The sequence below is a fragment of the Sturnus vulgaris genome, chromosome 5 (assembly GCF_052056855.1).
Source record: "Sturnus vulgaris isolate bStuVul1 chromosome 5, bStuVul1.hap1, whole genome shotgun sequence".
Lineage (NCBI taxonomy): Eukaryota > Metazoa > Chordata > Aves > Passeriformes > Sturnidae > Sturnus > Sturnus vulgaris.
Window position 1 is genome coordinate 45427068 of NC_142247.1, and position 144173 is coordinate 45571240.

At 43.5% G+C, this 144173-nt stretch overlaps 2 long non-coding RNA genes across 15 annotated transcripts; one reads left to right on the forward strand and one right to left on the reverse strand.

Annotated features, from left to right (window-relative positions):
- Window positions 1-27052: 27052 nt before the first annotated feature.
- LOC106862835 (uncharacterized) lies at window positions 27053-52872 on the forward strand. Of its 14 annotated transcripts, none has more exons than XR_015803969.1 (8): window positions 28340-29685; window positions 29767-31291; window positions 34780-34906; window positions 36298-36909; window positions 37394-37492; window positions 38285-38357; window positions 41495-41808; window positions 51462-52872. It is a non-coding gene; the product is annotated as an uncharacterized LOC106862835 (long non-coding RNA). The 14 variants fall into 14 exon arrangements; XR_015803976.1 differs by lacking the exons at window positions 41495-41808; window positions 51462-52872 and adding exons at window positions 38460-38565; window positions 38659-40998; XR_015803966.1 differs by lacking the exons at window positions 41495-41808; window positions 51462-52872 and adding an exon at window positions 27053-27115 and having other exon boundaries at window positions 29520-29685; window positions 38285-40998.
- A 19929-nt stretch (window positions 52873-72801) lies between these two features.
- Window positions 72802-105188, reverse strand: LOC148223686 (uncharacterized). Its single transcript, XR_015803978.1, has 3 exons — window positions 105052-105188; window positions 82666-84033; window positions 72802-80433 (listed from the first exon to the last, which is right to left on the reverse strand). It is a non-coding gene; the product is annotated as an uncharacterized LOC148223686 (long non-coding RNA).
- Window positions 105189-144173: the final 38985 nt, after the last annotated feature.

The window sequence follows — 144173 nt, forward strand, 5'->3', positions numbered from 1 at the left end:
CTAGCTCCACGGTCCTTCTCAGCTGCGAGTAGCAGCGCTCGCAGTACACGGAGCTTCGCAAGGCCCGAAGACCCGGAGGGAAGTATCGCACACGAAAATGTGCCAGGACAGAGACGTGTTCTACGTTGTCCCTTCTCGTCATGCAGTTTGTGCCTCTGCTGCTTCTGCTGTTAGGAATCGCTCCTTGAAAGACGAGCGAGAGCGTCCTTCTGGGTGCATTGCACTGAGTCGAGTGCTCGCTCGGGACTTTGCACTCGGAGCCAAGGCAAGAGGGCGTGCTTGCCCGCAGAACTGAGAACACGCTGTTGGGCAGAGCTGCAACTGACCGCTGGAGTTCAGCTCTCTCCGGACGGCAGAAGGCGCAGAACGAAGCCGCTTGCGAGCGGCGCAGTGCAGCGAAGAGCACACGAGTAGCCAAAGAGCTCCTTTACAATCGCTTTCACTTCTCCGGTGCTCTTGCTGCTTGGAAAAGCAGCACACAGCCGTTGCTCGCCAGGGCAAAAGCTGGGGCAGTGCCCGTCCTCACTCCTTTGCTGTGCTGTACTCCATTCAGCTAGAGCGAAGCGAGAAGGACGCGAGGAAGAAAAAAGCGTACTTAAAGTAGCCCCCTGGCAGCAGCCCTGAAAGGGCGCATAACACACGGCGTCTCGCTGCCCTCCGTGCTACATTCTCGTGGCTCCCTTGGCCGAGTTGCAAAACTTGCTACCAGAGCAGAGGCGGCCAGATTGAAGAGGCAGTGCCTAGGTTCACCTTCTCCTTACTGCACGTAAGCCACGTCCAGCTCCTCGCTGCACTCTGGATTTCCCTTCTCCGCGGCACTTACAGTGGTGCTGTGTGCAACTCGGCGCCTAGAAACGACCGCCAATGCTTTCAGAGCGGGCTGCAAGGGAACCAAGGAGCAGCACAAGCAGCAGTGCTTCAGCTTGCTCCTTCCGACTGCTAAGGGCACTTGGGAAGGCAAGCGAGAGTCAACCACCTTCCTCTCCTAGTAGCCTGTAACGTGGTGCACACAAGCACGGGACTAGCGCCGCTTCGTTCACCGCCCTCGCCCAAGCGTGGAGCCGCTTTCACTTGCCGGCGGCCAGAAGCCGCTGCAAGGGCGCCACACAACCACAAGTGCGCCGGCAGCCAAGAGCTCGAGATCGCTGCTTCTGCCCAAGCCCACCTAGGGCGTGCACCTTTGTTCTCAGAGCTCCGTGCAACAGTCTGCCTCTCTCACAGTTCGAGTGGAAAATGAAAGTTTTTTCGCCTACGCCCTTCACAGAGATCCGTTGCCAGGACGAGAATGTCTTGTGGCCGGAGCTCGCCCCCGCCGCGAGGAAGCTGCTATTAGGACCGCATTGCAGGGACACGTCTCGCTTCTTGACTTCGTGCTTAGCCCTTTCTGAATTCGCTGCTAGCTCCATGGTCCTTCTCAGCTGCAAGTAGCAGCACTCGCAGTACATAGAGCTTCGCAAGGACCGAAGACCTGGAGGGACATATCGCACACGAAAATGTGCCAGGACAGATACATTTTCTTCATTGCCCCTTTTTGTTGCCTAGCTTGTTCTGCTGCTGTTAGAAAATCCTTCCTTCAAAGTCGTGTAAGTGCATCTCTTCTGGCCGAGTTAGAGCTCTGGTCCATTTCCGAGATTCATTGTAAATGGTACATTCCGTGACCCCTTCTATGTCCTGTAGCTTGGTCCCTCTCCCCTCCTAGTCATACCTGGCTGGCCGAGATCGAATTTCTCCCCGCCCCCCTTTCAGACCCTAGAAAAGACCTATGCCCCCTGAGCTCGCTCTCTTTTCCTTGCTCTTTTCTCTTTATTTCCTCGCTACCCACAAGAAATAAGCCCTGCAACTTCATCGGGGAAAGAGCCTCTTTTGCTGTCTTATTTACGTCCATGTGGCAAGGGCCCGGGAGGCTTCACCGTAACAGATGAGCTAGTCTGGGGGAAACGTTGAAGACCCCATTGAGGGCCGAGAAAAAGCCTAAGAGCTCGCTAGGGGCTTTGGTCTCGGAGCAGTGGCAAGAGAGCTTGCTTCCATGTCGAACTGAGGCAAAGGCGTGCACGGAAACGTTGCAATGCTGAACCTCCTCGCTGGACCTCAGCTCTCTCTAAACCGCAGAAAGCAAAGCAGAGCGCTAGCATTGCGAGCACAATGCAGCGAGAGCAGACGACCAGCCAAAATGCTCCTTCACAATCATGTTCACCTCTCGATCCTCTTGCCACTTGGAAAAGTAGCGCACAGCTGTTGCAGCCCATGGCAAATCCTGGCGCAATGCCCTTCCTCATGCCTTCAGTGTGGTGTTGTCCACGCAGCTTGAGCTAAGTGAGAAGGTGGCGAAGAAGCAGAAGGCGTTCTTAAAGTAGCCCTCTCTCAGCAGTCCTAAAATTACGCATAACACACGGTGGTCTCGCTCCCCTCCATTTTACATACTCGCAATTCCATTGTGGACTTGCTGATATTGCTACCAGGTAAAAAAGGGGAGCCAGAAGGGAAAGCCAGTGCCTAGGTTCACCTTCTACTTATTGCACGTATGCCCCTTCTAGCTCCTCTCTGCACTCTGTATTTCCTTTCTCCGCGATACTTACCACATTGCGCTCTGCAACTCGAAGCCTAGAGGTGACTGCCAATGTTTCCACAGAGGGCTGGAAGAGAACCGAGGAGTAACCCAAATTTCAGCTGTGGTGGAACTTGCTCCTTCCGACTGCTAACGGCCCTTCTGAAGGCAAGCAAGAGGCATCCTCCTTCCTCTCATAGCCTGTAACATTGTGCACACAAATACGGTCCATGTGTGGTTTCATTCGTCGCCCTTGCAGACGTCTGGCGGCGCTGTCACTGCTTGACAGTGAGAACTGCTGAACTGGCCGCACACAGATCTGTGTGCCGTTAGCGATGTGCTCGCGAACGCTGCTTCTGTTGAGGCATGCTTGGGGCACGCACCTTTCTTCTCAATAATGCGTTCAACATTCTGTCTCTCTCGCAGTGGCAATTGACGAGGAAAGCTTTTGGTCTATGCCCTGCACAGAGAAGCTTTTCAGTCGGAGCTTGTCCCCGAGGTGAGGAAGCTTCTGTTAGCACAACATTCCAGGGGCACTTCTCTTCCCTGATGCCGTGTGCAGCGCTCTCCGAATTCGCTGCTAGCTCCACCATCCTTCCTAGCTGCAAGTAGCCACACTCCCATTACATACATCTTCACAAGGACTGAAGACCTGGAGAGATGTGTCACACATGAACATGTGCCAGGACAGAGATGTGTTCTTCATTGCCCATTCTCATCGGCCAGCTTGTGCTGCTGCTGTGAGGAAATCCTTCCTTGAAAGACGAGCATTGTGCCGAGTGAAATCTTGCTAGGGGACTTTGGACTCCGAGCAGCAGCGAGAGAGCGTGCTTGCACATAGAGCTGAGGCAAAGGCGTGCACAGAAGCGCTGCACAGCTGAACCTCCTCGCTGGACCTGACCTCTGTCCTGTGGAGGCTGAATGCCTCTTAGGAAAAGGGTTTGCCTCTCTCCCCTGGAGGTTATGCCCTTAGGCACTCCCTCCTTGTTTTTTTGAACTATAATTTTGCTGCCAGCATGCTTTTCTGTTACATGTTAATTTGTTGTACCCCATTGGCCCTTTACCCTTTGTACCATCCCTGAGCCCTCAGACCATTAGCTGTTGCTCTACCCCGCCCCTCTGGCTATCCTATATCTGTGCTGCTCACTCCTACCCTGTGAGCCAGTTCGTCCCTGGACCCTTTGAGAAAGAGGAATAAATCTCGCCTTTGGAACCCCAAGTGTGGCTCCCATCTCTTCTCTCCTTCATCAGCCAAAGTGGAGCTCCCACAAAAGTGTGAAATCACTCACCGCTCGGGAGCAAGCCAGAGGATGTGCTAGTGCCCCAGAGTCGTCCTCCAAGGACGCTATTCTGGAAGGTCGTGGCACTCTACCACTGCCCCAGAGCCTGCCTCGACAGTTGGCGCCTGAACAGGGACCCTCCTCAGAGTGGTTCCTGGAGAAGTGTCTCCTGCAGCCTCTGCTGCAGGAATTAAGCCCCTCTCTGGAAGCCAGCTCCTCAAGGAGGGTGTCTCAAGTTTTATGTGAGTGCTCTCCACGGGCTGAAGCCTGGGATCTTCATCAGAGCATCACAGAAGACTGTCCAACAACTGGACAACCCCCCCCAGCGCTTTTCTGTTAGCCCAGCGGGTGTTGCGTCGCCTGAAGAAAGATTGAGTTGTTGACATTGGGGCTTTTACTTTTCTGTTTGCATTTTACTGCTGGGAGGAGAATAGGAGTTTTTGAGGATGGGCAATCCGTTAAGCCGCCCTAAGCTCAGTCCTCCTCAAAGAGATGTTTATTACCAAGTTGTGAGCACCCTTTTTCTTAAGTTATCAAAAGGGGAACTTAAAAGATTTTTTCTTTGAGTTTTCAACCGTTTTCCTAATCTGGTCATTTGAGTTCTTTTGGGGCTTTCAGTTGAGAAGTTCTTTCCTTTGTCTTGTAAATCAGACATTTCGGGTCACTCGTTAAAACCCCTTCTCATCTTTCCTCCCCCTACGCTCCTAAACCCTCTTTCCTTTCCAAGGGGCGATTGGTGGGTGGTGGTCACTATGACATGCAGGGCTGCCTCTGTCTCCCTGACACCCCCTGCTCCCCTCTCCTCCCTTGCCGGGATAGCACTGGCCATGCCGCTCTGGACCAACCCCTAGACCTTTTATCCTTGCCCACATACCCAGTTCATACCTCTGTTAATCCCCAACAAAATGGCTCCGGCAATGTCGCCAGCCCCGCCATTTTGCCTCCTTTGTACCCAAGTTTTCCTGCCCTTCAACCTCAAAATGGTCGCTTTCCATCCAATGCCCTGCTGCCTCCCGGGCCGCCCATCACCCTCTGCTCCTCACCCTTCCTTGCGCTATTGGTGGGTGTAACCGCATCAGGACACCTCCACTGGGAAGCCCCTCCCTGACCTGGACCCCTCCCACACCCCTGTTGGTTGATCCCTCCCCCATGGCCCTGCGCACTTCCGTGTCCCATGACACCGGGACCCGAAGTGGCCCTGACAGAGACCGGAAGGAAGCCATCTTGGCTTCCACTGCCATCCATGATCTGGCAGCTCCAGTCCAGACAAAAGGGTCTCACTGTAATATCAAGTGCCCTCCATCCTCTTCAGAGCATGAGAGGAGTGAGTCCTCAGACTCCAACTCACCACCTGAGGTTAAGGACCTCTGGGTGAAGACCCAAAGCGAGGCCCACCCAGGAGGGGGACTTGGAGTTGGCAGATGAGATCACTGCCTTCCCAGTCATTCGCAAAAGGGGAAAGAGGGCCATACCATACACCCTATGGGAGCGTCTCCCATATGGAGAGATGAAAGACTTATGTAAAGCGGCAAAAGGGCATGGGTGGAGCTCCTTTTAAGAATCTCCTGGAAGCAACCTTCTTGGCTCACACCTTAGTTCCACATGACATTAGAAACACTGTGCACTTCCTATTAACACCTGCTGAATGCATGTTGTGGAACAGACTGTGGAAAAAACATCTAATCACTCTGTCCAATACCTATTCAAAAGATCTCAATAAACAAAATTTTACTGTGGAACAATTGGCTGGAGAGGGGACCTTCCAGAAGCCAAATGATCAGGCTCAGCTATTGCCAGAAACATTTTTGGACATTACTAATGCCGCAAAAATAGCATTGCTTCTTACCCCTGACAAATCCCTTTCCACTCAGAACTTTGCTACCATCAAGCAAGGGGCAAAAGAGTAATTTATAGAATTTGTTGACAGACTGAAAGTAGCTCTTGAAAAACAAATTGAAAGCCCGGAGGGACGAAAAGAAGTTCTAAATAAAATTGCGCTAGCAAATGCAAATCCAGACTGCAAAGCAATCCTGCGGTCTCTGTCAATTGACTCTGACCCCACCATCAAGCAGATGGTTGAAGCCTGTGCCAAACATACTCCAACTGACAACTCTGTGGCACAGGTGGTGGCAAAAGGAATTGCCGATGGGGTAGCTGGAGCATTTGTGGTAGTTACCTCAAAAGAACAACAAAAATGTTTTTACTGTGGCAAGACTGGACATTTCATAAAGAACTGCCCTGAACGGGAGACAATAACAGACAAACACCTGTGGCCCAATAGACAGTCACTTTGCCAACAGCTTCTGGGAATCTCCCAGCAGAGCACAGAATGGCCCCACACGATGATACCAAATTGGAAGCCATTTCGCCCTGCTCTGCCCACCATCCCCGAACACCAGGAAGAGAAGATTCCAGCATACATCCAGGCGACTACCCATATGGCAAGATTCAGGTGGGAACCTGGTGCCAGTTGGTAAGCGCACTGACTAGACATTTTGTTGAGGAATGCGTTTTTAGAATCCCCACTGGAAAGTATGGGCCATTCGATGGTCCCAGAGACATTTTGATCATCGGGGACTCTATCAATGGACCTGACAATATCCATGTCCTCCCCAAAGTGCAAATTGTGGGTCCAGAGGATGAAATCCTTGTCTCGGTCTCCTGTACTGAACCACCCTTCAAACTTTATCAAGGCATTCCAATTGCACAAGCATTTTTATTACCACCAACCTACTTGGAACAGGTTCCCATTAACCCCATGGTAATGTGGGTGCAGATTGTGGGTTCCAATAAACCAATAGTAGAATGCAACCTTTTTTGCAGAGGAGAAAAGATCCTCTGCCCAGGCATGATGGAGCAGACGTCACCATTATTGCCTGCTCTGAGGCCATCAAACTGGGAACTTCAGGCTGTGGCAGGGATGATCTCTGGGATTGGAGGGGTCACAGTGTCAATACGCAGCAAGTGCAATATCGTAGTGGAAGGTCCTGAGGGAAAAATGGCCACCATCCTACCATACATGGTGAGGGCACCTATCATCCTCTGGGGCAGGGACCTTTTGGCCCAATGGGGAGCCTCCATAACAATCCCCTGTAGGGATTTTTAGTGGCGGCCACTGCTGAGCAGCACGCAACACATGACACCCCTCGGCTCACCTGGAAGCAAGACCATCCAGTGTGGGTCAATGAGTGGCCCCTATCCAGTCAAAAACTGCATACTTTGGAGGCTCTGGTGGGGGAGTAGCTCTCCAAGGGCCGCATAGTCGAGACCACCAGCCCTTGGAACTCCCCTGTCTTTGTTTTAAAAAAGCTTGGCAAGCACAGGTGGAGGCTCCTCCACGATCTTAGGAAAATAAATTATATCATTGAAGACATGGGTCCCCTGCAACCTGGAATGCCCTCACCATCGCAATTACCCTGAGACAGGAAGCTAGCTATTATTGACATAAAGGACTGCTTTTTTAACATCCCCCTCCATCCTCAAGACGGTCTGAGGTTCGCATTCTCTGTGCCATTGCCTAACAGGCAAGCCCCCTTAAAACAGTACCATTGGCTTGTCCTGCCCTGGGGAATGAAAAACTCACCCACAATCTGCTAATGGCACGTAGCCAAAATATGATCATCCATTAGGAGCCTGTTTCCAGATGCCATAATACTGCATTATATGGGCGACATACTTATATGTGCCCTGGACTTGACTTATCTGAACTCAACACTAACCAAAACTGTAACAGCCATTGAGTCGGCAGGATTCAAAATTAGCAAGGACAAAATCCAGTTTTCCAATCCCTGGATTTACCTTGGTCTCTGGATCTGAGACCAGACCGTCATACCCCACAGCTCATCATCAGAGATGACCCTAAGACCCTGCAAGACCTCCATCAATTCTGCGGGTCCATCAACTGGGTTCGTCTGCTCCTGGGGATTACGATGGAGGACCTCGCTCCACTCTTCAATCTCCTACGTGGCAGCGAAGACTTGAACTCACCACAAGAACTCACCACAGAAACCTAACAATTGATCCAGAAGGTACAAGAGGCCCTAACATTGAGGCAAGCTCATAGTTTTGAACCAACCCTGCCATTCCAACTAGTAATTTTGGGTAAAGCACCCCGATTTTGTGGGCTGATTTTCCAATGAGACACGCAATCTAGAGACCCTTTAATCATTATAGAGTGGATATTTTTACATCACCAACCTACAATGACTATTACTATGTCACAAGAACTTATGGCAGACTTAATAAAGAAAGCTAGGGCTCACCTCCGCTGTCTTGCGGGGTGTGAGTTCACATGCATAATACTCCCAATGGCAATCATTGGCAATTTGGAGCATTTGCTCCAATCCAACTAAAGCCTCCAGTTTGCTCTGGATAGCTACCCAGGCCAAATTTAAATTCATTTACCAGGACACAAATTGTTCAAATCAGTGTTTAATTTGGTTCCTAAATTTATCCAGAGCAAATACCCTCTCAAAGCACTGACAATTTTTACTGACAGCTCAGGATCCTCCCACAAGTCAGTAATGATGTGGAAGGATAGCTGGACACAGAAGTGGGAGTCTGATGTTCAAGTGGTCAAAGGATCACCCCAAATTGCAGAATTAGAGGCCATTGTCAGAGCTTTTGAAAAATTCCAAGAACCTATCAATGTGGTCAGTGATTCAGCTTACGTTGCTGGTGTAGCTATGAGGGCAGAACATTCACTTTTAAAGGAGGTCTCTGACCCAAATTTATATAAGTTGCTTTCTAAGCTAATCTATCTCATCTCCCACAGAAAGCAACTGCACCACATTATGCATGTGAGATCACACACCAATCTCCCAGGACCTATCGCAGAAGGGAACAGGAGAGCCGATGCGTTAGCCCTGCCTGTTGAAGCCACCAATGTACCAGACATATTTTCACAAGCAAAGATGTCCCACACCTTCTATCATCAGAATGTCCCAGCCTTAATAAGAATGTTTAGACTAACAAGAGAGCAAGCCCAAGCCATCATAGCTACCTGCTCAAATTGCCAGTCATATCAGTTGCCATTGCTAGGATCTGGGGTCAACCTCAGAGGACTGAACAGCTGCCAGATATGGCAGACTGAAGTAACCAACTTCCCTGCTTTTGGAAGATCTAAATATATTCATGTATCAGTAGATACATTTTTGGGTGCAGTGTCTGCTTTGGCACAAGCAGGAGAAGATGCTGTGCATACCATCAGGCATATTCTCCTAGCACCACCTTTGCCACCTTGGGAGTCCCAAAGGAAATAAAAATGGACAATGGGCTTGCTTATACTTCCCAAAAATTGAGGGAATTTTTTAATAATGGGGAATTAAGCACATCATAAGTGTTCCCTGTAATCCCACAGGGCAGTCAATTGTGGAAAGGACTCATGGTGCCATCAAACGCATCCTTGATCAACAGTGGGGAGGGACAGAGACCATGTCTCCAGTTGAGAGACTCTGTAAGGCTTTGTACATAATAAATTTTCTAAATGGTTATTTTTCTGAGCCAACACCCCCCATACTCCAGCACTTCTCCAATTCGACTCGAGCTAAGCTTGATGAGAAGCCACCAGTGTTGATCAAGGATCCACAGACACAACAAATATCAGGGCCTTTCCCGTTGATTACCTGGGGAAGGGGATATGCTTGTGTGTCAATACCATCTGGCCCAAAATGGCTACCGGGGAAATGCATAAAGCCATACTTGGGGCTGACAAGCACTGCCACCACCACCAATGACAAAGTCTCTTCCAAGTCTACTAAAGCAGGACTACAAGACCAAAAGCGAGCTGCTTGGAGGAGAAGACGCCGCAAAGCAACAAACCAGCAGCAACCAAATCACCCCATCACAAGATCCCAGGCAAAAGATACAAAACTAGACACGACTATGCAACCGTAGGCTAGGCACAACCTAGCCACAACTATCTCAACCCCCATGATCCCCAAATAAACTCTAATCAACCTGCCTAGTCCTACTTACCTCTATACTTACCTACCTGTTTCTCCTTCCTCCCCAAGTTCCCTAACACCCTTCTCCAACCCTACTTACCTCATTTCCAGTTTTATTTTTAACTGAAATTCACTTTAAGCTCAGTTTAAAATTTTCTGCCATAATGCTGCTTCTGCTAGAAGTAGATCTAGCATCTCTGTTGCGTAAAGCGATCCTGCTGGCAACATCTACCTCAAACTCCATCCCAACTCAACAATGAAGACCACCTACCTTGTTGCCATCATTGCGACCGTGTGGAAACTTCATCTATGCCTTTAACAATTTTCTTGGACAATTGGGGCTCAAGGGATGGGAGCTTTCTTTAGTTAAAAGCATTTTTTAAATTTTTGTTACTGTTTTTGTTGTATTGCTTTTCTTGTCTTATACGTTGTTTAAAAAATGGCTGTCAGAAAGCTTTTTTAATAAATAAAGGGGAGTTGTGGAGGCTGAAAGCCTCTCAGCAAAAGAGTCTGACTCTCTCCCCTGGAAGTTATGCCCTTAGGCACTCCCTCCTTGTTATCTCAACTATAGTTTTGCTCCCAGCATGCTTTTCTGTTACATGTTAATTTGTTTTACCATTTGTTGTACCATTGTTGGCCATTCCCACTTTGTACCACCCCTGAGCCCTCAGATCATTCACTGTTGCTCTACCCCATTTCTGGCTATCCTATATCTGTGCTGCTCACTCCTACCCTGTGAGCCAGTTCGTCCCTGAACCCTTTGAGGAAGAGGAATAAATCTCGCCTTTGGAACCCCACATGCGGCTCCTGTCTCTTCTCTCCTTCGTTGGCCAAAGTGGAGTGCTTACAAAAGAGCGAAATCACTCACCGCCCAGGAGCGAGCCGGAGGACTTGCCAGTGCCCCAGAGTCATCCTCCAAGGACGCTATTCTGAAAGGTCGTGGCACTCTACCACGTCCCCAGGACCCGCTGTGACACTGTCTGGACAGTAGAAAGTGAAGAACAAAGCTGCAGAGCAGCAGTCTTGCTAGTGCAGTGCAGCTGATAGCAGAAAAACAGCCAACAAGCTCCTTCACAATCTCTTTCACCTCTTGATGCTCTTGCTGCTTGGAAAAGGAATGCAAAGTCTTTGCAGCCCACGGTAAAACCTGGGGCAAAGCGCTTACTCACACCTTCAGTGTGGTGTAGTCCACACAGATTGAGCTAAGCAAGAAGGAGGCGATGAAGCAGAAGGCGTACCCCTTCTGTCAGCAGCCCTAAAAGTGTGCACAACATGCTGCCCTCCATTTTGCATTCTCGCAGTTCCATTGCAGACTTCCAAAAGTTGCTACCAGGGAAAAAAGGGGAGCCAGAAGGAAGAGCCAGTGCTGAGCTTCACCTTCTTCGTATTGCGTGTAAGCCGCCTCCAGCTTCTTGCCGCAATCTGTATTTCCTTTTTCTGCTGCATTTACCGTGGTGCTCTCTGCAACTCGGAGCCTAGTGGTGACTGCCAATGTTTCCACAGAGGGCTGGAATAGAACCGAGGAGCAGCACAAATTTCAGCTGTGCTGAAACTTGCTCCTTCCGACTGCTAACGTCCATTCTGAAGGCAAGTGAGAGGCAGCCTCCTTCCTCTCATAGCCTGTAACGTGGTGCACATGAGCATGGTCCTTGTGAGGCTTTGTTCATCGCTCTTGAGGATGTCTGGCGGCACTGTCATTGCCTGGCAGTGAGAACTGCTCAACCAGCTGCACAAAGAGCAGTGTGCTGTTAGCAATGTGCTCAACTGTGCTGCTTCTGTCGGAGCACGCCTGGGCCATGCACCTTTCGTCTCAGCGCTCCGTGCAACATTCTGCCTCCGTTGCAGTGGCAATCAACAAGGAAAGCTTTTGGTCTATGCCCTGCACAGAGAACTGTGCCAGCACGAGAAGCTTTTCAGCTGGAGCTTGTCCCCGAGGCGAGGAGGCTTCTGTTAGCACCACAGTCCAGGGGCAGTTCTCTTTCCCTGACACTGTGTGCAGCGCTCTCTGAATTCTGTGCTAGCTCCCTGGTCCTTCTCAGCTGCAAGTAGCTGCGCTCACAGTACACACAGCCTTGCAAGGACCAAAGATGTGGTGAGATGTGTTGCACACAAATATATGCCAGGACAGAGACATGTTCTTCATTGCCCCTTCTCATCAGCCAGCTTGTGCTGCTGCTGTGAGGAAATCCTTCCTTGAAAGATGAGCAAGTGTGTCTATCCTGGCGCATTGAGCTGAGTGAGCTTGGTAGGGAACTTTGGACTCTGAGTAGCAGCAAGAGGGCATGCTTGCACATAAAGCTGAGGCAAAGACGTGCATGGAAGCGCTGCAAAGCTGAACCTCCTCGCTGGACCTCAGCTCTGTCTGGACCACAGAAAGTGAAGAACAAAGCCGCAGAGCAGCAGGCTTGCGAGTGAAGTGCAGCCAATAGCAGATGACCAGCCAAGAAGCTCTTTCACAATCACGTTCACCTCTCGATGCTCTTGCTGTTTGGAAAAGGAACGCACAGCCATTGCAGCCCACAGCAAAACCCGGGGCAATGTGCTTCCTCACACCTTCAGTGTGGTGTACTCCATACAGCTTGACCTAAGTGAGAAGGAGGTGACAGAGGAGAAGGCTTTCTTAAAGTACCTCTTCCGTCAGCAGCCCTAAAAGTGCGAGCAACACTCTGTCTTGCTTCCCACACAAGCCCATTTTTTGGGGGCTTCATGCTTCACCTGCTTCACCTGCTGTTATCTGGAAAGAACTGAAGCCCACAATAGCATTCAGCTTTGCCACTTTTCAGCACATATATGATACAGAACTCTTGGTTTGGTGCATGGTTCTCCCTCAGCTTCAGGTATACTCATATGGTTTCTGCTTCCCAGAGTCCAAGCTCTTCATGTTGCTCTCACTCATTGAAATGTGGCAAGAGAGAAGAAGCACCTGCTGGATGAGTGCAAGGCAGTTGACAAAACCCCAGCATCGGGGCAACGTGGGGACATGCAGGACACATTTTTTCCTGGAACATTTTTCAGTGCGAGACGTCTCTCCGCAGCTTTAGTCCTAGTGGGGTTGAAATGTGCGCCATGGCATTTCAAGCTGAGAACGACTGTGCAGAATGCAGCCGTCTGGCAGCGCTTTGCAGGCTGTAAAAGAGAAGGGACTGTCGCTCGAATGTGACTCCAATAGAAGTTGGTACAGTTTTAGGAGCAAGTTCCAGGCAACCTTCTTGTCCTGGTACATTTCTCTGCTCAAGATGTGATGGAGAAGCTTTCCATTCAGCTTCAGATGGCAAGAGAGGCAGAATGATGTGGGACGTGTTTCTATCTAGGTTAAGTTCATGGCCTGAGTGTCTTTCGGAAGAAGTAGTTCTCTGAGCGCTTCCTGACCGGCACAGTGATCTGTGCATGAAGCGGAGGACAATTCAAATCTGAGACAGCATAAGTGTGGTAGGTTACAAATAGCAAAGAAAGGGGCCGCAAAGCACCAGATTGTGCAGAGCCCAGTGTACCCACTTGCAGAAGTCCAGCAACAGCTTGTTCACAAGTGGAGGTGGCTGAGGTTGCACTTGCTGCTTGAAAAAATAACGCCCACCTGTTGCACAGCTCCGAACGTGCTGATAGGCTTCTCCTTACACCTTTACTGTTCCAAAGGTTTGCAGAAGGCAAATAAAATAAAATAAAATAAAATAAAATAAAATAAAATAAAATAAAATAAAATAAAATAAAATAAAATAAAATAAAATAAAATAAAATAAAATATAAATGTATGTGTTCTCCAAATCCCTCTGAACCAGTGCATAAGGGAACCCCTCTCTGGAGCGTGCTTCAGAGAGAGGTATGCCATCTATACCTTCCACTCTTGCAGCTCAGTTGCCCACTTTTGGCAACTGCTCTAATAGCAAAAGGCTCCAGAAGTAAAAGCTAGTGCAGGACTGCACTTTCTGCTTTCCCCACCTGAGTCAACCATCAAACTCACCTAAGTGCTGTGCCTTCCTCTTCTCCATTCAAAGCCTGAAGGCAATCCCAATTGTTTTCACAGAGTGCTGCTGCTGAAAGAGGCAGCAGCACAAGTAGCTCTCATAGGACTGCTTCCTTATGACTTTGCACCGTGCATTCAGCTGGAAGGCCAGTGCGTAAGAGTCGGTCCTTAATTCTTTCCTCCTATGCCTCACAACTGTCACAAGGATAGAGGCTATCCCAAGGACCCTGTACCTGCTTCTGGACAGGAATTCTGGCCTGGTCAATATGGATGCTTTCCAAGTGACTGTTTGCTAGTGCGCTGTGCTCACTTTACTGTCCATGGTACAATGCCTTCGAACAGGTACTACACCTACACCTGCTTCTTGGAACACTACTGCCTGTTCTGTCTCGGAGCACCTCACAATGACTCATAAGTCTCCCCACTTTGCCACTCACTTTGGAAAAGGACTATAAAAACTGACTCTCTGAAGTAGATTTTTGGTGATCTCTCCACAGAACACACATCTGTTGGATGGGACCATGCCCATATCTATTGTCGGGACCACGAGGACTCTGGTATCTATTGGCCAGGCCACGAGGACGACCATGTGGTCTGTTGGTAGTTATTACCCATTCTCCCGTTTGTTTTTTTTCTCTCTCTCTCTCTCTCTTTACTTTTTTTCCTTTAAATCTCCCTCTATCGCAAAATGAGTTGTTGGCGCTCGATAAAAGTGCATTTTTCTGTGAGGAAAGTGATTTGTCCCCTGTTGTATCTTTTGCACCCCTGAGATCAAATGAACCATCATGACTCCCACCTGTATTAACTGCAGATTGTGACATTTAAATTGGCGTCATGGACAGGATTTCTGACAGACAGAAGGGGTTGCAGGTTGCATGTAGTCTGTAATAAGGGAAGGACGAGTTGCTCCAGCTGCACCTAGAGGGCCACCTTGGCAGGGGTGAACTTGACTAGAAAGCGAGGGGGCAATTCAGATTTCCTGCAAATTGCACATGCCTAGGTGTAAAGCACCCCTACACTCGTTTGAGGGCTCTGTCTTCAGAAATTCACAAAATATTTCTCTGTGCAAAATGCGGGAACATTTTGTTTTCTGTGATTTGTTTGCATGCATTTTGACTGCTTGGTGCAGTGAAGAGACAACCAGAGATTTGTAATGAAGGTGTACCTCCCAAGAAGTAGGTCTCTTCATCCACAGAGGGAAGTGAAGGGGGAACATAGCCAAAGCTCTCTCTGTGTGTAACTTAAGTAATAGACCTCCCTGTTGTGGTTTTACTTACCCCTTCATAAAATGATTGATAAAGCTGCATTTTATGCTCTATTAACTAAATATAATGCCAGACCTTCCCAAGGTGGGGAAGAGTAGGCAAACAGTAATTGGTTTAATTTAGAAAATGTGATTCATGGAGTTCTCTGCAACATGAGACAAAATTCAAACTGGGCAAAAATAAAACTATACTCGCTCAGTTTTGGGAGCCTGTCTTGCGGCAACTATAGAAACTAGCTTAAAGCGAAGAAGTGAGGAAAGCATAATTGTAGTCTCTTTACAAATCCTAGTTAAAATTTTGCAAAAACAATTAGATGAAGAAAGGAATGAGAACCATTTATTGTGAGATGAAAACCATTTGTTACAAGCTGCCCGAAGAGAACAACAGGCCAAAAATTCAAAACATACTGACTCACCAAAAGAAAGAGAAGAGAAAGAAATTGTTCACATTAATCAAATATACCCTCAAAAAGAACTAACTCTGATGAAAAATTGTGGGGAACACTGATATAATCATATTCTGTTTTAATCACAGGTCTCAAGCTAGGGAAGCAATGAGGTAGCCCCCAAGCAATCTTTTTTAAAGGTTCTGGGCAGTGTACCAGAGCAATCTCCTCCACAGGTTCTGGGTGTTGAGCTAAAGCAATACACCTTAACTAGGCTTTCCCTAGAGTATAACCACTCTCCCACTTTGGCCCACCACGCTTTAGCCCAGGAAATAGAAAAGATACCCAAACCTGACAATGTATCTGTTTATCAATATATTGATATCCTTGTGGGAGGAGACAAAATAAAAGTAGTGGGAGATACCCAACAAAAAATAATCTCCCATTTGGAAGGCCTTGATTTGCAAATTTCTTCAGAGAAAATTCAAAAACCTTTTCAGGAAGTGAAGTTTTTGGGAATTTGGTGGAAAAGAGGTATGACATGTATTCCACCTGATACCCTAACCTCTTTAGATCAGATTAAAATGCCTGAATCTAGGCAAGATCTCCAACAAGCTCTAGGATTAGTGTTCTGGATAAAACACCTTTCAGATTTTTCAATAATTACCATACCTCTTTATGACTTGCTGAGGGAAATGGTGAAATGGGATTGGAGTCCTTTTCAGGAGGAAGCACTGCAATTGCTGATTTTTGAAGCAACAGCTTATCAAGCCCTAGGCCCTATTCATCTTACAGATCCTTTACAGGTAGAATGGGGATTCAACACTATCTGGGAAGAAGGACTGTTAGTTGTTAGCTTAGCTCTTATAGAAACTGAGAGCTTGAGTAGCAGCAAAGACAAACTTTCCTCAGTAACTGATGTGGGAGAAGGCAGCGTTCAGGTTGAGGAGCTGATAGTTGTTTGCAGTGTTTTCCAATGTGAGGTACAGAATACCTCTCTTTTACATCTACACTGACTCTTATGCTGTGTTTAAAGGAGATACAGAGTGGCTTCCTTTCTGGCAGCAAAATGATTGGGAAGTTAACAGAATTCCAGTCTACGCTACAAGCTGGATAGTTCCATTATTTTAATCTCCTGCCTCTGGAGGCAGACTCTGTTGTGTTTACTTTTCACAGAAGAACGCAGACGAACATGAAGAAGCACCCCTTCAGTGTTGGATGACAAGAACAATGTTTTTCCTCCCTTTATGGCAACACGAGGTGGTGATGTCACAATAACATCTGAATTAATTGCTGAATCCCTCATCAAACCTGCATACAGTTATGACACAGGACTTCATGGCCATGTTTTATACTGTGAAATTTAAAATCAGAATTGTTGGCTAAACTTAACTGCCATACAATTTTCCCATAAAATCATGTGTGGCAAAAACAATACAAAATACTGGGGATAACTTGATGTTAATATTGTAACACCTACCACCCAACCACTGGTTATGCTGAGCCCAAGAATTATTGAAATTGGACCATATATAATTAGGAAAACTGGCCAACAACAAATATTGTTTAATCCGGCATGGTCTCTTAAACAAGTCAAATTGTCAATGCAAAACAATGTTTCAGAAGTTCAACCACTTTATCTGCCTTTTCTGCAAACTTCTTTTGAGGGGTGGACAACCTGGCTGTGTAAGTGGAATCCTTTTACAAAACAAACGACAAGAGACGTAACTGGTGTTGTGGGAACAGGATTGGGAATTCTGAACAGTAACGATTCTGAAGTATTAATGATTAAATTGGCTACCACAGCTGAGGATTTAACCAAATTACAGCAACCACTGCAGTCATCCTTAACAGCCTTGGGAACACAAAGTGGTTGTTATCAAACATATTCTCTTTAGCTCTCAGCTGTATCCAGGCTCAATTATGGATGCAGTCAGTTGCTGCCTCAATTATAAGAGAACGCAAGGAAGGCACTTTTCCTACTGAAATTCGGAGAATAATCTAGGATAGTGCCACTGATTTTCAAAGAGAATTCCCATCCTGGTGGAACTTAGTAACTTAGCTTTTACTTCTGGAGCCTTTTGCTATTAGAGCAGTTGCCAAAAGTGGGCAACTGAGCTGCAAGAGTAGAAGGTATAGATGGCATACCTCTCTCTGAAGCACGCTCCAGAGAGGGGTTCCCTTATGCACTGGTTCAGAGGGATTTGGAGAACACATACATTTATATTTTATTTTATTTTATTTTATTTTATTTGCCTTCTGCAAACCTTTGGAACAGTAAAGGTGTAAGGAGAAGCCTATCAGCACGTTCGGAGCTGTGCAACAGGTGGGCGTTATTTTTTCAAGCAGCAAGTGCAACCTCAGCCACCTCCACTTGTGAACAAGCTGTTGCTGGACTTCTGCAAGTGGGTACACTGGGCTCTGCACAATCTGGTGCTTTGCGGCCCCTTTCTTTGCTATTTGTAACCTACCACACTTATGCTGTCTCAGATTTGAATTGTCCTCCGCTTCATGCACAGATCACTGTGCCGGTCAGGAAGCGCTCAGAGAACTACTTCTTCCGAAAGACACTCAGGCCATGAACTTAACCTAGATAGAAACACGTCCCACATCATTCTGCCTCTCTTGCCATCTGAAGCTGAATGGAAAGCTTCTCCATCACATCTTGAGCAGAGAAATGTACCAGGACAAGAAGGTTGCCTGGAACTTGCTCCTAAAACTGTACCAACTTCTATTGGAGTCACATTCGAGCGACAGTCCCTTCTCTTTTACAGCCTGCAAAGCGCTGCCAGACGGCTGCATTCTGCACAGTCGTTCTCAGCTTGAAATGCCATGGCGCACATTTCAACCCCACTAGGACTAAAGCTGCGGAGAGACGTCTCGCACTGAAAAATGTTCCAGGAAAAAATGTGTCCTGCATGTCCCCACGTTGCCCCGATGCTGGGGTTTTGTCAACTGCCTTGCACTCATCCAGCAGGTGCTTCTTCTCTCTTGCCACATTTCAATGAGTGAGAGCAACATGAAGAGCTTGGACTCTGGGAAGCAGAAACCATATGAGTATACCTGAAGCTGAGGGAGAACCATGCACCAAACCAAGAGTTCTGTATCATATATGTGCTGAAAAGTGGCAAAGCTGAATGCTATTGTGGGCTTCAGTTCTTTCCAGATAACAGCAGGTGAAGCAGGTGAAGCATGAAGCCTCCAAGAACCAAGCTTGTGTGTGCACCTTCACTGGCAAAGTTCTCTGTGCGAGATGTACACGAGAAGCTTTCAGAGAACCTTCAGATTCCAAGAGAGGCTGACTATTTTGATGTATTTGTGCTTAGGAGGAAAGGGCATGACGCAGATGTGTTTCGACAGATACAAAACCTAGGAGCTCTTCTCTGCCAGCAGAGCACTTTTAGTGAGGAGTAGATGACAATTCGCCTCTGGGAGAGGGAAAGCGTGACAGGATGAAAAAAGTGAAGGAAGCTGCAGAGCAGCGGGCTGGTTGTGCATAGTGTCCTGGGTGTAAGAAAAGTGTGGCTGCCACTCGCCTTCCAGCTGAATGCACAGTAGACAGTTGTAAGGAAGCAGTTCTGTGAGAGCTACTTGTGCTGCCACCTGTTTGAGTTGCAGCACTGTAGAAACAATTGTGGTTGCCTTCAGGTTTTGAGTGGAGAAGGGGAGGACACAGCACTTAGGTGAGTTTGAAATTCCAGGGTGCTAATTTCAGCCTTGTGAAAATAGATTGGCAAAACTCTGGCAGAAATCCGACTTAAAATGGCCAAAACCCCTGAAAATCTCACTAAAAATTACCCTAAACCTCCTAAAATCTGCACTTAAACAGTCTAAACCCTCCAAAATTCTGGGGAAAACATCAGGAAAAATTCAGCCTAATAAACCAGAAAAATGTGTAGTCATTTGGATTAAGAAATGGAAAAATCCCCTAAAGATCACACTAAAAATGGCCCAAAATGTCCTAAAAGCTGCACAAATACACCCAAAATATCTACCAAAATCTTCCAAAGATTTCGGGGAAATATCTCAGCAAACAACTCCTAAATATTTCGTGCAAAAGTAGGAAAAAAAAGCCAAAAAGTCCCCCCAAGAAGTCCTAAAATCAGGACACCCAAAATCTGCACTGAAACATGCCAAACCTGCCAAAATTCCTAGGATTACTGGGAAAAACAGTGTGGAAAGCAAAATTCAACCTAAAAACCGCCAAGAATCCTGTAAAAATTAGCATTAAAAAAAAATCTCCAAAAATCGCATTAGAATGGCCAAAGAACTCCTAAAACGTACACTAAAACACCCAAAATAGCCCTGAAATCCACAGAGATTCAAGGGAATTCTGAGGAAAAAGAATTAGGAAAATAGGTAGGCAATAACACTGGCAGAAATCCAATTTAAAATGGTCAAACCCACAAAAATCACACTAAAAATGGCGCAAAAACTCCTAAAACCTGCACTTAAACACTCTACACCTGCCAAAATTTGAATAATTTCTGGAAAAAACATCGGGGGAAAATTCTGCCTAAAAAACCCATATATCTCAATAAAATTCACATTAAGAAACATTAAAATCCCCTAAAAATCACACCAGATATAGCCCAAAAAGTCCTAAAACGTGCACAAAACCACCCCAAATTCTACGAAAATTCCAAGGATTTCTGGGAAATATCTCAATAAACAACTCTTAAATAATTCACTTGAAAAATAGCCAACCCCCCCCCCCCCTCAAATCCCACAAAAATGACCTAAAATTAATCACTGGACACCCAAAATCAGCACTGAAACATGTCAAACCTGTCAAAATACCTAGGATTACTGAGAAAAACAGCGGAGGAAACACGGTGAAGATCAGCCTAAAAACCACAAAAAAATCCCTTAAAATTTGCATAAAGAAAAGAAATAATCACAAAAAAATTTGCACTAAAAATGGCTAAAAAACTCCTAAATCCTGCATTTAAACACCCCAAAATGGCCCCCAAATCCACTGAGATTCAAGGAATTTTGTAGGAAAAAGAAACAGGAAATAGGTGTGTCCAGGTTTACAAGATAAAGATGTGTCCAAAAGTATGCATTCTATCACCATCTGTTGAAAGGAGGTGGGAAGGTGATCCTTATCACTGTGGGAGATATCCTCTGCTGATGGGCCATCAGATAAAATCAGGTGTGACAGTCATCTTTATGGTTTCCACAACCCATCCTTCCTCCAGAAGATATCTTCTGTTAATGGTCCATTAAATCCTACTGAATGACTGATAAAATTACATCATCCCATTGGGTCCCAGTGAATGACTGATAAAATTACATCATCTAATTGGGAGATGCTCCAGCCATGGGGAGGAGCCAAGCCTTTCCTGCCTAGATAAAACCTGAGATTTGGAACACCAAGGCAGCCTTTTTTCACTGGATCCTAGAGGAAAATTGGACCTTTCCACATCATCACTGGACCTTTGGAGGAAAACTGCACCCTTCTACAGGACCACTGCTTCAACTTAACCACATCTGTCATCCAGGAGGACTGCTACCAATATCCTGACTGACGGGGTGTCAGGTTGTATATACCAGTCTGGGGTGGTTTCTACTTTCAAATCCTTCACAAGGTCCTTCAGTTTCTGAATGTTTGCCTGCATGGATGTTGAACATGATGAAAGATTAAAGCAGCACATCCCCTCAAAGTCTTTGCAGCCATGTCCATGGGGGAGCAGCAGGAAGTCCATTGCAGTTCTGTTTTGCAGGGATGCGTGTCTCATGGTTTCTTCATCCTTTAAAAGATCACTTAAGGCAGCAGATGTAACATTGGCTTGCCTACTGAGCCAACATCCCAAATGAGTAATTTCGCCGAGGGCATTTGCTGCAGCCACCCATGGTAAGAACAGGGAGACAGCAGCTCTTGTGGGTTTGTTCCAGTTGTACAATTTAGGGTCACAACTCTCATCAAATTCAGTATAAGATCTTTTTTTGCGTTTTGATTCACTCTCCTTTTTCCAATTATGTAATAAGGTAATATTGGGGGTGAAGGCAGAAAGCTTGCCAAGGCCACAGGGTACCCCCTGAAGGCGAGAGAGGATTCCAGCCCAAACCTGATCACCACTGATAAGAAACATTCCACAGGGTAACGTTTTGGGGTGGATAGAGGATTCAGAGAGACCATGAGTGGTGTAATTGCACCATTCCGGATAATTATAAGCTTTGTTGATGGGTGATATGTCTTTTCTGTATGCGTTTCGAATTTGACTCAATCCAGGCCAATTTTGCTTTGGACTTTTGTAGTAAAATTTGACACAGTATGTTGCTTTGGAGGACCCCAGCAAATCTAATTCTCGGGGTTCCTTGGGGGCATTTGGCAGTACTTTTGTTCAATGGTCCCAAGTGTCAACTGGATTTGGTCTCTTACCAGTGATGTGGAGGAGCTCTGAGTTCTGGACAAGCCATTCGTCTGCTACAAAGGGAATTCCTACTAAACATGTGGAAAGTGGGTTGTCAAGGTTGCCCATAGACAGGCACATATTATCTTCTTTTAATGTCTATGCTAAAGTCACCCAGACATTGTGTTTGGGTTGTGGACTGATCCAGCTGAAGGCATGCAGCAAGGTGAAGAGGATCCAGGCAGCAGTGAGGACAGCATCAACAGAGAGAATTTTCATCTTTGGACAAAGATGGGCCTTCTGATAGGGAATATAAGTAAAGTCAGTCATTTTTATGATGGAGGGAGAGAGGGTTAGGGTTTTCACCTTCACCTCCTTCCTTTGTCCCCGTCCCCCCCCCCCCCCCCCTTTATTTTTTTTTTTTTCCTAAGGATAGGGAAGGGAATACAGGATTAGGGGTTACAGTAAAATCATTGCGGGATGGGGTGTTTCAGTAAAGGTAGTATCATCTAACTAAAGGTTACTTTGTGGCCAGACTATGTCTGGCTTATGATTTGCCTGATGCAGCAGAGTGCTGCTTGTTTTTTTGTTTTGTCGGCTGTCTTGTGACAAGACTATCTTTTCTTTGATGTGCAGGTGTTCAGTGGCATCTTCTCCAAGAAGCGCTGGTTTGGTTTTGAGGGGATCTTGTATTTGACTCTGGGGAGCTTTTGTTGTTGTCCATTGGAGTAGGTTTCGCCGTGCCTAGGTATGGTTTTATGTTTTTCCCTGGGAACCATCTTGGTCCGGATGGCAGGGAGACACAAGCGTACCCCCTTCCCCAGGTAATTAATTGGAAAGGTCCAGAGACATGATGTGTTTCTGGGTCTTTCACCAGCACTGGTGGTTTCTCAGTGAGCTTTGCTTGGGTTGAGTTCGCAAAGTGTCGGAGTATTGGAGGGTCTGGTCCTCACTCGGTTCCATTTAGGAAATTGATGACGTAGAGAGCTTTGTAGTCTTTCCACTGGAGATAAAATTTTGGTGTGTCTCTGCTGCTGGTGAAGGACTATTTTGATGTTTTGATGAGTTCTCTCTACGATGGACTGTCCTGTGGAATTTCCAGGAATGGTGTGAATGTGTTCAATTCCCCATTCGCCAAGGAATTCTTCAAACTTGTGAGAAATGTAGGTGGGTCCATTATCAGTTTTGATCTTTTTTGGAACTCCCACACTGGCAAATGCTAGGAGAAAATGCTTGATAACATGAATGGCTGCTTCTCCTGCATGAGCCGATGCAAAAAACTGCTCCAGAGAACATGTCAACGGACATGTGCATATACTTAGACTTTCCAAAAGGTGGGAAATGGGTCATATCAGACTGCCACAGCTGGCAGCTGTTCAGGCCTCTGGGATTGACTCCCGTACCCATAGAGGGCACTTGGTAGTTTTGACAGTTTGGGCATGTTACCACAATGACTTTTGGTTGGCATTTCGGAATTTTAAACATTCTCATGAGGGCAGGTACATTTTGGTGAAAAAATGAATGTGACAGCTTCACTTGAGCAAAAATGTTGGGGATGTGTGCAGTCTCGACTGTCACAGCCATTGTGTCTGCTCTCCTGTTTCCCTCTGTAATGAAACCTGGGAGGTTGGTGTGTGACCTAACATGCATGATACGGTAGGGTAATTTTCTGTTGGAAATGAGGGTTATTAATGAAGAAATCAATTGGTGTAATTTTGGATTGGAGACTTCCTTGAGAAAAGCAGGTTCTGCTCTCATAGCTATATCAACTACGTAAGCAGAATCTGTGACTAGGTTAAAGGGTTTGTCTTTGAATTTCTCAAAGGCTCTAACAACGGCTGCCAATTCTGCAATTTGTGGAGATCCCTTCAAAATTTGGACATCAGATCCCCATTTGTCAGTTTTGGGGTTTTTCCAAGTCATGACAGACTTGTGAGAGGAACCTGAGCTGTCTATAAAAACAGTTAGAGCTTTGAGAGGTGCTCTACTTCAAAAAAGTTTTGGGACCAGATTGAAGGTTGCATTTCGATTAAAAAGTTTGTGTTTTGGTATGCGAATAGAAATTCAGTCTGTATAGCTATCTAGAGCAAATTGAAGATTTTCATTGGTTTGGAGCAGATTTTCCAAATCTCCCATGGTCAGGGGCAGGTAAATGCATGTGAACTCACACCCTGAAAGCGAGTGGAGGCAGATTCTGGCCTTGTTTATCAAATGTGCCATGATTTCCTGAAACGTGGTAATTGTCTTTGTGGGCTGATTGCTTGTGAAAATCCACTCAAGGATTAACAAGGGGTCTGTGAGTTGAGGGTCCCATTGAAAAATTAGTCCATAGAAGAGAGGGGCCTTTCCTAAAATGACAAACTGAAAAGGCAAATTTGGCTCAAATCTGTGTGCTTGACGTGAAGACAGGACTTCCTGAACTTTGATGATGGATTGCTGGGCTTCCGGGGTAAGTGTGCGTGGGGAGTCCAGGTCTTCGTTGCCATGGAGGAGGTTGAACAGAGGGGTGAGATCTTCTGTTGTGAGTCCCAGTATGGGGCGGATCCAGTTGAGGTATCCACACAGGCTGTGTAGGTCTCTTAGAGTTTTTGGGTCGTCTCACATGGAGAGCTGCTGGGGTACAATGGTCCCTTCTAGGATTAAAAGTCCTAGATATTTCTAGGGGCTGGTGTACTGTACTTTGTCTTCACAGATTTCAAATCCTGCTGTTTCTATGGTTTGAATGGTTGTTTTGACAGCTTTTTCTAAGTAGGTCTTTTCTGATGCACAAACTAGGATATTGTCCATGTAGTGATGGATGATTGCTTCTGGGAATTCTTCTCGAATAGGAGAAAGGATGTGTGCAACGTACCATTGGTAGATGGTTGGAGAGTTTTTGAGTACTTGGGGAAGGAAGAGCCAATGATATCTTTTAAGAGGAGCTTCTCTGTTGAAAGACGGGACAGAGAAGGCGAACTGTGGTGCATCTTGGGAATGCAATGGGATGCTGAAAAAGCAATCTTTGATGTCAATGACCACAAGTGTCCAGTCTCGAGGCAGCATCAATGGGGAGGGCAGTCCAGACGGGAGAGGGCCCATGTCTTCAATGATGTCGTTGATTTTGCGAAGGTCTTGGAGAAGCCTCCACCTGTCTGTTCCAGGCTTTTTCAGGATGAAAACTGGTGAATTCCACGCACTGTTGGACTCAACAGTGTGGCTTTTTGCTAGCTGTTCTTCAACGAGGGCTTGCAATGCGCTCAGTTTGACCTTTGAAAGGGGCCTTTGTGCCTGCCATTGGGGGTCATCATTCTTCCAGGTGAATCGAGGAGTGGGCGGGACAGTGCGCTCTTCAATGGCCCCCATCAAAAATCCCGACTTTGAACTCGGAGAGAAGCCCCCCATTGGGTTAGGACATCCCTGCCCCATAGGTTGATGGGGGCTCTTACCATGAATGGTCGGATGGTTACCAGTTTACCTTCAGGCCCTTTGATGACGATGTTGCGTCTGCTTCTCATGGAAATGGCAACTCCCCCAATTCCAGCCAGCATGCTTGCTACAGGTTGAAGTTCCCAGTGTGGTGGCCATTCCTAGTGGGCAATGATGGTGACGTCAGCGCTGGTGTCTAGCATTCCTGGTTTCTGAATTTTTTCCCCGTAGCAGAAAAGGTTGCACTCAAGGATGGGCTTGTTTGGACCCATAATTTGTGTCCACATTATTGTAGGGTTGAGAGGTGTCCATTCCATGTGATTTTTGGAAGCAGGAAGGCTTGTACAATAGGTGTTTTCTGTGGAAGAAAAAAGGGAATGTCTGTGCAACACAACTGGACTAAGATTTCTTTTCCAGGTGCTACAGTTTGTATTTCAGGTAAAATGGAAATTTGTGGATGACCATGGAAACTGTCACCGAAAATTAAAATGTCCCAAGGACCATCTTGTGGTCCATACTTTTCTGTAGGGATGTGATAAAATTTTTCATCTTTAATATTTAAAGACAAAACAGTCACCACATGACACCGCGTTCCCATTGAAATCTTGCCAAATGTTGGGTCTGCCTGATGTAGTCTGGAATTTTCAAGGACGATGGGGTTTGATGTTCCTCGTTTGTCATCATTGGGGCTGGGTGGAAGGCAGCTTTTGATTTGTTGTCTGAGGTCGGAGCTGAAACCAGGCTGCATTGGAAGTTTTTTGGCTGCTGTTTTTGTTTTTGTTGCCTTTGGTGTTTGTGGTAGTTGTTGTGGGGGTTTTGGGTGGGTGGTTCATTTGGGCAGTGTCTGATAAAATGTCCAAGTTCCCCACAGTAGAAACAGCGAGCATTGTCTTTGGAGACCATCACTGCAAAGGCTCCAGCGACTCCATCAGCAATGACCTTGGCAACTGCTTTGTCCACTGTGTTTTCAGTGGACATGTGGCGTGTGCAGCTTTCCACCATCTGCTTGATGGTGGGATTGGTGTCTATAGGTAAAGCTCTTAAAATGGTTTTGCATTGTTCGTTTGCATTGCTTAATGCAAGTTTTCTTAAAAGTTCGTTTTGCGCTTCTGTGCTCTCAATTTGTTTTTCAAGAGCATCCTTGAGCCTGTCTACAAATTTTATAAAAGTCTCGTCTATTCCCTGCTTGATATTGGAAAAATGCAAGCTAGGAATGGAGTCGTCAGGGGTAAGAAGAAATGAAGTTTTGGTTGCATTAGCAATGTCCTGCAGTGTTTCTTCAGGAATAGAGTTAGCTTGTTCTGAGGGTTTAGAAAATTCGTTTTCACCAGCTAGTTGCTCAACAGTAAAATTCTGTCTATTAGGATCTTTTGAATATTTATCAGAGTATTTTTAATTCTTTTTCCAATGCCTTTCCCATAACATAAATTTGGCCGGAGACAGAAGGCAAGTGGCTAAATTTCTGAGATCATGGGGAGCCATTACAAAAGCAGCAAAAAGAGCTTCTAAAAAATTTCTAAAAATATGTGCTGATCTGCCGTGTTCTTTTGCAATTTTTGCCAATTCTTTTACTTGTTTCGTGTCAGTTGATTGCCATTCTGCTCTGTTAGTGGATCCTTCTCTGCGGCCTCATTTATAAATCACAGGAAAGGCAGAGGTTTTTTGGGCTAATTGCCAATTACCATCTTGGGTTGCTTGTAACTTTGCTTTGACCCATACATCTGGTTCTTCTGAATCAGAGGCATTGGAATCACTGCCGCTGTATTCAGAGGAAGAGTGGTGTCTTCTATGGGCACGACACTTTTTAGAACTCGAGGAGGGAGGTTGGAGGAGGGGGACTTGGGGAGGATGGGGTCTGAAGGTGTAGGAGGAGGTGTGTGGGTGCGTTGCATGGTTTGGCCACAGGGTGGCGCTGGAGCAGCAGCAATCGCAGATGTGCAAGACACCTTTGCTGCTCCAACGGTGCCGCACAGGTGGGGCGTTTGAAATTCGAGATGTGACTGGAGATGGGTTGGTATGGGGCTGCTTCGCAGGGCGAGTCGTCATGAGGACGCAGGACTGGCTGCGGGGGATGTGCATGCAGTGCGACGGCGGTATCGGGGAGAAGACGGGTTTTGGGGAGAGTGGGGATGTTTGTTGGGGGCACGACTGGATTTGTGGACGGAACTGGGACAGGAGAAGGAACAGAGGTACCAGCGGGGACCGAGAAAGCGTGAGGGGGAGGTGGTAAAAGATGTTCGGGGATTGAAACGGGGACAGGGGAGATGTCGGGGGCTAGGGGTTGGGGAAAGCATGCTGGGGTAGTGTTAGGGGACGATGCGGTGGGCAAAAACATGGGGTTATGCGGGGAGGTGTTGAGACTTGTTTGTGTAACTTGGGGATTACTGGAACGAAACAAAGGAGGTACTGTATTGTATGAGGGATGGGACAGGGAGAGGTTGGGGCGGTTGCCAAGGGAACGGGGTCTGGGGCGGGGAAAATCGAGGTGGGAGAGGAGTTTGATGCTGTGTGAGGTGAGTGGGGCTGTGCTGTGGCAGTGGGTGGTGAGTGGCAGCTTGGGGGTGTGGAGAACTTGCTGTGTAAAGGGCGGAGTTTGGAAACTGGGTAGTGAAATTAGTTTCTATGGTTACATTATCAGTTTTTGCGGGGAGGGGTGGTGCTGGGGAGAGAGAGATAGCCGAGGATTCGTGGGGAGGGGGGGATACCGAGAGGGGGAAGGGACGGGGGGTTTTGAGCTGGCGGAGAGGGAAAATTCAGAAGCGCAGAGTAGGGAGAGTTTTCAAAGCTAGGGGAATTCAGGGCGGCGTGAACAAAGGAGTGGGTCGTTTGTGAGGGTGCTGGTGTGTGTAGGGGGATGGGCAGAGGGGCCGTGGCTGTGGTCCCGGTGGCTATGGGAGACGCGTTATGGGGAGGCAGGGAGGCAGCTGTGGGGGCGTGAGTTTGTGTGGGCTGGGGAATGCTCGCACTGTGTTGCGGCTTTGTTATGGGTTTGGGATCAGAAGGGTTCGTATGTTGAGTGGGGTGGGTAGGAATGTTGGTTTCCATGGAGTCAGGGCTCTTAGGGGTAGGGAGTGAGGAAGGGAAGGCAGGGATAGGATTAAGAATGGGGACTGGGCCATCAGTTGGGGCTGGGGGCGCAGCTGTAAGGGGGGGGGGGTAAAACGGGGGGATAGGGGCTATGGCAGTGGGAACGGGGGGTTTAGGAAGATCAGGGGAGGGATGGAGAGGGATTTGTGTGTTGTCCGAGGGGATAAGGGGCGAAGGGAGTGGGAGGAAGGTAGGGACAGTATTTTTTTCGAGTTTTTGTCTCGCTCTTATGATATGTTGAAAAAGAGGAATAAAAGAGGTTACAGAAAAATCAGTATTTGCTTGACATTCATAGATTTTCATGCCAAGTGTCCCAGAAAGAATCTAAAAGGATAGTTTGGTTATTAAATTTGGAAAAGTGAGTAGAAATCCATTTTATAAATCTTTTTAGGACAGTCTTAGAACAAGAGCGTTTTGCAAAAGAGAAATTGTCAGAGGATAAAGTTTGTTTTATTATATTATAAAGATCCCTTTAGTTATTGGAAAGAATAATTTTAGAAAAAGGGTTTCCCATAGTGAACCCCATGCCAAATGAGCAGAAAAAAGAGAAAACAAACAAACAAAAAAACTAAAAAAACCCCAAAACAATACCCCAGGGGAAGAAAAGCTAATTATACTTACAAAGCTTATCTTTTATGGGTTGTTAGTACTGCTCACTCCGTGCTGGCCAACTTCAGCCCGAGGGGGGAATTGTCTCAGGGTTGTTGAAGTTAATTCGGTGGAGTTAAGTCTTTCAAACAGAGACTTAATTGCCAAATTTTTTGTGACACTCTAAGATGAATACAATCAATTTTTGATGCCATTTTCAGAAAGCGGGCAGAGTCCACCTCTGTCTGGGCGCCACTTCTCGCTAGTGGGCTTTTGGGGTCCCTTTGGGATCCCTGAGACTGCTTCTGCAGTCCTCAGTGACGGAACACGTTCCCGAGCCTTGCCCAGATAGAATTTTAGCTCACTGCGAGCTCTCAGACCAGGAGGGTGAAGAGATCAAAACATGAAGAGAGGCTCAAATCCATAGTTTATTCTATGAAGGCATCCAATCTAACATGTTCCATGGTTATTGTTTTACAGGGGTTTTTATATCTTTTTGAGGGTTTCACATTTTGCACCAATTACCAAAGGAATTCTACCTTTTGACCAATCCCCAAGGGATTTTACATTCAAAGCTAGCCTATGGACACTAAAAGAAAATGAACCACTAATATTGGAAATAGATAAGCGGGTCTACCAAGGGGGGGAAGCTGGATTCCTTTTTTTAATTCGTCATTTAACAAGCCATTTATTATCTTTAAGCTATGGTTTTCCAAGGGGCCCGTTCTGGGGACACAGAGAAACCTCCTTCTTTTTCTGCTCCCTCCACACATAGGGAAAATAATCTGGGGGAAATCTGACCCTGAATGGCCAAAACGGGGGCCAGAATTAAGAGCCAGTGCTGAGCTTCACCTTCTTCTTGTTGCACGTAAGCTCCATCCAACTCCTCACTGCACTCTATATTTCCCTTCTTTGTGGCATTTACCATTGTGTTCTCTGCAACTTGTAGAGGTGACTGCAAATGTTTCCACAGAGGGCTGGAAGAGAAATAAGTAGCAGCACAAGCAGCTGCTATCATTGAACTTGCTCCTTCTGACTGCTAATGGGAATTCGAAAGGAAAGAGAGTGGCAGCCATGTTCCTGTTGTAGCCTGTAACTTTGTGCACACAAGCATAGTACTTGTGCGGCTTTGTTGATTGCCTTTTGGAATGCACTGCACGTTCATTCCCTGGAGGCAAGTATTTGTGAGCTACTCGACAAAGCAGTGTGCCAGCAGCTAAGTGCTTGAGCACACTGCTTCTGCTGAAGCACGATTCGGTCATGCACGTTTCTTCTCAGCGCTCCCTGCAACATTCTGCCTCTCTTGCAGTGGGAATCGACGAGGAAAGCTTTCCATCTACGCCCTGCACAGAGAACTGTGCCAGGACAAGAACTTTTAAGCCGGAGTTTGCCTCCGATGCAAGGAAGCTTCTATTTAGCACCACATTCCAGGGGCAGTTCTCTTTCCTTGACAGCGTCCTCAGAATTCGGCAGTAGCTACATGCTCCTTTTCAGCTGGAAGTACCAGTGCTCACATTACAGCCTCACAAGGACCACAGATCTGGAGAGACGTGTCACACACAAAAATGTGCCAGGACAAAACATGTTCTTCATTCCCTCTTCTTGTCGGCCAGCTTGTGCTGCTGTGAGGAAATCCTTCCTTGAAAGAAGAGCAAGTACGTCTCTCCTGGTACATTTCGCAGAGCGAGAGCTAGCTAGTTAGTTTGGATTCTGAGACAGAGAATGATTGCACATAGAGATGAGGAAAAACCACACACAGAAATGCAGCAAAGCTGAACCTCATTGCTGGACCTCTGTTCTGTCCTGACCACAGAAGGCGAAGAAAGAAGCCGCAGAGCACCAGGCTTGTGACTACACTGTACCAAAGAGTAAAAGATCAGCCAAAAAACTCCTTCACCATCACATTCACCTCTCAATACTCTTGCTGCTTCAAAAAGTAAGGCACAGCCTTTGCATCCTATCAAAAACCTGGAGAAATGCACTTCCTTACACCTTCAGTGTGGAGGAGTACATGCAGCTTGAGCTAACCCATAAGGACACGTCAAAACAGAGAGCTTCTTCAAGTACCCCCTCTGTCAGCAGCCCTGAAACTCAGCGGCACACTGACTCTATGTACCTTTCATTTTTCACCCTCGCCACTCCATTGCCGACTTCTAGAACTGGCTACTGCAGAAAAAGGGACCAGCCTGGACTCAGATACGGAAAGTGTGTGGAAGTGATTGAGCTGTGGCTATCAGGTTTCACAGAGAAGAGGCTAGGGCAGCAAATGATTTCTGTCCTGGCACATGTCTCGGTCTGCAATGCACCTGGAAGCGTTTTGTTGTAACAATGGACTCCCACTTTTAAAGAGTATGTTGATGCTCTATACGTAGTTGTGAAGGAAAGTGCGAATCAGTGGTGTGTTTTGTCTTGTTTACAGACTACAAAATGACTATGAAACCCAGCACTGGCTTTTTGTTTAGGACTTTCTCGTGGTAAGCAGCTGTTTGATGTTTTGAAGGGTGATGGGATCTGCGAGAATGAGAAGGGAGGAGGGTACCTAGAGCTTGAGAGCAAGTGCATATATCCAAGGAGGTGGATGCAGTTCATTGCCTGCGAGTTACATGCTGGGCAGCTGATCACATAGAACACGCTCTGAAAGGAATAGGCTATGCTGCATTTATAGTATTTTTGCAGCTCACAAACTGTTCAGCCAAAAAACCGATTCCACTTCCTTCTCTTCTACATTCAGGAGCACATTGTCAGTCTCAAAGAGCCAGGATCCACAGCAGAGCTCTTCCCTGCACTGGCCCACATGAATGGGGATGGGCCAAGAAAGCGCTTAGCATTTTCCTGGGCACTGTCAGCGCTCTGGAAAATAACCACACGATGGCACTCCCGACTCAGAAAAGAAGGAAACGCACTCAGCCAGGTTGAAACCTGAGTGCAGAGCCAAATTGTAAACGTCCCTGCTACCAAATCTACCATGCAAGCACAAAAAGATTTCCCCGATCTTCCCCTTCTACACGTATACTCTCCTTTACACCACACTCATAGGGAGCCACTGACTGCTTTGCCTTAACAAAGCTTTTCGTGCACCTAGAGCCTGCTAACAAACTTGAAATCGTCTGGTAAAAATAAAAAAGTGCCTGCTATGAAAGATCTTTCTGCATATAGTTTCAAGTGCACCCATTAAGCTAAGAGCAGACTCCCTGCTATGGGCTCTTTTCTGTCTCAGATCTAAGTATTGTCCTAAGTTTTCACCTTCGCAGAGTCAAGATCCAAATGGAACGGCACCAGGAACTGCTCGCACATTAAAGCTCTATTTTTTGCCTTCTGGAAAGTACAGAGAGGCAGTGTGCTATGAGCCACTTAATTTGTGGTTTGTCTGGAGTCTCTTCTGTCTTCACTCAGAGCCAGGATTTAAAAATACATAAAGGAAATGGATTTTCTCATGTTCAGGCTTGGTTGTTTATTAAATCTTATCAAAAGTACAGAACGTTCAGCAACACTTCTAGCCACCAGCAAGAAGCAAGCAAAATGGAGATGAATCCAACTAGCTACAAGGTCTCTTAAAGCTAAATAGTCCATATTTATATTATACTTTATTTATTTATTATTATTTATATTATATTATTTATAATATATTATTTACACTTTTAACCCAATAACTAAATTCCCATGACCCTCAGTGCAGCACTAAGTGTCCAACCAGAAACTACTACTTGAAACCATGAAGAAGAAGGAAGATGAGCACTGAAGGAGACACCACCCAAATTCCTCCATCTTGTCCCATAACTATTACTATATTATAAACCCCTCAGATTTAAAACCCTTCACCATGTGAAAGCACACACTTCTTTTTAACTACACACCTGTGATTTTAACTTCATTACTCAAATTTGGAAGCCTTCTCCAAGGCCTCGGGTCAAAAGTAGTGTTGTCCAGGGGGTCAGTGCCAGAAAGCACAGATAAGCTCAAAAAACCCAGGTTTCTGGGATGCAACAAGAAAGTCAAATGAATGTGTCTTTACAAAAAGACCATGTAATTCTGCTAGTAGAATGGCTAGGAACTTATAGTTACTGAAGTAACAGAAGAAATCCTTTGTTCTAGAAACTGTTATTTATCAACAGAGGGTATTGCTCAGCAAAGGCTGTATTAAATTCCTGAAACCAGAGCAAGAAAAGAGAAACTTAATAGAATTAAGAAGAGTTTATTTTTCTTTCTTTTAGATAGCAGAAGGAGGGTGCATATTAGAGTGGGGCATTGAGTAGGTGATTCGGGAAGTCTCTACCTCCCACTTATTTCAGCCAATGGGGAAAGGAAGAGGGTGATGCAGAGGGGAATTTAGGGTAGCTCTTTTCCATGGGGAAAAAACCTCACCCCTAGTTTCCTGATGTCAGTTTGGAGGAGATGCTTGGAGCTCCAAAGGCAACCAAGGTTCTAAGTGGTCACAGCTTGGGTCTGTGAGAAATCCTGCCCTGTTAAGAATTTTAGCAGGCAGAAGCCCATTGCCAGCCACAGGTCCCTGAAAACAATCAGTGATCCATTCCCAAAGCAAACAAAACTCATACCCCAGTTTTCTGGTGTCAGTTTGGAAGAAGTATTTGGCACTCGAAAGGCAGACAGGGTTCTAAGTGATGGAAGCCTGGGCCAGGGAGAAATCCTGTGCTGTTCAGAATTTCAGCAGGCAGAAGCCCAGTCCTGGCTAGAGGATCCTGGAAAAGAACAGTGGCTTGTTTCCATGGGATGTCAATTTGGAGGAAGCGTTTGGCACTCCCAGAGTAGTAAGAGTTCTAGGTAATGGCACTTGGGTCTGGGAGAAATCCTGCATCAGCTGGAATTTTGGCAGGCAGAAGCCCACTCCTGGCCACAGGCCCCTGGACACAAAGCAGGACCCTGTTACATGGAAAATAAAACTCATCCCCCCAGTTTCCTGATGACAGTTTGCAGGAGCCATTTGGGACTCCAAAAGCAGCCACGGTTCTAAGTGGTGGCAGCATGCGTCTGAGAGAAATACTGTGCCGTTCAGAATTTTAGCAAGCAGAAGCACATTCTCAGCTACAGGCACCTGGACAAAAAAAAAAAAAGTGGCCATTTCACATTGGAAACAAAACTCAGTTCCCAAGTTTCCTGATGTCAGTTTGGAGATGGCGTTTGGGACTCCAAGGGCAGGCAGGGTTCTAATTGGTGGCATATTTGGTCAGGGAGAAATCCTATGCTGTTCAAAATTTTAGTAGGCAGAAGTCCACTCCCAGCCCTAGAGCCCTGGATACAAATGGTGGTGCTTTTCCAAAGGAAACAAAACTCATTCCCTCAGTTTCCTGTTGTCAGTTTGGAGGAGGTGTTTGGCACTTCAAAGACAGCCAGGGCTCTAGGTGGTGGCATCTTGGGTCTGGGAGAAATCTTTTGTCATTCAGAATTTTAGCAGGCAGAAGCTCACTCCTGGCTACAGGCTCCTGGTCACAAAGGCTGGCCCTTTTCCCTGTAAAACAAAACTACTCCTGGCCCCAGTGTCCTGGACACAAAGAGTGGCCCTATTCCATGGGAATAAAACTCACACCACCAGTTTCCTGATGTCACTTTGGAGGAGACTTTTGGTTCTCCAAAGGTTGCCAAGGTTCTAGGAGGTGACATCTTAACTCTGAGAGAAATCATGCTCTATTCAGAATTTTAGCAGGCAGAAGCCCACTCCCACTCCATCTAGTCACCTCCGTGCCTGTGACCCCTAAGCTGCCAGCCCCTTGGTGCGATTTTCTGCAGTGTTTCCAAGCATGCGGACATGGGTTGTGGCCTAAGTGGTGCTGTGGGTGGGATGGGCAGTGGCGTGGACACCTCTCTCTGCCGAGATCCTGCTGCAGCCGCCTTCTTGAGTGACCCCCCCATCCTGTGACATCACATCATGTCCCACCGCCTCCCCGTGCTCCACCCCTGCTGCCTCCTCTCTCTTCCCCCTGCCCACCTCCCTCTCCCCTTCGGCCAGGGGAAATGGAGGAAAGCACAAATACTTCGAAGAAGAAAGGACAGCAAGCAGAACTTCCTGAGTCATCGCCCTGCCTGCAGCCTGGAGCAGCCAGTAGGAGGAGGCAGCTGATCTCTTTGCCAGAAAGGTGAGAGGTATGGAGGGGGGAATGGGAGGTCAAAGTTTGCCAGGCAGTGCTTCCCAGGGAGAATTCCAGCTCCCCGCTTTCAGCTGTTGCTGAGTGCTGCATGGTCTGAGCCAGCTGGGAGCGGTCCCCGGCAGCTGCTGCTGCTCAAAGGGCATCTCACAGCAGCCTGGTGTCCTCTGTGTGTGAAAACAGCTGTAGCGTTAGCAGCTGAGTGCAATTTTTTATTGGATTTGTAGCAAGCAATTTTGCTGTCTCAAGCTGGGACTGCTGCGTTTGGTGGGTGGGAAAGTCCTTGAAGTAGCCTAGCTGAGCAGTTGCTGAGTGTGAAAAATGAAGTTTACTTTCCTGGTAAATTTTAAAAGGTTTAATAAAAAGACAATAAGAGACAAAGACAGTAAAGGAAAGGGTTAATATGGCTGGGTGCTTGGCATTCTGCTATGAACAGGCTCTTTTGGAGACACCCCTTAAATACATCAGCCTGTTGGATATTTACAGACCCTCATGCATAATTCAAAAACATTCATTTGAGTACCCCCAGCCTGTCCCCACCCACTCCCCCTGTAAATCAATATTTTTTATTTCTCCTTGTGACTCTGTCCTGTTGCACACTCCCTGATAACAGACGATCAATAAATTCCTTCCCTGGGGTTCTGGTGTCCATCACTTCATCTAGATGGGGTAATCCAAGATGTGAAGAATTTCTGAATATCTTTTTAGCATTCTCTGAGTTAGTGACGTCGACAAAAGCTTTTTACATCACTGTCTTAGTTTAAAAGACAGGTATTTGCTAAAAAAGACAGAGACCTCTTTTTTTGAAAGGAGAGCATAACCCGCCCCCCCCCCTTCACTTTACTATGATTTTGAAAGTAAAAGGGGTCTCAGGCAGAAGATACGTGTTGGGGAAGATGAAACAGGAAAACCTTATAAATATGATTGCCTGGCAAAAGATTTTGAGAATATGGAAACTATAAGCAAGATTGAAATGAAAGCCATCTTTGAGATACCAAACCTTAGTTAGTGAACAACTAGAAAACAATAGTATGGCCAGCCAAAAGTAATCCCCTCTTGATTGAACAATTCCCTCCGCTTGCAGACAAGTCCAAGGGTCAGAGAAGACCCTACTAGCTTGGCAGAAGGGGTCCAAAGAGTAGTTTTTAGGGTTTAAAGTGCAACACAGTATGGTAATGTAATAATTCTTACGGGCTGTATGTAAATGCTATAGGATTTGTACCTTATATTCGATGGGTTAGTGAAAATTAGAAAACGATTTATTGTATTGTAACGAGAACCTAGCTCTCTTACCTCTTACTCTTACCTTACCTCTTACTCTCTTAACTCTTTACTCTTACTCTCTCAGCCTTCTTCTTACTCCTGTTCTCTTGCTCTTACAGGCCTGCTCCAAGCTGCGGCTGGCAGCTCCAAGCAGGGCCCTTTCACCCATGCCCTTTGCAATAAACTGCAAGTACCAAGACCTGGCTTTAGAGGTCTCTCTGTCAGTCCTGACCGTCCTGCCCACTGTCGCTCCTACAGATAAGGGGATAGGAATAACAGTTCTTTACTGATATATATATATATGTAACAATGGAAACAAAACACAACAATAACTGCGAGATCAACAGCAACAGAGCAGAAAACCCAGTAAACAGTTCTCCCAGTTGTGGACACCTTTCCTCTGTGGTGCAGTTTCTGCTCTGGCACTGCCTGCCTGCTCTCGGTGAGCAGGGAGCAGATGCGGTGATCCCACGTGGCTGGAGGGGCGCTGCGGTGAATGGCGTCTGTGTCCCAGATGGGAAGAGTGAAGGGGAGACGCTGCTCAAGGATCTGCATGCTCCAAAAGGATGTCTGAGGTTGGCAGGAGATTCAGGAGAGAGAGAGTGTCCAAGCAAGGAGGTTGCGGGATCCCACAGCCAAGGAAGACAGTTCCACCTCGTCAGGATGGCAGAGTGGAGTTTCTAGCGACCGTTCTCCAAGCCAGACAAGCAAGAGAGCGCCTGAGCCTGAGAGTAGGTCCCTACCCCACCTCTTCTTTTCCGGTGTTCCCCCTCTCCTCCCCCCTGCGAGAGAAACTGTTACCTTAGCTACCTGAGCTTTTGGGTGTAGCCCCAAATACTTAGCATAACAATAAGGAAAATTCTGCAGAAAGAAAAGGGAAAAATTCAACCCCCAACAATCACTGTGCTATAGTCCAAGAAAAATAACACACCGCTATTTCCAAGTTTTGTTAATACCATTACTAAAAGAAACTGTATTCATACAGCAACGTTTTCCAACACTATACATATAGCATGCATTTTAATATTTGCAAAAAGCCAATAATATACTATGTACTTGTAACACTGAGAATTCCAAGCCTAGTGTCTCTGTGATTCTTGATACAATGTTTGTTTAAATAGTTACCATCAAATTGAGACAGTATCAAGTCGATTCGTTGGAGTCACAGAATGGTGAGGAACAATGGCTTAACCTCCCTTTTCTCCTCCCTTTCAGGCAGAAAAAACCATCAAACTTGCCCCATATTTTCCAAGAGCTTTGGCGTTGCAACAGCTGAAGACAATAAGGGCCCCCTTGGTCCTGCCTGTGGCGTGGGTGAGTCACAGGTTCCTCTTTTCCTCTCTGCTGGGATAAACTTTGTAGGGAATGCCATTTCCAGCAGCCTAGTTGGGTGGAAAAGGGAAGAATGGAAGAGGAAATGGGGTGCCAAAGCCATGTCCCATCAGGCTGTGTTTTCCTTTGAGGACAGAGAGTCTCTGGGCTGAGGTGAGATTCCTGGGTGTGCATGGATGAGCTATCCTGGGAACAGGGAGCTCGGAATTGCATCCACTCCTGGAAACATTGCCTTAGGACTGCTCCGTTGTGTCTGTGACAAGCGGGATTTGTGCTGGAGAGAGAGGTGCTATTGGGAAGAAAGGATGGAGTAAGTTCCCTCTGGGGATGTAGGGCTAGGGACTGAGTTACAGGGAAGAGAAGTATTTATAAACTGTATCCATATTTCCCTGAAACCAGTGAAACCGGAGCTGGAGCAGTGATAGGGATGCTTGGGTTTGGAGGATGAGCCATTGGAGTTAGGAATCAAATTTGGGTGTGTTCGCTACAAAATCATGCAGATCTGGATGTCCTGGGGTGATACTCTCTCAGCAAAGCTTCTTTGTTATTCCCTGTCAGATTTCCCTCAGCGCTGGGTAGGAAAGGTGAAGGTTTGCATCAGGAATTCTGCAAGCAGAGCAGATTGTATGACTGTGGGCTGTTTCTCATATGTACATCAGCAAGCCAAAATCAAGAGTGAAGGTTGGCTTGGTTTTAAGAACTTCAAGTGACTTTAAAACAAAATAAATCTACTTTTTTTGTTTGTTTTTGTTTTGCCTTTTTTTTTAATCCTAGATGTTGGAACTGCCTCTCTGGATGTGTGCTGAGACCTCTCGCTGCTGCTGTGGACTGTGCGGCCTTAATTGTTGTAGGTTACTGTTCTTCTCGCTGGGGAATTGGGAATAAATATCAAGTAGTACGCAGAGCTTTTTTCTGTAACCTTTCCCTTTTTGCTGCCTTCCAATGGTAGATCTTTTCTTCCTGCCTTGGTGTTTACAGCAATTCTGCGATGTCATTTCACTGACCTCAATTCCTTGCAGCTCCTGGGGCAGAGAGAAGTGTCTGCTGTGGCCGAGGTGGGAAAATGATACTATGTGTCCCACTGCCTTAATATGTAGAACTTCTCTTTCTGTCTTAGAGGGTAGACTGAATTGATCCTTTTTCCACAGAGAGCAGGAAGCTGAACTGACCTGAATTCCTGAATCCAACTTTAGGTAGTTGAGTTTTCTTAAAGAAAATAAACCCCAGGCTTTTTTTTTTGTCTTTTGCCTTTTTTTTTGTCCGTGCTTCATTGGTATTACTTCTCAATTGAGCCACGCCTTTCAGGAGTGATGGTGAGCACCTTCTAGAAGCAGTGTTCACTTAATTTTGCACTCTGTCCTGAGACCTTCGGGCCCAAGTTTCTCCGTTGCTGAATTCATGGCAGGTCCAGGCTGATGGTATCCTGTGTGTCTGGTGTTCACTGAGTTGTTTGTGGGGTTCATTTCCTCTGCATGCAGGCTTGGATTTTTGAGGCAGACAGTGCTCCTTGAAGCTCAAGGCTCATTTAGACCTTGTGCATGATTTGATGAAGGCTGGGTGAGGACTTGGTCTTGGTGGTGTACTAGGGCATGGAATGTGGGAGGTTCCTGCACTATTATCCCCATGGAAGTTGGAATGACCAAGGACATGGGTGTGACAGTCATTCTTGGGTATGCGCTCGTTCCCAGCCATCTGTATATATGCACAGAGCATGCTGCTTTATTTGTTGGTATTATTGACTATGCGTCATTTGGTTTTTGAGTCCAAATAACGTTATGGGTGGGTTAGTTTGCATTTGAGGTAAAATTAGTTGAAATAGTCTTTTTAAATAGTCTTTTGATACATATGATTGAGATTTTGGGTAGGACCAGCTCGGCTGGTGTAGTTTCGGGTGTTCATTTATGGGACAGCTTTTGTTAAATGCAGGTTTTAATTTTTGAAAGTTGTGTTTTTGTTTTTGTTGTTGTTGTTTTTTTTTTTTTTTTTTTTTTTTTTTTTAAATTCAGTGCTTTGAAGGTGTTTTTATAATAATTCCTTGTATTGTTTTATTTTGTTTGTAGTTGGTGTATGATAAGGCTATGGTCTACTACTTAAATGTTATGCTTTTTAGTTTAAATGTTGATAAGTTTTGATTTAATTCTGTTTTGGTGGTTTTGTTAGTTTTATTTTTGGGGATAGGTGCATTTAATATGGTGGGCTTTTATGGGTAATATTTTATTTAATTCAGGTAGTTATATTTTTAAATTTTCTAGTAGCTTAGACTGGTTTTGTTCATGCATTTAATTAGCTATTCTTTATTTTTAAAATTATTTTTATAGAGTATTGGTTATGATTTGTGAATTAATATAAAGGTAGAGCTTTGAGGTTTTTTAGTAATGCTTAGGATCAGTTGTAGGGTTTTGAGTTTACTGTATCGGTTTGATTTTTTGTTTTGTTTTGTTTTGTTTGGGTTTTTTTGTGCTGTTTTTTCATTAGTAGGTATTTTAAATGTGTATTTGAGTTTTTTAGGGTTCTGAAATATTTGTTTGAAGGAGGTTTATGTTTAGAACAAATGCCTTTTTTAGGCCAGTCACAGTGGGATTTTTTAGATTTATTTATAGTTAGGTTTATTTTCGTTTTTAGTAGGGTTGAATGTGGGGCTTGGTTATGTTAGCAATAGAAATGGGCTTCGTTTTTATATGTCGTGACAAGATTAGTGTGTACTGTGTACTAGTGTCGACTAAGGTTTTATACTTTTGTGGTTCTGATGTGTAGAGTTAATGAATTTATATAGTTTAAACTATAGTTTAGAATAGAAATGAATTTTAAAAAATATAAAACTATACAATAAATATATAAATATACAAATGTAAATATAAATCTATATTAAGTATAAACACAACAATCAAAACATGTCTAAATATGGTATATTATGTAAATAATATTATATGTATTACTATAACATATTATGTATGATATATAATATATGTAAATATAGAATAATACGTAAATGTAGATTCTAAATATAAACATAGAAATACAAATACAAAATATATTTAAATATAGTTTAGAGTAAAGGGTTTTCTTGGTTTCTATTTGGTTTGAGGCAGGCTTTTTAGTTTTGGTTGGTCAGGGATTATTTGGGGGCATTTATTTTAGAGAACTTTTTGTAAGGGATGGGGCTTGTTCCTTTTTTCCTCCCTTCACAGCCCTGGGATGGGTTCGGTGGCAGTGCTGCCGCCTTGTGGACGTATTTCAGTACTGCAACCATCTTCCGCGCAAGGGGGAAATAGGGGGGAAGGATGGCAGCGGCGAGGTGGACTCTGCAGCTGCCGCGCATGGAGTGAGCGTCAAGCGGGGAGGTGTCTGTTAATAGCGGGGAGCGGTAAAGGAGAGTTCTGAGTGCAAAGGGACGCATTGGCTGAGAAGGATGACGACAGCGGGGGCAGTCTGGTGGGGCCGGTTTCAGCCAGTGGCAGGGGGACAGGCACAGTGTGCCACTGGCTGGGTGCAACAGACGGGTGGGCGGGAGGGCAAGTGAGGTCGGAACAGGGCTTCCCATCCCCCGCGTGTGTTGCTTTCAAGATGGCGACAACAGCAGGACTCCAGCCGAGAGTAGGCGTGGCCACCGCCCAGCTCTGGTGCCCCTGACCCTGCTGGAAATGGTGGTGGAAAATCGTGCTGAGAGCGTGGGATCAGTTGGCGTCAGCCAGTGTCGGGGCCGGGTTCAGGCAGCCGACTTCGATGGATACTATTGTGAGGGGTGGGGGGCCTTAAAGATACCACAATAAAAATGGAGGCTACACTGGAAGTGGCTGTAGTCACAAGAAAGATGGTGGCAAGGACAGGCAGAAGTCACCTGACGCCACTCCCAAGATAGTGATTTGTCTGACCTTCCAAATATGGTGGCAAAAGGGCGGGAAACAAAGGACTCTGCTTCCTTGAGTTCGCTGCCTGTGCGTGATTTTGACGCTGACGTGGCGCGATTTTCTCTGGTCTTCCCAGGTGTGGGAACACGATCTGTGGCCTCAGTCGCTCCTCGGGCGGGCAGGAGCACGGACGCCTCTCTCTGCGGAGGTCCTGCTGCAGCCACCTTCTTGAGAGTAGCCCGTGCCTGTCCCATCCTGCCACCTCCCCGCGATTCTCCCTGGGACACCTCCTCCTTACCCCCTCTCCCCTTCGGCTCGGGGAAATGGAGGACAGCACAAATGCATCAAGGAAGAAATAATAGATGGCTGAGCTGCCTGAGCCATAACTGCCTGCAGCCGGGAGCAGTCATCAGGAGGAGGCAGCTGCTCTCTTTGCCAGCAAGGTGAAAGGTGCGGAGCTGGGGGAGGGGAGGCATGGTTTACTTCACTGTCTTCTGCTGCAATGCTGCTGCAGGAGGAAAGAGCATGAGGTGCAAAGCCCTGAGCAGAGTGGTGGGAAATGGGAGGTGAGGAAGGGTGAGGCTAAGGATGGTTATAAACTGGGCTGGCTGTAAGTGCAGGAACAGACATTTTTCATCCAGGCTGCCAAAATGAAGACCTGTAAAAAATAGCTCTATATTGTGTTTAACGTGTTTTTATTCCATATTTATGTCATCATAAAAACCAAGGAAATAGTAAATGCGGCTGTTTCCCACTATTGCAATGTGAATATTTTTTATAGGCTGGTGTATTAATGTTCTTTTTTTCAATTACAAGCTTTGCTTTTCCCTTCCTGCTGCACTGGGTGTCCCAAGGAGGGCTGGGTTCCTCAGCGGGGATCTTAGGAGCTGATGTTAATTCTGGTTTCTCTGAAGGTTCATGAAAGTGTTCTGCCAAAATGACTATTTTCTCCACTGAAAAGCTTCCATCTATGACCACCAATGCATGTGTGTGCTTTGATCGTGTATCAAATGATAGATGTACAAACACAATGATAGATGCAGGGAAAAAAGGATAGACAGAGTGCACACGAGAGTTTGATGTGTCTTATGTGAGGCAAGAGGAAGGTGCAGGTCTGCAGAGTCTTTTACTTCTAGAGCCTTTATCTATAGGCACAGCTGCTGGACGTTTGCAATGAAGACTGCAAGATTGTGAGTGGAAAAAGTGACAGCAGGTCTAGCTGCTAAAGAACGTACAGAGCCACAGTGCATTGTGATCAACATAAATGGTGCTAAGAGAAGGGAGTATTTTAGAAATATCTTCTGTCCTGACATTTCCCTCTGTGTGATCTCTAGCAGCCTGTACTCAGACACACAGAAAGTGTTTGAATGTGATTGAGCTGCAGATAGCATATTTCGCAAGAAAAAGGCTAGGGCAGCAAAATGCTTTCTGTCCTGACACATGTCTCAGTCTGAACTGCAGCTGGAATCACTTTGCTGTAACGATGGACTCTACAACCTTGGGAAAATGTGCTGATATATATAGTTGAGAAGGAAAGTGCCAATCACTAGTGTGTTTTGTCTAGTTTACAAACTGCAAAAGGACTATGAAATCCAGCACTGTCTTTTTGTTGTAGGACGTTTTTCTTGTAATCGGCTGCAGGATGTTTTGAAGGGGTTTGGGATCTGTGAGATGGAAAGGGTAGGGTGGTACATAGAGCTTGAGAGAAAGTGCGTATCTCCAGGGAGATGGATGCAGTTCGGTGCGTGCGAGTTACATGCTGAGCAGCTAATCACACAGAAAACTGTCAGCGTTCATCAAGAAAACCACACGGTGGCGCTGTCGACTTAGAAGGAAGTGCATGCAGCCCAGCTTGAAACCCCCGAGTGCAGAGCCAAATTGCAAGTGTCCCTGTTCTCAAATCTGCAGTGCCAGCACAAAAAGGTTTCCCTTTCTTCCCCTTCTAGCTGTATACTCTTCTTTGCACCACACTCAAAAGGAAACACAAACTCCTCTGCCTTAACAAATCTCTTCATCTTAGAGTCCGCTAACAAACTTGAAAACTTCTGACAAAAACTGAGCTCACTAAAGCGCCAGCAGAGAATGATCTTGCTGCCTACAATTGCAACTGCACCCATCAAACTATGAGCACACACCCTGCTATGGGCACTTTCCTTCTTAGGTACTGTCCTAAGCTTTCAGTTTCACAGAGTCCAGACAGAATGGCAGCAGGGACTGCTCACACAATAAAGGACAAAAGGTTCATCAGATTGGCATCTGCATTCCCACTGAAAATTCAACAGCTCTAAACCAGAGAACTGCCTATTGGGTAAAGCCTTTAAATTCACTAAAACCTCCCAAAGTGCACATCCAAACTTGCTTTCTTGGCCAAAGAGAGGAACTACAAGCCCATCTCAAAAGAACTGGCATTCCCTCCCCCAAAATACAAAACATCCAGGAGCTGATCCAACTCCAGTATTGAATGTATCCAACAAATACACCTACACAAAAGGGGCCAGGACTGAAATATCTTGCTGGACTATTCCTCCCCACGGTAGCTTTAACATCTGCTCCAACCACACTAGCACTTTATCTTTTGCTTTCCAAGGAAAGGCATAAAAAGCCACTTGGCCTTGCCTTGCCTTGAGTACTATTCCTAGTTTTTCCTAGCCTACCCTTGCTTTGCTTGCCTTGCCTATGTCTGCCTTGCCTGGCCCTACCTACAACTTCCTTGTTTTGCTTTGCCTTGCCTACTACTCTTTGCCTTGCCCTCCATAAGGCAATGTAAACCCCATGTAGGCAGTTGTAGGCAAGTCAAGGGAGCAGTTGGCAAGGCCAGAGTGGTGAGGGGAAAGGAATTGGAGTGGTAGGAGAGAGAAGGCCCAGAAGTTCTAGGTAATGCTGGGGATAGGAAGGTAAGCCCAGTGATAGGTAGCCAGGCAGAAACAGGAAAGGCTAGGCAAGGCCCTGGAGGAAATAAGTAGGCAGGTCAAGGGTGGGGCATGGGCACACGTGAGAATGCAAGGCTAGAGAGGGTCAGAAGGTCAAGGGAAGGGAACTGTTGGGTGGCCAAGGCAAGGCAACACAGGTGAGAGGTACATTCAAAGATGTTGGTACTTGAAAGCAGCCAGGGCAGAATGCTCTATCCAGCCTTGATCTCATGTGGGCGTACCTAAAACACTTGGGCTACCTGCTTTCCTTCATATGCAAAAGAACTGTCATTTTGGGCCTGGAGCCCAAGGGTGAAATGCAAATTGCCTGTCCAAACTTCAAGACATGCACAGATTGGTGCCAGACAAAAGGTGCCCAGGCAGATAAGTCTGGCAGCATGCGTCCTTCCCTGGGCTTTCCCTCATGTGTTCCTGAAACACGAGAGATACATGAGAACTTTGAGAGTCATAGGAGGAGCAGACAGGGAGAAAGGCCAGGAAATGTCACTAAAAAGGGGTCTTGAATTCCAGGTGAGGGAGGGAGGAACAAAGTAATGCAAGACAAGAGAGGGGCTTGTTATAAATGAGAGACAAAAGTCTCGATATTCAGCAAAATTTAGATTGCTTTATTTGATATAGAAAGAGCAAGAAGCATGCTAGGGAATGCTCCACTCCACACTCCACCGAACCTTGGTTTGCAGCCTCTTCTTGTACTGTGGTTTCTCATTGTAATCCATAATTTTTGGTTTTTTGTTGTCATAAGCAGTGGTGGTTGAATAAACATCCTTACACAAATTCACAAAGCCTCTGGGCGATAATCAGTCACAGATAGCCATCTGGTCCTTGTAGATAACCACCAGAGAAGTTCTGTAAGTCTGGTCCTTGAGATAAGCAGTATTGATCAGACAAAGGCAGGAAGGACTATTGGGAAGTCTAATTTTGCAAGCTGGCAGCCGATACAACTTATTTGGAAAACATAACATAACATAATATAATGTAGCATAATACAACATAATATAACATAAGAAGGTGATTTTCAACAGAATGATTTTATCATATAATTTCCTGTATCTAGTGTCCATGCTTCACTTCAGAGCTTAGTATTCTGGTTTATACAAACCCCAATGCTTTTGTGATTAACACGAATCTTTTATCAATAATCACAGATTCAAGGGCAAGGCAAGGCAAGTAGTGGCTTTGTAAGGCAAGGCAATGCAAGTGCTCAAAGGAGAAGTAAAGGTAAGGCTGGACCTGGACAAACGGATAAGGAAGTCAGGTGAGGGATGAGTGAGCAAGTCAATACAAGGCAGTGGAAAAAAGCCTGTGTGTGTTGTGAAGGGTTGTGTGCCGAGGTGCATGAGGTATGTGTATGTGTGTGTGCAGGAGGGGAGTGTGTGTGGGCCTTGTGTGCGGAGTGTGGTGCCAGTGGGAGCACCCGACCACCAAGAATATGTGGGAGAGGAAGGAATAAGATGAATATGTCTTTTCAAACAGACCATGTTGAGAGGAATGTTGAATTTGTCTTTACAAATGAGTTGTGGATCAGCCTGTAGATAAGGCTAGCACTGAGAGATAAAAGAAACAATGGGATGGATTCCACTGATTGATGAATGGAAAGAGATATTTGCCTTTACAAACAAACTGTAGGGCTGCTGAGAAATGAAATTGGATATCGAAAGATGAAAGAAGCAACGGGGGGAAAACTATGAATTCTATAAGAATTAAAAATTAAAAGGCAGGGTTATACATTAAAGGGGAATTTCAGGTATCAGGCGTTCCGGGAAGTCTGTGCCTCTCAAGTACCTAAGCCAATGGGGAAAGAGAGAGGGAAATGCGGCCGGGAAAATAGGATAAAAAGGAGGCTGTGTCCTCCGAAAATTTGAGAGATCCCAGGGGAATGTCCCATGGCCTCTCCCTTTATTCGAATAAAGCAAAAAGGACTCCTCTGTCTCCTTTTTGGACATAAACCTCTGGTGTTTGTGGATTAATTTTCCTGACAATTTGGGGGCTCGTCCGGGATCTTTCCACCGTCCGGGGTGGCGGACGGCGAGCGGAGCTGAAGGCGCGCCTCACCCAGTTTCGGTGATCAGCTCCCCTTGGTGCCGGCCGGCACCGGGCGATTGATTGGGTTCCCGAGACTGTCCAGGAGACAGACGAGTGGCGGACCAGGGGGGTCCGTGAAGAGTCCGCAGGGAAGGACCACTGAAAATCTCACCGGTGAGTAAAATGGGATCTTCGGGGAGCAAACCTGGGAGGGCACCCATGGAGGGTAGCACAGGTAAACCTGAGAGGGCACCCATGGAGGGTAGCACAGGTAAAACGGGGCACCCAGAGAGGGTTGGAAAGGTGAAGCCGCGAAGGGGCCCCGGCAAATGGGATGACGATCCCATAATACCCCCGGAGAGTCCCTTGGGGTGAATGCTGAGGTCTTGGGAGAGATTGTATATTCACCCAGAAGTAACTATGGAAATTATGGTAAAATATTGTTATTTTGTGTGGCCAGAGTATAAGCTGGCAAGGGGACTTATGTGGCCACCTTATGGAACAGATAAAATTCATTTGTGTAGAATTTTGTGGAGGTATCTAGAGGAGAATTGGAAAGGATGGACTGAAAGGGAATGTGGATTAATATGGGTCAGACAAGAAACAAGAGAAATTTATGTGTTAAGAAAAAAAGGAGAAGAGGAAAAAGAGGAGGAAGAGGAAAGTGGTGAGGATTGGGATGTTTTTCAGCACCTTCCCCCGTCTTGTCCTCCAGTGTTGCTAGCTGACCCAGAGCCAGCTGCAGGTCGTCTGTATCCTCAACTTTCAGAGCAAGGGGATCAGGGAAATGTTATTCCTACAGCCTCACCTGAGAAGGATAATGGTGTAGGGGGAGGGGAGCAGCATGTTGTATCACCCCCCAGAACTAGAAGAGGAACTCAGTTTAGGGCATCAGAAGCCCCCCAAGAGACAGGGGTACACCAGATGCCACTCTGTCAAGTTCCTTTGGGGGGTCAAGGGGGAGGATTTGGGTTTGTAATTGTACCACTCACTACCCAGGATATAAGAGGGTTGAAAAAAGAATTACCCCCATATTTGGATGATCCCATAGGGGTGGGGGAAAAGATAGAGGAATATTTGGGAAATGCGGATTATACATGGAAGGATTGGGATTTTCTTTTGGGAATTTTGTTTGAGTCATCAGAGAAACGAATGATTTTGCTGAAAGCTCGGCAGCTGTGGGAGGATGAACATCCACAAGCAGCAGGGGGGGCTGGACCCAATGCACCTACGGTGGGTGATGCCATCCCCCAGGCAGACCCCCAGTGGGACCCAAATAACCAGGCCAGTCTGGCTCACCGTGATTGCCGTGCTTATTTGATTAGGGCAATCAAGTCAGTGGCTCCCAGAACGAACAACAGAGCTAAGGCTCTGTCGTTGGAACAGGAGAAACAGGAAAGCCCTCATTGGTTGGAGAGGATTAGGGATGCCTTGAGGAAGCACGGGGGGATGGATCCTGAAGGGCCAGCCTTCAACACATTGCTTAAAGTACAATTTGTTACTAAAGCCTGGCCTGATATACGGAAGGGGTACAAAAAGATAAAAAGTGGCAAAATAAGCCTCTAAAGGAATTGGTTAGAAAACCGCAGCAGATATGTGTAAGAAGGGATGAGGAAAAGGCAGAAGCTAAAGCAAAGATGATGGCAGAGTTTTTGCAGCCCCAGAGGAATAAACCGCAGGGTCCAAGGGGTCCCCAGGGACAGAGGGGACGGGGTCGGCCACAAGGAAGTGGCAGAGGGATTCCCTCCTCGGCAGGGGACAGCCGACCCAAACAGCGGCTGGGGAAGAACCAGTGTGCTGTCTGCAGGGCAGAAGGGCATTGGAAAAACGAGTGTCCGCAAAAACAACTGGACCCTCAGGAGGAGGAAGTCCAGAGAATAATAGAAATGGATTGTTAGGGGTGTCAGGGGCTCCTATTATACCAAAGACCCACCACTCAAGAGCCCTTAATAACTTTTAAGGTGGGTCCGGATCGAGAGGAGGTGTGTTTTTTGGTAGACACGGGGGCGTCTCGGTCCACCTTAAATTTTATACCTAAGGGGGGGAAATTGTCAAAAAGATCCTTGGTTATTCAAGGAGTAAGCGGGAAGGATGAGCGAGTGCATTTTATTCAACCGCTGTTAATAGATGTGGGGGACAGATTTGAACTGCATGAATTCTTGTTTGTTCCTAATTGTGATTGTAATTTACTGGGAAGAGATTTGATGGCTAGAATGGGAATGCAAATTAGTATTGTACGAAGTGACACGGAGTCCGAAACTGTGATATCTTTGTGTAAAATGTCTGAAAAGGCTTATGCTAAAATAAATCCAGAAGTATGGGCAGCTCCAGGGAAATATGGGAAACTGGACATAGAGCCTCTCCAAATTACTTTGAAGCAACCAGGACAAGTGGTGTCTAAAAAGCAATACCCTCTTTCAAGGGAGGGAAAGAAGGGGTTACAACCTGTTATTGAGTCCCTGCTAAAAGCAGGTCTTTTAAACCCATGTATGTCTCCCTATAACACCCCTATCCTGCCGGTTAAGAAACCGGATGGAACCTACAGAATGGTGCAGGATTTAAGAGTAATAAATGAGATTGTCAAACCAAGGCATCCCACAGTTCCAGATCCATACACAATCCTAAATCAAATCCCTTCTTCACATCAGTATTATTCTGTACTGGATTTGAAGGATGCTTTCTGGGGGTGTCCAATCACAGAAGATAGTAAACAGTATTTTGCTTTTGAGTGGGAACAGGAGGAAGGAGGGAAAATGATGAAACAACAATTGACATGGACAGTACTCCCTCAAGGATATACAGAGTCACCAGTTCTGTTTGGGCAAGCTTTGCAGAAAATATTAAGAGAGTTTACTCCACCCTTAGGAGTCAAGTTGTTGCAGTATGTAGATGATTTGCTCTTATCAGGGGAACAGGAAAAGGTGGTTGAAGAGGCTACTGTAAAGCTGCTTAATTTTCTTGCAAAAAAGGGACTTAGAGTATCCAAAAAGAAAGCACAGTTGGTAGAAAAGAAGGTCAAATATTTGGGACACATTCTGTCCGAAGGGTTACGGTGTATTGATCCAGAAAGGATACAAGGGATTTTACAGGTACCATTACCCCAGACTAAAAAGGAGTTACGGCAGTTTTTAGGGTTGGTGGGGTACTGTAGAGCATGGATCGAGGATTTTTCTGTGGTGGCCAGACCTTTATATAACTTTTTAACTCAAAACAGTCCTAATGTTGTGGTATGGACACCAGAAGGAGAAAAAAGCTTTAAGAAATTAAAAGACAAATTGGTTAAGGCCCCAGTCTTGGCTCTTCCAGACGCAGAAAAAGAATTTCAGCTATATGTGGATGTCAAACAGGGTCATGCTAAAGGAATTTTGGTGCAAGAGCATAGGGGAACACGGAGGCCTGTTGCCTGTTTTTCTAAGTTGTTAGACCCGGTGCCAGAGGCTGGCCCCATTGTCTGCAGTACTTTGCAGCCACAGCTCTGATGGTGGCTGAGGCCCGAAAGCTGACAAGGGGAGGGTATCTCATTGTTAAAGTCCCACATCAGATTAAAGCTTTGTTAACTGAGAGAGCCTCTAAGTGGATGACGAGTGCTCGATTGTTACAGTATGGATCTTGTTTAATGGAACAGGAGGATTTAGAATTTAAAGGTGGGGAAATTTTTAATCCAGCCTCTTATTTAAATGGCCCTGGAGAAAAGGGGGGCCAGAAAGAAATCCATGATTGTATCCAGGTTATAGACCTCCAGACACGGGCTAGGGAAGATCTACGGGATATTCCCTGGCCTGAGGGAGAGAATGTGTTCATTGATGGGTCCTCCAAGGTGGTAGAAGGGAAACGATTTACAGGATACTCTATCGTGAATGGGAAGCAATTAAGGGAAGGGGGGAGGTTACCACACACCTGATCAGCTCAGACAGCAGAGCTGTACGCGCTTGTGAGAGCCTGTGAATTATACCAGGACAAGACAGTAAATATATTTACTGATTCTAAATATGCATATGGGGTAATACATGCATTTAGAAAACTATGGGAAGAAAGAGGTTTATTAAGCTGCAAAGGAAAGACATTAGCTCACGAGAACTTAATCTCTCGCCTATTGGAGGCAGTGAATTTACCAAAAAAGGTGGCGATAATCCACATTAAGGGGCATCAGGCAGGATGGTCGGAGGAGGCAATAGGAAACCAACTGGCTGATGAAGAAGCTCTCAAAGCTGCATTGTTGCCAGAAGTCTCTAAGATCCTGCCTTTGCTCCCAGTAACTGCACCGCTGCCAGAGAAACTCTCTTTTCCACCAGAGGAACTTGAGATAATTAAAAAAAGTGGGGCAGAGAAAAGAGAAAATAATTGGTTTACAAGGGATGGTAAGCAGTGGATACCAAAAGCTCTAGCCTTACAATTGTTAAAAGAACTTAATGAAGGGAGTCATTGGGGCTCCCGAGGACTGGCAGAAGCCTTCCTCAAAATGAACACTGCTGTTGGTCTCTTTAGCCTGGCAAAGCGAGCCACTGAAGGCTGTTTGACTTGTGCTAAAACCAACAACAAAGTTACAAAGAAACTGGCCAGGGGAGGGAGGCGTTGGGCAGTACGTCCCTTCCAGAGATGCCGGGTGGATTTTACTGAAATGCCTCGAGTGGCAAGATTTAAATATCTTCTGGTAATAGTATGTCAATTAACCGGGTGGCCAGAAGCATTTCCAACTGTGTCAGCAACTACAGGATCAGTTGTTAAAATATTTTTGGAATAAAAAAAATTCCAAGATAAGAGATGGTGGAAGTGATAGATTCAGATAGGGAAACTCATTTTACAGGAAAAATTCTTCAAGGAGTTATGACTGCTTTAGGAATACGGTGGAACCTCCATACCCCCTGGCACCCACAAAGTTCGGGCCAGGTTGAGAGGATGAATGGAGAAATAAAGAAACATCTCCTGAAGCTGGTAATAGAAACTAAGATGCCGTAGGTACGGCTCCTGCCCCCGGCTTTAGCAAGGATAAGAGCCAGACCCAGGGAAGATATTAAATTATCTCCCTTTGAATTGATCTTTGGAATTCCTTACCCTTGTAATTCTCAGCCGAGTGGGGGGATAAAGATAAGTGATGTGTATTTAAAACAATATATGGCTCGGATACTGTCTCTTGTGAAATCTCTTCGACAGGAAGCTCAGCTGGCACAGACCCTGCCTTTGGACTTTGCTGTTCACAACATCCAACCGGGAGACTGGGTCCTAGTTAAGGAGTGGGAAGAAGCACCACTGGTAGCGAAGTGGCGTGGACCTTTCCAGGTGTTACTAACCACAGGAACAACCATCAAGACAGCTGAACACGGCTGGACCCATCACACTCGGATCAAGGTCTCTGCAGCCCCAGAGATTTGGACATCTCAGCTGGAGGAGAAGGACGGGAAGCCGCGACTGACACTCCGCAGGAGTGGACTGGAGCAGCAGCCAGTGCGTCGACATCGGGGGAAGCCTCGTGTGCCCACCCACAGAGTGCCTGCTGAAATAGTTTGTGTGGGCATCCCTCCTCTCAGATCTCCAGTCACTGGGGACCAACCCTTGCTGTCATTGTTTTCTTTATGTTAAGCTGTTTCTGTGCCTTCACTCGCCACAAGTGGTGTGAAAAACAACGTGAAAGTAAAAATTAAGTTAGGAAATTAGATTACACAATCAGAATGTTTCTCTTAATAATGTTACCTTTATATTATCAGTTACGTTGGAGCCAAAAATGGGAAAATAATTGTTTTGACCTTAGGAGAAAAAGTAGCAAAAACCTTTATGGGAATGGGACATGTTTTCTTGGCTACCTGGTGGACTATAGGTTAAACAATTACTTTTTTTCCTCTTATGTGCTGTAGCAACTCTAATCTTTTTACCATGCACGATCCCTTGCTTAGTACAACTTATTCAACATGTGATCAAAGGGATGCAGGTAATAGCCACGCCTACTGATCCAGAAATGGTTACAAAAGGACAAAAATTGATGTCGCTCCAAATAATTACAAAACCAAAAAAAAAAAAAAAAAAAAGACTCAGGAACAAAAAATTAAGTAAATGATAGCTAAAGTTTGTAAAGACAATTATTAAAAATAAAAGAGGAGGGATTGAGAGGAATGTTGAATTTGTCTTTACAAATGAGTTGTGGATCAGCCTGTAGATAAGGCTAGCACTGAGAGATAAAAGAAACAATGGGATGGATTCCACTGATTGATGAATGGAAAGAGATATTTGCCTTTACAAACAAACTGTAGGGCTGCTGAGAAATGAAATTGGATATCGAAAGATGAAAGAAGCAACGGGGGGAAAACTATGAATTCTATAAGAATTAAAAATTAAAAGGCAGGGTTATACATTAAAGGGGAATTTCAGGTATCAGGCGTTCCGGGAAGTCTGTGCCTCTCAAGTACCTAAGCCAATGGGGAAAGAGAGAGGGAAATGCGGCCGGGAAAATAGGATAAAAAGGAGGCTGTGTCCTCCGAAAATTTGAGAGATCCCAGGGGAATGTCCCATGGCCTCTCCCTTTATTCGAATAAAGCAAAAAGGACTCCTCTGTCTCCTTTTTGGACATAAACCTCTGGTGTTTGTGGATTAATTTTCCTGACAATGTGAATCTGCTTGTAGAGTGTGTTGGTTTGAAAGTAAAACCAGTGCGAGACTCCAAGTCAGTAATACAATTTAATAGGAGAAAAGAGAAAAAATAAAATACATGCAATAATATAAAAGAAACAACCACCAACACAGTCAGAAATACAACCTGACACCCTGTCAGTCAGGGTGTTGGTAGCAGTCCGTATAAATGGTGGCTGCAGTCCTCCTGGATGACGGATGTGGTTCTGTTGAAGCAGTGCTCCTGTAGAAGGTGCAGTTTTCCTCCAAAGATCCAGCGATGATGTGGAAAAGGTCCGACTTTCCTCTGGGATCCAGTAGAAAGGTCTGCCCTCGGGTCCCAAACCCCAGTTTTTTATCTAGGTAGGAAAGGCTTGACTCCTGCCCCTGGTTGGGGCATCTCCCAATGGGATGATGTAATCTTATCAGTCACACAATAGGACTTAATGGCCCATTAACGGAATATATCTTCTGAAGGAAGGATGGGTTGTGAATAGATAACGATGATCATTCCCCGATCTTATCAGATGGCACATCAGCAGAGGATATCTCCCATAGAGATAAGGATCACCACCCCTCCCACATTTTAACAGATGGTGATAGAATACACATTTTTGCATTGTACCCCAGGACATAGAGGAGGCCAGGAACATATAGACAGTGAAGTAAGAAATGAAACTCTTAGTTCTAGAAACTGTTACTAATCAATACAGACTGTTGCTCAGCCAAGACCATGTTAAATTCCTGAACCCAGAGCAAGAGAAGAGAGACCTAACAGAATTAGGAGAAGTTTATTTTTCTTTCTTTTAGATAATAAAAAGAGGAGTGCGTATTAGAATGGGGCATAGAGTAGGCGATTCTGATTAGTAGTCCCTTCTGATTATCTCATCCGGTGGGGAGAAGGAAGAGGGTGATCTGGTCGAAAACTTATGATAAAAAGGGGGCTGCATCCCCAAATCATTTAAGAGACATGGGGAAATGCCCCATAACCTCTCCCTTTATTTGAATAAAGTTACAGGACTCCTCTGTCTCCTTTTTGGACATAAATCTCTGGCATCGTGGGTTAATTTTTCGAACAGAAGTAACCTGCCGCGGGGTCTTGGTGTGCCCCTGCAGCCCTTCGTGAGGTGTAGAGTGGTTCTCCGGTGGCTGCCCCCACGTGGTACATAGCGCTGCGCGGTCCCGGGACTGCCTGCAGCCCTCCGTCACACCCCCCCCCCCCCCCTCCCCCCCAGAGCTGGCCACGGACTAGGGAGCCACTTCACTACCGGAGTGGGCCAGGCCAGGGCCCCCTCTTGACAGCAGCCGAGGGGGTGCGGAGCGGACGGCTGCGGTACCATCAGCCATTTAACACTGCGCGGTGCTGTCACCTCCATATCTCCATCTCGTCTTCTGCTTGCCCCCGGTTGCACTCTCAGGGGCGTCTACACTCGCCGTCTGGTCAGCCTTGCTGGGAACCTGCTGCCCCAGTGGCTCTTCCGGAGGGGCCGCGCCACGGCTGCACCCGAGTCTCAGCAGGGCCTGGTTGCATGCGTGCGATGCGGTGTGGAGCTGTCGAGTTACACGGCAGGCCGCGGGGCGGGCCAGTGCAGTCGTGGTAGCTCGAAGAGAGGAGATACTGGGTGGGATGGCGAGTGCGCTTCTGCTTCCTGTTGCGCAGCAAATGCCCCGGCAGCAGCCCAGCGGGGGCCGTGTGACCCCGCGGAGCAATGAGGCAGGTCAGGCTGTGCACAGCCAGGTGGGCAACTAGCGGCGGCCACAACACGGGGCTGCTGGCACTGCTGGTGCCGGTGGCGAGAGAGGGGAGCCGAGGCCGACAGTCCCAGGAGGGTGATGAGGGACTGGCCACCTTTGCCGAGCTACCCTTCTTGCCACACGTGGCTGATTCCGGCGAACTCAGGGTCCCCACAGCCGTATGGGTAGTCTGATGTGGGGAGCACGATCAGTGCCATGCCAGCTGTTCCCACCCAGCGCCGTGGTCCCCCGAGGTGTTTTCCTCCCCGTTCTGGGAAGAAGACGTAAAGGACGCTAAATCTGGGAGTGAGCCGTCCCCGGGAGCAACTTCCCTCTGCTGGCCACCTCTTTTTTTCCCTCGATTCAGCTACCTTGTGATAGCTGTGGTGATGCTGAAAAGGGGCCACTTTGCACAGGCACTGATAGAGGTGGTGTGAGAGCTCAAGGCAAGGACCTTTCAGTGGCATGTGTGAGGGTAGAAAGGTATCATCCATAGCTGCTGGCAAAAAAGGATGAGGGCACGTAATTGGTTGCAGTAATGCTTAATTGCTAATCTTTGCATACTGCTTGCTGAGTTGCTCCTTTCTTAGGTAATGGGGATTTGTATGAACCAGAACTGTATGTGGTCAGTATTTGCAGATGATGTTAAATACCCTGTTGGTGAATTAAATGTAGCAGTTTATATGGCATTCTGCAAAAAAAAGTGGCGGGCCTTTCTGTGTTCCTCAATTCTTAACAAAAATTAAATTAACAAAACCCTGTGAAAATAGCTTTTACAAAACATCAGATTTTTTTCCTACTATTACTAAAGACAAGAATAGTCATCTTGTCTTTAAGAAAGTAAAGATTGGCTATTACTCTTCAAGAACATCAAGTGCTTTTGATCAGGGTTTGTGTGCATCTGTTAGCCTTGTTCGTCTTTGGAGAACTTTTGCAGTATTCAGATGATCAGTGTAGGCTGCAGACTGCAGTGGAGGACTTCAAGGCTTCCAGCAGAAGGAAGGTGCTGTCCACTTTCTTTGTCTGAACCTTCAAGGTCCAAGGCTTCAATTTTCAAGCCTTTTGAAGAGCTCCAAATTAAGACATGAACATGTGCTTGTATTTTCATCACTTTAGTCACCACTGATGGTTTAGTGAAGTTATCCTGTGCATTGGATTTAATTGACTAGTGAAGTATGTACTAAAAATACATCCTGTATCTCCTTGATTACCTTCCTAGAAGGGTTTGACTGGAGAACAAGGAGTTCTGAAGAGAAATATTTGGTATACTAAAAGTAGAAGTAGAATTTAGGAGTTTGATTGCAGAGCACTGCATGCATATATTAATGGTAATACAAATGGTTAAGGAGGATGCATCTTTTTCTGTCCTCTCTCTATGCTTGTTCTCATTTGAAATACTTAGCTTTCTGAAGGTTGGTTTTGTTAAGAGCTACTGGGTTTCTGAGGAGGTGGGGCAGTGCTGGCGCATGATGTGGGTGTGTTTTTTTTTTTTTTCTAGAATAGTGAACAAGGAACTTGTGCCCCACCCCAGCAGTATGAAACAGTGCAGGTATAAAAAGAAGGTCACAGAAATGTAGGCTAATATGAATCTGAAAATGCTTCAGTGACGCAGCTTGCCTTCACCACCCTGCTCTGACTTGCCCAGCTAGCCCTGAAGGTGAGACCAACGCCGAGAGTGGGCTGTCTCCCAACTTCTCTGAAGCAGGAGTCCAGCTAGGGCTGTCCGCCCTTACTGCGGCAATATCCATGTCCGAGGGGAGGCAAAGGAATGAGGAGAGACCTTTTCAGGTTCCAGGGTAGGGTTTATTAGGGAAGTGGGGGGGAGACAACTGGGCACGAGGGAAGGGAACCCAAAAAGGCAAGGAACACAGGCGTGCAGCAACTTAAATAGGGGACCTCCCACAAGGGAGGGTACAATACAGCAACCAATCGCTACAACTTAGGGGGGTAACATAAGGCGGGACTAATTATACATACAACCAATAGGGGGAAACATAGGCAGGGAGACATATGTAACATCAAATCATATACCAAGAAGGGGATGACTGATACAGAAAATACTGGAAGAATAGGAGGGGCTAGGAGGGATTGGCATAGGCCTGGGAGGGGATTAGGGAGAAGGACAGGGAAGAGTCTGGAAGTGGGTTGGGACTAGGGTTGACTGATCAGGGAAAGGCAGGAATTAGGGCAACTGAACTACAATAAGGGGAGGGGTACAAACAATGGAACAAACCATCTGACAAAGGAAAACAGCAGTTAAATAACGTGATGCAACACTTCAGTACTTACCCAGGTGTTTCACTCCAACATGGTGATTGTCCTTCACAGAAATGTAGTGGCAGGCTTATAATATACTTGCAGTGATGAATTTTTCCTGTCCCAAATTGACCAGTGAAATACTTCGGCTCTTGATTTAAACACCTGAGCCAGCCATGTTTCAGGCTGCAGAAGCTGAGGCTGGTGTGGTAGAGGCAGGGTACAGCCCTGGCTGCTGGTCACGACCTGGCACCCACAAGTGTGCCAGGGGTCCCCTGTGCTGCCTGTGCATCAGCACCCAGGGTCCCCTGTGCCGCCTTTGGGGGCTGGGCCTTCCTCATTCCACCTCTGGTAGCCTCAGGGAAATAGTGCACTACTCCATCTGCTTTAAAAACAAACAAGCAAACAACAAGCCTACTTAAAAAATATGCAAAAGTCTTCAAACTACTTACCAGTGGTGCCTTGGAGTTTGTTGATGGAGCAAAATTCCAACCAGAAACTGGAATGGATCCAGAATGGGGGAAAATCTGGGAACCAAATTCCCCTCAGAAACCAGAACGGATCTGGTATGAGGGAAGACCTGGAAACTGGAATCCAGCTGGAAACTGGAATGGATCTGGTATGGAGGAAAATGCAGAAACTGGATTCTGCCCAGAAACCTTAGCCCTTCGAGGGGCCTATCAGAAACCCTGGCATCATTCTTAACATTTCTGATCACTGAGTTCCTCAGCTTGGCAGTGGTGACATCAAACCTTTGACTCAGGAGCTTGGACTGGCATTGGAGTTGCATCTCTCTTTAGAAGCATCCAGTCACATGTCTTTTAAGGCATTGTTCTGAGCTGTTACCAACAGCTGTGCACTGTAGCTAATTCATTGTAGTGGATTAAGACTTGTACGACTGTGAAGATAGGTAGAGGATTCTGACTGTAGGATTCTTGGGCATCCATCTTTGCTGTTCTTGGAATAAGTCATTCTGTTAGTATCTTCTTCCTCCAGGGTTCTTCCAGCCTTATTGGACCAGCGTGGGTTCTGGGTGCTGAGACTTCCTCACTTCAGCCATCTGCAGGGACTGCACTTGCTGGCACTGCTGGCTCATGAGCCACAGTCCACCTGTTGCCTGAGAAACTACAGGAGGCACTGGCAGCACATCCTTGGAAGCATGTTTACATGTGGCTTTTAATAAGATTGTCAGGAAAAAAAGAGGTATCATGGTGAGGCTGCATGGTGGTTGGCAAAAACATGAAGATCTGATGGTTGTCCATTGATCCATCACTTTTATAAATGTATTAAAAAGATGGTAACTTGGCTCAAACTCACCAATTCCATTCATGTTTACACCCACTCCCTGGTGCTGGAGTTTTATCTAGCATTTAGCTGAAATCTTTCAGGAATGCAATTATTCAACAGCTTCCTTACTCTAAATTGGCAATTTTCTTGTATTCTTGACCTTTTATTTTTCTTCATAAATATTTTGACTGCAACACCTTTTTCCTAATATTTCATTGAATGAAACAGTGTGACTAAGTAGAGTGAGACAAGAGGAGAGCCCAAGAATTGTACTTTGCTTCTGACCAGCCTGGAGCAGATCCTTCTACTGTGGTTTCTTCTTTCTCTTGGGAAATTCCCCTTTGGGGGGAAGCTGGGTGTAGACATTTTCAGAACATGCTGTCATCACAACTGCTGCAGAGCTGCAGGAGGAAGGGAGGGGACTGGGGGAGTGTGGTAGGGGCCTAGGTGTTCTTGGTAAAACAAAGCATAGAGTTGCAGTATCAGCAGTGAGATGATTGTCAATGACAGAAAAAACATTTCCATTTCCTACCAAAGGTCACAACACTTAATAGCATCATCGATATGAACACCACTGAAGACCAAATCAGCTCAGTATGCAAGGCTAGTCTGGGGTCATCTACAACAAACCCCACCAGCAGCTGGACCAGCAGAAAGGCCCAGAACTCCATGGGCAAGATTCTTGATCAGAACAAAAGAGGAAGAACTTCCCTATTGAGCAGAAAGGATGCAAGGACAAAAATGCTGAGCTGCAGGCTGAGTGTAGTGCTGTGAGGGATGGCTCTCCCACCACATGCCAGTATGGGGAGGTGCAGCAAAGCCTTCTTGTGAAGACTGGCTGTGTTACCTGCCATACAGCTGCCTTATGTAAGATTCAGCTCAGAACTGGAGTGCCTGCACTGAAGTGTTTGCACAGATGGCAACACCTGGGCTCCAAGGGTGATTCAGTTGCCTTCACTGAGACTTCTCATGTTGCTTGAGATACTACAGGAAATCTGAGACACCTACAAGGAGGTTGCAGATGCAACACAGGATCTCCCAGTACAGCACATTGAGATCTGAAATAACATCCTGAAGCATCCAGTTTGGTGCTCAGCACTGTCAGCAACCAGGTCATGTCCAAGGTTATTTAACTTCCCAACACAGTCAAGGGATTCTAGGAAATAATTTGGTTTGCCACGAACTAGACTCCTAATGTCATGGCCAGGCTGACTATACTGATAAGATCTCTATTATGGGGACCGTAGGTACCTAGTTCACATGAAGATGACTAAATGTAGATATTCTAGTCTTCAGCCCTCGATCAAGAAAAGAAAAAATACAAATCTGTGCATGTCAAAAGCACACTGACACCTCAAGCTAAGCTGTTGCTAGTAGCCTGCTCCACAGCAGCAATGCCAAAAACGTCCTGAAGTTAACTATGGTTGCTGTTGACTCCATTGTGCCTCACAGGCAGGTTGTTACCAGGGTATTTAAAAGTCAAATCAAAGAATAATCAAGGGAAATTAACTTTCTGAGAACAATAGGCCTGGGCAGGTCTTCTTGAATGTGCTGAACTTGTCTTTTTTCAGTATGCCCCAAGCACTGCATAAGGAGTTCAATAAAGAGATTCATTTTGAGTGGCTCTAGACCTCCTCCAGTAGGACCAGGTTCCAGTGACCCATCTAAGTGTGTTACAAAGGCGCTCAGTAGTGCTCCTAATCCACTTCTTGTGCTGATTAACAAAAGCACCTACTGGTCTGGGACCCTATCCATGCCTTGCTGGCCAAAGCGCGTCTCACTCTGGATGTGTTTTGTGCACACCAACCCTATCACTAAGGTATTATCTGAAGGACTACTCCCTCCTCTTAGTCTGAGATTTCTGAACATAATGACTTCCTTCCACCTTAGGAACTAGATTGCATCCTTCTGCTACCCTCATTTTTGCTCAGCTACTTCTCACCTTTTCTCCTCTACATTCATGCTCAGGAGCTGCAGTCTGAACCAGCACAGTGTTTTTAAAACAAGTCTCTATTTTGGAAGTAGAAGAGAGGATGGAGTACAAGCTCTTCCAGGAAGAATATGGTTGGTTTGACACTATAGTGGCAAAAAGCTAGTGTCCTATGAAGTAATAAAAGGGTATTTTAAAGAAGCTCATCTTGTCAGGACTGTAAGCTGATTTATGAAGGCAGGTGTCAAGTGACTGTGAAACTGTTGGAGCCATGACAAAGCAAATTTTATTGTTGCTTTTGTGGTTTTGTATCTTTTTCTATAAAGGCCCAAACTAGTCTAAGCAGAAGTACTGTGCTAATTAGGAGTTTAAATAGATTTGATGGCGTTCAGGATTTCTGTGTAATTCCAAGGCGTGACAAGCCAGAAAACTTGCCAGTTTTGTATACTGACTCTGAGAGCCAGTATAAAGTTCAGCAAACAGTGAATGTGCTCAGCAAAGGAGATGAAAAATCAATTGTTACACAGTTGCTGCACCTGCTGCAGTGACATGTTTTCCTTATAATGTTCTTATGTTGGCTGCACCCCTTGACTTATGCACATGAAGAGGGGTCATTGTGCCTCTTTCTAAATGTTTGCATGGGGTGATGGAGGTTTCTGTGATTGAGGCAGTGGAAACTGACTGTGTTATGTTTCCAAATTATACGTGAGCCCCCTTTGCCAAGGTGAAAACAGTTCTGCAAAGGAGTAGGGCAACATAGCAACCAGGCTTAATGTCAGCAATGCCACCTTGTTTATTTGACATGGCTCACCTTCTTGCCCACTCTGTCTGGGCCCCGGCTAGCTCCGGGCAAGCCCTCATCAGGAGTGGCCTCTCCGCAGGATCCCAAAGGGAACCCAAGGTAGAGGTATAGCTCCATGCTATAGCCTGGGTGATTGGTCTGGGGAGAATAAAGAGTGCAGAGGAGACCTTTTACGGATCCAGAGGAAGGGTTTATTGGTGAGAGTCAGGATACAGGTCAAGAGTCAGGGAGAAGGAACCGCAAAATGCACAGCAAATAGCCGTGCATCGACTTAAATACTGGGGAGGTCCTAGGGGAGGGTACAAAACACTGACCAATTGCAGCAGCTTGGGGGAGGTACACAGGGTGGGGAGGAATATGTAACTAACCAATTAGGGACAACATGGGTGGGAACACATTTACTACATCAAATCATATACTGAGGAGGGGAGAACTGACACAGAACATTCTGGAAATATAGGAGGCGCTAGAGAGGATTGATGGGGCTTTGGGTGGAGACTGGGGAGACAGGCAGGCAACAATCTGGAACATAGGTCGGGTTTAGGGCTGATAGACAAGGGTAAGGGCGGGAAGGGATCAAACATTTTCTACAAACTCTGGTGCAAACATAGAACAAACCAACATAGAAGAGAAACTAAACTGAACAACACTGCAACATTTATTTATCTTATATGGAGCTTGTTTACAACATTTTATGCTACTGTAACACTCATGCTTTCCTACAGGTGCTCTGCATGTGTTGGGCATAAATATGATGCTATCACCACAGATTCTGAATTCCATGGATGTGTTGTTTACAGGCACATCTGTGCCCTTCTCTGACCAGGTCAGATGTATGAGCCAGTTGCAGACAAGTAAAACTTCTGTTAGTGCACACTGGGGCTGTTCACTGTGAGGCTGTGTCATGCCAAGGAGGGCATCGAGTCCTGTGCTGATAGACAGAGATGCTCTGGCTGGGCCTTGTACCCAGCCATGTTTTGTAACCTTGGGTGAAAAGGAAACTGGTCACATGTGCTATCCTTCCTTTACAGATCCTTCCCAGTTTCAAATTCCTCATGAACCAGCATGAGAAAATCGAATCTAAGGTGTATTTTGAGAATGGGGAGCCCTTGGAGGGGAGCTGTGTAGGTCTTTGTTCTGCACACATGGAGTGCAGAGAGGTCTGCAAGGAAACACTGCCCAGTGCAGGGTAGCTCAGCCTGGCTGCTAACTTAGGAGGAATGAAGTGAGGGGATGTGGGGTGAGGTGAGCTGACTTGCTGTAGGAGGACATTTCTGGGCTTGCTGCCATTCTGCTGTGCAGTTACAGGTTCTACCCACCACTATGTTGGGAGGTGAAACTGGCAACTTGTGACTTTGCAGGAGTATTTCTTAAAGAGGGCTGTTGTTCTTGCCTTAGCAAAACTCATCCTACCATTCCACTGGTCTTTCCAAAAAAACATCAGTTACATAGGTACATAGTTACCAGCTATATAAACTGCTGGAATACTTGCAAAATAAAAAAGCTCTACTTTTTCCTCAGTCCAAGCATAAGCTTTTCCTGCAACCTCTCCCTGCCTTACAAACCATCAGACTCCTGCATTTTTTCATCAGGTCTGCAGTCTGCTTTTTAGATCTACAAGATCAGCACCTCTGGCATAAAAATTCAGAAATAATCTAGGCAGGTGTTTGGTTTATGACAATCTCAGCTGCAAAATTTCTGGCCCTGTGTCAGTGGAATTATCTCAGTCCTCAAATCCTCACTATGTTCTGATTGCAGCATTAAATGTGCTCTTTTTTCTTTACGCAATGGAGTCTTTTTCAAAGGAATGACTTCATAATAAATAATAAACATATAAATTTAAATATTGCATGCATGCCTGAAAACCATAGCACAGAGCACTGAGAGGAAATATTCTGGGTTGGAAAATCTTTTGCTGCACGAGTCAGCTATCCAGATAATGGGTCTTTAGAAGTATGTAGGACAAATAGTTCTGTGAAACATCTGGGACTCAGCAGCGGGAAAACCTCTGTTAGGCTTGCAAGATCAGCACACAAGAGTGATTGCTGATCAGTCACTGCTGCTTTGCAGAGAAAACAAAGGCTTTTGCATTAAAGCTATTAATAGTTTTTACCTAGTCCAAATGTTGCAAGATCCATTCATTTCCCCAGACCATAAATGAAAAAAATTTTAGATAGTTTTCCAGATCGCGGTTTCGTAATAGACTTAATTTATATTCACTTGGTCCCACGTTTTTCATGTGCCAGCAGTAAGTTCTGTGGAGTGCCTGGATGAGCCACATCTGGTTGAAAACTAACCAGGTATAAAACACAGCAAAACTCCTTTTCAGATCATAGTTTCCTGACTCAACTCATCCAACAGCTAAAGGGACACTGCTGCAGGAACAAAAAGGGCACAAAGGTCTGGAATTAGGTTTTTTGGTGTCATCATCCACTAAGGCCATTTTATGCTGCTTGTGGGAGCTTAATCTCGTTGGGCTGGGTGCTTTTCTTCAATTTCATACTACAGTGGAATGAAAGAATAGTTAAAAGAACACTTACGATTTTAATCAATTTCCAATGTGCTGTTTCAGTCTAGTTTGTGATTGCTTCTAACATGAAAAATGCCTATTACTTCCAGAGAAAAAACAAAGATGACAACAATAAAATAGTTAATGATTTCATAATCAGGCAGGTGAGATTGTGTACATTGCCCCCATAAGGTGGCAATTTTCAATTACATACTACTATATTTAGCAATGGCTAGCTAAATGGCTAACTAGATGTCTAAAGGCACAGGTCCTTGCAGAGCCTCTTGTGTCCCATTGTTGGGGGTTGAATGGTTCCCTTTTCTTTCTGTGGAATTTCTCCCATTGTTATGCTAAGTAGTTGTGGCTGCACCTTCAAACGGTAATGTTCTCTCTCAGGGGGGTGGGTGAAGGGAGGGGGGGTCGGGAGACCGGAAAAGGAAAGGTGGGACGGGGGTATGGAGTGGGCTGGGAGTCTCTCGTTTGGCTTGTGGAGTGGGAGGAGACGCCCCGGCGCTCTGATCTGGCATCTCCCCTGCCATCCCAGCGGCGAGATCCACTCTCCCTGCTGTTGGACATCACTCTGCTGCTCTCCCACCTCACCCTACTACCTCCGGACACCCTGCCGAACACCACGACCGACACCGTGAGGAGGGGGGAGTCGCTTCCCCATCCCTCTCAGCCCTGGGCTGCTGCCGCCATCACCCAGCCCTCTTCAACTGCGCGGGACCTGCCCTGCCCCCAGCACCGGTAACTGAGCGCAGGGAGACAGCCTGTGGCCAAAAGGGACTGGAACTGAGTTATACTGTTCTGTTTTGTTGTCAATTTTTATAGCTGTTGTTGTTTTCTGCCTTCTTAGATATCAGTAAAGAACTATTATTCCTATCCCCACATCTCCTGCTTGAAGGCCTCTGATTTGAAACTAAAATAATTAGAAGGGAGGGGGTTGCTCTCTGCATCTCAGGAAAGGGGTTCTCGCCTTTCCTTAGCAAATACCTGTCTTTCAAACCAAGACACCCATGCTAATTTGGCTCAATCTGAGAAGCAGACCAAAGGCATTAATGTTTGGACACACTTAATAGAATTCCCCTCTGGTAAACTGGGAGTGGAATTCAACTCCAAACAAAGGAACCTGCTTGTGGGTGTATATAGGAATCTGTCTGAGTACTGTGTGTCTAGGCTGTCTTCCCACCTAGCAGAGATGGATGGTTTGGTGCTGGAAGGAGTTATCTAGAATACACAGGGTGCAATAACCTCCCAACAGGACCAGTGGCTCTGACAGGATCTTCAGGATATGTGCCCTCTGCCATGTGGGGACTGGGGTTTACACAGCAGAACTAGAAACCTTTGTTCATATATCTAAATCCTCCCACTAGCACAAAATCAGCCTGGTTCACTGGCTAGCCACCAGAAGCAGGTTCAGCTGCCCATACACAAGTACTTGGTGTTCTTCAAGGCATTTTCTAGCACCCAGAACACTGTGTGAAGTTGGCAGATGTGACACAGAACTAATAGGAAACCTTCCTCTACCCCTGGGGTAGCAGTGGGAAGGTAGGTGAGATTTCACATGGGTCCTGAATGCCGACTTTGAGGCAATAAAGGCAACTCCCAGAACTGGCTTTCCATCCATTCACAAGCTGTGATGAGAATCGTGTCATGCTAGACTGGGTTTTGGCATTGCAGCTCAAATTCAAGGGGTTCTGACAATGTTTCTGTGGTGTAAGATGCTTCTTGATGCCAGCCAGGACATCTCAATCAATTTGTTAGGTAATGGGGATGTTAATGACATGGTAATGATCAGCATATAAATTAGTTGCTCTTTTGTCAGGATTCAAAATACCAGGCCTTGCTGTCCTGCACACCAATGTAATGCCTGGACTTGAGAGGGATCATTAGATTGAGTAATGAGGTTCAATGAGAGATGTCGCAGAATTCACCTCCTTGCAGCCTTCTGGCTGGGAGGGCCTAGTCCTTGAGCCAAACCACCGTCTTCCTGCAGAGGTCAGCGTCTATCCCCAGTGACACAGTTTTATCTTAAATGGTTGTCCTCTCAAAAGTATTTTAACAGCTGGAAAAGCTGACCATCTGGCCATGCAAACTGCCCCTCTGGAAGCAGTAAAGATGGACCAAAAGTAGTAAGAGTGCTCTGCTCTCTTTAATGAGTTGCGCTTTCCAAATGATTGAGCCTGTTACTTGCCAACTTCATTTTAGATTGAGGTGATTCCCACTAAGGCCTACTTATGTAAGACACTGGAACATAGAGAAAACCTTACTGATGTCAAATTTACAAATGCACTGATGGAAATGCTGTGCAGTGTGTGCCATGCAGTGTAATCCACTCTGCTCTGAACTGCTCTCTAAGGCATGACACAAAAACTCAAGTGAACTTTGGCAGGAGATGTAATTAGAAGTGCATGGTATTGAAAAAAAGGAGAGGGGATAGTTATCAGAAATACACCTTTTGCAGGGAAGGCTAATGATTAGCCCAAAAATTATTCAAAGCATGTGTAAGTCAACCATGAACCAAAAAACTAAGATGAAAGCACCAAGGAGAGAAATTGGCTGAGCAGAACTGATCAGTGGGAGCAAGATGTGCTTACAAGCCTAGGAAATCTCTAACAAAGCAGAGCCCAACACTACAGAAATTTAGTTAGCACAGTCTTTTGATGCTTTCTGCCCTTTGTAAAGTGCCTTAAAGACCAATCACAGGATATTCACTTCACTGTAATACGAAAGATAAATGCTTTTTCAGACCCTCTCTTCTTGGAGTTGAAGCAGAAGGAAAGGGAAAGCATGACTCTGGTGCACAACACAGGAGTACGGAGAGTAACCAGGAGGTACTGAGCAGAGACACTCAGCAGTAAGGCCACAAGGGAGCACTTACACAACAGCCTCATGTGGCAGTAGAGGAACTTGAGAATCCATAACCATACAGCTCCAAAGGAGCAGAACTGGCTGCATTCAAAGAGACCCCAGTTATTGTGAGCCATGGTGTCAAAGGCCATTTATTTGAGTGTATCATTATTTACATGACATGGAACACTCCAGCCAAGATCAGGGGACTGGGCTGCCGCAGTGTCAACCACAGTGTGAGCTGTATCTTGCCTTTCTTCATTGACTTTTAATTGCAGGTGATTTTTTTGGACAGTAGCAGAATTAACAATGACTCCAATACTGCACTTAAATCCTGAATAATTCACTTCTCTGTTTTTTATTTCTCATTCAACACACAAATATTCCTTTTCTCCATAATTAGGGACTTTAGAATCCAGAGCCTTTTTTTCCCCTTTAAATTTTTTTACATATTTCTTTGGCTTTTTTTTTTTTCTGGACTAGCCGCTAGTCTGTTAAAGACATGCTTGCACAGTTTGCTTAACAGGGTCCAGACAGATTATTTTATTCTGGGGAAAAAATGCAAAAGTTCAGTATATTAGATAGAGAAAATGACCTTCATACCAAATGAATTGGATCTAGGAATTGGAACTCAACGGGTTTGAGATGAGTTTATAAACACACTTTTCCCAACTGCTCCAATTTGATGGCTGCAGACTGACCTCTGCTTTGCACTTGTTCTTGTAGTGCTGAAGCTAATGGGCAATACAATACATTACACAGAATGCTATAAATCTAGGTTTCTGAATTGTCTCATGATAGTAGGACACTGTCGCTGTCAGATTTACTGAACCATAAAGAACAGGGAGACAGATGTTAGCCCAGGTAATCTTGGATGGAAAACAATGCTGAGGCAATGCTGGGGAACACAAAGACCTGGCTGTGGTCCTTTGTTTTAGTACTGGCATGCACTCAGTCTTGATCATGCCCACCTGGACCTTCATTAAAAGCCCTGATTTGGGTTTCATATTTTTCTACATTTGAAATTCCTGTTTTTCCTTTGGTGTTGAAAGTAAGATGCCAGACAACATCAATGGCACCTGACCAGTCAAGGGAAGTACAGAGCCACTGAAACACAGGCAGGACAGCCTGAAGTACCTCCCTCAACCTGTGCTTCCTCACAATCTGGGGAGGGAGAGGCTTATCCTGCCACCAGGATGTCTTGTCCTGCCACCAGCTCCACACTTATTCTCAGCAGTAAAGCTGAGACACTCTTGTGCTTAGTTGGGAATGATTGTTTCTCTGGTGGAGCATGAAAGGAAAGAAGAGGGATTTGTATCTGATATTACCTTGGACTGATACAGTTCATCTCCAGAATTGGCTCAGTGCTTCTTGCTACTACTCTCTATTTGTTCTGTGTGAAGAGCTGCATAGTAACTGTGCTTTCCCTCCTATGACTGGGTAACAAACATTTATTGGAAGACAATAACAAATGGTGAATCATTTCGTTTCAGGCATGAATTCTTAGATGAATGATCATTTGTGCTAAAACTAGTAATGCTCACAAGGGCAAAGAAAATGTGCAGAGATTGTCCAAATAGTTTCCAATAAGAAATATAATGAATAGCTAAACTTTGCACTTTTATTGGTTAAAATTTTATATTGGGTAATATTTTTAATGTCATGCAACCCTAAAATCATTTATGTACTAAATAATATATATTTCCCTCCTTACAAAATGATTTACGATTTGCATAGCAACAGCAGTACTATTCCAGGTATTAAAATGTGGAGCTCAGCCTACATATGCTTTTGATTTGGAATTAATAAATAGCATTTATTGCATCTAGGATAGCAGAATTACATTGTTTTGAAATCATCAGCACATTATATGAGGCAGGACAGTCTGGTAGTTCCTGGAGGCAATTCTTCCCTCCAGGCTGGCTCTGTTATGCATGCTCCCGTTATTTTCAGTGGAGTGGCAGATAACGAATATCATGCAGCATGTCCCAAAACCACGTGAGGGTCATCACAGGACTAAAGTGGTTAAGTATTCATTTATAGCCTCCTCCTTAGAACATAAGTATTCCCAGACCAGACATACAACATTTTTAGCAGGATTCTGTATTCCTCTCCACAGATTGTTCTCTTTGTTTTTAAATACCTTAGCCTGTATTTTCAGACAGGATCAAATTATCCTGTAAAACAGAAACACACATTCACACGTTTTTTCTTGCGTAAGTGGTATGACATTTGCAAATAAGATCCTAATCAGCACTGAGTGAGCCGGCTGTCTCCTTATCACAGAGGGACCCAAGGTAAGTGTTGCTGCTCTGTCAGGTACCTTAGCCAACTGCCTGAAGATACCAGGGGTTTAGTCTTCAAATTACATAAAAATAACTTACAAGCAGAGTGCTGTGAATCTGGAATCTTGCAGAACAAGCACTTAGGTGGAATACCTTTGCAAGCTGCTGTGCGGAGGAGCTAGGAGAGCTAGTTGTGGCATTTATTAATCAGAAATTTTCCACCTAGATGTTTGACCCCTATGGAATACAGTATGTCCATCCAGAGGGTGTACAATTGCTGAGGGAAAATTCCTTGGCACCCACTGCCGTTTAAAAATAATACAGCAGTCCTGGATTTGGAATTGTATGTGTGTGTATATCGTCCTGTTTGAGCACCAAGGAACCAAAGCTGCAGCATGTGCAACCCAATTCCTCTTGGCAATGGGCCTGACAGATTTTTGTAGCTCAAAAAGACCATACATTCAGATATGATATTTCAAGAGTCAGTCTTTCCTAAGAACTGTGCTGACATTAGCCTCTTGCCTACAGATGACTCACCCAATCTTGTAGCTGAATTTAGACCAGTGGCTTGCTCACTCTGACATACTTGTCTCTGTTAACACTAGAAACCTGCCTGCATTAAAATATGACTGCTTCTTGTGTGACAGCCCATTTAATTAAAGTGATCCACAAGAGATACCTTACCAAGGAAGACCTGGTTAAAGTCCTCTTTGCTTCAGCTGAACTTTTCAACCTCTGCTATGATCTGAAAGAGCTAGCGCATCTTTAGAGCATGCCTATCTCTTTAAATCCCAAATTTCACAGATGAAATCCAGCAGAAGTTCTTTGGCTTCAGATTCCAGGCATAAGTTATGAAGGCTTCTTGGCGAACTATTGCTCAACTTGACCAAAACCCTTCACTTGTGTGGTCCTGCCTGCAGTTACAGAGCTCTTCACTCCCTTAGGCAAAAGGTGGTAGAGTTCCCAGGTCATGTACGGCTGGAAGGGATGTCCTGACTCCCTGTAGGTTCAACTCTGCACTAAGCTCCTCTGCAGAGGAAACATTGCTGACCTAGGCCAAATGGAAGTGGGACACTAAAGTCTGTGGCAGAATAGGAGAAAACAATGGTAAAAGTAAAAGCAATAATGCAAAAAGTGTGGTTACTTTGGCTAAAGGTGTGTTTCATCTGACACTGGTGGTACCTTTTCTCTAGATTAGACACTATGTAAAGGATGGGATTACAGCCTAGATAAAATTGAAACATCCTGACTTGCATTTCAAACCTGCAAAAAGGAGGCTCTTTGAGTGCCTGCTCCACCATGATGCCTCACTTTGGGAAAAACATCAAGACAAACCCTTTCTGGTCATCTTGCATGGTCTCTCTAAATTACCATTTCACTTAATGTCTTCATCTATCCATTTTATATTTGTGTGACTGGACATAGTGAAGACCAGAGACAGGAAGAAGAAAAATTGTGAAGACTGAACAAGACACCTCTTCTTATGGCACCTAGTTTCCTCAGATAACTGCTGAATCATTTCCTCAGGATTTTTTCAAAGCAACGTAGACTACTCAAAATAATTTTTGCCCTTTGTATCTCTGCAAAGCTTTCACCTTTTGAAAAATGCTTTTGCAAAGCTTTTCACCTTTACTCATTTGACTTTTCTGCTTTCAGTTTCAGTGTGATTTATAATCACGAGGAATATACAAATGGGTTCACAGTGATCCGCAGGTTAATTAAAAGCTGTTAAGATCAGCACTTCACTTTACTGTGCTACTGTGTATTAAGAACTTCCTGTTAAGAGGCAGACCACGCAACACCTCCTGTGCCATCTAAAGCAGAATAGTGATCTTAAACTCAGAATAATCCACCTGACTATGATAGAGTGTACATTCACAATGGTATTTCTATGGTAGGGATGCCTACAACTTTTCATGAAAGCTTTACTTCCAAATTGCCTCTCCACCTGGAAAAAGTGCTTGGGAGATAAACATCTTATAGTTTGGGATTTTGTTAATTTACTTTTGAAGCTGGAAATTATTCAAGCACTTCTTGTTCCCCCAAGAGGAAATGTGAGTAATGTCTTGATGGGTTAAATTTTGAGCAGAGAGCAACTGCCGCCAATGTTAAATGCCATCAATGTTAAAAGTACTTAGATGAAGTTGAAGAAAGAAGTTCATCAAGGTCACAATAAACTTGACAAGACTGGCTGAAGCTACTGGTGACAGAGAGGTGATGACAGGGGAGGTTGTACTCCTCTCTAGCTCTAACTGGTCACTATTGGAGTCACCGTTGCAGTTGTGGGGAGCTTTTTTTTTTGTGCTGACATGCTTTTCCCATGGGTTTTAGTTGGTGTGAAGGCAGTGCAGAAAGGAGGTAGGAAGAAAAACTGGAGTGATGAGAAGAAAATGCTCCCAAGAAAAGCTCTGTGTTTCTGCATAGGCAGAACTGGTGCTTGTGACTTGCAGACATGAGGCAGGATGAACAAGCTGTCATCTCAGGACCACACACAAATGGTTTTCCTTTGTAGATTTTTGAGGTTTTTCACAATACACCTTTTCATTAGATTTCTAATAATTACCAAGGAGGAGTGAGAATTATATGACAGAAGAAATTACACTAGATGAAGAAAACATACCTGAATTAAAAGCCTTATGATTAAATATGGGGAATACTCAATACAGTTTTTTTAATTATCTGGTCATGAGAATTCAGCCTATTTCAAACCATCAAATGTGAGTTTCTTATCATTTTATATCAAAACTATGAATGTTTCTTCATCAGAACACAAAATCACTAATTGATTAGTTGCTTCACAGAAACTGAAAATGTTTTGATAAAAGATGGCTTCATCTTTCATTTTTCTGGGGTTCATACTTGTCCCTAAAACATTGAATACCTCGCAAATAATGTGAGCTTGCTGATATTTTATCTTTTCTTCCATATAGCAAAAAAGATTGCTATATACTTTATCTTTGCTTTTCATGCCTGTTTCCTGGAGCCTCCTTCCCAGATGGGTTGAAGAACATGAAGTTTGGCCCAGCATCACTTCAAACCTTTCCTGAAGTGACCTGTTGTGGAGTATTCTGAACTCAACTTCATGACCAATCTTTTCCATTTATTGTATTACTTAGGTCTGACCAATGTTGTTTATGTTTACATTTTTATAGGGTTTAGTGCACAAAATATAGTGCCCCTAATGCATTGTAAGTCTGTAAGCTGTGTTTTTCCTTATACCTCTATGCTGAAGGCATATAAACAAACACACACTTGCATATGCATATACAAGGCCAAAATAATATCATTCTTAATTATGTCTGTAAATGAAGAAACTTCTCAAAGCTGGCCACTGTAGGTTTTTTCCTAATCAAATATTAAACTGCTTAACTTTGAAGAAGAGGGATCACATTTCAAACTTTGCCTTCTAGAACTGACTTAATAAAATTTTTATAAACTGTAGGTTTTTTTAAGAGAACAGACTCCAAAGATAGGTGTGAATTTCATTTGTGTTTTTGCTGGGTCTGTTTTTCTTGCCGAGTGCAGGTGTCCAGCATTCACTTTCTATTTTGCTTTTATCTGTATTTTGTTCTCATTATCAAAATACATCTCAGAGTCTTCCCAAATTTCTTTAAAGCCCCATGTCTTGGTTTGAAAGAGAGGTATTTTCTAAGGAAAGGCAAGAACCCCTTTTCCTGAGATGCAGAGTGCAACCCGCTCCCTTTTAATTATTTTAGTTTCAAATCAGAGGCTGTGAGGCAGGAGATATGGGGATAGGAATAACAGTTCTTTACTGATATCTAACAAGGCAAAATAGCAGAAACAACAACAGCTATAAAAATTGACAACAAAACAGAACAGTGTAGCTCAGTTCCAGTCCCTTTTTTGGTCAAGGCCCTCTTTCCCTGCGCTCAGTTACCGGTGCTGGGGGCAGGGCAGGTCCCACACAGTCGAAGAGGGCTGGGTGATGGCGGTGGCCCAGGGGTGAGAGGGATGGAGGAGCGACTCCCCCCTCACGGTGTCGGTCGTGGTGCTCGGCAGAGTGTACGGAGGTAGTAGGATGAAGTGGGAGAGCAGCAGAGCGACGTCCAACGGCAGGGAGCGTGGATCTCGGTGCTGGGATGGCAGGGGAGATGCTAGCTCGGAGCACGGGCCATCCTCCTTCCACTCCACGAGCCAAGCGAGAGCGAGAGCCCGCTCCAGACCCCCCGTCCCACCTTTCCTTTTCCGGTCTCCCCCCATCCACCCACCCCCCTTCGAGAGAACATTATAGTTACTAAGGTGTAGCCACAACTACTTAGCATAACAATGGGAGAAATTCCACAGAAAGAAAAGGGAACAATTCAACCACCAACACCCCATCCCTTGGGTGTACCTACCAAGCCTTCCTCACTCTCTAATGTAGCTCTTTATAGTGGTGTTCAGCTTGAAATGCAAGTAAATAAATTCTGAGCAGTGCTCCTATTTGGCACTGGAAAAGACCCATAGGGCAAACACACTCTGGAAATCTCCCAGCTGCTACAAGTGGGGGTTGCAAAGGAGCAGCTCCAGCAATCTGGGGGTGCCCTGGGAAGAGAGGCCAGCAGCTTTCTAGGTGGCCACCTTTGTCTGTCGGCCACTGATGGACTGCCATGACAGCAGCAAGGGTGCTACAAGTGCAGTTTGTGCTCTTGGTGTTCAGCTCCCAATGGCTCATCCACAGCATGCTGAGGTGCAGATCCCCCAGCCATACAGCACAAGTAGGATGCTCCTTTCAAGGCTCCCCTCTGTCCTGTGGACATCCTTACTGCCAGGGAAAAGTGCCTTTAAGGATGAGTTGTGCAGCCAGGTTCATGTATGGACACACTTCAGAGCCCCAAAACTTGGCGTCACAGGGAGCCCTGGGACATTACATTTACGATTACTCTGCCTTGGAGTAACTGTGGATAATTTGCAAAGTTCCCCTGGAACAGAAAGTCTTAAAAATTGTCTGTTCAATGTAAGGAGTGTCTCAGAAAAACTTGAAATTATATCGAAGTATTCCTTCTGAAAAGCGCGTGCGCACACACACACACACACACATATGTCTTTTAACCTTCTAATGAAATTTTTATATGTTTAATAACTTGAAGAAGCTTTATTAATGTGTAAGACTTAAAAAAAAATAATTATGGATAATTCCTGGTTAGTTCTGAGTGGAATAATTTATTTTATTTTCTATATTAAATGTTTCATGCATATTATAGCTGAAAAACATTCTGAAGGAAAAATGCAAATAAGCCATTCTTGTTAGTCAAATTTTCATAGAATTTTCATATTGTCTTTATGCATTGAAAAACACTATGCTATGTAAAGCAAATTGTTTTATTCCATGTAAAACAGCAGCTGATTATAATAATTTTTAAATAACTGAAGTCAACAGTACATTATTCAGATATTTAGACTTAGTTGTTACACTGTAATAGAATATTGAATTATGAAGTAGTAATTCTGATATCAATAAATAATATAGAATATGGCAAAACAAAGTCTTATATTTGGCTGGAATATGAGAAGCTACGACAACATACAAATAGTTTGAACTTAAATTACTTTTTTTTCTTTAAATATTTTTTTTCATTTAAAAACCAAATGCTTTCATAGCTTATTTTTCAAGATTGGTATGATTTTGTGAATAAAACAGTAAACAGTGTTTTTGCCCAAAGGGCTTTTTCCCAGAGAGCAGCAATATTGGCAGAATCAGTCAGTCAGGTTTCCCCTGAGGTGCCCAGGAGGGCTGGAGCACCACCAGGCTCAGCTGGTGGTCCTAGCCAGTGGAAGCTGCCAAGAAGCAGTCCCATTACTCATTACACGCCATTATAACCCATACATACCCGACAGTGCAGAGAAATACCCCCTGAGGCAGGACTTTCTTTTTTAAAGGTGGTTACAGGCAATGGGTGGACAGTCCATAGCTTGTCAGAATATCATAAATTTGGGGAGAGAAATGGAAGAGTGAACAGATGTTTGTGGGTTTCAACTACAAAAAAATAAGACATAATATGGGGATATTAAAAGCTGTCATGGGTCAGTTATCCCCTCTGCCAGAGACAGGCAAAACTGAGTCATTTACCTGTGTGTGCAGTAAAGTCAAGGAGTTTATTTCAGATGGGCACATTTCCACCTGTACTGAGCGCCTGGTACTGACACTGCACCAGCACACACCTGGTGCCCAGTTGTGGGCTTGTACTGGCCAGGCTGATGCATGCCGTGGAGCTCATGAACCACAGGCCCTACTTAACCTTCATCCTTCAGTGCCTACCTTCAGAAAAGGTGCAAGGAGTGTAGCAGCCAAAACCTAAGAGGTTAGGTTTATAAGATACATGCTCCTTAGCTGTAGGGATGTTGCTGCCACAGCTGTGCTTGTTCTCCTCACTTATTGAAAGCCCTAACATTAGTCAGACAGCTCCCATGGCAAACACTGACAGTGTGCTTTGGCTCTGGCCCTGCTGGTGCACTCAAAAGTCCTCCTTCCAAAACAGACCCTAGAGATGGCGGGCACAAGCTGGAGATAGCCACAGGTCATTTTTAATACAAAGATCAGATCAGTCTGAGTTCTGGCAACACGAGGTGAACTGAGAGCCTCCTCCTCCCATCTTTGGCCTTGCATGAACTGCAGCTCAGCAAAGACAAACCCCAGGAACATGATTGACAGTGCACCATCATCACCATCATCAGTGACTGATACTTACAGATGCACATTCCTTTCCAGTCTGAACAGCTTTTAAAGTGTTTTTGCTAGTTGTGAGAACACAGGCACTGTGCACACTGAATTAGAAAACTGCTGAGCAGAAAAATATCCGCACAGGATTTATTTCACGTTTCTGTCTTTAATACACCCACACTGTATATTGTTAATACTCATTTCCACAGACGCTTGTGCTTATCAGTAGCTAAAAGCTCTCCCTAACTTCTACCATTCTAAAACTATTAGTTTGCATTAAATTCAGTTCACTGAAAAAGAAAAGTACACTGTCCTTATCTCTTATTTATTGAAATTACAGGACCATAGAGCTAATATTCTGGACTTGTTATATTTCTAACTTTGGTATATACTGAGAAAGTGAAGACTGTAGGTCTCATTTCTATCACAGAACTTTTTCTAATTCTGAAGAATTGTGAAATAACAGTCTGGCAATGTCATGTCTCTTACAAAAGCACATGACCAGTGAGACAGACATTTAATCTTAGGTTGCCATTCATTTACTCTGCAGCATCCACAGTTTAAAAGTAGCCTCAGAGAAGATGTGATATATGATCCTCACCTCGATGAACTGTGCAATGGTTGTCCATCACAAGTGGAAAGCTTGTTCTTAGGCCTACATAAGATGCTGTTTGGACAACTCTCCTCCTGGACATCCTCCCAGACGTCTCTCCCAGAGGTGCTGGCCCAGCAGCGACAAGCAAGGCAGCAGCATCTGCAGCTCTCCTTGGTCCCCTGGCTCCTACCTCTCAACATCACTGGGAGAAGGGGGCAGCAGAGAGAGCTACTATAATTGGACCCTAAGAAATAAAACTGTTTTGAAAGCACTGATAGCTAATAGCAATCAGGAAAGGAACATATATTTAACAGGCAGAGTATCAGCAGTCCATTCAAGGCAGCCAACACTTCCCATCTCATGGACATTTGTAGCTAGGCTGTAATTTCCTTTTCTATTGCAATCAGTGGTGAAGGAAAATACAAAGCACAAATATTCCTCTGCAAGCGCTGTGCTCAATTCTCATTGGAATGAGAAGAATAATGTGCAACCTGTGGCCATTCATGACTGCAGGGGACTAATTAACCCCAGTGATTAACAGTTTTGCTTTGACATCTAGGCTGCTCTTCTTTGCTGCAGTCATCCTGGGTAACGTAAAATTTTTAAAAATGTTTAAGGTTTGCTTTCTTTTTGCTACAATCAAAAGAGGAAGGATGCTTTCTGATGCTTTGCCAAGCAAAAGAGTTTTCAGATACTTTTATCTGCAGCACTAGAAATGCCAGACGTCTCCATTTCCCTCCCAGCTGCATTAACTGTCCATTTCTTCTCAATTAGGGAGAAGAAATCAGTTGGCATTGTCTGTACCCTCTGCAATGGACTGAGGAATATCACATTATTTATTCTGTACAAGCTGAATGAGGCTGGAAAGATTAATTTCTTCTCAATCTGTTTTGACAATGTAATTTGTTACATGGCATTTAATTCTACAAACTAGAATTAAGCTAGGAAAATGCAGAGTATCAGAAACTATCTGCAAGAGATTTCAGTGCCTGAGAAGGACTCGGTGTCCCAGAGCTCCATGGGGCCTGTGCTGGCCCTGTGCACAGCACCAGCGAGTGGATGAACCAGCAAGCCTGAGACAACAGCTGTATCCCCTTATTTTTCAGTGGACATGCCTTACTCCTATATGATAATTTTATGGGTCATTCTGTGGTTGTTGCCACTTGTAGCACGAGTTAGCAGAGATTTGAGTAGTGCAGACAATATTCATACCAAGTGTGCACTGAATTCAATGGCAGCCTGTACCTCCATTAGTCGAAAGCAATCCATCAATGAGTGAAGCAATACACAAAGGGTCTGGAGACCTGGCTAGTGTTTTGGGTCTTGGCCTCAGGCAGGCTCATTTTCATACTTGTCAGCTTGTCTCTATCTTCTGCATCAACTGTAATAGGTATGAGTCAGGATTATCTCTAGGAAGGGTCTGTACAGCACCTGGAACAGTCTTCTCTCTGAAATCCATTGTGCAAGTGTTTGTCCTTCCACCATGAGTAATGGAAGTAGTGCTTTATATATTTTAGGTGCAGCAGAGGAGAAAACTTGGTCAATTTTTTTCTCTGACTTTACTTGCCCAATCTATTTTTATGGTATAGAATTGATCCAGAAAAGTAAATTTCATGACAGCGAACTGTCCTTTACATAACTTTATTTAATAATTTCCTAATTTCTTTATGTTTTACTGAAATATATTGAACAAAACTGTTTTTTCTGTTGTTCTTTCTCTATACTTGGATTTCCTGCCTGCTAGTGCAGTTGGAGTTAATCTATGCTAAATGCTTTGTCTAAATTTTATGTGGATTTACATGGCAAAACACAAGTCACTTTCAAATGGTGCAGGATATACTTCACTGTCTCTATTACAGTTTGCTCTATTTAGGCAGTATTACTAGGTGTACAAAGACATTGACTAAGATCAGACACAGCTCAAGCAACCAAATTCTGCATACTGCTTTTCCATTTCCTTTGTTTTTTTCCATACAGAAATATAGTCTTACTGAAAAGAAGAACCTGTGCAGGACACTGGGACATCACCCGGACATCTCAGAAGGCCCCAGTCAACTCAGCTCTGCATAAAACATTGCTAACACATGCTCATCTGACTTTGCACTTCTTATAGAATTACTTCCTACTTTTCCAGACCATTTCTCCCATTTGTCATACTCATATTAATCCAAGGCTTGCCTTCAAATTGCTTGCAGCTTCTCCTGGCCCTGCACCAGCTACCTATTTATAACCTTCACCTTTTTACATCCTCTCAAACACCATAGGAAATACTGATGTGCCCTGGACCATGGACAGACCTCTGGGCCCTCATGTGATCTGCTTTTCTGGCTTGATATTAAACCTTCACCAATTATTTCTTGAGAGGGTATTTTCAAAACTTTGAGCAGCAGCCTTCCAGTTTCTCCAAGAACACGTTACGATAGTCTGCTTTTAAAAATATCAGGGAAAATACGGGGTCAGACCCCCTACTGCACTCATGCTATCAGACCTTTTGCTTTTATCGTTTTCATCAGGCTATTGATACTGTCTGGGAAAAAATACAGTCACTTGGGTTGTTTAATTCTTGAACAATATAAATTCATCGTGGCTTCTTTGTACTTATAGGGAGTTTGTTTCTCCTTTTGCTCTAGAAGGTAAATCTAGGCTGGTAGATTTGTGCAGATTTTCTTCTCTCTTAAAGTGCATAGCATAATTTTTCTGCTTTCCAGTTTCAGCAATCAATTCTGTCCACCACAACTTTTAAATGATAACGTTTATTCCTCTGAAACCACCCTGCGCTTTACTGTGTCAGGTTTGACAGAAAGTAGTGTGAGAAATTCCTGCCTCCTACCACCACTGCACCTAATGCCTTTCTTATCTCTCTCTATCCTGTTTCTTCATTGTTTTTCCTATTCCTGACACCACCACTTGCCCCCAGTCCCTATCTGTGTAAGTAAAATTGTGCTATAATCTTGTCAGTTAGAAAATAATGCTCTCCCTCTTCATCTTTGAAGCATTATTTCAACCCAAGGTACATCATCAGTCCAGTCTGTAGATCATACCTAAGGGAAGACTACAGGGAGCAGAGGTGAGGATGAGTATGCAAGAAATTCTGCCACTGGGCATCTTTAAAGCCATAAGGTGCTGTAGTGCAGCCTCCTCCAAGCACTCTGATGGCCTGGAGGTGAACATTATCAGGAAAACACAATCTCAAAGAAGCTAATTACACTAATTTTTTCAAATCCAAGTTCTTCCTCTTTTGTCTGATGGTTTTATTTTTCCTCAAATAATGATTAGTGAAGACTGCTGGATATTTTATTATTTGCTTCATTCTTGGTCCATTCTGCTGCAGACTATCTGCTTGTTGGGTGATTAACCCAATTTTCTCCTATCTGCCCTCTTGCCACCAAACAGCTTACAGACTTTTTTGTTATTAACTTCTATTTCTCTTGCAAGCTGAATTTTGGGACTTGTTTGTTGTTGTTCCTTGTCTTAATCCTTCTTAACTTGACTGAATTTCTCCTTTCTGTGCAACTTCCCTCCCAAATATCCCCAAGGAAGCTCTGAAGGGGGCCCAGGAAAAGTAGTGGACAATATTCTCTACATAGTAATTCGACAGATTAGGGTAAGAATGTTGTCCTGGCTCCCCTGGATAAACAAACTTGGTATACCCCTCTGCTGACCTGCTGAAGGACTGCAAAGGAGTCCAAATCTATGAATGAACCTATCTCCAAGTTTGCAACTCTACCTGTAATTAGAGCTAAAAGCATTTTTAGTAGGAAGAGTGGGCTGCCTTTTAGATGAAAATAGTATTTGGTGCTGGGAGGGAAGCATGTCAAGGAGACAAAGGAGCTGTCTCTTCCTCCAACCCTGGTTGTTGTATTGCACTGTTTGTTTCGTAAGTTGCACTGTTGATGGTTGTTACGGTATTTTCCGTTCTCCCCTATTGGTCTGTGGCATGGTCAAATCCTTCCTTTCGCCCCTCCTCATCGTCTCTCTCTCTCTCTCTCTCTCTCTCGATTCACCATGTGGTGGATGACTCAATAAACTGTGGGCCATTTTTCCTATGGGAGAAAAGAGCCTCCCTTGGTTTTTTAACCTTTGTCTATGAGGATTTCCCATCCACCTCTGCTCCAGAGCTAGCCAGAAGGACCAGAGAGAAAAGGGAACTACCTCACCTGGTCCCCTGTCCAGAAGAACACCCAAATATCTAGCAAAGGTTGGCAGCTGGGAGAACAAGTGCTGGGTCACTATAGCCTGTCTGTGAGGCCATTAAAAAACCAGTGTGTGAAGACATAAACCTGTAATGCTACCAAGTTAAGTGAGACCTGTGGCATGATGAATTTCCTGGCCACTTATTTATATATTATTATAAAGCTGCCTGTGATATGACAGCTTTGCTCTCTTTTCTGGTGTAGTGAGCCATTACTGATGAGAATATGAATAACCAGCTTTTTCTTACCCTTTCTTTCATTCTAGAACTGCTGAAAATGTACTGAAGATCTTGTGACATGGAGGCATCGTGCTAGTTCCTCTTTGGTGCAAACTGTTGTGGTGTGAGCTGGTGTCAAATGTGCTGCCTCAGTTTACAGCGGCTGTCAGCTCTGCACTCTCCGATGTCTGGGAATGGCACATCTCCTGCAGTGGGAGACAGGAGTGAGTGATCAATGGTCCAGCACAGATGGCAGGGAGCCAGTAATGCTGGCAGATACAGACTACTTCCAGCAGCAATGCTGGAGTATCTCCATATAACAGACCAAACAGAGAGAGCTCTGGCCTGGCTTGTTTATTGAGGTGCAGAACCCCACTGAGTACCCCCACTGCACTGTGCTGTACCTGGGCTGATAACTCTCCCTGAGACTGATGTGCAGAAGACAGCAATAACTAGCTTGGAACACACAGAGCCAAAGCAGAGTGACAATGAATTTGATCTTTCTTCCAGACCTGAGCTGATTCCATACAAAATCAGCTTGCAGAGCACAGTGGAATTACTGTGATACATCCACTGGCACTGCAAAGAGCTGTTTTAAGTCAGCTGAATGTATTAATCTGGGATAACATGCTTCCACATAAGTCAAATACCAAACTGATCAGGCAAATATCCACACTGCTGGATATATATCCAGTGTAGCTAGCTCATCCATAGTAGATTATAGTCTGATTGCTGAGAAATCTGAATTAACTGGACCTTAAAAAGCCAAAAACACATAAAAAAAATCCCTGAGGTATTTGGTCTTGTGAAAAGCATAAATATTAGTTTGTTCATTTTAGCAGCATTTTGCAAAATAATCTCTTGCTCCTTAAGTCAGAACTCAATTTTAAAAAGGAGGTGAGTAATTCATATTTTACATTGATGGAACATATTCTGTTGGGAATTTCAAATTATTTTGCAAACACTAAAGGATAAACCTTTCCAATAGACTTCAGAAGGAAACAATTATAAAATCATAGGCATTTTATAGATGGCAAACCTGAGGGACCTATTTTGTTCTAGGACCCACAGGACAGTCTGCACAAAGCTGAAAAGGCACACAAGGCTCCTCAGATTTCTATCATCTTCTGCCTTGCTTCAGGCTGACACACTACTTTTCTGACATATTTACATTGCCATATACTTGTTTTTTTTCAGATGATAAAGAGCTAATTCTCATTTAAACAAATGACTTTTCCTATAAATCAGGAAGGAGGCAGCATTTCCTTCAGCTGTCATTCAGCAATTACACCATTTGCAAATGATACCTAGTGATTTGTGATAGTGTAATTCTTTTGGAGTATGAAAGTACCTCCAGAGTCAGGCTTGATTAGAAATGCCCAGTTGACTTCCAGGGACACAGTTCAAACAGGCTTATGCTGGGTTGTTGCTGTAATTGTACACATGAATCAAACAGTCAAACATACAAATGACCCAATCTACATTTGCAAAGCTAAACTGTGCAGCTCTAAACCCATTTTCTGGCCTAAAGAGTGCTACATGTTAAGTATATAACCAGAAAAACAGTTCCTCATGTGCCCTCAGAACACAAAGCAATATTAATCCATGGAGCTCATCTGTATTTGCAGACTGTCAGCTCAAAACTCAGGGTATTATTGTACCAGGAACACACCTCAAAGATTTTGAAATTTTCAGGCATGAAGTGTTTTGCATACCTACAACATAAACTCATTGATAGGACAAAACTAGTACTTAAAACCTGTGCCAGAGCACCTCAAAGTCTCTCCACTGACTTGAAATCAGACTTTGAACTGCAGGGCTTTTTTTCTAGCCCTGTTTAACATGGGACAAAGCCCAACCAGACCGAGGAAGTGACAACAGAAGAATCTCACTGTGTTATCACTCAAAATCTTATTTGGTATATAGCCATTTTCTTCTTAGAGGGAGAAACCTGAGAGGTATTTTTAAGATTGAAATAAAAATCTTTGCAAATGTGAGCAGCTGAGAAATGAAGCAGATTCCTAGCCAGACAATTGGCCTGGGAACACTGAACCTGATGAGTGTGGTTTCTCTCCTGAGTTGAATTCTGCTTTCCCAGGTGCTCTCCAGCAGAAAATCACACCAGGTGCCTTCCAAAAATCTGTGTGCAGTTGATGTAAAACCCTCTGGCCAGATGCCAAAAAATGCAGCTTGCCGAAAATAAACCGATTATAAGCTGCTTCTCTATCCTGGCAAGCAGATACACTAGATACCCCTCTGCAGAGCTATAAAATTGATTGAATGTGTTTGGAAAGCTGGAGCAGGAGGACAGTAAACTTCACCAAAATCTCACTGAAAGAACATGAAAGCGAGATGGATACAGAAATATGAATAAATACAAAAAAAATGCAACTTATAAATACATGTTTATTCATTTTATTTGTGCAGACATTAATTACCTTTCTTCCTCCATTAAAGGAATCAGTGTAACTGTGGAGCACAGGAGAAAGGAATGCTGGATGTCTGGGTCACGTGTGAACTGTGGTTCTGTGCTGTCCAGTAGCGATGCTGAGCCAAGGACCTTGAGTAAACTGTGCCAGTACCAAAACTCATCTTGATGCCCAGAGTGAGCCCTTCTGCACAGGAAAGCAGCTGATTTCAAATAACTCCACAGCAGTGCACAGATATCCATAGGCCCTTTGGCTGTTGCACACCTGTTGCTGCCTGTGCTCTCAGATGACCAGGAAGGGCTGTGATCCCAGGGTCTCAATAGCCATTTTGAGGTGACAAGAAATGTCTTTTAAAAGCATGTAGCTCTGCAGGTCTTATACAAACTCAGTGAGGAAGAAAAAAGGAAGGATTTTGTTCCATGTCATATGATACGAAGTGCAATACATTACTGCTTATAATTGGATCACATTGAATTATTACCTTATGCCTGGCTTTAATTTCAATTTAAAGTTTTAATTTATTTTTCACTAAGTCTACAAAATTAATATAGCATTAGACACATCCATTAGACAACAAATTCTGACTCTGAGGGGAAGTGCGATAGGACTTTCGGGAGGGGCAGGTTGAATATCCTTAACCTTGGTATACAGGTATGTGAGTATCCTGTCAACTTTACTTTCAACAGCATTATATGCCTGATAAGCATCACTCTTGGAAATTGCCCCAGCTATCACACTGCCTACTCACACTCACTCATTTAGAGTAATTTCTTTGGAGAGCTGACTTCTGAGTTGGCAGATATTTCAAAGGGCTCCTTTGATTCAGTCCTCCCTCTTAAAAACCATTTTAATTTTCTTTAATCACTCTTGGAGGTAGAAGGCAGAGGCACGTTTTGCCCCTTAAAGGGTGTGTTGCATGTCTGATAGAGCAGCACAAGGATTGAGTTATTCCAGGGCAAGTCTTTTTCAAAAAAGACATTTCCATTGTGGAGGTGAAAGAGGTATTTTTAATCCATTAGGATGCTAGTTATGATTACTATATGAAACAAGTAATCTCTGCTGACAGAGCTTCAAACAATGTGTTGGGCAGCCCAGACCTTAGTCTAGGTAAAGCTAGATGCATTTCTTCTGATGCAAATAAAGTTTGTTTCTCTTTTGATGAAGCTCCTCGTATTTGCATCTCAAATCCCTTTTCAGAGGTGCAATTATTCAGAGCCTTGTTTACCAAGTTCCTTACCTGAAACAAGCAGCAGCTTTGCCAGGAGTTCTCCCTCTTTGCTCCACATTATGAGGATTTGGTCCTTCCCTGTTGAGCCACAGTGAGTTTTCCAGGGGCTTTTCATGGAAGGTGGCACCGGTCCAACCCCAAGGGCATTTCTGTTGAAAATATGTATTATATACAAGATGAAAGTCATTCATCTTTGAGGAATCCAACCCAACCCAGCTTTGTCTCAGGCTGCTGTTTAGTGATGAACAAAAGTGAAGCTCAGACTTCTCTGCCGCACAGTGAGCAGATCAGGACCACATAGTACTTCCAGTCCTGCTCAGGCTTGAAACTTGGAGCTGAATGCATCATTTGCACATGTCCTGAAACCATAATAGATAAACATCTTCCTGATACTGCATAGCAGAAGCACTACATCAAGGGAGCCTTGAAACCTCTCAAACTGAAAAGGGAGAGTGTATTTACTCAGATTTCAAGCATAGAAAGTGTCAGCCCTTTTGCCCATTCCACCTACAAACACATCTCAACTTGGACCTGCTACCAGATGGATGGGATCACAGCTGCAGGACTGATCTCTCACATCTCTCCTTGCAAACAAGAGATGCTATTCTGCTTTTTTTCTACTGCTAAAATTTACAGCTCAGTCAAAGAGATCACCTTCTGCGAACCCTTACACTTGGACTGAAATGAACACAGGTGAAATAAAAAGAACTTTGCTCGTATGGCAAGTAATGTTTATTCTCACTTGCTTTTTTATTTATCTACTTACTCCTGCTTTACATTTTCATTCTCTTTTTTTCCTTTTCCATGTGTTTCTCCTCACTCTTCCTTATCACTTTGGTAGCAGTCCCTTTCTGATAGATTTTCAGGTTACATTTCGTTCCTTAAACACAAACACAAGTAACCATGGATTCCTCTTGGTCTTGATACTACTTGAAGGGTAGGCAGGAGCTGCTGCTTGTTCCTCAGGGTTTCAGCTTCCCTCTGCTTTGCTTGAGCAGGATATTGGTGAGGAAGAGAAGAACCAGCAGCAGCTGATAGTACTGCTGTGGTCGCAGCAAACAACTGAAGCTATGTTGAAGTAGGGTCAACACTGGAACACTTTTTGGCATGTGCTTCAAGGTGTTTCTAGTTGTCGTGTTCAATTAATCTAGCTTCATTTATTCTTATTGCTCATTTTGCCTACAATGTATTCTGATAAACTAATGAAATGACAGGGGCAGACAAAATTACACCCAAAATTAAACACAGCTGATCTTCCCACATACACAAAGTCACTTCCCACTTTGCCCAAGTCTTGCTATGGGCAGTAGCAATCCAAGGGAAAAGAGAAGAGCAGACCTCTCACAATTAAAACCTTTTTCCTATGCCTTGGGGAGGGAACTGTAGAGCCACAGATAACTACTCGCTGCACAGCACACTGGTTTCCAGACACTTGGTGGTAGCAGTGAGCAAAAGGTTCAGGTACCAAGCACTTAGCTGGTATTCAGAGCTAGAAAAACCTCTTTTCTCTATAACTCTGTTCCCAGAGCCCTCCAGCAAGAGCGAAGTGCCACAGGTACACTGGGATGTGTCAGCACGAGGAAAAGGAGATGCAGAGGAACAACACTAGCTAAGACATACTTTGCTTCAGTGCACATGCAGTTGTCCTAGGGCTTCACCCCTGCCTGCCTACCCTTGCGGTTCCTGTACAGCTCCTAAAAGAGCTTCAAGAACAGATGCTGGTGATGCTCAGGTTATTTAACCCCTAGCATGGCACTTGATATGTCAGAGCAGCAGATCACTAGTGTAGCCCACAGTTGTGAAGTTTGGTGACGCCTGCTCTCCTGCCAGCACACCACCCCTGTGCCAGACCAGACAGCTCTCCCCCTCTCAGCTGGCAGGCAGCAAGGCCCTGCAGTGCAGTCTGGTATCGGCACTCGGGTACAGCTGAAACCTTTCTTGTTTCAGTTTACACACCTCACACCTCCAGAAATCTACTTGCCAGTTGGTATAGACTGCTTTTACAGCTTCAAAACCTCCAACTGCAACTGCTCTGAACCTATTGGCTTCAAAGGATTACCTGATCTCGTGTCAAAACCATGTGAAAGTGCTGAACTTTGTCAGATCCCTCCAAAAAAACCCCAAAACCCCAACCAACCAACCAACCAAAAAAAAAGGCAAAAAACCCCCAAACAAAACAAAAAACCCCATAACCCAAATTTCTAATTCATGACTGAACACAGGTTCAATCAAAGTTTAAAAATTTCATTGTTAAATTTTAAACCAGATTATTTTCACATGGGTTAATTCAAAAATACCTGTACAGCACCAATTACTTGTAGCTATTCTGTAAAGCACAGCTTTATAGTTTGGATTTATCTGCTGCTGAGTGAAGAATATGTGAAATAAATACGTACTATTAAGACTAGCTTTAAAATATCTTCTTAAAAATTTAACTACTCATGGATTTTTGGACAAGTAGGATAAGGAAGAACAACAGCAGCAAAAGAGGCAGCTGCCTGGGGAGGAGCTGCAAAGCTGGGAAGAGCATTAATGAAAGTCAGGGCAAAGAGTGAAGGGCCAAACTTTACCAGGAGAAGACACAGGAAGAGGAAAATTCAGGAGCATGCTACACTGTAGCCCTTGACCAGAGAAAAGCCAAAACTCTTCTGCATCCAGCACAAAAGACAGGCTGGAAGATTTTCTTTCTGCACTTCTAATGAAATCAGTGATTCCTTCATTTAAGTGAAAAAAAAAAGAGACAGCAGGATAAAGAGTGTAAACGAAATGTTATCCTGCAGAACCTCAGCAGCTTCATTATTCATGGCTTTACACCCTGCTTTCTGTGGGAAACATTGCCAGTGTCTCAATTTTTATTGAAACAAATCTGCAAATGGAGGTCAGCACAAAAAGAGAAATCTCTTGATGGAACCAGAATCATTTTAGATTACAGCATCTTCCTCATTTTGAGTGAAAGGCATTGTAAAGTAGTGCAGGCTTTCTTCTTGCTCATGTAACACTTGTTGATACTCTAGTGAAGGGTATCTTGTGCAGCAGTATATCACCAAGGCCTACTATTCAGAGACACAACAGAAATATGTTCAGCAAAAAGCAGTAAGGGGTTGGTTTATGGTGCCTGCTCATTTTCCTTGGCTGACCCTGTGCTTCATTTTGCTATGCTCAAGCTGCCTGGCAGAGACGCTGCTGTACAGCAAGCAACAGGGAGGAGAAGATGAGAAGACATGATGCTGATGTGGAGACAGCTTTTCAAGTGGCAGAGCTGGAGCCTGGAGGCAGGGATCAGGACAATGTCCTCACAGGGAACTACACTGGTGTCCCCTGGTTACACTGACATGAAAGGAGCTGTGACACTGTGTTCAGTTCCCTCTGTGGAAGCAGCCCATGAAATTTCCCTCGTGTGAGAATAGGCAGCAGTTTCACCTCAGCAGGCACAACCCTGTAGGTGTGTCTGAGGCCTGAAGGCTTTGCCAGGCTCTCAGCTGCATTTCCATGCCTTCACAGGCAACTCCAGTCAGCAGCTCCATTTGCCCAGGTGGCATGTGCTGTGCCACAGCCCTGCTAGCCAGATGTTAGCTTTTAGGAGGTGTCCTGGAAGACAGCCGTGTTCCATCTTGCATGCAGTGGAGGGATCAACACACCTTTCTACAGGCGTGCACCAGGAGTGTGATTTTGCAGGAGATCTGTGCCCTGCCAGCTCGCCCTCCACCAGCAGTACTATACTACGGCCCTCCTCCACTCAGCCTCCAGGGAAAGGCAAGAGACATGAGAAACTCCCAGAGGATGGGCACAGAAATACAGACTCCTTTACGGCTTTATGATGTATGATGGTACTGACTATCAGGGGCCTTATGCAAAACAGAGTTCTGGGTTGTGCAAAGAATCCTACAGGTGGGGTAAAGGCAGTGACACAGCTGAATTTTGGCAGTGGTTTCCTGTATAAACTTGTGTTACATCTCAGACACAGCCAGCAGATAGGAGAGCACAATGGCAAGTGTATCTAACCCAAGGAGGCACACTCCTCCTTTGAGATCTCACATAGATAGACACACACTGACCTGTAGCCCCCACTCCTCTGCTGGCATGGCTCGTTCCACAGTTAATCTGCTGGGCCACTGCTAAACCCTAGAATGCATGCATACTCTACATCCATGCCACGTGTAGAAACCTCCCTCTGCCGTGCTCCCAGCTGCTGCAGAGCAAAACCATCCTGTGAACACGCAGGATCTGGCTCAGTATGTGCCAGGCAATGCAATGCAGCTCTACTCGCCCCGTGTCCACAACAGATGTCACCACCAAGGTGGCTGGATTAGTGCTGAGATGTGCTGTCAGTGGTCTCAAGCAGGTTTGCTGGACGGGTCTTGGGACGTTGCCGCCTATGCAGCAGCAGGCGCCCATTAGGTTTCCTTTTGGAGGCAAAGGATGTGTCTCATTTACAGATGCCGTCCTGAACCCATGATTGTTCAACAGTTGAACCAGGATCTTCATTCAGCTACAAACACGTGTGCTCTGACCCTGTTCCCCTGATCTCCCCTTCTTATTGTATCTTGCAAGTTAAAGGCACTTCTTATTCTCCTGAGCCCATAATTCTCACTCTTTACACTTCTTTACATTGCTGAGAACACGAAGAAAACATTTGTCACCTGTTCTCTGCCTGACTTGCTGTGCTTAGATCTCCTTTGGAAGGACACTCAGCATGGCTTGACTACCCTCCTTTAACCCTGCTTAGAATGACATCTGTGCCATCCTGACAGTGTACAGACAATTCAGCCCATACTGAGGCACAGCATGGCAATGCTGCTTCACTACTTCAGCTTCCATACAAGAGCGTTGAAGACAGAGAGGTTTCCCAAATCATTGTGACCAACTTTGACACTGTCTTAGTCATAGCATCATAGAATGGTTTGAGTTAGAAAGGACTTTAAAGATAAGCTACTTTCAGCCCCCTGCCATGGGCAGACATACCTTCCACTAGACCAGGTTGCTCACTCTTCTTACTGTTCCGCTGCACAACCACCATCCATGGCATTTGGGAAATGCAGTAACAAGACTCATCTGGAATAACATGTTAAGTCTTTATATGGCTCAGCTGCTCCAAAAATAGAAGCTTTCTGGAATAAGCCATTGCCTGAACTTGATTGGCTGTATCTGAGCCCTTCTAACTCATTAGTACTGAGCCAATTAAGCATTAATTGATTTCCACATTGAAACATTGAAGCTTTATGGTCTTTAACTGATGAGTGGGTGTTCATGAAGGATGTCAAGAGTTACCTTTATTTTACTCAATGTTGGCAAGCATAACAAAAGCAGAGGAAATGTATTAGGCACCAAATATTGTAGTTGTAGTAGAGGACACTAATCACTGGGATTGAGATGTTATGCTGTCTGTGCAGACTGGTGTCCTGGCAATTTGGTCACTTTACTGCTAAGTGCTGTATCTCATAGATCTCACTTGGTTGTGCATTTTTGGGGCAATATTTAGTATTACAAGTAAGAGAATCACATTGGTTTTTCCACTTGCCTCCAGATGAGGATAGTAAAGACATACGCATATGTTTTGCAGATTTTATGTGATCAGAGGTACCTACCTCTCTCCTCTACAGTTAGCAAACTGTGGTGGTTTCATTGTTACAGCAGAAAGCCGTTCAAGGAACTTACCTCCCTAAAATGTATTACACAACTAAATATGAGCCTTTTGCTACAGCAGTGTTTTAGTCTATGACATAAATGGATTGGTGGTCTCTGGAAGGGTATATAAGGCTTATGCTGAGCTCTCACCTGTGTTCAATGTGACTCCAGCCGTGCACAGCTGAACTGTCAAAACTCCTACAGGTGCAAGCCCTAGGTTCATTAGATGTCCTGATAACTAGGGGGGTTAAATCTATATAACCACAAACAGCATTTCCTCCAAGTATCTTTTATTTTTTCTTTGTCTGTGAGCTGAATTTGCCAGACACCAAAGAAGACTCCTTTGCAAATCTTGCTTACAATGAATGTTATTTTGCCAGGCATCCTGACCCAATTGTCTCCCTCTGAATAGCCAGTGCTCATGCAAAAGAACTAATCAGTGATTCTGTGGATGTTTTCCACTGAATATCAAAAGTCCTGAACAGCTGATTGAGTAGGTTCTGCTTGTAATAATTTTTTTCCTTGACAATGGAGAGTCTAATAAGTAATAAAGCACTGAAGATAAATCATCTTCAGCCAGAACATTAATATTTAAGTTAAACTTTTCTTTTAAAAAGGCAATGGAAGTAAGATAGAGGTCTGATGCTTTAAAACTGTTCATTTTTAAAGGAAGAGGAAACTGCACTCAGAAAAAGAGGTGCTTTGATCAAATCGTAGTCAGCTGTCAGGGTACTTAGGGACATATAGAAGAGTTGAGGTTTGTTTTTTACATAAGCTACAAATATTTGACATTAATGAATGAGTGAATTTAAGTCCCCATGGTGTCTTTGCACACACTGGCTCTGAGTTGCCAGTACAGCGATAATAGTTAATCCCCAGTCACCTCTATTTTAAAAATCAATTTTAAACAAATGTTCAGTGCTGATACATTTCTCTGTAGGAGGCTTTCTTTTAGCACAGTCTGTAGTTTACAGCATTTCAGCCAATTTCCCTCTGGGATATCAATTTTCAAGCTTCTTATCTTGGTTGGGAAATTAAAACTCAAACGAACAGGCTGACATTCAGAAAACATGTCTGGATCATTTTTGGTATAACACAAGCCCATGTGAAAGCAGGAGCTGGACAAGGAAAAATCAGGTGCCGCTACCTCCTACCTAGTTATAAATACCAGGAAAAAAATTACTTCTATTTCAAATAAGTGCAAACAAGTCTGTCCCTTAGCTACATATCAGAAGCCATATTTTTTGCAGATCTGGATCCCTGGGTAGTAGTAGTAAATCTCTTTCTGGACACAGGTAATACCTACTTGGGGAAAGGTGGGAGCTAGCAGCCAGCTGCTCATTGATTGTCCCCTCCCCATCTTCCCTTCTCTCCGTACACCCAATTCCCAGGCCTTTTGGCATTTGTATGAGGGTAAGAAGGGGAAAGTCCTGGGCGCACCTCAAGTGCAAGGTCTTTTAAGATGGGCTAGATTAGGGGACCAACACAGTAGTGTGGGGGTAGCTGGAGCCGGCTGAGAGATGGCAAGGAGCTCTTCTCCTGTCATGAATTGCTGAGTTTGCCAAGGCCAAAATGGCAGTGATCACCAAATTGCAGAATGGACTTTGGAGGAGCTTAGGGGACTGGGAGCCAGACATGTGTGCCCATGAAAGGACAACAAAGTGTTAAAATTGAAAGTACCAATACTCATGGAATATTTCTTGAGAACCACTATCCTCATGGAGTCTCCTGCAGAATGAGAGCTGGAGACACCACTGAGAATCTTCACATTTTGAACCTGTGTTTTCTGGCACTTAACCCAGACAGCAAGAAGCAGAGCATTAAGGAAGTTCTTAAGTTCTGGATATTCTTGAAGATAGTTATATCAAGACCTTGATATTATCTGAGTATTTCTTAAGTAACTTTTTATCAAGGTGGCTCAGCACCCAGCCCAACTGAGCTGTGAACTACTGTTCTTAATAATCTTACCACCCATTTTCTATGGGTGTTCCGGTTTCTATCATGCCTCTTCATTTTTACACCTTGCCTGTTTGTGTTTCACCCAGCACAACAGTTTTAGGCTGCTGCCATCTCTCTGATTAGATTTTCATTCACATTATGTTTTGCCTAAGCAGGAGAAGTGTGATTTAATCTCTCGTATATACAAGTAAATTAAATTAAAAGGAGGGAATAAATAACAAATCAAGTGCAGATGATAAATCATGAATGATTCATGTTCTCAACTGTGCTCTTTGAGAACGCCATCAGAAGCTGTCCCATTGTACTTTCAAGTGAATCTCCTCCAAACCAGTAAACTGCTTTCCCATTAAAATGCATTCCCATTAAAACACATTCATTATAAATTGAAGCCCCGGTGCATGAATGTTTTTCTTCACAATTATTAATTGTGAAGAATATTATTCTTATCCTTTTAAGAAACAGGAATTATATTTTATACAACCCACAGCAAGATAGGGAGACAAGCCTGGATAACTTTTTGCTCTTACTCAGATACTTTTGAGGATTTCCATTTTCCATTTTGGTGCCTGAAATTCTGTACTACAGTCCACGGCTAGTAGTGGTTCCAGCCTGCATTGTCCAGGACTACTTTAAAAGAAATTTTTAAAAAGATATGCTAATTCTTCTCACCTTATTTTGTTGTTGTTGTTGTTTGTTTGTTTGGTTTTTTTTGTTTTTTGTGGGTTTTGTTTATTTGTTTGTTTGTTTTTAGTTTTTTTAAAAGAAGTCAGTTGAAGATAAGATAGAAATGAAGAAGAAATGCTGGTAAACCTGTTTTTTCTTGTCATAAAACTAGAGAAATCAGGAAGCATATTTCTACTGGGCATGACCCCAGAGTTGGGTCAGTGCACTTGTCCTGCAAAGGACCTGCCATGTTTGTGCTGTTGAGCAAATCCTTCCCTGTCTGCTATGGTTTCCCTGCCATCATTACACTTCTTGTCTATTTATTCTGTACATCCCCTGGATCTGGGGCTCTTTCTTGTCATTTGTTTGTACATAGCAGGACATTTTAAAATGCCAATAAATTTACTTTTGCTTGAATTCAGAATTGGATCTCTGCCTGTGAAACCCACATGTCAAGGTATAAATTTGCTACCAAAATTAAAAGATAGGTTTTGCTCATCTCAAAGTTAAGTTCCCAACCCATCCCTCTTATCTTCAGTGGGGAAAAGAGATATATTACTAAAGCTCCTCTAAACTGCTTTTTATCTTAGCTCTGCCAACAATTGTGTGTGTGACCTTTTCAGCTCTCCTTCCTGGTGTGAAGAGAGGAATATGGATTCTGGTGGGGGAGTTTATCAGGACACAGTAAAAGACCATGTAGGTGTGTATTCACTCTACTTTTATTGTCCCCCCAGGAATCTCTGTCAGGGAAGACAGATCCCAATTAATAGCTGTAGAACAACTTTTACCAATGTAATTGTTATCATTAATGGAATCTAAGCTACTACTTTTAATAGCAGGCACTTATTTAGGCAGTACACTCAATTTTTACACCCCCTAGGCTGAGGCCCAAGCAGGGAGGCCCAACACTTCACTCAGGAGTGGATGACCTTCCTGATGTGCCACAGCTTCTGGATGGGTGTTTGAGCAACCCCTTCAGGGCTGCATCCTCACATCAGGTATATATATGGTCTTTGCATCTTCATGGTGGTGTCCTGAGTGTGGGGTGGCTTTGGACACTGTCAGCCAACTCTGGGTTTCTCAGATCTCAGAGATTAAGCAGGACCACAAGTGTGCAGAATCTCCACACCCTCCCAAGCCTGCATTTTTTCTCTTCTAGACCTGGTGTTTACTGCTGACTATTTCCCCCCCCCCACACACACAGAGGTACCTACAGGTTCTCCTCACACAAGCTCATACAGCAGAGGTGCTTAAGGTGCTTTGTGCCTCAACACTCCCCCAGTTCATACAGTTCTTAAAAACTCTGAGGACCTCTAAAATGAAGTGACACACCACTTGCATTTGAAGAAACACTTCTAACTTTTGTCATAAAACTTGAGAAGCCAGGAAGCATGTTTTTACCAGGAAACCAGGAAGCATATTTAACTCCCCTTCTAGAAGTAGAACATGTCCTGAGGTTGAATTTATAACATATTCATTATGGTATCTTTGCTTTACTTCCTCTGGGGAATGAGATTCTGCCTATAACAAAACGACGGAGAGAAAAGAGGAAATCTTTTGCTGTAGGAAACAAACAAAAGAAATATTTTCCCACTGCTTCTGAAAAAAATATGGAGTGAAATTTTATATGCAACAGAGAATATATGGGGTATTTGCAAAAAAAAGATTATATATACTTTGCTTAGTCACTTGTAATACATGTTTCCAAATGCAATCATGTGAGTGTACATTTTTTTAAAAACCAATTTTTAAAAAATTTACCTTTTCCATTTAGAGTTTTTATTTCACTTCAATGAATCTAGTTTCTGAGTATCATGGCAACCAGAACCCTGGAAAGGTGTTATCTGTGTAAATCAAATGTATGTGGTTATAATGACAAACTTAGCAGTTTACTCTCTGTTTGTGATTTTTGACCTTCCCTGGACTGTGTCTGTGGTTTTCTTGCCCTTGTCCACTCTTTCCCCATCTTGGGCTGCTGGGCTGCTTGTGGAGGGCAAGGCTGGAATCTCTGCCCTGTTACCTGCAAGCCTTGGGTTTATTTAGGAAAGTACCAAGGCAACCAACACACGTCTTTTCTGAAGAACAGGTGCAACTGCAAAGCTCTAGAAAATAAGGCTACCTGCATGGAGCTGGCACCAGCAACACACACACTCACAATCCATCTGTGCTAGAAAGAGAAGATACCTACACTGTCTTGATGTCACAGTGAGAGACCTCCACAGCACTGTTTAGTTCCCAGGTCTCTGCTTTCCTCTCTGCTTTTTCATTCCTTTTTCATTGCTTTAGCCCTTTTCAGAAGACCTTCTGTTCTCAGATACACAGGGAAGTGTAAAGGGGATGGCAAAAAACTATTGGTATCACCCATCCTGATTCTTGTGTTTCATCAGAGGCTTGTTATTCCAAAATGACGAATAACTAGGAGTAGTATCATACAGGAGTAATCATAAGAATAGAACGGAATGGCAGTTCTCATAGACGGACATTTTTATGGTGGTGGCTTCACAATGGGCACTTTTTTCCCCTTTCAGATCTAGTAATGGGGAAAGACATATACTAACAATAATAGGTAATTTATTTGTATCACATTAATTTAGTAAATCATCAGTGACTTGAAAGTGTGACTCATAATGACACCCGGGAACTACTGTCAACAGGAGACCATCATCTTCAAAAACAAGTGCGTCAAACACATACTCATTTTTGCTGGACAATTTCCCTCAGGCTTTACCATCTGAAATTTTGAAGTATAAAAGTTTCTACTAAATAATTGAAGAGCATATGAAGCTATATATGCTTGTACAGAAAGAGAAAATAAGTTACAATGAAAGGAAGAAAAAGGCTACCTGTATTCTCCTAAAAGTTGGAACAGGACTGTAAATTCAAGTGTTTGTTGAGTGTCAACAAAATAATTCATTAGGCTGGCAAATTAGTGCATGGAGACATCCAGGTGCAGAGGTCTTGGTTTCACAAAACTCTTGCTTATATTTAAGAGATAAAGACTATGTACAGAAAGTATAAATTAAGAAAATATAGAAAATATAAAGGAATTCTGCCAAGATGACTCTTAATACTCAAATGTTTATGGGACTTCCCAGTAGCATCATATGTTGGGCTAAAGCGATTCATTTGCTTAAACTTAAGCACATGTTAAAGTCCTTACCAAATGGAGACCTAAATAGCATTGACTCAGTATTGCCAGGACATTAAAAACTCTGTGTGGAACATATTTCTGCATTTCTCTTTCTCCCTTTTCCCTTCTTGTAACCAGTTGTCCTGGGGTACAAGGCAAAAATGTGTATTCTATCACCATCTGTTAAAATGTGGGAGGGGTGGTGATCCTTATCTCTATGGGAGATATCCTCTGCTGATGTGCCATCTGATAAGATCGGGGAATGATCATCGTTATCTATTCACAACCCATCCTTCCTTCAGAAGATATATTCCGTTAATGGGCCATTAAGTCCTATTGTGTGACTGATAAGATTACATCATCCCATTGGGAGATGCCCCAACCAGGGGCAGGAGTCAAGCCTTTCCTACCTAGATAAAAAACTGGGGTTTGGGACCCGAGGGCAGACCTTTCTACTGGATCCCAGAGGAAAGTCGGACCTTTTCCACATCATCGCTGGATCTTTGGAGGAAAACTGCACCTTCTACAGGAGCACTGCTTCAACAGAACCACATCCGTCATCCAGGAGGACTGCAGCCACCATTTATACGGACTGCTACCAACACCCTGACTGACAGGATGTCAGGTTGTATTTCTGACTGTGTTGGTGGTTGTTTCTTTTATATTATTGCATGTATTTTATTTTTTCTCTTTTCTCCTATTAAATTGTATTACTGACTTGGAGTCTCGCACTGGTTTTACTTTCAAACCAACACACCAGTGTTAGCTATAGTGAGCCCTGAGTCTGAAAACCCGTTGACCGACCACAGTAAATAGACAGTGTGCATCACTGGGTCTCTGTAGTTTTTTTTCATCCCTGGAAAGAGCTATGCAGCTCAATTGTTATTGATAAGTAATCACCAGATTCGTTGATAAATGGGAAGTGGATAGCTTTACACCCATTGCAAAGCGTTACAGTACATAATATTTCTATAAGCCATTATTTCCTTTTTAATGGCTTGCTCAATGTTTTATCACAATGAAAAGGTTCACCACTCAGCAATAATAAGATCTAAGTAACTCTTGTTACTAGTGTGGCATAGACTATAAATATTATGTGGCATCCAGGCCTTTCTAGACAACAAGCAGATTTAGAGATTTGAGCTGGATGAAATACCATATCTACCTCTGATTGCATTAGTTTAAAGTCCTGGAAGATGTATTCCAGATGTGCTATGCTAACAGGATTATTTTATAAAAGTGCAGACGGATTTTAGGAGCAACACCCTGATTAAGCAGCTTGCAGCCTCCATGAAGCTTTTTAAAAAAATTTCCATCTGAATTAATGATGCTTTGGTCTTACATTAATTTCATCCAGTTGTCATAGATCACAACACAGTTGTCTTACTGACAAGTGGTCATTTACTTTTTTTAGATTTCCAGACTTCCTTATGCTGATCCAAAGGAAACATGATGAGTGCTTCAGGTGGCATCTTGGCATCACTCAGTGAGAATTATTTGTAAATAAGCACATCAAAAGTGCCCAGTGCAGTTTGCAACTCCCAGTTTTCACACACGTGCACACATATATACAAGAAATACATTTTTGTATCCTTATGATTTATGTGTGCATATATTTTTACAAGTGTAAAGAACAGGCTAATATTAAAGACTCAGAATAGAGTTGAACATTGTAAAGGCTGACATTTCTTGTTTATACTTAATTTTAAAGCTGATGGCTGGATGGGCATGATTTTTCCTTTTAGTTTTTATTTATTCCCAAGGCATATTAAAAGAGTTTGCCTTCATTTCTACTTTCTATCGTGCTCTCAAGTGAAACCACTGACTCATGCTCCTTCAAAAGCCCCCTGGTGATCATTAATTCAGGAAACCAGACATATGAGAAAATACTTAGCTTTGCTATCTTGGAGCGAGTTAATATAAAAAATCCTCAGCCATAAGACTCTCTTACAAAAACTGACTTTCTTTCTTTATTGGTTGGCCTGTAACATGTTGTAGACAAATACCTTTCCCTATGTCCACCTTGTGGAATTATGACAAAGCTGCTGTTTCTTGCACACCATGTCAAACACAACTCAGTGGTGGCTGCTGCAAAGCACTTCTGCAGGGAAGCCAGACAGACCATGTCTTCCAAGTCATACTTGCCTTTCATAATCCAAGATTACTCAAAGAACAAAAAAATGACAGGAAATCATAGAATCATAGAACATGCTGAATTAGAAGTCACCCATCAGGGTCATTGAGTCCAACCCCTGGCCCTACATATTGCAGCCCAAGAGTCACATCAGGTACCTGAGAGCATTGTTCAAACGCTTCTTGGCCTCTGTCAGGTTTGGGGCTGTGACCACTTCCCTGGGGACCCTGTTCCAGTGCCCAACTACCCTTGGGGTGAAAAAGCTTTTTACTGGTATTCAACCTAAATCTCCCCTGACACAGTTTCATACTGTTTCCTTGAATTCTATCCCTGGTTACAAGAGTGAAGAGATCGGTACCTGCCCCTCTGTTTCCCCTCATGAGAATGTTGAAGACACAATGAGGTCTCTCCTCAGTTTCCTGTTCTCCAGGCTGAACAGACAAAGTGACCTCAATGGCTCCTCATACAGCTTTTCCTCAAGATGTTTCACCATCCTCATTGCACTACTTTGGACACTCTCCAATAGTTTCATATTTTTTTGATATTGTGGCTCCCAAAACTGCCCCCAGGACTTGGGGTGAGCCGCACCCATGCAGACCAGGGAAGGACAATCCCCTCCCTTGACCAGCTGCTAGGGCACACTGCAGGCTCATATGGAAATACAATTAAATTAATTTATTAAATTCCTATTTTTATACTGGTCGCAATCACGTGGTGATTTAAGTGTTGCAGTGGCTCTCACAGTGACCGGTGGTTTTCAGTTTGTCTTGTCCTTCTGTATATGAAAAGAAGAGATTAACAAGGAACAACCAAAAATTATCCTTCAAAGTTTTTGCCCATCATTTTCAGTGTCAGAATTAGAAGAAGCTTTCCTACATAAATTCTGCACCATCTACTACTTAATGGTGACAGAAGCACCTTATCCTCTCCTGCTTAGGCTAGCAATATAAAAGTGGCAATTTAGAATTTCCCCCATAAAACTAAAATCCCTGATTATCTCATCCTATGTATAATCACATGAAAGTTTGCTAAAAAGCCAAAACAGATTGGATAAAAAAAGTTTCAAATTATTTTTTTTCTCTTTTTGCCCCTTTTTTTATTGTGCGTATTTGTGAACTTCAGTACCTAGACAGTTATGCATATATTGACTGATCCTTCAGGGAGAGCTGGTAGAAAACAGCATTTTCGCTCATTATTTTTAATTCAATTAATACAAACCAGACATCAGGCTTGAATTAGCTCTTCTGCCTTTTGTCATGAAAATAAGTGTCTAAAACAGAGATTGTATATTCTCTATGCATAGACCAGAATGCCAAAAAAAATCTTGAATAGAGAATAATAATTGGAAAGTCTTATTTCTTTCAGGCTATGTTTGTTTATTGGATAGCAGCCCTCTCTATAAAGTAGCTTGCTGGAATAAAATATACACAGTCCATAAGCTCTAACACAAGACCAATAAAAATGAACCACTGTTGGTTGTCAGTGCATAGACACAGCAGTATGCAGCAAAGGCCTCCAAAACTTACACCTTAAATATTTAAGACACAGGATTTCAGACTGTGTAAGTGGAATAACCAGCAGAGTCATGGCAACAATGCTAATTGCAAAATTTTTTATGCATTTACTATTTTTACTCAAATAATATTCCAGTTTTCCTTCCTTTATTCTATCCCTTATGACTGAGCCCTGAGAAAACCTAAGGTTTTGCCTTAAAACATTGTGTGAGTGGGACTTACGCTCCTTGACTTTCAGACACTGATAATCGAGATGTGAACAGCTGACCTTCTCAACCCAGCTCCTTCATGTTCCAGTGACAGAAAAAGGCACATTTTCGGGAGGATTCACTAGCCCCATTTTAAGCATTTGCTTTAGGAAAATATTCACATGGGTTGCAGTTTTTCTCCAGAGGGAACCTAAACGACAAACTGATGGAAATGCCTGCACTGGATGCACTTATTCCTCTCTGTTGGCATCTCATGCTGTGAAAATCCCCAGTCTTGGGTCGGGTCCCCTTTGGTCTGATGCAGAAGGGACATTCTTATCTTTTGGGTGGCTCCTGGGCAGGGACCTCAAGCATGAACTCATGACAGAGACACAGCATGTGTTACTTGATCCATTTTCTGCTAACCAGAAAAATTGTTTGGATGGAGAGAGGATTGGCTAAAATGGGAGGCAGGAAGGTGGTGAGTGAAGGAGAAAAAAACTGGTGGTGTTTACCTGATGTTTTTCCCTAGAAATTTAGACTTGTCTTGTTTGTGTCCCTTGGCTACCTTGACAACTGAACTATCCATGAAACAGCTGCAATGACAACAGTGGGTTACTTCTCAAGGGTTACTTGGGAAATGCAGAGGAGAACCTTCCATTGCACTGTGAAATCTAGGAGAACACTTCTGTGAGACTGAAGCTATGATAACTCATGCCGGCCATATAATCACATTCTTCCCTTCACTTACTCTAATTACACTAGCTATGGATTTTATTATTTTGTCAGCAAATACTCTTTATCCTTGAAATAGATGAGTATGACACGTTTGGAAATATGGAGAACCAATAGGTTAAACCTAATTCACATAAAGCTAATAAAAAGAACAAAAATAATTTACATAATAATCACAGAGTTCCAATCTTCCAGAAGACAGTTGGAAAATTTATCTCTCACAAGTATAGACTGAGAAAATAGGTTGAAGAGGGAATTAAATTTAAAGACAGGACGTGGCATGACTTTCATCACAGGCAGCCTGAATTTAAAAGCTACCAGTTTAGTAGGGAGAAATCCTTTATCCACAGTGCATCAGCTCATGCCGAGCACATGGGGATTCTGTAGTTGCTCTGAAGAAATTCACATTGTTGGGACAAAGAGCTGCTTGTTCCCTGGTAAACATGAGAAATCCCATATAACCTTTGTGAGGCAGACATGCACTATGGTAATTTAAAAAATTGCTAGATAAATTACAGAATGAGAAGTTAAAGATCAGCTCAGAAATAATTGTTGATTTTTTCCTGGGCTTAATGGTTATTGTGTTCTGCTCTTAAAACAGTTGTCAACTCAGACACTCATTTCTGACAGCTGAACATTTTGTTTGTGTATGTATATTTGTACATGTGTACATACACTGGAAAAGAGATGAGCTCAAATTACTAACTTTGCTTCCAAAATTAAGACTCCAGGGAGGCTAATTACAGCATACCATTGCTAGTAAGAAGGTATAACACATAGAAGTAGACACAGAAGTAGAGTTAATACACCAACACAAACTGATATGTGCAGTGCACAGCTCTGCAGATTATTTAGGCTTGATTGTGGAAAGATTAAGTCTATCGGTAGAATATTAACTGTACCATTATTTCAATTAAAAAGGAGGAATACTTGATTTACAAAAGCCTGGAATTGGCTGTGGAATCTGCTCCACACTAATTCCCTAATGCCAACAAGTGTCCAACAATTTGTCTTCTGAAATCTTAATTATTTCATCCGATTCTGCCCTTGAAAACTCATTACTGTATCATTCAGCCATATGCTGTTACTGGTTTATGAACATCACCTGGGTTTTTAGCTGAAGTTTTCTTTGTAGCTTTGTGTATCAAACTACACAGCCTCTTTTTTTATAACATCTATTGAGAACAGTATGGCTGTTTTTGAGAGGAGTGCTTAAAATAGGGACCTATGCTTATTTCAAAGGGGAAGAAAAAAAGATTAGGATGACTTTTTTTAAGTGGGTCCATGCCCTGTGGAAGACTGAAATTTAGCAAGGTGACACTTCCCCTCCAGATTTAAGCATATGTAATTTTAAAACTTAGGGGCTTTGTATGAGATGTATAAGATTTTTTTTTTTTTTTTACAGAACTTTGATTTCAGCCTATCACTGAAATGAAAATATCGAAATACAATAAGGCAACAGTCAGCCAAGGAAAAATGAGTCTGCCTTTGTTTTCCTTTGTCCAAACATGCACTGCACAAACAAGTGGTCTCTGGGTAGGAGCAGTCATGTTTATAAACTTAGTATCAACATGTAGGTCTGCTGGTATAAGCAATTTACAAAGGTAGAAATTAGAGATTTTATTTTGCATTGATTAATATAAGCAATTGTTACTTTAGCCATCCCAGAGAGTTGAGATGCCTAGAGAGCTGGCCCTTTCATCTGAATGCCAACTATTTAGGATCACAGCCCATGATGCATGCAATACACATTTTCATTTTTAGCAGACTTTTGAGGCACATCTACCATTGTCCCAGGTCCAGTCATAGTAACAAAGAGGCACTTTAAAACCATTTTAAAAACCAGTCCTGCTGATTCTTTCCTGGTATTTCTTCATATGATCAAATAACAATGAATGGGAGAAGGCAGTCTGGAAGGCTCACTTTCTAATTATCACACACAGAAGTAGGCTGAGACCCCACACATAATGAAAGTGGATCTTAGAAGGTCTAGAGACATTGACACATACAGTTGGGGGTTAGAAAACAACTTGTATTTCTTTCTTTGCCTGCACAATGCCTAAGTAAACACATTTATTGGCAGAGATCAAAGGAGACTATTACAGATCAACTTGCTATGTAATGGGATATATTTTACAGGAAGAGGTTCAGTTACAGCTCTCCAAATTTATTCAGGCTTCCTCACTCTGAAGAATGTCACACTGGCAGGTTTTCTCCTGCCTCCTTCTGTGGCCTGTAATTTGGGTCTACGATACAAGATAAGCCATGGTATTCCTAGTTACCATATTGAAAATAGAAGTTGCTTCAGGCACTGTTGGCAGAGATAACTGTGGGGCAGCATGAGCTTTATTTAGTCAAATTAGGTCTGTCTGATGCTGCATAGAATCCCAATGAGACAGGTTATTCAGCATAAGCCAGGTGAGCAACTTTTGCTAAACATGCATAAGGAAGGTAACAGCAGAAATGATCAAAAACCCAGAGGTTATATCCAGGATTTGTTGTTTGTGGATATTTAGAAGAGAGTTTAAAAACCAGCTTGGCCAAGGTGATCCTTTCCCTAAAATATCTTTCAGCCTAAGCAGTCAGCCACTTCTTGAGCCAATATGAGACTTGAAATTGCATAGCCAAAGTTTGCAGTATTTCACTGTATTTGAGATGTCTAAGAGATCAATGTTCTTCTAAGAAGGTAGGCACAATTCTGCAGATATGGAAATACCTACATTTCACTACAATGTACTTAACTCAGGGTGGGGGCTATTATAGGATTGTACACTACTCCCAAATTAAGCCCCTGAAGTAAATTTTATTACCATTTAGATCAATTAAAAAGACATGTTCAAATACTTCCTAATTCTGTGGTCCCAGTCTCTCAGAAGACCTGAAGGTGGGAAGAATTATGACTGACCCTAGGAAATCTTTTATCTCCCAAAATGTAGACAGTTTATATCAACACCGATGCAGCCTAGAAAAGGATGAGGACTGTCTTTTTGTGCCTGTGGAGCACAAGAAGTGGAGTGTGAGGCTATTTAGCATCAAGGGGACAAATGGTCCAGCTCTTTAGGAGATCTCTTGATTTTAACTTATCTTCAAGGCTGAGCACTGCAAACTGACTCCTCTGTCAGTGAGCAAGCTGGCCAGTGAAAACCAGCAGGTTTCTGAAACTGCCTGAGGAACAGAGAGATTGTTCCAAAGGAAGAAAGCTCAATGGTGTTTGTGTTATTCCAAAGGAAGAAAGTTCCATGGTGTTTGTGCTGGCTGTGGGATCTACTTACTCAGCACTAATGACATTGGTATTGAGTCTGGAAGAGCTGGTGGTGAGAAGGCAGGAAGATGAATGGGCACACTTAACATTTCTCTTGAAAGAGCTGAACTAGAAAGAGACTTGGGCCCACATCTTATCATAAGCAATCTTGTATCTTTTTATGCCATCCCTCTGAATATCTGGCTTATAAACCAATACAGCCCTCAGGCAGGGGCAGCCAAGGCAGGTTCTGCTTCTGGAAATGGGAAAGGCATGCTCTGCTTCTCCAAAGACGTTTCTACAGCTGTCACTCATGGTGGATGGAAGGACCCAACTTGCACCCAGCACTAGAGATTTTTTGAATAGTTTTTGTACTGTCAACAGCTGCTGGTTTCTGTTCACAGTCAGGCTGCTGGAGCTGGTCTATTTCAGGTCTATATTTTCCCCTAGTCTGACTCTGGTGGACACAAACAAAGAGTTCAGTTCTGCCCACCTGTATTTGAAGTCAGGAGAAACGTGTTTCCAAACCAACCAGGAAATGGAGCAAGTAGTCGAAAAGAAGTACCTTCCATGTGCACTGCTCTTCCCTGAAAACAATCACCTGGAGGTTCCCCAGGGTCATCCCTGAGCCTTGTCTTGCTTTCAGGACTTGTACTTGGAGCTTTTTTGTTCATGTCTGAAAAGCTCAGCAGAATTCAAATGTTACAAATTTCATCTCAATGGGTAAAACAGAAGCATGACTTAACTGAATTTTCCCCTTCCTTTCCACCCTGGTCTGCAGGTGAAGGGTTACTCCCTCCCTGTGATTTTATGTTGGCTTTAGCTGCCAGTAATGGCACTGAGAAGACTCAGAGAAGAGATGTGGATGGAGTAGCACTGCAGCATACCCTGCATTATAAATGATAAGATTTTGTAGTGATGTCACTTTGTCCATGGGAGAAGTTTGGAAAACCTTTCTTCGGCCTCACACAATCATATAACTGTGTTACCTTCTCAAGAACAAGAGACTTTCCTGATTTGGACACCCAGAGACACACACCAAACAGAAAAGGCATTCCCCAGTACAGCCCACATGCTGCCACGCTATGGGAAAGCAGGGTTGATGCTCAATCATATAAAAGCAAGATTTATTCTGACATTTCTGAAAAAGATATAGCACATTTCTGAGTAATTTTAAACTTGTTTAGTTGGAGATCTGTCTATTTGAAGTCTGGTCTTGTCCTTTCAGCTCTGTATGTTTTAAACTCTTGCACCTTTAACAAGCCCTTGCACACGCAGAAATGAAGCTCAAGCCTACAGTTTGCATTACACAAACTGCATTACACAGCAGACAGCTGCAGCTTGCTTTGGTTGTATGAGTGCCTTAAAATCTGAGATGAGAACATGAAATAAGTCTCAGGCAGCATACACAATAGTTCCAGTCTAAGCTGGGGTGATTAATTTCCAGAGAGGAATAGGTTTGATTTAATTTGACAAGGCTCTTTTCAATACCAGTGGCTTTATCTTTCTAAACGTAACAGAATGAGACTGACAATGCCCGATCTAAGGTTTTCTGAGAACATCTGGCCTTTATTTCTATCGTGCTTCCTTGCCAAACAAGAAGTTTTGTTCTGCAAATAAATACAGGAGCTCTAGCCAAGGGGATACCAGGTGGGGAGTGGTCAAGCCTCAGCCCAGCCTTGTGGAGCTGCAGAGAAACCAGATTTCAGCTCTAGCCAGCCACCCTGCATGCCAGGAGCATCTAGGGCTGTGGGAGATGAAGCTGCTGGTCCTTTTCCAGCTGACCTAAACCAGGCCCTTGTACTAGGGTGGCAGTTTTAAAAACAAATCATTCTGATCAAGGATATAGTCATACAAAAAAACCGTGCAAGACCTAGCAACATTGTGTGCATGTTTCTTATAAAACTCGAATAAAATCCCCAAGAGATTATCTGATAAACCTGTCTGGTACTTCAAAACAGTATATCTAAGTACTTACGGCTGTGAGTCATCCTGCAGAAGCTCCCCTCCTGGCAGCATCCCACCTTGGGGCAGAAGGCAGAGCCGCACCATTTGCCATGCCCTCCAAGCGAGTCAGTGGTGTGGACAGGCAGCCATCCTCCTCCTCATCTGTTGCTAAGGGAACATGGGGAGATGAGCTATAATTATACCAATAAAGCGTGAGAGACAGACAGAGAGAATGAGACATGAAATTGGCATTTGTGATGGTTCCCTCTTTAGTTTTATTTCATTTATTGTTTTGTAAATCATCAACAGAAGGCATGCAAAACACTTCATGTATTGGCAAATGACTGAAATTTAAGTGAGGCCTTTTGACCAGTACTGTCAGCATCTTACTAAACACAATAGGATGAGCAAAAGTGGTAAACTCCAAAATTTAACCCAGTCACCAGCACCTGCCCAACTGAAATTCACAGAACCAGAGCATTTAAATAATAAGGATGGAAGGTACGGAAAGTTCATGAAATATGACATTATTTAAGGCTAAGCTGCGTTTTGGGAAAGGGAAGTCCCCTACTCTGAATGTCAGCTTGTGCAGCTTTACAATGGGAATTACACTGTTCCAGCCAGTAGCTTCCTAGGGGAAAAAACTCAGAACAGCAAAGCAGCCTGGAGATGCTGTGGCACTTCCCACCGCTTTGTGACAGTCCACCATTCAGCGAAGGCAGCCAATCCTGCCCTGGCTGTGGGAGCCTGGTACAATCTCACACCATAGCCCTGGCTGTGCTTAGGCTTTAGGGGAAAGAGAGCAATTGCATCATAACACAGTGCCTCAGCCTGTTGCCAGGGAATCCAGCCCAACCTTCCACTTCATTGAATAAATAATTAATTTCCCAATGGTTTAAATCACTATTCAACATTCTTTACAATAACATGCTTATCCTTTGACCTAAAACACACACTTTCTGGAAGAATACAGACTGTTACTGTAAGCCTTACCCTTCTGAACCACGTTATACAAGTTACAGGGAGATGCTCAATCCAGGAGCAAACTGACTCCCATGTGGGTAGGTGCCTGGATTAGTTGGACAGTAGCAAAGAATGTACTTAAGGAAGGAGGGAAAAAGAGGAAGAAGGTAATTACAGATATTTAACAATTAGCAGTTTCAGTAGAAGCCTCTGACTCAGAAGGCATTTCACCTCACAGAGGTGATGTTGTGATCTGCACATCAGGAAGTACAAGGAAGCACTTGCAAGGTTTTAAAGCCAAGCACAATCCCCTGCTGTATTTCTAACTGTAAGAAAGGGAACAGGCCACCACAATGCTTATTCTCTGTACCCAGAAGTGGGATAAGAGCCAGCTAATGCCACTCATATGGCCTGAAATCTCCTCCAGCCCTGACTGTGTACAAGGACAGCCTGGAACCGCCAGTCTTCTCTGTGCAGCAAAGGGCAATGCCCACAGCCCATCAAAATTATTGGCTAGCATACACTTTTTTGCATACACTTTTTTCATAAATTTTGTTTGGTTTGCATTGGTAAAATGGATATACTCTATCAGTACCATTCTGATGCTATTAGGGAGAGGGCAACGTCAGGGTTCAGTTACAGTTTGGAAAAAATTAAGAAATAATTATATACACACACACTTGTGTTAATCTGAAACATCTATTGAATAGCTGGCCAGATCAAATCTCAGATCAACAGACACAGCACTGCTGATTTCACCCAAACTGTAGATAGCTGTGCAATGTTGCAGTATGGCACTGTGCTCAGTATAAGCATATATGTCTGCCATCACTACAGGAAACAAAAAGGGGCAGCTCTGCTCTAACTCTGCCAAAGCAGGCAGCACTGCAGTGAGGAATTTGGCCCTACATGGCCACACACCCCTGGGAGCCAGGGTGCTTGCTACCATCCATTTCTCTTACTGTCTTATATATGTTAGTGTACACACATTACTTAATTACTGACCTTAATGTAACATGTCAGTACAATGCAATTCTCTCAAATTCCTTTTAACTTACCCATGTTTAATGCTTGAGGTGAAGCTATTCTAAGCAGTTTGCATAATTTCATATGTGCCATTCCCAAGAAACACTATGCATTTTAAACAATATGAATGGGCCACAATACTAATGAAGTTAAATGAGGCTGGCAAATGATAGTGAACTGGACATGATTTAGCAAATATGTCCTGAAAGGACAAATTTATGAAGGCAAAAATCTAACTGTGTACTGAGGGGAAGCTTTCTGCAAACAGATGACTGTGATTACCAGGATTTCAGCTATCAATCATGCATCTCAAAAAAAAAGACCTTTCCCCCTGGGTGATTCCTCTACATTTTCAATTCTAAAAATTCCCATCTCAACATGCAGGGTATTAAAGACTCCCAGTGAAAACTTATGCAACCTCCACAGGAAACAACAAAACTTTTAGCCTCATTTGTAATTTCTGAGACTGAACAGTTCACATCCACTGAAGTGTGTGACACAAAATCACCTTTTTTTTCTCTGGCAAGTCCTGTTTCTCTCTCCCTTGTCCTCAACCTCCATGTTTTTACAGATCACTAGTTTCTCAAAGCTCTTAATTTTGGTTGGGAATCCAGATCCCACCTTAATATTCGCCAGTTCAAATTTTCCACACCAATTTGAATTTTTGACATGTTGCTGCTAAAAGCAAGACAAGCAGCCCATGGCTGAACAAATGAAAATCCAGCCTGGAGCCAGACCAAGTTCTGGGTGAGGCAGTTTTTTGGGCAGTTGGAGAAAACTTTTGCTGTGGTGGTTTTGTGAACACGTGCCTGTGCCACTCTGAACACCCCTGTTCAGCAAGGGAGGCTGTGGGTATCATTGCTCTCAAGGAAAGTCCATGAGATGCCATTAAAGAGATTATTTAACTTGACAGAAGACAAACATAGAAGAGCTATTGAGTGTTTCTCATGCTTTCATAGGCAAAACTTGTGAGTAGGCTTAATTTAAATGTAGTAGGGGAAACAATGGAGTCTCAGGCTGCTGACTGAGATGTCTGTGGACTGCAGGCTTCAGGTCTGGCCTAGAAACCCTGGAACAAAGACTGGAATAGGACTGAAACCCTGGAATAGGACTGCAAGCAAAAAAGACTCTGTCAGGATGCCAAGGCACGGTTAAATGCCAGGAGCAATGACTGCATAAGTCCAATATCAAACCAGGCATGAGGAAGACTGAAATAGAGGGGGACTAAGGTGAGGACATCCCTCCCTGCCACCCTAAGAAGGGTGATTGTTCAGGAATGTAGAACCCTATACAGGGAAAAAAGAACCAAGTGTTTTTAGTGTTTTATAGAGACATAAAGACTTCTTGTGCCTGCTAGAGCAGCTGGGTTTATTTGCTTTACTCTTCACACTCTCTGGGACCGATTATTGGAGGCATCATTCATCAATGAAACTAGGGATGATAAACCTTGAATGCCTTCTTAGTTGCTGATGGCAGGTGTGTTTATTGTCCCTTTCAGCTCAGATCAGTTCTGGATATAGAGGGGACAACTCCCATGTTTTCCAATATGACACATACAGCTATATCTGAAACCACTGGAAATAATAACTTTGCCTCGATCTCACAGTTTTTCTGAAATAAATGGCCAAGAATAGTATCTCAAAGGCTCCTATTTTCTCAGCAAGTATTTCCATTATCTATCTTCCTAGTCACAAATACAAAAAATGTACTAAATGAAGACCAGTTTAAAACCATTATTCAGTACTAATGATTGTTTATCTATACACACAATATGCATCCAGTTATTCACAGAGTGCTATGTGGTGTGGAAAAAAACCCTAATTAATGGAAAAAGGCATAATTTTCTTTGCTGTATTCCTCAGCAGCATCTCAGACAGAAAGAAAGTGGACGACTTCTCAAGGAAAATGAAGCATTAACTTGGCATAAGTCAGTATCTAAGGAGTTTCGTTAAAGGCCAGCAATTGAAGTAACTCCCTTTGAAGCTGTAGTGTCTCCTCATTGTTTTGCTCTATTTACCTTCTGGTTTTTAGAAGAACCCCATGCTGATATAGCAGTATGCACATGAAATGTGGTCAAGTAGTGGAGGAAACCAGAGAAAAGAATTTATACTAGAAAAAAAACAGTTTTGCATCATAGCTGGAGTATCTGTTATAAGTAGATGGACAAAAAGAGTCCAGTAAAAAAGCAGGAACCTCTCCTGTGGTGGTTCTGGACCCAGGAGTTAATCATTGCACTTCCAAGAGTGGATGGGAATTACCATAATTTCCAGTCATTTCCAAATTACTGTAATTCTGCATGCCTCAGGAGGAGGCAGGTCTTCATGCATTACCTACCCAACCTGGGCTGTACATTTCTGCCTGCAGAAGGCTGAGCAGGAGTGCTTCTTGGCATCACAGGCTTGGGTCACAATGACATCATGGAAATATTTCTTAGACAATACTGTTATCAAATTTTATGCTCATTAAGAGTTGCTTGGTTTTTTTTAAATGAAGAATGAAGAAAACACAAAAATAGGCAAATCTTGTCAAAGATCACTGGTGGCTATAAAGCAAGTATATATGAGGATGTATGTATATACCTTCAAAATATAAAAACATAAATCTCTATGTATCTACCAAGTACCTTGCATACCTGGAGCAGCTAGATAGACCTAGACAAATGCTAAACAAAGGCAGATAGAGTTTTTTTGGAGAAGGAGTGTCCAGTCATATTCATGTATAGACAAAAGCTGACCAGGCTGTTGGGAGTTGAATTGTTCCCTTTTCTTTCTGTGGAATTTTTCCCATTGTTATGCTAAGTATTTGTGGCTACACCTTAGTAGCAATAATTTTCTCTCGCAGGGGGGTAGGGGGAGGCCAGAAAAGGAAAGGTGGGATGGACAAGGGCCTGGGCTCTTGCTCTCGTTCTCTCGCTTGCTGGTGGAGTAGAAGGAAGACGGCCAGGGCTCCTACCTAGCATCTTCCCCGCCATCCCAACACCGGGAGCCACACTCCCTGCTGTCAGACATCGCTCTGCTGCCTTCCCACTTCATCCTACTACCTCCAAGCACTCTGCTGAGCACCACGATCGACACTGTGAGGAAGGAGTCGCCTCTCCATCCCTCTCACACCTGGGCCGCCGCCATCACTCCAGCCCTCGTCGACTGCGCAGGACCTGCCCTGCCCACAGCACTGGTAACTGAGCGCAGAGAGAGAGGGCCTGTGGCCAAAAGGAACTGGAAATGAGCTACACTGTTCTGTTTTGTTGTCAATTTTTATAGCTGTTGTTTCTGCGGTTTGCCTTGTTAGATATATTAGTAAAGAACTGTTATTCCTATCCCCGTATCTTCTGCCTGAAAGCCTCTGTTTTGAAACTATAATAATTAGAAGGGAGGGGGTTGCATTCTCCATCTCAGAAAAAGAGGTTCTTATCTTTCCTTAGCAAATACCTGTCTTTCAAACCAAGACAGACCCCCAGAAGAGAAACAAGGAATAATATCTGCCTTGAGCTACATCAGATTTTCCAGGCTCTGCCATGCTCACTGCCTACAGGACTGGAGAGTGAAGCTGTGGCAGAATGGATGTAACACTGCAGTGCTGCAGAGAGCCAGGGCAATGGGTTTAGGCATTCAAAACCCACAGCAGGATCACAGAGCTCCAACACTCTCTCTCTTTTTCCCTAGTTCAGGAAAAAAAAAAAAAAAAGAAAAAAGAAAAATCAACCCCTCCACGGGTGATTTAGTGCCAAACTTCTATCCTTCCCTGGATGCACTGAAGAAATAAATTTCTGCAAGGGGATTTAACCTTCCTGTTGATGTTTTTGGTCCCACAGGCTTTTACTAGAGATTATATAGATGAGTCACTTGTAGATGAGTGGGAAGTAGGGGAATCCTGGTTCCAAGTTTAGCTAGTGACTCAGAGTCAGACAATAGAGAAGTCATTTGACCTTCACAAGACAGCACTAAGCCTAGGTAGACAATGGAAAGAAAACCACAAAACACTGCTCTTTGCTGAAAACCCAGAAACCTGCTTTTCTGTGTGAAGAATAGCTGTACATTTCTGTTAAAGTGTGGTTCATCAGGTGCATCAGACTAAACCTACCAGACTAAATCCTTAATGAATTTAATAATTTAGGAGGGTCTCTATTGTTCTTTGTTCAGTAGAGGTAAGGGAGTGTCATTTGTTTACAGTGAGGAAAGTGTGCTAAATGCAAATGAAAATCTTTCTGCTCCTAACAGTACTATCTCACTTTCCTATTTGGGCATTTCAAACACAAGGTGCATCTTTTGCTTATCTTCATGATTACATGAAAATAAGGAAAAAGACCAAATAACCACCACAATGAAGTTGTTCATATTATAATGGCTGCCATAATTGCATTTAAATGCAATACACTTTTGCTGATTAGTTTGCATGCGACTGAAGAGGGTAAATAAACATTTAACAAGGGCTTTATTTTGCTCTGCTGTAATTGGAGTTCATCAGAACTATTGTAGTGGAGGCACACGGCAGCTAAATTGCCGTGTTATTGAAAAATAAATAGAGAAATGTAATTTATTTCTGTACAATACCCTCTAAAGATAGCACAGTCTGAGAGTTTCCATCAAGAGTCAAGTAGATTCAAATACATTTTGGCATTCCAGCAGCCCCCTCCCACAGTTAAGCTGCTATTCCCACGTGCTTGTTACTAAATATACCAGCAGCTCTTCAGATTAAGAGGAGAGTTCCTGATCCAGGCTCTTGGGTTTTTCTCCATATATTCCTAATATGGTCGAGCGCTGCAACCAAGGGAATGCTCAGGAAGGATTCTAGAGGGTAAACTGGGACCACAGTATCATCCCTCCCATGCCATGGGAAACTGAGCAGCAGCAGGCATGGAAAAACTGCGACTTAACAACCTTTTGGTGTCTTGGCTCCAGATCAGCTGTCAGCAAAGCCAACTGACTTCTCACAAAAAGGCATGGCTGTGCAATAACGAGTGATGCCAACCTCCAGTTGACACCAGCACTGAGAAGTCCCACTTAGCACCCCCATCTCTCACAGCAGTCAACCAGGTTACAGAAACATCTGGCTAGGGCAAGAAGGGACAAAATGCAGACAATGTTTGTTATGAATATGTTTTAGGCTCATATATGTGCATGTAAAGCAACACAAGTGTCATTTTAGTCATGCTCACCACCCTAGTTTAATGAGCAAGACAAAGGTTGTATGCAGTGCTGGTGTGTACATCTCTGCAGGGTATTGTGCTGTGGAGACCATGGGGATAGAGCCCAAGACATTATTACAGAGAGCAATAGTTGATTTCATCTACAACTATTTGCCAATGTGTGTATTACTAATTTTAAAACCTTTTCTGCATGATTGTGTCAGTTTTGCATGAGTCCCTGAAAATACAGATCCCAAAAATCAACCAGCAGAGCTACATGGAAGAAATCTGCCTCCCAGCAGACTGTCAGCAGGTTTGCATGAAAAGAAGCTACAAATATGGCACGGGCCTTTTTCTGCCCCTCAACCTCACAATGACTATTTTTGCTCCAAAGTCTCAAGCATCTCTATCTTATTAAACATCTCTGCTCCTTTCACCATCATTCTGTAAACACCAGGATGCTTTGAGAATTCATCACTTGGGACTTTGAGCTCCAGGCTGAGGTTTTCCAAACCATAAAAGCACCCTCTGGGCATGCAACAGAAATGTTCATTTAGACACCTCCAGCTCTTTGGAGGTTTATAAGGAAATATACATTATAAATCAGTATTGCAAAAAGGCCAAATGAAACAGAATTCATTATGGAAACGGCATGGTGAAGGAAACTTTAAAGCAGCAACAAAGTATACCCAGTGTAACCAGTACAAAAGTGCGGAAGAGAAAAAGGCAAAATTTCTTTGACACAAAATATACTGTTCAGAAGTGTATAATTTATAGTACATTGCATTCATTCTTAAATGGTCGTGAAAACCACTCCTTGGTTTTTACTGGTGGGAGGGAGAGGAAACAATGCACAGAAAAGAAAAAAAAAATTAAGATTGCAAAGTCCGAGACCAAACATCCCAAATTTTAAAATTTTAGGACAAAGGTCATCTCTAGCAGGGTCTAATGCTCAGGGAAGAATTTACATTTTGAAAACATTTCTTTGTGACTGCTGTGGGTGGATAAGCTCCTGTAACCTTGGTAGGTAAAGGCAGATGGAAAATCCTTGCAGGAACTTCTTGTAATATGTTAAAGCTTCACTGAAGCTTACAACAGGAGAGTTTCCATCTCTTCCCCCCCCCCCCCCCCCCCCCGTTTCATTTCCACTTTCAGTGATGCATGAAGTAAGCTAAAACTGCAAATAAATTGAAGTTCCTGTTGTTCAGGTTCCCTCAGTACTGGAAGTGACAACTACATATTATTTATAGTCAGAACAAGCCAGTAGCTAGTGTGTGTTTCTAGCACTGTAAATTGAATAAATCGATTGTCCTACACCACCTTGTTAAGCCCTAATGCAGCAAACTCCTCTTTATACATTGATCTAACCTACCAGCTAGTGTTCATCAACAATAAATCAAATACCTGTCTTCATAAGGCAAACAGTAGTTGGCGACCAGAAAAAAGGTACAGATTGGAGGTATTCCACTCCTCTGAAATGAAATACTCCACCAGTAGCTCTTGAAAATACTTTTTGAGGGAAGATAATAATCTCTTCTTCTATATAGTTTAGTTATGCATTTAGGCAATTCAGAGCTCAAGAGTATGAACATCCCCCCACACTGGAGGTGTTTGTTAATCATCATCTCAGCTGACTTGAGCTGTACATCATTAATCTTTTGATTCAAATGCCTATTTAATTGGAAAACCTTAATTCTGTATATCTCTCAAAACTGTACATATAATACATAATTTCAAAAAAACAATTTGTTGGGTCTTGAATTACTGTCTTCTTCATATAAGATCTCCACAAACACAAAAATCAATTAATCCTATTTCAGAATGTTTAAGCAGAAAGTCTGAGTTTCCAAGTATGTATTTTCATTCATTTTTCCCCAAAACAAAAGTTAGGCAATTATATAAAAAAAAAAAAAAAAAGGGTGGGAGGGAGCACGAGCAGGGCAAAAAATACTCAAACCTAAACAAACAAAAATGAGGAAATAAGGCGATGGTGCCAAATCCAAGGTTTCTGTAGAAAAGTAAAAAGTCTATTATGATTGTTTCCATGTCCCAGACTTAGGTTGGTAAGCACTTCAAATTGTAACTGGGAGTTGCCAAACGCCATAACAAAGTTTATGAGGTAGATTAGGTAGAATGGATTCCAGAAGCAGCCAGAAACAAATAAGATATTGCTGATGCCCTCATCATCTTGCCCATTTCCTCACACCTTGCACCTCACACCTCCTCTTGCCAGGTTGTCTCTCAGCTGATTCTCATCCAGACATCTGTCTTGGCCAGGTTCAGGGAAAAAAGCGAAATGATACCATCTGGATATGCTTAAAAAAAGTCACCGAGCAGAATGTCACCAGCCTACTGATGGCACAACAGTCAAACCACAGCTGCCACGTGAGCACTCAGCAGGAGCTGTGACAGAGCTGGTCTGGTGGGACACACCTCTAAGTTTACTGACAAGGGAGAAACTGAGCTAATGATCAATTCTTGCCAGATCCTGTTAGGAGAGGAATTGTAACTCTCCGATCAGCTTCATTCAAAGTTGTTGGCAGATGAAGCAAAGTTAGCAATGTCACTTTGACTTAATCTATCATTTGCAGCAAGAAGACCTGCTCAGAGAGTAGTAACACCTCTAAGTCCTTAATGTGATTGGGGGAGTACAGAAGCAGCAGCTGAGCCCAGAGCAGTGCTCTCGTTTCACAGCCTCTCTGGAGCAGGAAGCCTTGTGCTGAGGCAAGAGATCAATTAAGAGACTGATCAAGACATTTTAAGTAGAGGTCTGTTGTAACTCAATGGTTTTTCCCTAAACGCCCCTTTAAGGTTTGTCTTATGGTGTGGTCCCTTCCCCTTTTCCCTCTGACGTCTCCTGGTTGGCCAGAAGCCAACCCCTCCTCCCTGGCCAAGGTTTGAATACTCGCACGTTTCCTGTATTCACTCTCATGCTCTCCGGGAACCCCTCCAGAATAAGCCTTGGAACATATCCCAGGGAGAACAGCCTCTTTTGATCTTTTACCTCATGCATGCACGAATCCAAGGACCTTCCGCTGAAACTGAGCTAAACCCGGGAGCAGGAGGGCATCCAGGATTTGCAGCAGAGGTCAAGATGGGGGTTGCTTAAGCATACTTCTATAGACACCTGCAGTTCTCACCCACAGCAGACCAAGGTGTTCACAGTTGTCTCTTTCTCCCTAATGCACTCGCCTACAACTCCCAGTTCCCCTCACACCTCCATATCCAACATAAAGCAGATCTTGGCCCCAGCACAGGCAGGGAAGCACACAGCTTGGCACAATCTGAGCACCTGATGTTTTACCCACCTTCCCAAGGTCTTCAGCCTGCTACATCAAGGTTGGGTTGGGAAGCTCTCCATGAGGCCATTGCAAGAAAGATGAGCACTGGGCTGTTGTTAGTGAAACTGATGAATATTTTGACCTTTTAATTCCATTTCATCTCTATATCTGAGACATAAAAAGCATCCTGCAGACGAGTTCCTGGTGGGGAGAATAATTTAATACACAAACTCCTACATTCATGCATTTGAATGTACTGGCTGGCTTTTTCTACACCAGAGGCATGCCATCCTTGAAAATTGTGGTGATTCATCTCAATTCAATCTAGACGTTTTAAACCAAATCATTTGCCCTGCATCATACAGACATTTGCATTTACATTATTATTCTTCAAAACATAGAGTGCCTCTTGGTCCTTACTGGCTTACGTCCTAGAAATTTTATGTTCTCTAATATTAGGTAAATAGTGTATTTGGTCCATTTCTCTTTTAAATCCTGAACCTTAAATTACAGCAATATAATCTAAATTTTAAAAAATATATTTGTATGGACTTTCTTACAATGACACAGAAAGCATGCCTTGGTCAGTCTTGGATGTAAGAAGCAGTCCTGCCACATGGCTGTGGAGCTTGGCAAATAACTTTCATACATCAGAGACTTACAGAGAGTGTAAGGGCAAATGAGTCACATTGGATATAATGTCATCTGTGGTTCCAGACAAGAAGGATTTGACCATTAACTGTATAATCTGCATAGCCTGTATAATCTCCCAGGGATATATGTTTAGGATGTCTTAGTCCCTCAGTTTTTCTGAGTCTAGAAAAATTTCAATTAAAACAAAAATGCTTCTTCTACACCTTCTGATTACTTGAGACTTCTTGCAATCATAAAAAAGCATATCAATACTGGGATAAAATTCCTCATTTTATCCATGAGACAGGATACTGTGATCTTCATCATCTCAACTCTGTGCTCTCTGGAGGATCATGGAGCAAAAGGAAGGCTGTGGAACTTGCCCAAGGTGATGCCAAGCTCCTTCTCTGGCAGCCCTTGCAGGACACTCCCTCTCAGGGCACGAGGCACATCTGGACATGCACAATGAGACCCCACACCGGTGCTGGCAATGCGGTGGAGAGGGATGGGTGCTTGGAGGGTCTCTGAGAAGGTGACATTAAGGCCCTCCAGTAAGACCCAGGCTTTGCTGATCTCACAAGGAAAATGTTTCATATTAAGCAGAGATGACATCTTGTTCTCTCTAGAGCTGCCTCCCAAGATCAGCCTTCCTGAAATACAAAGGTTAGGCATATTTTTGATCAAAGAGGACAATTACACCGACTAAAGGAAGTGCACATGCTGCCAAATGGCTCAAACATTGTGCAAACAAAGAGTGAAGCTTATCAATACATTATTTATAATCTGCAGACTGTAATGAGAGGTTGCTCAGTCTGGCCAGTGAAAGGCATGGAGAAATCCAGTTAGAGTCCTGAAAAGATGAGTTCAAGTCATGAGGCAGCAAGAAAAGAGAAAGGAGATAGCATGGTGTCTAAGGAAGCTGCAGGTTTAGTTAAGTGATGGCTGAGAGGAAAGGAAATGCTTTAACCAGTTTTCAGCACTATTCCAACACAGGTTTTACTTTCTTCCCCAAAACTATTTGGACCAAAATACAACATCTAACATACTAACTACAACATCTCTTGCTCCTTCCGCTCTCAGATCCCTGAAGCTCATTGACAGCCATGAATGTCACTTTGATTATACCTCCAATTCTGAGCAATGCCTAGCCTTGAATATGTGTGTTCTAGTGACTTTAGTTGCTCCATTATGTCTCTGCCCTCCCTGTAGTATGTGGTTTCACATCCTGCACAAGCAGATCAGGTTCATTTGTTTTGTTTCCAAGGTGCCTAGTGTTTATATGTGCAAACATTTCCGTTGGTTCTTTGCAATCAGCACTGAATTTGGGCAATGAAAACTCAGTTGACATGGAAAACTGTTAATTTAATTTTCAAGTATGAGATGAGATTGATGAGGATAGATAATCCTGCAAGAAAAGAAAGGTGCCAGTTTGTCTTGTTAACTTCTTAGGGATAAGTAGCTTCCTACACTTACAGGTGGCAGCTGGCAGTCTCGTTTCTGGAATTCACAAATGTACAGAAATCCAATGTATTTACTTAAAGTCTCAGCTGGGAGAGGCCAAGCTGACAAGCGCAAAATCTTATATCCAGTTACTTCAATTTCAGGCTTCAGGGCCATGAATCGAGTCATTCAGGGAGTTGTATATAAAGTACACATATGAGAAACTGACCTGTGAGGACATGTCTGTGGTCAGTGCTGTATCTTCACTCTGTTTACAACTTACAAACCTTTCAGGTTTTACGGGTGAAGTCTGCCAATTTACACTTAGCTGAACAGAAATAGCAGCTTAAGCAGGTCCATTCTGGTCTGTCTTCATAGATACAATGAAACCTTTCCCCCTTTTACTATCACTAGTTAAACTCTGCAATCGTCAGGCTATTTTTTATTCATGTGCTCATTTTACAGCTGTATCACGTTTTTATGAGAGGACTCAGGGACATCCACACATTGATCCAGGGTAGGGAAAGCATGGCACCAAGCAGTGCACATTTTCTTTCCTATGACTGCCAACAGGCATCATTTTTGTAATAGAAAAACCAGCCATGGAGACCAGGAAGCAACAACCTGACCTGCTGAGACTTTTACCCTCTGGATTCCAGTCCAAATTGTAAGATATTCATTACTGAGCTGAGGCAAGTCCCCTTCCCTCACACCCTCAGTGCCATCCATTCAAAGCGTTCCTGGTGGTGAAGCCTTTCCAGCAGCTGGCTGGACAAGGCACCTTCCACACTGGAGTGACTTATGTTATTTTGTGACAAAAAGTAGCAGATCAGGTTTGTCTCTCTCAAGGATTTTGAGGCACACTGTCTTCAAATGGACCCTGTTTTTTTATTAAAAGGAGTGCAGAAAGATATGCTTTTTGCTAGAAGAACTCCTTTCTGCATTCCTGTGGTTAGAGGGAACACAGGTAGCAGATGTTAGGTATGGCTGATATGATGCAGGTTATTTGTATAAGGAACTGAGACTCAGGGAACTTACTTACTGCTTGTTTGAATATAGGAAAGGTGATTTATAGTTGTTCCCCTTTTGTAATCAAGCCAGTCACCTTTGACATAAAAAATTATAACAGGAGCCTGCTGCAAAAGTTTGGATTTGCATACATACATGACTTAAATCCAATTCCAGTGAAAACCTGTCATCTTGGTATGTTACACATGAACTTAAAGACTTAACCAGTTTGCATCAGACCCATAAGTAAACAGTTCTTCCCGATCAGCAGGTTTAATATGTTTTTTACAACCAAGATATCAAAAGAACTCCTCCAGCGAAGCGCTGGCAGGGGAGCAAGGATGCTCTTCCTGGCTGAGAGGCTGGAAAGGCCCCCCAGCACTGGGAGCTCTGATTTCCTCTGAAAAGCTAAGGGCTGCTCCTCAGATCTGGTATCAAACACATGCAAAGGCTTGTACAAACAGCACTCGAAGGGCAGTTACGTACATAACCGAGGGCTGGCTGGGACAGAGGCAAGGACAAGCTGGCCTGGTCTCAGCTGACACCTGGGGCTGTGAACCCGGGTGACTCCACTCCCTCCTGGCATAGGCAAAGGCCCAGGAACCCAGCACCACACCGTGCTCCTGCTGTGGCTGTCGAAAAAGCAAAGGAACCACTGTCCCTGGCAGTGCTAGGAAAACCTGGAAATGTGCACCCTGGGGACTCGTACTGACAACACAAACCCTCCAGTCATCTGTAGAGTATTGCTGTATTCCATTAATAGTGCAGCAGAGGGGAAAAAAGAAAGAAGAGGAAAAAAGCAGTGCCTGGAAAGATCTTTCTAACAAAGGAACACAAGGACAATTTTTTTTTTACTTATGGCAAGCTTTTCTGTGTGAAATTTACTTTTCAAACGTTTAAAATTCCCCTTCAAAAGTAAACCTTAGTTTTCTTATATATTAGTAAATCACAGCTGTTGATATATTTAAAAAATGAGAAATATATTACATTTTAGCTTATGCTCCCAGACCTATACAACTTTCATGACCACCACAAACTAACTTTTGCTTCAGAAGGAGAATAAATAATACAGCTGACATTTATTAGGCTGAGCTTGAAAGTGACTTTAATAAAAGTGGCTTTGAGATAAGCTTAAGGCATTGGTATAAATGCCAGTGATGCAACTGAAGGAAAAATAAAGCAATTTGGGATTAATGCTTATTTTGTTCGTCTCCCTGAAAAGAACTTGTATGGACACAAAGCTCTTCAATATCAAGATACAGACATGATACTTATCAGATGAAATAATAATTACCTCTTACCATAAGTAAAAATCTCAAGACAACTAAGGCTATAAGAACATTATTTTTAACCTGTGTTTTAATAGATGAATTAGTATAAGTACATGGCAGCCAGGGTAAATTGTTTCTTTAAGCAGCAAAGGTAAATTGTTTCTTAAACCAGAAGTTTTAGATTTATTTGGTTCCATTTTAAATGTACATCCTTGTGTGCTTTTCATAAACCCATTAAAACTGTCCACAGACTACAGTTTGCTAGATGCAAGCATTCAAATTGTTCTCCACAGACTACGTAATCTGTCCATTTTACGCAAAAAAAATGGGCAAAAGCAATTTATATTGCTACTATATCCACTAGCTGCCAGAACAAAAAAAAACCAACAAAAAAAATTTAGTTATTCAATGAAGATTGTCTCAGGAGGTGACAAGTAGAGTAGAAAAACTGTATTGCAGGAGCTATCTTCTAGGTGGCAAAAGGTCAAACTTAAATTAAAGCTTAGTTAAACATAAACCAGAGTCCAGGATCAAATAGGAGAAGAAAAAGGAGAGCACTGGTCTAGAAGGTTTTAACTATATTTTAGCCAGGCCAAGATGATGTGAAGGTGAAAATACAATGACTGATTGAAGAGATGGATAACTGTGGTAACTGTGGATATGTGATAGTATAAAATCAGGAATAGCCAGTGAAGGAGAACAGTATTCAAATATCCTTGAGAATGTTGCACAACCAGCTGGAACACGTGTCATAGCTCAGGCCAGGACATCCATAGGTGTCCCCATCCACCATCCATGGGACCTGATAGGTCCCCACCAACCACTTAGTCCCAGACTTCATGTGGACCCCAGGCTCCTCAAGCCACTGGGTCAGACAAGTCTTTGGGGAAGGAGGATATGGACTCATATGTATAAAAAGGATTCTTCTATAAGTAAAATTCTCTTCCAGATTTCATAAAACAGCATTTAAGATGTTGATAGATATTGCTAAGACCCCAGTAAAATCAGTGTGTAGACACAGTGCTTTGAACCAGTCCTTTTCCTTGGACCAGTCCTTAACTTCTTGGACACCTGGTTTCCCTAAAATAATGCAGAGAAACAATCTTTTCTCTCCTCTTTTGCAGGTTTGTCCTTTCAACAAGCTGTTCTGGGACACAAGATTTCAGATACAACAGCATGTTTGAAGATGCACACACACACACACCAGCACTTTAAACCCAAACTTCTAAGGTTTAGGTTTCCTTCTGATAACAACAGCCCAGAAGAAAACAGTGCTTTGTTTGCTAAGTAGCAAATACTAGCACAGGGGTAGAGAGTTCTAGTGAAAAACTCACAAACAATCCCATTTTTTAATATTGTTGTAGGACAATTAGAACACATTAGTAATTTGGAGTATGATTTTCCTCTTTGTGAGAATGAACTCTAACACATAGAGTCTTGTTCAGACAGTCCTCTAAAGTTTTGGCTATCTAGATGCTTTTGCATCAGAGTAGAGGGAAAACCGTAAGGAGAAGCTTCTGAATCCCTAAGGAGATACAGATATTCAGAGACAGGTTCCTCCAACCTGGCTTCCTCCATGCACCAAGCATTGCCAGCAGGGCAGTAACTTACAGGGTTGTACATGACAATTAAAATGATCTCTCCCTGCACATGATCTGGAAACCTGCTTGCCCTGCAGACTTGTTATGCCCACAGCCATCTTCTCCCAGTGCCCCTCCACAATCCCCTGGCACAAGAAGGGCACATAAATTTGGTGCATGAGAGGGGCTCACTTCACCTCAAAAAGAGGCGAAGGGATGCTCCTGAGCACAGTGGCACAACTGGCACTGTGGACAACTCATAAAGCAAAAGTCAGGTCACCCACAGTGCACAGGGCTTGGATTCTCATCACTTTGGTTTTTAAATCTCAGGGCAAAACTTGTGACTCCTGTCCCTTGCTAATGGATACATCACACTGGAATATGGTATTCTGTCTTCCTGGTTCTTTGCACCATACTGCCATTCTCTGGGTGGAAAGAAAAGGTAGTTCTCGTTACACAAATGAAGCAGATTTAAAACAATTTAAAAGGAAATCACAATTATAAAACAAGAAAGAATTGATTCGTTCCTCTATACAGCCTGGGTTAATATGGCTGAAAGGACATGTGGATACAGGTCTGGGAATCTTTTTAGCAGAAATATTTTCTAAGATGTCAAAAAAGAATAGAGCAAAATCGCAAGTATTTGGTAGTTTTCTTTGTTTTGTTTTTCCAAAGGGCTCTCTTTACAATGAAAATGGTTTAAAGAAAATCTGCAATTCCTCCACTCAGCCTTTCAATTCTTACCAGCTTTCTCACATACAACACAACTACTTTTTATTATTCATGTTCAGTAATTTTGGCTAACAAAGGTAGGGTCTAAAGTGGAGCAAGCTCAGACCAAGCTACCTGCAGACATCACAGTCATGTCTTCAGCGATCCCAACCTTGACATGGATTTTCACTCAGCCTTTAGCAAGGTGCAGTTTTTAGCTGGTGTGTAGTGCTTGCTTTCCAAAGCACACAGTTGTAAAACCCTGAGTACAACTGGTAGTTTTTGCTCCCTAGAAACTGAATATCTCCTTTTATGGCAGCAGGCTAGTCACTTCAGTAATAGTCAAAGCAGGAAAAAAAATCAGCAAGAAATAAATGCATGCGTTTCTCTCATAATTGATCCTCAGCACCTAACTTGTCCCCCCACTCATTTTTTTACCACTATTTCTACTCTGTTGCAGGCTAGTGCATTTGAGGACTTCTCATCATGGCCCACATATGTCCTTCCTTTCCTCCTCCTGTCTTCACAGTCTTCTCGTAATCCTGATGGCTGTATCAGAAACGGTGATGCCCCCTTCACAAACCCATTTTCCCCTTCCCTTTGTTCTCTCTGATGCCCTCCTGAAAGATGTTGTACTCACAACCAACAGGACTGGGAGATGTTTAGACATATGATCTTTCGCAGAATCATTGACTCATAGAATGGCTTGGATTGGAAGTCTCCTTAAAATTTATTTAGTCCCATGTCATGGAAACCCATGGAGAGGTATCCTCCAACATCCCAAAAAGAAAGGCTGCAGAAACAGGAATCACTCCCATTTCCCTCTCTCACACTTTCCTGCATAGAACCATCATGAAAGAATAGATAACAAGCCACTAGTACTTCTATGCATGCACTGGTTTAGCTTGTTTGGTGTCTGCCTTATATGCTGGTATCTGCACTTCACCGAGTTCACGTGCATTCAATGATTTATGGCAAACTTCAAGTTAAGAGAATAAACACAAGATGGGACACCAGTCACCCTTTTAATCGGTAACAAATCATACAGTATTCATTTTTTGTCCCTTTATCCCTTAACCCAAGATTAGTAGTAAAACACTCAGAAAGGCATTTAATTGGGTGGCTTTATTTTACAGCTCACAGGAGATGAACAACTGCTAAACAAAAAGTTTGTGTCACTGATCAGCAACAGCTGTCAGAAAGGAGGGGGAAACCCTTGAGACTCCTCCCCTGCAAGCTGCTATTTGTAGCCCACTCTATATGGTCTTGCAAGCCCCTGATTAAATGTTGTGAAAGACAGGCAGTGCTAAGCAACGGAGAGGACAACAGGAAGCCAGCCCCTAGGTTGGAACAGACTTTGAGCTGTGAACTCAACATTTCCAGCTTTCAAGGAGCTTTGCATTTTCTCACACAAAGATTAGTAACCAAGCATGCTTCTTAAAATGGCTTAAAGCTAGCAAGTCTGAATCATGAAGATGCCAAACAGAGCCTTCCTTCCATCTACAGCTGTGTATGCAAAAGATAACAAATTAAATTAGATATTGTTTCTCCAACTGCTTGCCCTGATTAAGTCTGATTTGGGGGAAAAAAAGCCAAACCAAAACAACTCTGGAATTTAACAATTAAACAAAACCAGTCCCATTTTTATATTTGTATACATAAACTGAAAAGAAGAATTCCCTTCCATTTGTTCATTGTTCCATCCCTACTCCCATAACAATTAATGAATATACATCAACTAGCTGAATGATCTGTTGTCCAAGGTTTTTCATTTTTGACTCAGTGCTGATGTACTTGGCACGAATTGCACTAATTTGGAAGTTATTTGGATGTTCTAGCTTGTCATTATTCCATTATTTTTTAAAATGAAATCCCAAAAAATTATTAATGCTCCAAGGAGAGGCACAGTTGCAAACAGTGAGACTGTCACATTCTGAAGAGACTAGCTCACAATGCCCTTGCCCAGAAAAAGCATGCAGATTGAAGCTGGATGGTTCATTCCTCCTTGCCAGATTCCTGGGCTACTACTGAAAGTACAAAGAAGGAACCATCAGCTTTGCTATTTCAACTAATGTTGGGAGTTGAATTGTTTCCTTTTCTTTCTGTGGAATTTTTCCCATTGTTATGCTAAGTATTTGTGGCTACACCTTAGTAGCAATAATTTTCTCTCGAAGGGGGGTGGGGACAGGGGGAATACTGGAAAAGGAAAGGTGGGACAGGGGGGCCGGGGCACTCTCTTGCTCTCGCTCACCTGTGGAGTTGGAGGAAGACGGCCGGTGCATACTAGCATCCTCCCTGCCATCCCAACGCCGGGAGCCATGTTCCCTGCGGTTGGACATTGCACTGCTGCCTTCCCACTTCATCCTACTACCTCCAGGCACTCTGCTGAGCACCACGACTGACACCATGAGGGGGGAGTCGCTCCTCCATCCCTCTCACACCTGGGCTGCTGCTGCCGCCATCATTCCAGCCCCATTCAGCTGCATGGGACCTGCCCTGCCCCCACCACTGGTAAATGAGCTCAGGGAGAGGGAGCCTGTGGCCAAAAAAGGACTAGAATTGAGTTATACTGTTCTGTTTTGCTGTCAATTTTTATAGCTGTTGTTGTTTCTTTTGTTTGCTGTTGGGGAAGATGAAAATGGAAAACCTTATAAATATGATTGTCTGGCAAAAGATTTTGAGAATATGGAAACTATAAGCAAGATTGAAATGAAAGCCATCTTTGAGATACCAAATCTTAGTTACTGAACAACTAGAAAACAATAGTATGGCCAGCTGAAAGTAATCCCCTCTTGATTGAACAATTCCCTCTACTTGCAGACAAGTCCAAAGGGCAGAGAAGATCCTACTAGCTTGGTAAAGAGGGTCCAAAGAGTATTTCTAGGGTTTAAAGTGTAACACAGTATGGTAATGTAGTGATTCTTATGGGCTGTATGTAAATACTATAGGATTCGTATCTTGTATTAGATTGGTTAATGAAAATTAGAATATTCAACACAGAAGAAGATTTAATGTATTGTAACTGGAAGCTCGCTCTTTTATGCTCTTACTTCTCTTACTTTACTCTCTTACCGCTCTTATCCCTCTTATGCTCTTACTTCTTACCTCTTACCCCTTGCTCTCTCTTTACTCTCACAGGCCTGCTCCAAGCTGTGGCTGGAAGCTCCAAGCAGGGCCTTCTATCCACTCCCTTTACAATAAACCACAAGTTCCAACACCTAGCTTTAGAGATCTCTCCATCAGTCCCGACCGTCCTGACCACCCCCTGCTCCTACAGTTTGCTTTGTTAGATATAGTATTAAAGAACTGTTATTCATACCTCCCGTATCTTCTGCATGAAAGCCCCTAATTTTAAAATATAATAATTGGAAGGGAGAGGGTTGCACTCTCCATCTCAGAGAAGAGGTTCTTGCCTTCCCTTAGCAAGCACCTGTCTTTCAAACTAAGACAACTAAGCAGCTCCCAAGTCCCAGTAAATTACTACTACAAGTCAAAGGGCTCTCCTGAGAGACAGAAGTAGAGCAGGAAAATCAAAATGCAGAGGTTCCTTAGTGAGGACAAACAGCAAGGTAGCCAAAGGCTGCAGAAGAAAGGTGCTGATGGGTTCACTGTTCACCATTTCAGCAGCAACCCTCTGCAGAAGAAGGGCTGCAAAGCAGATGAAAGCTCCTCTGAAGTATGAGAAGGTGGAGCACAGCCCCTGCCCCACTGGGCTGGCCATAGAGCTACAATCCCCCATCCTTCTCCAGGAGGATTTCACACCTCTCACAAACCTTAGACACATATATCAGTCCAGTTTTCTTTTGCTGGGATACAAGCAGTCCTTCACTTATATTCTTGGCAGGAAGACTTGCTTCATTAACAAGTATTTAAAAAGAAGCAGAAGATGCTCTCCTCCTTCAACACGTAACAACAGCAAATAGCATAATCAGGGACTGATTACAAGACTGATTTCCACTCTCTAATTTAAGACATGGGGCCGGTAATGGCATGTACTGCACAATATGTGCCATAGCTTGTGTGCTCATCATTCTATACCATAAACTCCTGCAAGGCAAAGCTTTTTCAACAGCATTTCTCATTTCTAAAAGGCTGTGAGAGACAAAAATGCCTGCAACAAGATCCAAGTTCTGAACACATAATCCACAGTCCACAGGCTGAGAAGATGAGAAAAGCAAAAGGACTGATCAAACTTGCAGGATCCATTGTGAAAATGTCAACCACACAGTCTGTTCCAATGGCAACAAGCTCAAACAGGGTATTTAAACACAGTGATTTAATTATCCAAATGATAATCCTCATTATACTTTGTAAACTGTGTCACAAGTTAAACTATGGCCGGAGCAGAAAGGGTATCACAAAAAGAAGATAACCAAAGCTGTCCTTTAAACACTGTTCTGAGTGAAGAAATGTGAAAGACAAGGAGCAGTTTTAATGGGAAATATCTGAGGTTGCTGAATAGAAATGGACAATGAAATAATAAACAAAAACCTGAGCATAAGACATTTCTGGTACAATGAATCAAACTGGGGCAAGAAGGTACATTATTTTTGAAGGTTTTTTCAAGCCACACTGAATTCATTCCTGGAGTGCCACCAGCATGCCAGCACCACTTAGCAGAGGGACCTGCATGAAATGCATGGGATCTGCTGTAAGAAGCAGAAATTCACTGCTTGCAGCCTGGCAGGGAAGCTGAGGGATGGTAACTGCACAGTGGAAGTTTAAAGGTATGCAAAAATAAATAAATGCTACTTAGAAAGAAAAGCTTTGAGGTCTTGTTATATTCTTAAACAATACAATGTTTCAATAGTTTGGGGCCCATTACACTGAACTTTAGCTTAATTTCACCTTCTACCACGTCAGACTTTTTGTCCTACTTCTCAAACCCCCTTGGGATACAATTCCTCTCTTGTCATCATATTTAAAGGATACTGTCATTCCATCACCATGAGCATCCTCAGTCACCTGAATATCCACTTCTCCCATGAGCCCATATTTGCCCTGTCTACTTCTCCCCTTACCATCAGAAAAATCTCTTTCATCACTCATGAAAGTTACTTTCACTCACTTGCCTCAAAGTGTGTTTTCCCCACAAACTACCCAGAACAAAAAATCTGAAGAAGGATGATCATGCAGCAAGACGGTGCTAACACTCCCACAAGAGGAAAAGAGGACTCACACTGCCTCTCTTCCTGTTTCCTTTTGTTTTGCATATCCCATGTCCTTGAAGATCAAGACTACAACTTTCTACATGTAACATCGCATGGGACCCCTGCCATGACTGGCTTAACTAAGTGCCATTGAATGAAAATATTAGTAGCAGTACATTTCTAATAATGAGATTTATGAAAAAACTCCCCTTGCCTTTTACAATCACCTTACTACCTGGATCTAAATTACATTAAGAATTTATTTTTTCTTTCACTAGAGTTTATGAAAATCTTCAGAATTTGGAATCACAACGAACACTGCTATGTGCCCATGTATGTGTGTATGCTCCTGCACATACACACAAAGACGCTTAATGTTTAGGCTTGAAGACCCTCTTATTAAAAGTCAAGACCAGTTTTTAATAAAGATTTCTCATTAGAATTCACCAATATAGCACATAAATTTTAATATTTATTTAGAACAACTGTGACCTTTCAGAGGCTCACTCAAGAGCTCACTCAATAAGAGCTTATTACATTTTTCTAACAAAAATGAAATTGCTTTAATTTTAAGGTTTCATTGTTGTTACAAAAATGAGGAATGGAATGGTACAGTCAACAGTAATATGGGAGAATGCCATAAATATGTTTTAGTGTAGAGGCAAACTGAAGTGACTCACGATACACAGCACTGAATGAAAACAAGCATTTTCAAATGGAAAGAATACATAGCAAGTGATAGAACCAGGGAAGGTGTGCTCTGAGTATTGAACTTACTCCTATCACCTTCCAAAAGCTAAGAAGGGAAAGGAAGGGCAAAAGCTTTCATCTGAGGATCTGCTGTGGACGCAGTACTAGAGGATGCACATGCCATCAGTTTGAGCAACCTTTATGGACACTCTGGTATCAGCATGTCCCAGGTGGGTTTGTGTCAGCATTCTCCAATTAGTGTACACAATGAGGTGTTTCATTTGATGGTTTTTAAAAATTCAATTCAGTTTCCTCTTTCTTTCAAAATGCAAGATCCTAGGAGATCTGAGGCAGCCTGGCAGAAAGGCTGCCAGCTTTCTGGCTGTGTTTTGGCAAAGGTTTCCTGACACATTTATGAAAAACCTTGTAGTTTTCCTGCAACATTGCTGGATGGCTCTAACAAACAAATCCAACTTCTTGCTTTCCTTGCTACTATCCAGTCATATGCAGATCTCTATGGAAATACAGAGGGAATATATAGTCATTTGAGAGCAGAGACTGTGATTCTTTTTTCTGAATACTTTTAAAGGAATATTTTCTGGAAAAAAGGCTTTTGTCCCTGGAGAAGTCTTTGTTGTGTGGGGAGTAGGCTGGCCCTAAGTGATACCTTGCCCTCACCTCTGGCTCATTCTGTCAGTGCAGCAGCTGGAGCTTCCTTCAGCCAGATGGAACAGTTTCACTCCAGGGCTGGAGAACTGCAAGCATAGTTATTTAGAATATGAATAATCTCCATGTGTTATGCAGCTTGACTATCTAATGTCAATACTCACTAGGTACAGAATGTAATAACTTGAAGAGACCCTGCCAAATCTAACAATCAAAAATTCACTTCCTCTTCCATATTACAAACTAAAGCCTGTATTTTAAAAAGCTTATTTGTCTATCAGGATATTCTCCACATTCTGTATTCCTCCCAATTGGCTGCTGAGCAGTTACAAAGCATTTGTTTGTAAAGTGGTAAAGAAATATCCATTTAATTTTGTCCTTTAAAGAAAGAGGGAAATGCTTACATGGCAAACTGGATTGCAAAAAGGACAGAGAGACTTCGCCCTTTGGACTGCCATTGAAAATGAGTAACTTGTGGAGGTCTTTGGTGAGCACAATCAAACCTGCAGCAGACAGCTGTCCGAACTGCATCAGGCAGATTGCTATGAGGGCTGTGAGAGGGTTGCAATCCCTCTCTTCTGGCTCCTTCCTGGGAATGGACTGCTCCAAACTGAGATAAGGCTGTTTGGCTTAGCTGGGCTGCACTTCTGTGAGGGCGTTGAGTGGATTCAGTGAGAAGCTGGAAGGTATCAGCCTCTGAAAAAACGCAGAGCTGGGGCTACTGCACTTAGTTTCCAGAGCTTAGCCTAGGGGTCAAGAAAGATCACAAAGAGAGCCTATGTGAAGGAACACAGTGAGAAGTTATTGCCAGAATTGTTATTGCCTTCTTCCATTTCAAAGCGTGAGATTTAATTTCCTCCTTACACCTCTGATATGATTTTTCAGTGTACAGCATTCTGTGGGGACTGTTGATATATAAATAACTAATTAGATAAGGCTTCATTTATCCGAGAAAGCCACAGCCTTCTGAAGGCAGGCACACACCAGACCAGAGACTACATGTGTTGTATAATGCACTTCTGGCTTTTGAAAGAAAGCCAGACCAAGCCCTGTATCACTTTGTTGACTGAAGGCATACTTTTCCAAAAAAATCAAAGCTGAAGTTGGATTTCTGAGCCTGTGTTTGAGCTTCAGAAGTGCAGCTGGGTTTTCAACCTATCAATACCCTTGAAGTTCGCGTGTGTTCCAAGTATGCTGGAAGTCAGAGGAGTTATGTAGGAGCCAAGGTCTGGCAGCATGGCCAAGATGTCCAGAGTGCTCTTCTGTGTTTCAGAGGTATGCAGGAAGCCTTAGCTAAAAATCCCAGCCAAAACATGGGCAACCATGGTGTTTTTCTTGCCTTCCCTAATACATGAAGTGAAAACAGTCCTCAGACTTTCTTGTGCCCTTGTTGCCCTAAGAACTGTCCATCTCTGCTGGTGAATCACATATAAGGTTTGGTCTCTGTTTCAGACTCAGTTATGTTTCAGACTCAGCCCTGGGACTTTAGGCACAGAGGGTGGGAGAGGGAAGAGATAGGAAAGTATTAGCTGAAGTAAAAAATTAGAAGAAAACTATGGCAGCTACCAAGCTAGATTTGCCATATATTTCTCTGTCACAGAAGGGATAAAAAAAAAAATCTACAAAATCAGGCTTGAGAAAGCCTGTCTCCAATTATATTTTCTCTCTGTTGCCAGAAAACATTACAGTGAGTAAGAGGAGAAAATTTCCTACCCCAAAAGGTATTTCTTACTAAAAAAAAACTTGCTCTGATCATTTTTGAGGAATGAAGGTTGACAAGGAAGCAGCAGAATCTTTTTCAGATCATTAAAGACAGGTCTATGACATAGGAATGTCTGAAATTGAGGACAATTTCTGTCTCTGTCTCAGTCCTCAGCATTGAACACAAATCAAATGGGATTAGACTTAAATAATGTCTGCCCACAGAGGTTTTTAAAAGGATCTGGAGATGGAAAAATGTCTCCAGACAACCTACAAAGACCACCTTTCAGAGAAGTTTTGGGAAAGAAGGGACATGCTTTGGTTTGCAGAAGACCCAACAGCAGAGAGACATCCTGTGCCTTCAGTACATAAAAGCCTGTGGTGTCAGAGCTTGCCCAAAGTAGCTGCCCAGGATCAGGCCTTATGGGTAAGAAGAGCTTCATAGATGAGCAGATGAAAATCCTTCTGCTGACTCTCAGTTTGTTCAGGTTAAGAAGGTTATTTCTGCTAGATACACTCTTCTGTTTAGGCAATGAATGTTTACTCAGCTATGATGCCCCCTCCTGCAAAGTGTACTGCAATGGCTCTTGGCACACTGCCTTCTCATATCCCTTGAATATTTTCTACACTTTTTTTTAAATTTACTTATAATGCTATGCTACCATGATGAGGATGTCTCCTGTTTTGTATCACTTATCATCGAGACAAAGACCAAGGAAGTTAAAGGCCAAAGAAACACGAACCAACTCTGTCATAGCAAGATAAAAATAAATTGTGTCTAGAGCTGGACACAGCTGGACTGCTGACTCTGCACTGGTAGCTGTCACAGGGGAATCTGTAGGGATCCCATGTGTCCAGTTGGTTGAGGTGAAAATACTCAAATAAAGTCTGCACCAAGAAGGCAGGTCTACCCTAAAATGATCTGCAAGATGAAGCATGTGCAATAGTTAAAATAGGTCAAGATATGACAGTATGTTCTTCCTGACACTCCTCAGAAGAGCAGAGGAGAATAACCATTATTTGCAGAAGGTGGGCTGGGGGATAGATGGGTTTCACACCAGGATTGCAGCTGTTGTGTTCCCTTCCCTGCACAGAGGTGTGTGATGGGACATGGCCAATGTTGTGCTAGCTTTGGGTTGGCACCAAGCCTAATGCAAGAGACAGATGGGCCAAGAGAATGAGTCGTGTCATGGAGCACCAGTTTGGCAGCAGTTACTGAGCTGGGTTACTGAGTGCAGAGAGATATCTTCTGGTGTTCACAGGAAGTTCTGCAATGACTGCCCTGGCAAAAGGCACTCCTCTCCTCAGAGAGACATGAAACCTGGGGCAGACATCAGCAAAGCACTGTAGCTGTTGGCAAGTATCCTTTAAGCCTTTCTGAGAAGAGCTCGCTGGACATGAAGGGATGATTTTATCCGTCCTTTCAGCCCTTATCTTCTTCATTCAGTCTGCTAGAAAAGTTGACCAGCAGTTCAAATGACCTTGGCAACTCTGTGACACAGGTGGCATTACTGGACTGATACCAACAGCTGATTTTCAAACAGTCCAAGTAGCCCTACAGTTAAAGAACTTCCAACTCCACCAGTACAGACACAGCAGATGGAGCCTGGTGTCACATTGCATGAAAGTCTTACATCCAGCATGCTTGTCCAAACAGTAGACATGAGGTGCAACAAAAGAAATTCTAACTAGACATTAGGGGGAAAAAAAATCACCACAGGATGTACAAACACTAGACTGGGTATCCAGAGGGGCTGTTGAGCCTCCATCCTTGAAGATACTCAAAACCCAACAAAACAAATTAGCAATGTGATCTAAGTTGAGCAAGGGATTGGCACAGACAATCTCCCAAGGTCCATCCAACATAAGTTATTGTCCTTTGGGGGAGGATATATTATAAGAGAATAGAGATAGTGCTGAAGGCAATCGCACCCCTGATAAATTGCAGCTGTACAGTGGGAACAGCCTAGCCCCTTAATAGGTCATAGCTATGTCCAACGAGGATGGGTGTTATAAAAGAGTGGGTTAGCTAGTTGAGGTTTAGCTGGAGTCTGCTGGCTGGGCTGTGAGGAGGAAGGGTCAGGTAGTTGTGCAAGGAACTGAAAGGGTCAGGTGGCTGCGTAAGGGACAGGAAGGAGTTAGTGTTGCATGGAGCTGCCTGTGGGAAGTTTACAGAGAGAAAAGTATGATGGTTTGTAAGATAATGAGGGACTGATGTTTGCATCAGTCATGAGTCCACCGTTGACTAGTGCCCTATGTGAGGAGCAGTCGACAACAGTCATTCTTCTATAGTTTCTTGAAGACTCATGATAAAATTACCTAGCCTAAAGTAGACAGTTTGGGGATATCACGTGACAAGAAGGTCCTAGAAAGCTGTTTTCTCCTGGAAGGCTGAAAAATTATGTCAGAGTGAATTTTGGCACTTTTACATGGATCTTTTGCACAGACATGGCTATTATCAGAATCTATCCTGACAGGTTGCTCTCTGTACAATGTGAGGGCAAATCAGAGCTAGATGCACCACAAGTAATGCCAAACCAGCAAGGCAAATATTATAACAATCCATATAAAACTATATATACAGGACTCACAGAATTACAGTTGCTAAATGCCTTAATTACAAAACACAGCATGAACATCCCCTAGATGATGAAATCCATTCCAGTAGATGTGTGCCAGAAAGCTGACTGGGACCTTGATCTGAGCTGTTAAAAGCAAATCACAACAGTGTTTTATTGCTCTCACCACCCTCAAAAGAGCCAGCTCACTTGCTTAAATGATTGCAGTGCTCAAAGGGTGAGAGAATTTTCTTTTCTTCTGCAATTAAGGAATATAAAAAACAAAAGATGCTGTGTGCAATTGTCTCATTGCTACTGACATTGGATTCATGTTGTACTGGTCTAGTGTTTCCACCTATTAGAAGGCCTAAGTTTGGTGAAAAACAACTTCGTCAGATATATTCTGGCATAAAAATTTTATACTTCTATACATTTCAATAGATCAGAGAGGGTTATTGTTTTATTGGTGCTGGCTGTCTAATATTTTAAAGCACTTCTTATGCAAAAATGTAAAGGCAAGTTGCAAAAGTGTAATTACAAAGACTGTACAAGTCATGGAAATAATTGTGCTGCATTTTACATCTGATGGCAATGAGCAACTAGATATCAGAATGATAGAGAGGTCTCCCAAATTACTTCTTGCTATTAGAGAATTATATTCCATATGATTTTTTTGTACTAGCCTTACCATCACAGTATCTTTAAAAAGTGGTTAACATCTTCCTTGCTTTCCCTTTTCTTATCCTCTCCTTAGTGAGGATTATATTCAACTGCCTTTTTCTGTGTCCTAATGATCATTACTTCTGCTGTTTTACATCTTACATTTACATTAGAGAAACCAAAGTCACTTGGAGTGACCTGCCACCAGGTCACCCACTTGTGTTTGGAAGGACTCATGGAAACTGAAGGGAAATTCTTGGACTTGGAGGGGTGCAAGTGGATCCTGTCCAAGCTCCTTTGCTGTCTCCTGGGACAGTGAACACCATGACTCCAACGCTGGTGGTGTACTACAGAGATGAAGAAGTAACTAATTGGATGCTACCCGTTTAAAGCTTCACATGAAGCACTTTCTTTTCACACTGAAAACAAGCACATGCTGAGCATGATATCTATGGAGGAGTCTGATTTAACAGATAAATGCTTACAAACAGTTCAATACAAGACACAAGAGTAATCCTTTTATTACTTTGAAACACAGTCCAAACCCTAAACCTAAACATCGACTGCTTTGCAGAATGACATGCAAAGCCTCTCAAGTACATATTAAACCAGCCTTGAAGGGAAGAAAAAATTAAATTATGCTATTGGGGGGCGTGTATGTGTATGCATGCCACACAAGCCAGTGTGCTAGCACTCTGCATGGCACTTTAAGAACCCAGTTTCTTCCAGGCACTCCAAGAACACCATTCCAGATAAAATGTTGCACCACATTGCAATGTGGATTTTTATTGTAGCAGCCTTCAGGAGCAGGAGAAGGTACTGAGAGAATCTGCAGTACAGTTAAAACTACTCAATGTCAATTAGAGTACTTTATTAGAGCAATCCTTAAGGGAGTCTTCTGTTAAACATTTGAAATATAATGTATTGTCTTAGATAAATATGTAATACGAATTGAAAGTTATTAATGCATCATCAAAAGTCTATCCTGGCAAGAGTGGAAACCTTATTAATTAGAAATAGCAATCCTGAAGATTCTGTTATTTATATGATTTTAATTTAGTTCCAATTCTAAATTAAAGTTTAAGTATAGTTGCACCTACTTCACCTAGAGAATGAAAGGGCCCATTTAACAAAGGACATTTTGCCTTAATTAAATGATTACAAAGGGAACTAGGAATTGATATTTTACTATATTGTTCCAAATCACAGGGGACTTGAATCAGATATGCTCTATAACATTTAAGGAAATAAATTCTGGAACCCCAGTAAATGAATCCATAAATTACACTTTAAGATCTCAAAGTGCTGCCTTCCTAAGATGGAATTTGTCACTTCCAGGATCAACATGAAGAGTACAAGGTTAGACAAAGCTTTATGGAGAGCAATTAATGAGATTGCATCACTATACATATCAGTATGTCACATTGCCAATGTATTCATATCCAAGTGAGCAGACACCCCATTCTTGAACTGAAGTCTAGCTATAAAAATTTGCTACAGGTTAATCCCGTTTTTCAGAGGAAATAATGGAAATGAATTTTTTAAAAAAACTTGACAAATGTGTGGGGAAAAGCCACACCCATAAAAAATGATTCAAGCACTTAACACTGTAGATTGACTGCTGTGGTCTCAGTGCAGAAAAATCAGAATGAACACCCCTATATTGATCACCAACTTAGTGAACAAATATCTCTCTCTGGAGAATTAGACTAGCAAAATTGCCCTCCAGTAATGTCCAAATAACATCAGCAAGTACATGGCTTATTTAAACTGCACAGAGGGAAAGGACTTGTGCCACCTCTTTGTTTTACTACCCCAGCAGCAAGAGCAGAGTGTTGTGAGGAATTTATTAATCAGGAGTATCAGGTTTGTGATAGGCACTCTTGTACAAGGACTCAGACTGAAGTGCCTCACTTCACAGGCATTCTGTGTGGGTCATGCTACAGCAGCTTTGATGAGCACACTGGGACTGACTGACTGCTGCACTGACACCAAAAGTCAGGGAGCTGAGACCAAGGGAGACATGTATAGAAACGTAAGATTAATCCTATGCTGCACCTAGGAAATGCCAGTACATATCCATATGTCTGGCCCTGAAAAGGCAGAGCAGCATTTTATTTTCCCCCTACAAGTAAAGGAAAGGAGAGAGTACCCAGGTATGGAGAGGAAAGTGAGAAAAATCCTTGTTTTCCTCTATTATAGTTTTGCAGCGGAATTCTTCCTGTTAGCAAGAGCCATGGTCCAGCAGTAAACCTGTGGCTGCTGGAATCCTTTGCTTGCATTGTAAGCATTTGAAGATTTTTACTGTGGACTGGACATAGTCCCTGCACATGGGTTGAGGGGTCCTGGTTGGAGGACACCTGCCTCACACTGACCACAGGACCATCTTTCTGCCTGCCATTTCTCACTCAGGGTGTCACACTGAGGCCAGCCCATTTCCTCCTCCAACTCATGCTCCTGGCTTGTTTCTGCTTGTTAGGGTTTGAGTTATTTACAAGCAGTGGTTCAGTGCCTGCTCACCTGAGGGGTCCCCGGCCAAGTGGAGGAGCAGGAGAGCAGTGTAGGTTGTGGTCAGTCATAAGGAATGGAGCAGCTAGGGGGGACCTTGACCCCTGCCCCATACAATGCAGGATCCTGCCACCACCTTGTGTTTCACCAGGACTGCTCTAACTCTCATGCCCTGTTCTTCAAAGGGAGTGTGAATTAATGGGGCAGACAGCAGCTCCTGGGCTTTGCAGGAGATGGGCACTGTGCTCCCTCATGGTATAAGGGCTGAAAGTTTCTATCCTTTGCATATACATCTGCAAAATTGTCAATCAATGCTGGGTTTATTGCACAAAAAGCCTTGAGAAAAGCTCACTGGTAGGTTTCCAGCAAGAAACTTTGTGTACATACTCTGCTTCCCACACTCTGCTACCGGCTCAGTCAAGAAAATACACTCCTCTTCATCAGCAGCAGACATCCTTTGCACACGCCTCAGCTGCTTCTTGCTTTCAGAAAAATGATGCAGCAGCTTTTTCTCCTTTATCTTCTAGGCTATATTGCCAGGGAAGTGATGCTCCCTTTACTTTGCGGATTAAATGGAGTGATCTTGAAGAATTCAGAGTAAAAATGGTGGCTTGGTTGCTCTCCTTTTTGAAACAACCTGGACACCAACTTTTAGCTTTTAGCCACAGGCTGGCCCTATCATGTGTGGCAAGCATTTATTTGTCATGTTATTGCTTCTCATCTGGCTCTGGTAGTTGCATATAACTGACAGGAGAGTCAGACTGTTTTGCCTTAAAGAGGAAAAAATCCCTACAGAGTCCCTGTGGTTTTCCAGCCTCTTTTAATGCTACCTGCACCCAGCATCGAATCCAGTAATAAGACCGAGCATTATTCCTACAATCAGTACATTTCACCACAGTATTCTTCTGTTTACTTTTTGAAACTGGTACATTACCACATATACATTCTTTTTCCCTAAATCACAGCAAAATCTCTGCACATGAGAGATTCACATTTTAACTTGTTATGAGATAATTTCTCTTTTGAGAAATGCTTCCTGTGAAAAAGTGCAAGAACACAAGGGGAAAAGACAAAGCAGCAAACTCCCTTCTTTTGGCAAAGTTAGCATACAAAAATCTAATATTTAAAGTGGTTTATTTTCTGATTCTCCTCTCCCATTTTGCTGAAAGGAGATTTTCTCTGAGTTACTCATCTCAATAGTTGAAGTAGTTAGAGCATCTCTCCTTTTGCTCTCATAGTTGCAGTCTACATGTGATTATGAAGGAAAATGAAAGTATTTTGTTTATTTTCCTGGGTCTGGATAGGAAGGAAACCTTTGATCCAAGACAATAGTAAAGTTTCCAGAAAAGAAAGTTTCACAGACTTAGGGAACACAAAACTTACAGTGTCGAAAACATTTTATATGTTGCAGACAGCAGTTCTCAGACAATGAAAAATTATGAATCCAGAATAGCACAAAACATGGGCTGCAATGAAGCAGATTGGCCTGGAGAAGCTATTCTGGGGACTGTGAAGTATACACGCTCAAACTTGGGGGCAGTCAAGACCTCTGAAAGTCAGACTCTGGAAGACTAAATTTGGATACACAAAATTAGAGACCATTTTTGAAAATATAAGACTCGGTGGAAAATTTTTTAGTGTACCTAAGCAACATGCCATTTTCGGAGTCTTATAACAACTCATTCCTAAGCCCATGTTTATTCAAATACCAAGTTTGGTCTGGATGAAGTTGACTAGTCAGAGTTCACAAAGTAAGGCAAACATAAAACCCAAATACAAACAGTTGCAGAATTATAGACTGGTTTGTGGAAAAAATAGTCACCTTGTGCTTTACCAAGAAGAGCTTCACCAAGAAATGCTTTTAAAAGCAATCCCAGAGAAACAGACATTAAATTTGCTTAGTTGAAACACCACAGTTTTTCCTTTGGGAACTCCAAGCTGCATGGGGCTTGATGGCTTTCCTCCTCCTGGAAACACAGCCTCCGAGAAGCAGCTGCAGAGTGGCACCAGGTGATGCAGGGTGCCCAGTAAGTAGGGAATGGTTTTAGCCACCCTGTGGGTTAGTCCCTGGCACCTGTGGGAGCCAGAACGATATCCCATGTTGCCACTTCTGTCCTTCCCTCCCTCAGACACACAAAATATTTCGGAGACATGAATCAACTCCTAACTATGGGCAAGAAACTGAGCTGATTACTAAGAAGACATTCTTCTACTGTGATTATACAATACATACATTGTACAACAGCACCGACCTGTGACAACTGACCCCCCCTTTGCTGTTACCCAGCACCTCTCTGGCACTGTTATCCAACGCCAGTTTCAGTTATTGACTTCCTTAACAACATGCTTTCTTTTTTTAATTTCCTGTGTATCTCTTACTTTGGTTCCAGGTAGTAGGAACAATGTTGTATTCTCAATTTACATTTAATTTGCCTGTATTTCCCCCCTGCATAGTTTGTACAAAAACAATCTGTCAATTTCTCCCTCAGAGAATTAACACTCAGACTGTCTTCAATTTCTTTTGACCCCTACTATAAAATTCATTTTGATATATTATTTATCTCTGGAGCTCCCCAATTATCATTTCTATCTTCTATAGTTTCTGCCTGTCACTGACTAATACCGAATTACATCAGCTGGACAGCAGCTGTCAGTAATCAATCCATGCTCCTCCTCCACCCTGGTTTATTGCATCACCCAGTGTACACAAATCATCCAGCTCCTAGAGCAGGTTGCTATATGAGCCTGGCCCGTGCCCATTTTGAAGCTAAAGTCATTTTTTTTTTCCTAATGACCTTGGTATGAAAGGCAGCAAAAAACCAACCAACCAACCAAAACAAAACAAAACTAACCCTCAAGTCGACAAATAATGCAAAAACCAAAATCTATTCTAGCCTTGGACCAAAATTTAGTTGCACCTGGCTATGCTCATTGTCAAGTAGAAACACCTTTATTCTCCTAAACACATTTAATGTAAACAGTATCTTTGGGAAAAAAACACACTTGCAAGTTCCCTAAGCCCTCCTTGAAAAATAAAGCAAACCCTTGGGTGTGAATATTGACTTATTCAGCAGTGGGCCTTGGTTGTCTTCTCCTGGCATTCATGATGTCAGACCACAATACTGTCATGTTTTCCTGTCACCACACAAAGAGAATTCTTTTGGGCTTAAGATCCTTACTTTTTGTGACATCTCAGAGCAATTAGAAGCTGTACAGAAGCCCTTTGAACATGATTTCTAATCCACCCTGGCAATAAGAAATGTTTATGTGTATTAAGCTAAATAGACAATAAAATCTTAGTAGCATTTGAGTCAGATAAAACCTCTCTGTACAGAAAATCCAAATGCAGATATGCTTCATTTGTTTAACTGACTTTTTTTTCAAGCAAATTTTGCGTGTGTCTGAAAATGAAAGTTCTATGCAAAATTTTTGCAGTGATTTTAGTTTCATGTTTAAACTGACTTCCTCTAACTTTTCACTTTTAATGTTTTTTTCATTCTACAGGCTCCTGTGGCAAAATAGAAAAAAAAATTAAAAAAAGCAGCAAGCACTGAAAAGGGATAAAAAAAAATGTAAAGTGCAGGAATAAAACCAAAATAAAACCTAAGATTTAAAAATGCCTGCTTTTGATTGTATTTCAAAATAAATACTCAAAATGTGCTTGAAAATTGTTTTTTTTCCAACTTTAATTTAGTCATCCATAATACTGTCTTTGCTTACATTCACTGCATTCTCTTAGCTTGTCCTGGAAATTTTGTACTGAAGAGCAGAAAAAATCCCAAGCAGAAGCCTTTATTTGCGAGGAAACTCCATTCTTAGTTCCCTGTTAAACAGTATAAAGAGGACAGGCAGTGAACACCTACACTGAAGCTTCCTCCTGGTCATCAAAGCATCTTTGCTTTTTTTTGAGAAATCCCTACATTTGGGATGAACATAGTACACCACAGACAGCAGTAAGGGTCAATACTGTCTAAACATACCACCTGTGAAGACAAGCCTTCAAACCTTGTCTTAAACTCATTTGTGAATCCTATTGAAGCCTGAAACCTGGCATATCCAACCCTTCTCACCAGCTGCAACCCTTTCATGAGTGGCACATGAGTGGGAATTGGCAAAGGCAGGGACCAGCCCATATGTGGCTTTCTCATAACCCATGATAGGATCATGCATTGCAAAGTTCAGCCTCATTATCAGTTCCTCACAGGCACTAAACTCAATCCAGCAATTTTATATATTTCCTAAATTCCATGGCTGCTTTATTCTTATCATCTTCCTTCTTGGTGTCTTTTTAGAGTAGAAGAGTGTACCTGAGCCCTCAGCATAAGACATTTCAATGAAAGATAGCCAGGTATGGCTCAGCAAGTCTCACCACTTCTGACTTGATGGCTCTCCATGAAGCAACTCTCAATTAAATGTGTAGAAAAACAGGATTTTTTTGACAAATTGTACTATTTCATATCTTCTGGTAACACTGAATGACTAAATGCTCTGAAATGCTCTGAAAACCTTATCACTACTGCTAGATGCTCTGCAAATTCAACCTGCTTTCTTTTTGTAATCTGTCCCTTTTAAGTAGAGGAATTGTTTTAAGGAATTGTTCTCTGGATTTGGGGTTTGCAACGTATTTCTTTCTGAAACTAGAAACTTATTTCAGTAAAAGTTAGAAAATTAAACTTGCAATAACAATTCTAGGAGAGAGGATTTGAGGAAAAAACACCAGTTGAAGTCATAAGACTTGGCAACATAAGGTTTTTTTCTGGTGTAATGGCAACACTTTTATGCACCAATATTGATTAGAGCCAACTGCATCACATCTGAAACGTATCTCTGAAAAGTAAATGCTGAGTATGATTATTTTTTCCTTACAGTAATATAATTTCTAATGTTTTCATAAAAGTTCCAGCTGCTCAAATTACATATACTCATGAGAATCATGAGGTTTCATTTCTCACAATAAGGCAATGGAAATCTAATTGAACAAAGCCAAGTAGATACATACTAGCCAAGAGAAATTTTACTGTAACTTGCATCTCATCATCTGTGCACAGCACAAGGAAGGACAGACAGGGGAGCAGCCAAATAACTGAAAAATGGTCTGAATGGAGCTGCTGGCATGACACAGAGAAGAAAAATCCTGGAATGCTCTGGGTGAAATACAGCATTGGGCAAGGAGGGGTGTTTTCTGTACTGTGCATGCCCCTGGTGGGATTACTAGCAGCATGCCAACCACAGCTCTAAGAAAGCTGAACTGAAGTCAGAACGGGTGCAAACATCTAGTAGGACAAGCATGGGGAATTAGTTTTACTGATGAGACAAATATAGCTTAATGGCACTAGCCTAGCAAAGGAAAGGCTGAGGGGGATACAATTACACTTTATATGTCCAAATACCAGCATGGCAGAAGAATCATTCAAGCCATAAGCCAATGTTGGCATGAGAACAAATAGCATGAAAAAAATCAACTATTTTAAGCTAAAAGCACATTTCTAACCATCAGAGAAAATGTGTTTTATAGCAGTCTTTCTACAGAAGCAGTAGGTGCTAGTAAGCTGACTACTTTTGTAGTAAACCGTACATTTAGACAAGGGATTTTATTAAATGATATCTGCTGTGACAGTGGATGTCCTTTAGGCCCTATGCTCCTAGAAAAATTTGGCTTGTCTTGGTTGGAAAAGAAATACACAAATATGAAACTCTGAAAGTTGTGATCCATGAGGGAAATGAAATAGCACTCCACAGATAACTTCTGTTTCTAATCTCCTGAGTTTATATGGCTTATATCTGGGGTTTTTTCTACATAGGGCACTCGTGGCTCAAGCAGGTGATTGTGGTTTGATACCAAAGTCCAATGCAATAGAAAGTTGGATGAAATCACCAAGAAAAGTGATCCTTTGTTTATTACCTACTGCACTTTTTTGCAATAACCATGCTCCCTGTCTCCCCAACCTGCCCATCTACAGACAGGGTAGCTCACAAGGATTTCCTCAATTTTATCCATAAGGGGAATTTGTCTGCCCAGCAGACACCTCACAGATCCACCTCAGCCAAGGTCCACCTCAGCAGACACAGATCTGCCTCAGCCAAGGGAAAACCAAAACACTGGGATCAAAGAGTCCTGTATTTATTCTCTGCTGCAGCTGAGACGGATTGTGTGCCCAACACTTTCCCAGAATATTCCAGGTGCCTGTTAGCCCATAATTACATCAGAGCAGGAAAAAAAACCCCAATTGTATCTCCTCAAAGGCCCAGAGCAGCCCTTTTTTTCTGTTTCTCATATTGCCCAAGTGACCCCACTCCAGGACCACCTTTTTGGCAATCAGATCAAGTGTCTTCTACCAGGTGTGGAAAGGCTTCTGCTTTGCATCCATTAAAGGTAGAGGCACACTTGCCTTCAGTTTCTATTCACACAGAGTTCATTCAGAGGTTCTAACAAGGCTGCCAGCACTACTACTCCCACATAATAGACCATCAATAACTGCATGGGTAAGTATTCTGCTAATGGCTTTTGGAGCGAAAACCTGTAACTCCTGTAGTCATTTGCCATAAAGATAATTTGTCTGAGTCACTATGAGAAAGGAGGAAATTTGGGGTTCCAAGGTATTTGGTTCGAGAAGGCACCAGTGTGCTTTTCTGTCAGCTCTGCTGGCATTGATTTGCTGCAGGCAATTCTCAATCAACATGTGAAGAGAGCTGGCAAGTGCTACCTCCTATTTATAAATCGTTTAGTGAATCAAAATATAGCTCCTAAGCTACGTAAAGATCTTATTTCTTCTCAAGAGCCTTATATGGACAAAACATGGAAACGCTGTAGCAGGAGGAGGGAAAAAACTTTATTTAAAAGTGACAAAAAATGAAGCCTTCAGGATCCTATTTGTGGTGTACCTTAAAGTAACTTAGGTACTTGTCAAAGCTAATTAAGACAGGCCATCTGCAAACACTTGTGATTTGAAACATGCCCCCTTGTGCCAATGAACAGTGCGTTACATCTTCCTCACATCCCTCCCCCCCGCCCCCCGACAGGTGCTAAGCTGCTCTGCCTGATGGTATCAGTCCCAGGGTAGGGAGAACTTTCCTCCTCCTCCTGCAGCATGAGCACTCACCAAAGCATCACACTTTGGCTCTGCTATGCACCAAAGGACAGGGAAATTGTCCCTGCCTCCACACAGTGTTAGGGACAGGAGCACCCCACGGGGAGCAAGGCCAGTGCCACCCCTTTACAGGTGCACAGCTGGGCCCACACTGGTGGGCTGCAGCACCCTGCCAGGTACCCTATTGCAGCAACTTCACCTTGGAAGCACCAGACCAGCTGTTCACTGCATTTAGCAAGAAATTTGCACACACGGCTGTAGGCAGTGACATGATAGCTCAGGAGGAATGAGACGTGCTGGTCCACCCCAGCAGGGCACAGAGATGGGTGCTGGCAGGACTGGGAGGTGTCTGTGGAGGAGCAGGTCCAGCGGGAAAGAACAGCTCACAGGACTGACGCCCGGACAAGGAGCAGTGCTGTCTCCTGTGCAGTGTGCATAGCCCTCAAGATACAAAGGTTTAGTTTTCTCCTTAGCAACGCTTCTCAGTGGTTTTGTCCGTTAAGTGTTCTTTGTACCTTGAGGAAGCCAGAAGTGCTAGAGGAGCACCAGCCTCACAGGTAGCCAACAGCAATGCCATCTGTGAGCAGTGGAGACAGGGCCATCAGTCAAGGGTTGTCTTGGGCAAAGCACTCTCTGCGCAGACCTTCAGAAAAGTCTTTCAAATCTTAAAGGCCATTTCATAAGTGTCACAGTTGGGTGAGACAAGTACTAAGATGCTTAGAAACCCATTTTTAATTCCAGCTGTGGACTTTACAACTCTGACTCAGGATTTCTTTCTCATCTGAAGTTTACAAATCCAAGTCTAAGCACATGGGCTCAGGCTTTAGTTCCACAAAGGAACTATTTCAGTTGCCAAGCAGGGTAAGCTACAAAAGAGCTCTCTCATTGATGAAGGTCCACTTCAGAAAATGTGTCAGGATACCTGTCATGGATGCTGACACCTGACTGCTGCTCACTGAGCACCCTCTGCCTCCAGCAGGAAAGCTGAGGTTCACTGTGTGCAGTGCACTCCTATGGTGAAATGAGTACAGCAGTGAGACATGGCTTTGATGTGTGTGTAATGCAAAAATGTTGGACTTACACTGAAACGTCAA